The 144,179-nt window shown below is 45.2% G+C and overlaps 2 protein-coding genes across 2 annotated transcripts; both read right to left on the bottom strand.

Moving 5' to 3' along the window:
* Positions 1 to 64,575: 64,575 nt before the first annotated feature.
* On the bottom strand, positions 64,576 to 104,473 carry LOC142082648 (synaptotagmin-16-like). The gene is made up of 6 exons (XM_075150881.1): positions 104,299 to 104,473; positions 103,648 to 103,773; positions 84,962 to 85,218; positions 80,572 to 81,015; positions 79,304 to 79,493; positions 64,576 to 67,367 (listed from the first exon to the last, which is right to left on the bottom strand). The coding sequence occupies exons 3-6, from the start codon at positions 85,091 to 85,093 to the stop codon at positions 67,054 to 67,056; spliced, it is 1,080 nt and encodes a 359-aa protein (XP_075006982.1). The 5' UTR covers positions 85,094 to 85,218; positions 103,648 to 103,773; positions 104,299 to 104,473; the 3' UTR covers positions 64,576 to 67,053.
* LOC142082649 (synaptotagmin-16-like) lies at positions 92,663 to 142,995 on the bottom strand. Its single transcript, XM_075150882.1, has 10 exons — positions 142,784 to 142,995; positions 137,264 to 137,447; positions 134,141 to 134,216; positions 133,433 to 133,684; positions 118,562 to 118,738; positions 111,203 to 111,917; positions 108,604 to 111,013; positions 107,199 to 107,241; positions 106,323 to 106,949; positions 92,663 to 93,136 (listed from the first exon to the last, which is right to left on the bottom strand). The coding sequence occupies exons 9-10, from the start codon at positions 106,876 to 106,878 to the stop codon at positions 92,904 to 92,906; spliced, it is 789 nt and encodes a 262-aa protein (XP_075006983.1). The 5' UTR covers positions 106,879 to 106,949; positions 107,199 to 107,241; positions 108,604 to 111,013; positions 111,203 to 111,917; positions 118,562 to 118,738; positions 133,433 to 133,684; positions 134,141 to 134,216; positions 137,264 to 137,447; positions 142,784 to 142,995; the 3' UTR covers positions 92,663 to 92,903.
* Between the last annotated feature and the right edge of the window lie 1,184 nt (positions 142,996 to 144,179).

Raw genomic sequence — 144,179 nt, 5'->3', positions numbered from 1 at the left:
AATTTTAGGATAGCAATGAAGAGAAAGTGTGTCTCATTTTCCAAGCCTGAAGAACGACTTTCTCCCCTGCAACTACCCCAAGCTTTATAAAGCCCCTCTTTTGCATAAGTGCAGACCTGCTACAGCACAAAAACCCCTGCACTGGTGTTATGTCCCTTTCTGGGGACACCGCTTCCCAAAATGAAGCCCCGCAGCCGCTGATGACTCAAAACCACCGCACTGCAAGACCAGCAGGCTGTACGGTGCGGTACTGAAATGCCTGACAAGGTCTCGGCAGCAAACACCTGCCTTGCAGACACAAAGCCTCGGGCTCACGTGAGCGCGTCCGTCTGCTTTACTTCCAGAATGAGCTCTCTTCTATTTTTTCTGAACTCTTTAAACACATTATTACTGTATTTCATCTAGGAAGTGTTGTCTGGGAGTTTTTTGTATTTGTATGACATCGGTGATCCCAGATCTTGACAAAGGAATATTCCTGCCTATTGCAGCCGCACAAAGGTTTCAAGTGTGACTGTGTCTCTGCGTGTTGGGGGCGGTACAGAGAAGAAGTAGTCCTTGTCACTAAGAAAGTACAATCACACAGGCTCCTTTCTGCCCTTTTCTCTGAAGGATAAAGATTACTGTCCTCACCTTGATGTACTAATGCGTAAAGAGGGTTACCCAAGGTAACACAGGAAACCTGTAGCAGAATCAAGAACAAGATTCAAGTCTCCATCAAATATAAGGTAATTTTTTTCCACTTCTTATAAGGGAAGGTTTAGACACTGGTTTCCAAAATTCAAAGGAAAACTCCCAAATTTACAGTTTCATCCTAAATAAATAAAGCCTTCCCTCCATTGAAGGCTGTCATTTCAGAGCACGACCCCACCTAAATAGAGATGATTTGAGGAAGTACAAGGTAGCAAAGCTGAATCCCACTCTTAAAGAGGAAAGGAAAAACAGATATAAATACCTTGTTGCTCCCCTACCAGCCCCCAGCAAAAAATAGGGCTGGGTGGGGGGAGGGGGGAATAAATCTAACTCTGCCTGAGCCATCCTCGACTGATTTTCTTTGAAGAATTTAAGGACAGGTTGAGTAACAGAGGCTCCACCTCCTATTCCAGTTTTTTGCTATTCTTAGAGCCAAAATTCTTATGTTAATTTAAACCTCCCTTGTTTTAATTTAAATTCATTATTACTGATTCTACCCACCATGTACTTGAACAGATTATTCCCCCGCTCTTTGAAGCCACTTACACACTTAACACAATTGAGGACTGTTTACCTTCTTCTTCGGTTCTCTCCCTTTTCTGCAGACCCCATTCTTTCCGCCTTCCCATGGAACAAGTCCAATTTCTAGGTCCATCATCAGCACCACACTTCACATCTGGACCGTGTCTCACTGATCACATCCCTCTTGAATTGCAAAGCCCCTGGGTTCGGAGGGTTTCCCTGCTTCCTACCTGCTTTCCCTCCCTTGCATTCCTGTAGCTGAAAGGTCCTGATCTGAGCCTTTATCTGGGAGCCTGTCCTTCCCGCTGCGCCTGCTCCGCTGAGGTACCCACAGGGCATCGGCACCGTGTCGGTAACGCCTGCGTTTCCCACCACGCCAACACACCTCGCCCGTCCCGACGGATCTGTGGTGTTCTTTAATGGCCCACACCCCGGCACCTCCAGCGCTGCTGTGACTCCTTCACACGTTAATTGAGAGAGTGACAAGCAAAGTGACATGAACCCTTCGGTTCCAGTGCCAGCTCGGACAGGTGACATCCCCAGAGAAGGAGACGGGAATGTTTCAGACTCTGGATTGCTGCTTTAGGTAAAACTGGTTTTAATTTCAAAACGTTGGCACGCTTGGGTGATGCTGCTAACGCTCTGCAACTGTCAGCGCTTTGGCAGGGGCACCGCTCGGCTTTCGGTGCCAATCTGTCTTTAGACATCACAGCCTGTAAACCTGCAGATGGAGTTTTCCACAAGCAGAAGCTGACATGTCAGAAGCTTGACAGTAGGATCCGCTGGCCACGATCCAGCAGCACAGTCTCTCCCTCTCTGTGCCTGTGGGATGTGGGTTGAGCGAACAGGGAGCTAAAGCTACCTTCTTTGAGGGTTTGGGCACACCCCAACAATCCCTTGTTCCCTCTTCTGCAAGAGAGGAATGTAACAGGCTCTTTGCAGGAAAGCTAAAAGCATAGGGGTGTTTATTGGCGTGCATTTATTGGTACCATAGACAAGCAGCTACCAAGATTACACCCTAGTCTCAAGACTCCTTCAGCCTGTTGCTTCACTACACTAGCTAATAAAACTAAGTTCAGTGGGTTTGTGTTTATTTTGGTGTGGTTTTTTTTTTTTAATTAACCTTATACAAGTTTGGCCTTAGTGCCTTCTATGCCAAGCGCTTCCCTCTGCTCAGGTCAGGAGCAACCACGCCAGGTGCTGCGCACAGCTCGTGCTTTACTGCGGGCAATAGATAATGGTGTAAGGGTCTCTTCAGTGCTAAAACCACGAATGCATGAAAACAACCTGTGTGAAATACGGAATCTGCTCCATAACCCAGACCTGATATCCAGCACTGCACAGGCTAGGCACTAGACCTGGTATAGAAAAGAAGTACATACAAGAGTTTGGAATAAAGGCAGCCTAGAAAAGCCAAGAATTGATACCTATGCTGAAAACTGGTAACGGGACAGTGACAGAGCAGCACATTTACCTCTTCTCTCCCAAACTGCCTAGCCAAGACTGAAGCCAAGCTTAGTACAGACGAAGCTGTAAAAGGGATGGCTGAGGGATATACCAATGTTCTTCCAGTCTGCAAGAAAATTGGTTTAGAAAATGTTTACAAGCATTCCTTTAAGAGTGTCTTATCCATTTGACTTTTGAAAATAATTCAGATACTTTTAAACGACTACATTGCAGCCAACAAATAAAAACACCTAACAAGTATCACTACAATAATAGCATCTTGGAACATTCATTTATATTTGTTCTTTCTAGTTACTAAATATACACTCATTTCTAAATATTCAGCAGATAATTTGATGTTTCTTGATGTGACATTACGAACAATATTCCTCTCAAAGTGGTGGGAATACATTATGACTCACACATGACATCTGCCTTAAGCCTAAGGATTAATTTAAACTGGAGTATTTTATCAGGGGATTATTAATTTTGGAACCTAAATTAATGAGCATTAACCTGAGTGAATATCTAGAAAATATTACGAATGTGTGGGAGGGGAGAAAACCTACTTGATGACTCAGAATGAAGTTTAAAATATCATTTAAGGGGGTATGAGTACAATAATAAAAAAAAAAAAGGCTGTTCATGAAAAATTGAGTCAGATTATGTCTGAGGTAGAAGTCTACTAAGGGTAACAGCAGTGCACCCCATCACCACAACAGTACCAAGTCACCACAAGCGTGAGACAAAAGCACCTGGTTTCCATCAGTCTGAGTTTGTTATGATCCGAATGGGAAATTGCCACGATGCAAAAATTTTAAGGACACATAAGCACTGAGTTTGAGAGCTTGAGTCAATAAAACTGATTTCTTAGGCTAGAAGACTCCACTTTCAACTGTAAAAGAACTTCGACTCAGTTGCCTCTCGCTACAGCAGACACTATACCGGGATGCACAAATAGAACCACCACCTGTAGGATGCAAAATATTCCTTCCACTCCATTCACCAGTGACGAGGTCAAGCTGGGATTTTCCCATGTGCAGCACTACAATACAGTCGAGATGTCAACTAGCTGGAGAGAGGCAGGATGAGACCATGAGATGCAAATATCTAGAAAACGTGATCTCTGAAGAAATACAGAGAAAGTTTAGCCTAGAAAAGAGAAACCTTAGAGGACACAGAGTCATGTTCACGTATATAAAGGCAGCTAAAAAGTCAGTGGAAATAAACTCTTCTCCACATCCAGGGTGGGGAGGGCAAGGAGTAGTAAATTTAAATTATAAGAGATGAAAATTCAGGCTGGCATAGCTTTAACATTTCTAACACTCAGCAAAGCAGCTGATAGGATAGGGAGGAGGTATTGAGATCCCCTTGAAGAAGGAGTTTAAGCATGGTGTCAAGCAATTGGTATGTCAGGAATGGCAAAAGTAGAATTGATTATGTCTTGGGGGAGAAGGATGCCCTAGATAGCTGTTTGCTAATCATGCGAGATAAGGACTTTCAGCAGCCATTTCCTATGATTAGCAAATGGGCAGAATTCCGTTCCTACTTATAGCAAAATGATTTCATTTGGCAGCATGAAGGGACCTAAAAGAGGACCTGGGATTAAAAATCAAACATGCAGCTTGTCAGGTGGTAACAGGTAGAGAGCATTTCAAACAGTCTTTAGAGAATTTATGAAGTACACCCTCAGAGGGTGATTGTCTCTCTCACATATGGGAATACGTCTAATGAGAAACTTTTAACTTTTCCGTCTTGCAGTCGGAATAGCCCATCCAGGGCTCAGAGCACAGGTACCGTCTGACAAGCTTTTAATGGGAACCCAGCAAGCCCTTACTTGTTTGAAAGCGTGATTACTAAACTGAATTTCCAAACTATATTTCTTGTCCTTTATGAAAAAATAATGAAGTTTTTCTCTGTGACTATTTATAGTACTTCATGAATTTGGGATGAGTACTAGCAAATAGTTTAAGAGCCAGTGAAAAAATAGTAAATAAATGCATAAAGACTTGGACTTAAACTTTTGATGCAATGATTTCTCCTCCCTTGACTCTAATTAGCAACTCACATGCCAGGCCTTGAAATGTGTGGTCTTTTACATGATACAAACATTAACTTTTCAAGGACTCAAAGGGAGCTCTTTGCCTGCCTTGATACTCACTGATTTATAAAGCATTAGGGACAAGGTGTCCCATCTGACCTTCTGCTTAATGCATCTGTCACTAGAAACCCCAAAACACGGAGGGGGTGGGGAGCACTAGTGCTCACAGACCACAAGGGCCCTAAGCAAGGGCATGAACTCAAGGGATTTCAGGTTTGTTCAGCCAAGCGAGCACTGTGGTGGGAAGACTCATGAAACCAGTCCGCAGTTCCTGGGTTCCCATTTAAAACAACCCAAACTCCATCAACAATCTCCACACAAACCCACAACATCGATTAGGATCATACTGTCTAAAAAAAGCGTAGGATGAGACTAAGTCCGTGGAAGGATAGCAAGGCAAGTCAGAGGGATGAGCACTTAAATAGGCCGGGTGATTTAAGCCTGGAAAAGAGGTAAATGGAAGAGGAAGGAAAATTTATACTGGATCTACAGAAATTTCAGGACTACCTCATCTGTGCCAACAATTGAGTAATTGTTTCCCATCTTTTCTAACATGATAGCAGGTACCCAATGAAGGAGCTCCGTGCAGCCACTTACACAAATTCACGGATGGAAAGTCCAGTCTCTTGGAGACAGTGTGTTAACCTCCTACCCAGAGTCTTTGGTGGAAACCTGTTGTGCGGTGCATGTGTAGGGTATAGGTTGTGTTTGTCTGCCTGTGGGACAGAGAGAAGGTACCACTCTGTGCTGTATTTATCAGGAACCGCCAAATGCAGTCATACAGAAAGCAAAGTCAGCTCAGGTCTCTGGCAAACAAAACCTTGTTTTAGTTCCTCCAGCACTTACACACTTCTTTCACCCCTGTCGGAAAGGTATGGGGGAAGATGCATCTTCACCTGACCCAAAACCAGCAATCTTAGTTTTTGCTCTCTGCAATCCAAGTCATGGTTTTGGCCCAAATATTCGAGAAGAGAAATTATATCTCTATATAATTCCGGGAGCTTTTCTTTGGGAATAAGATGATGAAGGAAGCAAAATATTTGCTTTGGTTCCCACCTTCCTCCTCCCACACCTCTCCTGGGAAGCAAAATTGCTGTATATTGTGCATAAACCCAACGGCTGGAGAGGAGAAAGCCTCAGCAGAGCTTGCTTTCATTCTTGTGCTGCAGAGCAGTAAACCAGCACAAGCCCATAAGGGACTTGTTTTGTGCTCACTAGTGCTCTCGTGTCACCACCCCGGAGCACAGTTCATCATGAGTCAGCCAGAAGGACAATCCTGGCAGGGAGAAGTGAGGGTCATTGCCATTTTCTCCTATACAGAGTTGCAGTGACAGGGAGATGCCCTTCCTCGATAGCATTGACTTGAATCCCTCCATGGAAGGACAACAGCAGCCCTGAAATAAATAGCATATGAGCCTGATGTGAATGACCCCTGTCCAAACCCTATCCAGGTCTTCACAGTATGAAGAATATCACCTGCAGGACACCTTTGTATCCACACTTTGAGGAACAAAATTCAGAGCTCCAGCCACAGTGTGCAAGACACTGGTTTAGACTCCAAAATAAACCATCTGAGGTAGGAGCAGTCGCAGGTGGTGCTTGCTGTGCACTGTCCTCCTGAGTGCCTCCTTTATTGGCACAGAAATATCAACAGGTTATTTGATTATTATAGACAAGATTTATTTGCAATATGATGATGCCAAGTTTCCACACAGCCTTGTTTCATTTATGAAAAAATACTGGTTTGATTTGGTTTTATGTTTGTTTTTTTTTTTTCTGAGAGTCATCTATTTGGGGCTCTACATGAATGGAGCATGAGCAACAGCAAAGCTTTCTAAAAGCAGGAAGAAGAGAGCAACTGAAGCACAAGGCTGTGGACTGGAGACAATTTTGATATGATGCTTTGTTGAACACAATTATGGAGCATTACCTCTTTTTTTAAGAAAACAAGGCCTAAGGAAATGTATTTTTTAAAAATAATACCCAAGCACTTTCATGACAGAAGCAATAAGTGCAAGAAGAAAGAAGCTGCATAAACATCTCTCACGCACTCGCGAGTATGTCAGAGCTCCCAAGGGGAAAGCGTTACTGATCCAGTGACCTTCCTCCAAAACCACCCAAAGCTATTTGCATTATGACAGTGTGATGATTAAATTGAGATGAGGGCAGGCTCCTCCAAACTCCCTGTTATGCAAGGCTAAACTCAAGCCCTTTCACCAGCTTTGTTGCCTTCCTCTGGACGCATTTATGTACCTTAACATCCTTCTGAAATTGTGGGGCCCAGAACTGCACACAGTACTTGAGGTGAGGCTGCACCAAAGCTGAGTACAGTGGGATAATCACCTCTTTTGACCAGCGGGTTATACCGTGTTTGATGGACCCCAGGATGCGGTTTGCCCTCTTGGCTGCCAGGGCACACTGCTGACCCATATTGAACCTGCTGTCGACCAGCACCCCCAGATCCCTTTCTGCAGGGCTGCTCTCCAGCCGTTCCTCTCCTAATTTATACTCGTGCCTGGCGCTACTCCGTCCTAGGTGCAGGATCTGGTACTTGGACTTGTTAAATTTCATCCCATTAATCATTGCCCATTGCTCCAATCTATCTAGATCCCTCTGCAAGGCATCTTGTCCCTCAGGCAGCCTGAGCAAAAACCCTATGGCCAGGTCAAGTGCCTTTTCATGGCTTACAGATATAAGAAAACTCTTGCCTCTCCATGTCAACCTGAGAGTAATCTGTAATTAGTAGGGCCTGAATTTGGGGACCTAACATACAGTTTCAGGTCCTGAGTCTCGACAGAAAACACACGAAGGCTTGACACAATGGCTCCAGTTTGGGCTCAATATGCAGTATAAGCACACACACCCCCACTAGCTTGTCTAGTCCTGACTCCTGAGAACTGAGTTTAGGTAATAGTGGGGAAAAAATATGATACTGTCATAGAAGAAGAGAGTTTCCTCAAACACTACATGCCACCAGTCTGGTACTTCTGCCACAGCCACGTCCCATTACTTTAAAGGAGCAGTCCAGGCAAAACAAGACAAGCAAAGCCAAGCTAAGCAAAGCAAATGGAGCTGGCAGCTCTGCTGACAGAGGCAGGTGAATCCCAGAACTGTCAGCGCAATACTGTGCTGCAGTCCTTGCTTCGAGAGCAAGTGCTAAGCTTGCGCTAATTTTTACACTCTTTATTTTCCTTCCCCCCTCCTCGCCTGGCATGATTTGTTGAGTAGTGTCCTGCCCAGAAGGAAGGGGAATTAATGAGGTTTCAGCTTTTCAGGAGTCCTTTTTTGAGACGGTCTAAATTGCAAAGCTCAGCCGATCCCCTCCATCCTACCCACCTCTCCCCTTGCCCAGCTGACCCAGCTTGAGAAAGCAGAGATATGTGCCTTCAGCCACTATGCTGTAAGAGCCTGGGACTAACACTATAAATATCCAGTATTCAAACACTATCATTGAGCTCTCAGAGAATAAAGTACCTTGATTGAAGAACGGGCTCATTAAGGTAACAAAGTGACAGCTTTGAGCAAGCTCTCTTTGCAGTTTCTAAATGCATCTTCTCTGATGGGATTAAAGATGCGCTCCCGACTGGGAGGAAAGAATGGCCTTAATGTCAGCTCTGCCTCTGGCTACATCATTAAGCAATAAGACATGACAGGCAGTACACTTCCAGGGGATTTTTTGCATACTTAGGTATGCAGTGAGGTATAATGGTCAGAGCAAAGCAATCTTAGCCCCCAGGAGCTGTGATCATTGCACTGGTACATGTTATACACACCTCTCAGCCCTATATATTTCCAATGCAATAATACAAGGAACCAGTCAGAGGGCAGCATTTTTTACATCCCAAACCATTTTGGGTGAAATTCATCCCTGCTGCCTAAAACCCAAGTAAGCAGGCTTTAGATGAAACACACGCAAGTCTCTGTATCTGTTAAAAAGGATTTGTGAGCAACCATCAGTTTAGAACTGCTAATAACAGGCTGAATCCTGGAGAAGTCCCTGAGCAAGTGCCATGCCAAAATATTCACAGATGGATGTAGAGAGCCAGCACTGATCCCACAGCTCTTAGACATGTCATTGAGGGTAACTGCAGCAAACCAAGCTGTATTCCCTTGCGCATGACTCTTTTAAAGGCCTGGAAGAGTGGTACATATATTGATGAATGACTCTACATCATCTACTGCCACCCTGATGTAGGTTTGCTCTCAACTAACACCTCTTCTGTGTAAGAGCACACCTATCATCACCGAAGCAAATAAAATGGTATTAGAGCAGTTCACCTTCTACTACTGGATACATGGGGAAAAACATTATTTCTGACCATGCAGGAGGTCTAGTCACTCCTAAGGATAGTAAGCAACCCCTACAACCAGGGGAGACCTACAGCTGGCACAGCCATGATTGCCAAATAGAGTAAGACAGATCCTCACGACTAGCTTGAGGGTGATAAACTCATCCTAAAAAGAGTAGGGTGGTCTTGCACCTCTCAGATCCCAAATGATGGTGGAGGCATTAACTTAACAGGATCCACCTATGCCTGCTTCCAACGTGTCAGTCCTTCTGCATACACTGGGTCTTGTAGCTCTCCTTGCCTCTGGCCTCAGAATTGCTGACGTCACTACTGACTGCAGTTGCCGGAATTTACCCATATCCTGTTGCTTACTCAAATTTTTGAGAGCAGAAATTCTTTAAAAAGCTCTCAAGCCAGTCACCTAAAAATGAAGATGCTGAAAATACCTTCAGGTTGTTTCCAAAGCATATACATTTTCTTTCGGACTGCTATGAATGCAAAATACAGGCTACATATTTCGTATCCTCACAAACCAAAAAGCAAGTCTGCTCTATATGCAGTTTGGATGTGTGATTTATACACACTACGCAGGCAATTTAAGGAAAGAAAAACTACACAAAAAAAACAGTCGATGTGGAAATTATTCCTTGGCTTACAAACAGCTAATCGTATGATCAAACACCATACACTGAAAGAGCTCACAACTGCTAACATAAGCTGTCCACTGCAAATGGTCTGCATCAAGCAAGCATCCTTACTGCAAATTGCAAGGGTCTATACCATCCCAGCAAAGCTATGAACTATGTAGGGTTTCTCTTACAAGTCAAGGAATTTGTCTAAGTTGTTTAAATGAATGAATGTGAATGGGCTTAGGGCTGGCCAGCCCAGCACAACTAGCAATTGGCAGCTTTAGACTCATTTAATACAGCTAGAGGCCACCTCCATTATCTGGGAGCTTAGCACTCCATTCCTGAGACAGGCTTAGCCAGAACAAACAAAGGTTATTTCTCTGCTTTGTTGAGATATGTAACCAAAGGGTTCCCTATCAATAAGATATCACATAAAAGTGGAAAGGAGGACAAATATGACCCATTAGCCCTTTTTTTTAGATGGAGCAAGTAAAGGGGCTCATCTGAGCTGGTGAACTCAAATTGCACCCTAGCAAACCACCCCCCCTACCCCTCCTGTGTGTTTTTATCAATTACTGAGATGGGTGTTCAAACTCCCAGCCTGTAATGCAGTCACAGCCTCACATTAAAGCATGAAAATTTAAACTCATCACGTTTTGCAATATTTACAATCAATGAAAGTAATGCAATCAAATGGCAGTTGTCTAGGGCTGAGAAGAGCTGCTGAGCTGGGATGCTTTCCACCAGTAAATCTATTCCCATCTTTTATGTACAGGAATTTAAGAATTCATTAGTCATAGAACAACTCATATTTTGAAACAGGTGAGAGCCACACAGTGTAGGATACTCAGGAAGTCCCCCAAAACAGTACATGCTCACACATTTTTGTGGGAAATGCGGACGCTGGAACATTTCAGGCTAGAGAGCCCCAGAAGAAACCTAACAAGTAACCCTACTGCAGAGGGTCCCACCCAGGCTGTGCTACGCAAACCTCTGCCAAGTGGAAGGTGGCCTGGTGTAGAACCAGGAGCTGGCCCTGCAAAGGAATCTGCCCCTGCACCGTCATCCTCTGAAAACTTTGCCAGTCCCTTCTCGACTACATATTTCTTACTGGCCTATTCCCAGAGAGAGTACAGCCTGGCAAGGGAACCACCTTGCTAAAGCCATATCTGTCCAACTTTTTCAAGCCTACACAATACTGGATTATCTTGCAGCTTTAACTTGAGGTGGATTTTTAAAAAGCTGTTTAAATTCTGTGCCACGCAAACCCTTTTTATACATTTGCCGCAACATTCCTAGAAACAGAAAGGCCACATTGCAAGAATATTCCCATTTCTTTTATTCACAGGTAGCTTTGTGTTACAGGTTCCTTTGGCAAGAAATACCAGTAATACACTTGGATAGATTATCTACCACCAAATGGAAAGGGGATTTCTTTGGTAGCCATCACAACCCATCCCACCATCATCCTTTCTGTAAATATGTACCCTTTAGGAACCAGGCAATGGAGAGAACCTGACTCATCCCATGGGCAAACTACCTTCTGCAAATTGCCTTACTTCTCTGGATGTCAGTTTGCTGTTAGATAGGATGAAGTACTCTTTGGGAAGAGGACACTGATGAAGAGAGCTACATAAGATGCTAGATAAGTGTGTATTTACCAATATGATTATTCTAAGATGACAATCCTCTTGTCTGAGGATCTTCAACAACATGAAGCTGAGAAAAATTCAAAGCTTTCCAATTACAGAAAACAAGGGTATTCATGCCATTTGAAATGGATCATTTTTAACAAGAGCATTTGTAAATGTAGAATATATAGACGAGGCAAACAATGGGAACTCAGGAAACACCCTTAACGTCAACTGACTTTAGATTTCTTTCTAGAGTTACCAAGGCTACCCTTTTTCCTTCTTGTCTCCTACATCCTTTCTTCCCCTGTCTCATGTCACCCCCACCCCGTGTCTCCTACTCTCCATCTCGAGAGCCTAACGTCTATACACCACATGGCACAGCGAGCCCTGTTCTTGATTCACCCATAGATATTACTGGAAGGAAACAAAATATAGCATCCTTGTTAGCATATGAGTTATTCCTGAAAGGCTGAAAGTTTTTCCCATCGAGCTGGGATTATTTTGTTTTTAAAGGCTTCAGAAATGTTCTTTTGCCAGCTTTCCCCCAGCCCAATCGTAACTTCTTAAATGAGACTGCAAATTTACTTTAATCGCTGTTTCTTCTCCTCACCTCCTCCTCCTTACGGGGTTTCAGAAGAATCATAAATTTTCTTTATTCCTGTCTAAAGGCTTAATGCTGTTCTCTCCTTTCCTGACATCAGAAATCCAGGTAAGCACACTTAGCCTTCTGGAAACCACCTGACATAGGCACAACTCTCTTGGGTCATCTTGAGTCTGTGGAGAACAGTGCAGACACACTGCCTGCAGAGGATAAGAAATACCCTTGGTGTACAGCCTATATGTCCTTGGCATGTTAACCTGAACAAATGCCAAATACTGTCCTCTGGCTACAGCTTTACAAAAACATTACCTAGTTTATGAACTAGATGCCTTGAAGGCCCTGTGATATGGAACATAGCTGGCTGAAACCTCCCCCTCCCCTCAAATAAAAATCAGTCCCGCAATATGGTGTACGCAGGCCATAGGTCTGTAGAGAGTCCCATAATAAAGCTAGGAAAACAATACCTTACAAGATGAAATACTTTACTTACTCTAAGAATATCTGGCAGTTGTGAACAAGGCAGCAGTTCTGAAAGTCTGGTAAGGTGGTGTTGTCATTGCCTATCTCAGTGTTCCTAAAGAATTTCTGCCACAATGCAAATCTCGTTGTTGCATTTGATGTGAGTGGACAACCAAGCACACAGCTGCTTGTGACTGTCGCTACCGTTACATCAGGGATGCGTCAGACTCCAAATGAGGCTGGAAATTTCAGAAAATGGGACTATTTTGAGACTTGCAATGTGTCTGGACTGTGCTAGAAGACAGCCTTCTCCCTTCCCTCCTGTGTGTGCTGGGGGACTTCCACGTGAAGGTCTCGTTCCATCTTTGGATTTCCTGTGCTCATGAAAATTCAGGCTTTCTGCAGCTGGAGCTGGGCTGGAGCTCAGCTGGCTCCAGCCAAGCCTGGTAGTCAGAAACCACATAAAGAAGAGTTTTGGCCAGTGCCACTGTGCTTGAATACACACAAAGAGAGAGAAAGCCAAATTCTGGCACTCACACAAGTTTGCAATATAGCAGACTGGCAAATCTGGACTTGAAAACACTCATGGTTAATTAAAAATGGAGACATACTCTTGAGCCAAATACTGAGGCAGGGAGACATTTTTGTTGGGTGTCTTATCTCTTCCTCCACCCAAAATATTTCCACAATATTGTTTGTAAAAGAAAAAACATCCTCCTTTTTCCCTCAGTTTACAATTAATTCTTCAATTTGTTTACAAGACAGCAAGAGAATGACTCTTTCTATGAGGAGTTAAAATGCTTGCAGATCACTGAGTTCAAAGGATGCAGCATGTAAATACATTGGGGAGAATTACTATTCTTCATCAGCAGGATAATAGCAGGCAATCCACCTGAAGGCTAGAACACAGTATTTGGAAGAAATTATTGCTTTTATGTTTCCTTATAGTCTGACATGAAAGATCTGAAACTTCTCCTGCATGTGACTCAAATATGAATAAAGCTCAAAACAAAACATAATAGAAGAAAATGAAAAATTCCTGGCTGATATAGAGGCACCTGTATTGTGGCTAAATTATATTTTGGTTTTCAGCTCATTTGTTCATTCCTCCAGACAGCTACTGACCATGTTCTAGGGGATCTTAAGTTTGTTGAGGACCCCTTGACTTTGCTGACTTTTAATCATGCATCAGGGAGACTTTAAATAAATCAGGCAGTGCTATTGGCTAATAATGAAAAAACCACAAAATACAAGCAGCAGCTACAAATTGCTGTGGATATATACAGAGACCTGGATTCCCTATTCATGGTACAGGTAATTCATCTGCAGACCTCTGGGCTTTGACTCCTGAAACCAAGTTTGCCAGAAACTCTCACAACTCTGTATGGGAGTCCTTGTAGCAATTGAACCAGCAGTAACATGAGCAGATTGTTGTTTTGCCAAACTCTCATAACAGAGGACAACAAACTGAACCTACCTGAGAAGAAGAGTAAGAAAGTATTTCCTTCTCATCTCAAGACCTCATGCCTTATAGTTCAGGTCTAAAAGTCCCTAATCACACACACACATTTGCTGGAATCCATTAAAAACAACTCTGGTGCTCACCTGAGCTTTGCATGTTTCCCACTTCAAGCATGTGTAAGAGGTCTCTTCATCTTAACGATCAGTCTCCGAGCACAGAACTCCTCTTGGAGTTCAATGTGTCAAGGAGTCAAAATGCCAAGCAATAGAGAAGGGCCTAGAAGAGCTCTATTTCACTGCCTGATGTCATGCTAAAGCTGGGGTGGCAAAGGTCAAGCAATCACCTCAGAGATGCTGACCAGGAACCCAGAGGCCTCAAGAAATGTGTGTCCAACAAAATTGTATTGGAATAGATTTAAGCAGTCTGACATCCTCCCCAGTCTTTACTCTTCAGCATGTATTACTTGTAATTGGTGCAGATTCTTCCCATCAGCAATTTCTCAACCAAGCAATGCAACTGAAGATGCCACCTCCCACCATGTTGTGGGAGCACAACACAGCCTTGGACACTAAAAGCTCCTCAAGAACATCCCCTAGCAGATGGCATAAACTTAGAGAAACGTGGATGGGAAAGGGAATCCCCAAGAGATGTAGTGACAGCAAAGACACTGCAAAGCAGATATTACTTCTATGTCCTCACAATCCATTTCCGTACAGATTTTTCTCCCCATAGTATTTGGGACTTGAGCATCTGTAAGTCACACTTCTCCAAAACATGGATGAGGAAGGGAGGAATAAACAGCACTTCGTAATTTTGCAGAGACATCACTGAGACACTAAGGGCCTATCCCTAACATGTGGGATGAGATGAACAGAGCTAGCTCCAGATCAGCATGTAGATGCACCAGCACTATTATATTAGCAGCAGCAAATAAATACCCTAGCAGACTTTTACTGCCTCCCGGCCTCAGTTGTTTCCTTGCCCAGCTCTGAGCTCTGCAACAGAGATTTACCAGCTGTCTCTGAATTCCCCTGGGCTCGGCACACTGTGCTGCAACGAGGGCTGAGACACCTCAAGGAATGGTCATAAAGTACATCTCAAGTACAAGATCATAAAGCAGGATCACAGCCATGGAAGAAAAAAGTTTTCTGCACCCAAGAAACAACAGGTGGACTACACCAAACAACCTAGCTACGTTTAGTACGTGTTTGCTGCCCCTTTTCTCAAAGCCACCTTCTCATACCTCCACGCACATGGGCACAAAAAGCCCCAGGACATGAGATACACAAGTCACCTGCTGGACAGCAGAGTTGGGCTGGCTCCAGTGCCTTCAAGGGCCCCACAGCTCTGCCCATCTTGGCAATCTCCACAGCACAAACATACACCAGGTTATGGCATAACATACCTAGTAAGACATGACAAAGCAGGAGGCAATCTAATAGAAAACAATACAGCTCTCAGGATCAAGAGGAGTCCTTTCTCATGTTAGAAATGTCTGTGGTTTGGTTACCAGACCAGCTTGGTGAGTCATGCCGTTATGGAGACTTTCACTGTAATCAAATGCTTAAGTGTCCCACAGCATCAATAACCGCATCCATAGTGAGACCTGGATAAATGAGCAAAAAAGTGCTGACATTAAAAATGATACACTGCAGTGAGTCACTCAATTAGCAACCTTTGTGCAATGTTTAGTAGACAGAGAAAGGCTGTCCTATCTGGTAAGTGACTCACAACATGAAAGAACATAACACAGTAGCGATCAATCACAAAGGTGAATAAGCAGCAGCAGTTTTGTCCGGAGGCTGAGTAACATACGCAGCTACACATCAATATGATCCATGCTCCTGCTTCTTTCCACTTAGTTAAATGAGTGCTACTGAGCCTGAGCCAATTGTATCATGCGGTGTCTTATCTAAAGGGTGGAGATCAAAGAGCATCAGAGGGAGAGGTTTGCAGACACTCTACATAATTTTAGTATTGCCAAACCCCTATTGCAACAGTTGTCTGACTCCAGACAACTCTTCAGAAGATCACAGGAAAGGAATTGTCCAAATTCTACCTGAACAGAGACTTGGATCTACTGGGAAAGCAAACAAAATTTAACTTTAATCCAAGGTAGTAGTTTCTACCATCTTTTCTAGAGATAAAGCCTGGATGCTCAATCCTATCCCTACCTCAAAGTTTATCATTCCCTCAATTGTGTTGAAATGTGGTTGAAATGTTCACCGTGCAGAGACTTTTTCAATTCAGGGATCCAGTTAGAGCCCAGCTTCCTTCCCTCCCCACCCCAGCTGTGCTAGCAGGGTAACTGCAACCAACACCAAGGCTAAGTGAATTTTGCTACCACACAAAATTTATGTACTCTGCTGGGAAAGGACTCTGCTTTTACCTGTTAAATGCTGTTGGATTTGAAAGATGCAGTCAAAATAGAAATGACAATAAATAAAATCTAGTGGTTGTGGCCATTAGCAAGCACAGTGGGTGAAGCACAGTCAGGAAGTCAACATTGATGGACAACTTGCAAAGGAACCCATTTTTTGGATCCCCACATGCTCCTGGCTGCCCTCGTACCTGCTCTGCGAACAGCCTCCCACCAGCCCTCCCAGTCCCCACAGGTAAACAGCAGCAGGCAGAGGCAGGACACAAGAGCAGAAGGTCTGTTTCATCATGAGTCTCGTGTTCCCCTCCCATGCATGTGTCCTTCAGGAACCAGTCTGCTGTCGCACAGCACCCAGTTGACCTCCCAGCGACAAGTCCTGAAGATGGCAGAAACTTCTTTCACGTAAGGAGCAAGCTCTGCAATTTTTAGCAGTAAAGTTGGTTCTAACATGTAATAGCCTGATGAACTTGCCCTGCAGTAGTGCAAGGGGCGTACACGGACACGACAAGTCAGCCTGCCTCTCCTAATACCTGCTTGCAGAGCCTGAGCGAGGGTCAAGGACCTTTCCCTTGCTTTCACTGCAAATTGCAGACAACAGATTTGCACAGAGGGCAAAGTAAATGGGTTGCTTGGAGCCAATATTGGGAGAGCGTGGGCCAGGAAATCTACTGAGAGGGCAAGCATGAGTGAAATAGGGTGGCTACACATTACAGGGAGGATGTCAAAAGGAGACAAGCTTACAGGGGATGCACAGGAAGGCTTGGGGCTTCTTCTTTCTCCCCCTGGAGCACAGTCCTGAGTCCCCCTGTCTCTCCCATCCCCAGGCATTAGAAAGTAGGAGGGGCAGCTGAGAAGGTATGGCTCATCTCCCTCCAGCCTTTGCCCACAGTGAGTGACAACCTGCCCCTGTTACCACTTACGGTAACTCAAGAGCTGAGCAGCAACATGAACTTCAGAACAGCATAAGGGTGAGCAGGGAAGGTAGTAGAGATTTCTCACTTAAAAAAAGAGAAAGCTGTCACACACCCTCCCACACTGCAGTTCTCTCAGTGGTCCTGAAAGCTGAGGGCAGCTGGTGGCTACTTGGGAAGAGCTGGGTTTGCTCAGCATCAGATAGGAATTCACCAGACAGTCGGAAAGTCCGTGCCACCAAGGCACCCTCCAGCTGGGTTAAGTCATGAAATTATCTCTTTCTCTCTTTGTGAAGAGCAGAAAGACTTTAAAGAACACACAGCATAATTGGAAAGGAGAGAGGTGGCTGGGCAGGTGGGCACTGCCTTGAGTAGATACAAGTTCCTTTCATGGTGCTTATATACTACAACTGTTTGATGACTCCATGCAACATAGGAAGACTCATCCACAGAAGAGATAGGGAGTCAGTGTAACATTACCCCATCTCTTTGCTCTCTTCTTAAAGGAAAACTCAGCATTTCGTACCACAGGCAAGAAACGTCCAAACAAAAAAAAATAAAAGAAAGAAATGTAGAACCCAGAGCCAAGTTCTTTAGCACTGAAAGTTTGACTCTACAACATCAGTAGCTTTTTTCCCTCCTTTTAAGACATGCAAATACAGATAAAAATACTCTAATGATGCTTATAAAACCTTTACAATGCCGTGTCTGGGGTGATCACATTATTCATAGGTTAGCAAGCCTTACATGAATAGTGCAGCTCATTCAGTTGATTTCTTATTCAACTTTTATACAGCAGAACATAATGGCACAGCGTGCCATAAACCCTCTAGAATACTATTTTAATGTCTTCCCCAAATATTTCTAACTTAGCATTACAACAGTTGCTTACAAGTCCAGAGCCAAATTCTTTGGAATGCATGAACGCAAATGGGCAGAACTCAGAAACAGCCTCAAGATAACCTAAGAAGCAAGAAAAAGCCTTTTTCACACTTAAAGACTTTGTATTCACTCAGAATTTCGAAGGATAATGGTGTTTTTTCCTCCTTCAATAGAACACAATGGCCAGATCCAGCTGCAGAGACAGTATAAACCAAAACGGCTGACGTTGCAGTGGGGTGTTCTGAGGGAGACACCTCGAGGTCTCTTTTCCACTCCCCCCTCCCCATCCTGTAAATCCATTCTGGTGTGAAGACACAAGAGAAGGGCTTATTAAGCTTTTTTACCAACACTAGAGGCAAGAGAGTCTGTAAATCCCATCGTTTCATTATTAATATGGAAGTATTTTCACAATCAGCAGTATATTAGCTTGGAAGTTAGCCCAAGCTCTTCCATTCCACATCAGTGCCTTCAATCTGTTAATTAGACAGGAAAAACGCTAACTACTCTCCTTTACCCAGACAAGCTCTCACTTTGATAGATTCCTGAGCTAACTTTAAAGAGTTGCACAAAAGACTGTTCCAAGTGAGGCTTCCTATTTATCTCAAGAGCAGTCCCCAGTACGTGCTCCAGACAACATCTCAGGCAAAGATGCAGGCAAAAGGCTGAATTCCAAAAGAGCTGCCATGATCCACTTTTACTTCAGCCTTCAAGAAACCCCGACGTGCGCATTATTTCTACATTTTGACTTAATTCGGAGAAATCCAACACTTCCTTCCCAACCCAAGCTTAGAAGCCAGGGCAGTTTTGGGTTACAACCTCACCCTAGAGGGTACTACGATATAATCTCTCTAGCAAGTGATGAGCTGAGTTCAAAAGACATTGGCTTTAGGGCAGTCTTTCCTTTGGCTGAGTGCAGAAGGAATCACATCTATAATACTATAAACTCTCCTGGGCTTGTTCTGCTCAAACCCAGATTACATTCAGCCTTTGGAAAAATCAAGTTATCTTCTAAATTTGCTCAACATAATGGAATCAAGCCCCAGAGATTTTCAGCAGACCATGCCTGAAGAACACCTGTGTCAGATTAGGATCTCCAGAGTTAAACTATTCAAATCGTGTTTTGTCAGTTCTTACGTAGTAGCAACATGTCAGCTCTTCTCCACCACAAAACACAAAAGCACCATTCAGTCAATTATTTCAGGATACTAAAGCAGCTTAACAGAAAGTGTATGTAAGCAGATCATCCTTAGACAGGAACAGTTGCACTGTATTCAGTTTTTGTTGGCAAAAGCAACACTGTAGAGTTATGAAGCACCCCCTTCCAATTCTTTCAGTTAGAAACAAGATCATTTGGATTCCGTATGCCATTAGTCTGAGCAGCAACAATCCCAAAAGAAGTCAAAGGGAGTAAAATACTTGTGAAACAGAAGTCAGACCCATAATGTATCAATTAGTCATTCAGCATGGGACTAAAGTATTTGGGTGTTTAATGCTTTGATTATGTTAATCCTGCCTTCAAAAGATCATTAAGCTGCAAGGAAGAACAAAGGATACTCAAACATAGTGTTGTAACTGCAATCTTTTCATCTGTTACTTAACACAGACAACATAATCACCAAAATGCAGTGCCATGTCAAAAAAACAAAAAAAAAACCAAAAAACCCCAACAAAAAAAAAACACAACAGTTTAGAGAAAAACCTTTCCAGAAACTGTAAGTGACCTCAGCACAAACATATAAAATTTATAGGAAAAGCTTTGATTAATGAGTTTTTTGCTTAGCCAGTCCCAAAAGATCCCAATTTTACATCCACATCCACCAGCACTTAAACAACCGCTTAGGTCCTTGTACCTCAGATCTAACAATAAATTTTCATAATTGCCTTTCCTTTTTTAAAGAATTGAATAGAGAAAATAAACATCAGAGTCTGAGGACTAGTCTGAATGTATTTTAGCAGTTAAGCACATGCTAAAGGAGGATCAAGTACAGAGAGGCCCCTGAGTTTGTGCATCTCAAAAATAACCTGCCCATTTACAAGCCATCGTTACCTTGGCCACTGACTTCAAAGGGACTTTTGGGGTTTCCACCATATTTTGAATTGTTGCTTTGCCCATGTTCATTAGTTAGGATGAGATCTCTGAGTCAGCTAAGAAAGAAAGAAAGAAAATGCGAGTTTCAGCTCTCTGCAAATCAGCTTGTTGAACATTTTCACCTGATTGCATTACCCCCTGGCCTAAGCCGACTAATTGCTTTGACTCAACTGAACAGTAATTGGGTTGTTCTCTATAGCTGTGGATCAATGCCACAGCATTGTGCTATTGATAATACAGTAAAAACCTATTAAATCCATGGCCTTGTTGTGGAGAACAGTACCTTTAAAACACATATTTGCTTCGATTATGAATATTAATGCTAGTATTCTTCTCACTTAAATCATTGTAAGGGCATTAAAAATGCCTTTAGCAAGCTGCAGGAGAGTGGAAGAGCAGAACCTGGGCAGTGGTTTCCTCCCAGGGAACAATTTTAGAAGACGCTTTTTCTAAAGTTTATCTACTGAAGAGTTTCAAAGACATATTTTAATCCTTTGCCTGGAAAACTTGTATTTACAGAATTGCATCACCAATTTTTTCCAGTTTCTTAAGACAATAGTCAAAATTACAGAAGACAGAATACATCTCCACAGCTCTAAGTTCAGCTCTCTCTTTGGTTTTTACCAAGAAAACAGGGGCTTCCCTGAGTGCTCTGCAGCATGCAGCCACATCTAGAGGCTAAATTATATGCTAGGTGAACATTGTTACTGGAGAGCTTTCTATAACGAAGGAGGAGAAACTGACTTTCTCAAATGACATTAAGTGTTGGCCTTGCTGTGGCCAGCAGTTGCAGAGCTCAGTTGCGATGCTGAGCATTTTCCTCATCAGGGTGGGATGAACTTCTGCTCACGTGGGTGAGGGAGAGCACCCATTGAGAAGATGAGCTGGAGCTCAAGTCAAAGAGTCACAACTCTAAGTGACACTTCACAGCCCACGTTCACCAGACAACCCAGAGGAGAATCGTAGAATCATAGAATCATTAAGGTTGGAAAAGACCTCTAAGATCATCGAGTCCAACCGTCAAAAATCACTTGTGGCCTTACCACCCTTAACCCACAGACTGCTTCTTCTTAGCAAGACGCAAAATTGCTCAAAAATGGGGCTGAAGCACATGTACAGCTCACAGTTGTACTTGGTCCTGAGAAGGCAACATTAATTCTGACAAAAGAGTTCTCAAATACAGATAATTTGAATCAGAAAGCTTTATAGATACCTGTAAGACCATAGGTGGCCTGCCGTAGCCTTTGTCATAAAATTCTGTGTAAGTTAACCTAGAAAAAGGCTCTAATGTTTTATCATTTTCAAGAATCACCTTAAGGCAAACATTTCTGGGTTCATTTCATGGTTGAGAAGAGTTTGCCTCTGTAATAAATGAGAACTTCAAACCCTCCTGCATCACCTGAGACGAAAATCACCTCCTCTCTGAACTTCTCTTGACTCCTGGTAGCTTCCTGCAGCAGCACTGTGCACAGAGGGCGGGAAAAGAGGATTTATTCCTCCAGGCACTGCCACCCTCCCTACACAGGACAGCAACACAAAGCATGGAGAAAATGCTTTGTTCCTGGCTCGTGGTGAGTGGTTTTGCGTTTCCCAGTGCCAGTAAGACACGGTCTGAGCAGACACATCTGGAGCTGGCAGTGAAATATATAATGAAACTTTGGCATAGCCTGTTTAAACCTTACACCTGTTCCAAGAGCAGGGACTGAAGGACTCTAAAACCCCTGCCTGAGGTGATTAATTAGATGATTATTCACACACAGAGCTTAATCCCAAACCCATGGAGACCTGTGGGAGTTTACTGACTAACAACCTGCAAGCTGCTACCCAGAGACTCCCCAAAGATTCATTATGTGCCAGACCTGCTCAGATTATAGGCCTGATTTACAACACCGTTTGGTGTTAAGCTTGCCCAACTCTTTCTATTATCCAGTTTAACATTAAGTGTTTGTGCTGAAGTGTTCATATAGCTGCTTCAGGGAGCATTTTTGGAGAGCATTTAAAGCCAAACAGGTTAGTGGCTTCCAAGGGAAAAAAAAAAAAAAGAAAAAAAAAGAAAATAACAGGAAGATATGGGCTTGGTCCTTGGTGCCAGATCTGGGAAAAAGGAAGGGATTTTTAAGCTTTTATTTGAAAACCTCTAGCACACCCATGCTGTGGGATGTCAGCAAGTAGAAAGGGGTTAGCATTCACCAGCAGCGTGTTCTTTCCTTCACCACATGAAGATTCACATTTGTCATTTTTGGCATTTCAACATCTAAAATACCCAAGGACCCTGTTCTCAGCTCCCATGGAAGATGAGACTTTCCCTGCCATTTCAACTGGACATCACTGCGGGCAGTTCCATGTCTGGATGGGAGCAATGGACCTCTCATTGGTAACATGTCCTACTGGGCCTGGGCATGCTGGAGGAAGAGGAAGCACCTCGTCCTCTTTCAAATGCAGAAGTGGCAAGAGGTGGGTGGGAAAAAGTGAGGGATTAGCATGTAAAGGGACGAGTTACAGACAGGGACATAAACTTGTTTGGAAATAGGAAGAGTGAAACCAGGAGGCAAAGAAGATGAGGAATGAACTGGAGAGAGACGTGGGAGACCAAGTGGGGGTATGGGGGAACTCATACTAGATATCTTTAAAGCAAGAATCCAGAAATCCAAACATCTCCCACCATTTTTTTGTGCAAAAGAGATAGCTTCAATATTTGCCTTGTAGTCCCTTCTTCTGATCTCTCTATTCAGAAGAAGTCTTATTCAGAAGAAGTCAGCTACTGTCCTCTTCCACCTGCGGAAGAATAGTGAGGATCTTCAACAGAAGACAGACAAGCAGATGGTTCATGCTTGTATCCATGCCCCACAAAAGTATTGTCCTTCTGCCGGCGTGGTGTGACAGGAAAGGAGTCAAAGTTGCCTATGAAGGCCAAGGTAACCCATCAGGTCACCCACCTGGTGTCACACAGATGTGGAAGGAATGAACGTAGGGAGATGATCTGGAGCAGTAAGCCTCCTCTACAGGAGTTAGCCACTGGGTGCATAAACCACTGTAAGAGCCTTCATCAGAGACTCTTTGAGGGAGTTTAACTTCCTGACTAGCCTTAATTGGGTCAATACACCAGGAACAGGATCAAGGTATTTGCTGGTTTGTAACAGATACTTGGGCATGGCAGAATGGGTCCACGCTGCCCAGTGGTTTCTGATTCAGGCTGTGCTTAGCTTAAGTTCACAAGTTGGTGCATAAAATACTTGCAGAGGGAGAACAGTCCAAGCTGTTACAGCCGTCCATTAGGCTGAAACTTGTAAGCAAGTGTTGCCATGAGACTTTTTGGAAAGGTAAGATAGCATCTCCAGAACAGGGCCTCTTTCACTGATAACGTGGATTACAGGCTGTGTTGCAGTCATTTATCACTTAGAAGTTATGAGTCTGCAGTAGGGAGCAGTCTGAAAAGCCAGACATATACGTCAGGGATTTCCCCAATAATAGGGTTACTCATCACACAGCACAAAGGAACCGAGCTGAATATCTTCTTCCAGGCAGGAAAAAAGAAAAAGTGACAGAGGTAGTGATCACACATAGGTGCAAAACTGTGGCTTCATCACAGCTGGTCTTTCCAGTTTCTGGGAGATCTCAATTTCATCAGGCTCTGCTGCACTCTTTAACCACAGCTGCCACCTCTGCAGAGCTAAGGGAGGTGGGGGGAGGACGTTCAGGAGACAGACCAACGTGTTATTCCCAAACAAGCCATCAACCATCTACGGTGCAAGGCAGAGATAAAGGTCTTGCTATAGAAGACCATTTATTCTGTCACAAGGTTCCTTCAGCTGTACGGGGTGGTTGTATTGAGTAAACATCCTGCCACCAGCCCCAAAAGACACAAGCCAAAGGACTGAAATGAATAAATAGAAGATGCTAGAGCTGTGATTATTCCTGCAGTCCACATCAGATACAACAGGCAAATATAAGGACCCTAAATTCCTTTGATCTTCAGCCTAAATGGATCACAAACTCCTTTGGTCAGGAAGGGCTGTTCTCCAGGAACATGCTGCAGCATCGCTCACTCAAGTGTTTTATGTTTTCTGATGTTGGTTTTTGACCTCTGTCAAGGGCAGGTCACAGGACTGGGCAGACTCTCCTTCTCATCCAGTCGCAGAACCCTGCACGGGCAAATTAGAAATTGGATTGGGGAAAAACTGGCTCTACTGGATTGTTTTGCTGATAATCTCCCTGACTTCAAAGCTCACATCTGTCTCGTGAGGTGGGGGACGGTTTCTAACTTTAGTTGACCCAAATTACTTCCAGCCTTCCCCTGCAGCACACAGCAACACTGAGTCTTTGTATCGTGCCTTTGATCACTGCCTCTCTGAAATAAACTGGCCTGCGTGTCTCTGCAAAGAAAGCTTTACAGGCAAAGGAATTTAGATTGAGCCCATTGGTGGGTCAGCTGTCCCTGACATGATTATTGTCTGATTTGGAGTGGCAGCAGAGGGGACCTGAGCACAAAACAGGCTTTAGCTGCAAGATGCCGCATTTTTGTGCTCTCCTATCACATCTAAGAGCAGTTCCTCACCTAAGGGGAAGCGTCATGCTTTGGTTTTCCATAAGGTGGTCCTGTAGGTAGCAGAAACAAGCTTTCCTCAAGTCTTAGTTAAGAACAAAATGATGCAAAAACCTATAGCCTGCTCAGCCCCTGACTAACCTTTAACTTCATCAGGGACAGGAGACCGGGCCATTCTTCCTCTGCATCCTAAAATGTTTCCCATCCCTCCTTGCCTCTTATCCCCTCAACAAACATACACACTCTGTAAATGCCGAATTAACATAAAGTTACATGTGAAAAAGATGCTTAGAATTAGAGAATTTATGTGGGGAGTCAGGATTTTAATGGCTCATATTTTTCTCTCAGATTAATTTCTAGTATACACTGCAGTTGTATTCCTGCTGGGCAGGGTGAATGTAGTTCTTGTCCTTCAGTACTGGGATGATTTTTGGTCATCGTCTGTAGTTACAACCCCACTGACTTAGCTGCAATGGTAGGAAAATAACCGTAAAATTCTCAGGGGGATGTGGGACTTTCACTTCTGTTATTTCAAAGAAAAGTGAAACTCAAGCAAAAAAATACAGCATCCCAGAAAAGGGTAAGGCCATTTTTAAACACCACAAATTAGCAGAATGTAGCAAAACTCAGGCTTTTGCCTATTCATAGATGTGACCCTTCTAAAAAGTGAGAAAAGGGAGAAGAGGTGTTTTTTTGTTTAAAAAAAAATTAAAAAACCTTAAACAGCGGGATATTATGTACCTGCTATTAAACTCCATCTGGCACTAACCCTGCAGGCAAGTAACAAGCCAACTTTTTTGGGGGGTGGGGGGGGAAAAAAGACTGATTTTAGCAGAAGCTGTGGAAGCAAATTTTGTTTGAACTGTTTCTGCACATCTTTTCATCATGCACTTGCAATTTTTAAAACTATTTTAAAACAGGGTGGTAAATGTGTTAAATAGGTCACACTCTGTGTCCAGCACAGAGATAAGAGGCTGTTTATAACTCCAACTACAGAACTTTGGCTCTTGAGCTCAACTGGTAACTGCTTACACGGCAGGTCCCCAGTGCTTGCCCAGAAGGCAAATGTTACAGTCAGAGAAAATAAATAAACCTGACTGCTCTCATGTTTAGCCTTGCTCCAGCGCACCAATACTTCTATATATGGCAGCCCTGGAGCTCTGGTACACAGACACCACAGAGGAACGCATGATGAGTTGGAGAAGCAGTCCAAAAAAGTTAAAACATGAGACGAGGATGGTTTTGCAAGATTAAGCTGGGAGAAAGTAGGTGACACTTCTGCCAAAGAGGACTTGGGTCCTGCAGCTGCTCGCAGAAGTGACACACAGTGACACTGTTTGTTTGACTCAAAAAGGAGAAGCTACAGGAGGGGTCTGCAGGAGAGAGACACCCAAGAGACAGAAGAAACAACCTCAGCATTGATCCAGCGCTGCCTAGGTCAGGATAAAATTGAAGATGAGAGCTACATAACACGTAGCAAAGGTACATATTGGGGTAGGCACAGCCTTGGTATCCACCAAGGAAAATATTCTGGCCTATGCACGTGATGGAGGAGCTGGCAGAGTGTGAGCAAACACCACCTGAGTCTGCCTCTCCTTTTCCTTGGGAAAGAGGGACCTCCACGGCTGGTATCACAGCCTGGGTTGTAGTATGGTGAAGACTTCAGGTGTCCCAAGGTTCCAGGATTTTTTGTTTTCTTTATGGTTTGTTAACATAGAAGAGGGAGAAAGATGAATCAAAATGTGTTCTGACCCTTTCTTGCAGGACAGCTGCACTGTGACTCCTTGGGGAGCCATGGGAGCTCATGACAGGAGCTGCAGGGAGAAAGCTCAAGGAATTGGGTCTCTGCCTGTAGGCGACAAGGGACTGCTCCGGGGTGGATCGGCCTCTCCAGGTGTCAGAGAGCCAGGAGGAAAAACACTGGCCCCTAGACAAGTGGGCAATGTGCCCAGTCTAATCTGTCCAGGCACCTGTACGCCCCTGCCAGTGTCCCTACAAGTGGCAGCGCCACCAGAGCAGAGAAGCGGAGATGGCTAGAGCTTTAGCATCCTGTCGAGATGCCAAAAAGTAATGCTGGAACTTCTCCAGTGCAAGTGGTAATTCAATCCAATTAAAAGTAGGTAAATGCCAGTTAGCCTGCATTTTCCCCAGAGCCAGGACTCTGTATGAACCAGAGAGAGCAAAGGACACCTTTCCAAGAGCCGTGGCCAGCCTGCTGAGAAACAGATTTTTACAGCTGCAGTTTCTGCAGTCTAGAGAGGATAAGACGAGATGGGGAGGAAAGAGGCTGCCAACAGGCAAAAGATAATACACAAACAAAGGTTGTAAAACTCTTCTATCTACCGGGGATGGACCAACAGGTTTAAAATGCAGTAAGATCTAATTCAGATCTCCCTTAGGGACAGCTTTTAAATGCTATGTGGAATGAAACACTGGAATACACCACCTAGAGAAGGCGGTGGAGCCTCCATCTTCTGCAGAACACCATAAGCAAGGAGTCAAATAGAGTCAAACCCAAGATAAGAGATTAAATTAGATCTGTAGAGTCCCACACAGCCCTTTCAAGAGCCATATTTCACAACAGCCCAGAGCCACATTTCAGCAGTCTACTGTCCTGCATAAGTGATTTTACATCCCATTGGGACTGCTCCTATCTTTGAGTTGTACTAAAGCCTCAAGAAGACTTTGACCGAGACCTGTAAAAAGAGGATTATAAAACAAGCTTTGTGCTTTCTCTTCCCTTGTGCCTCCCAGAGGCATTATTTAAAATCAGAACCCTAAGTCCAGGTCTGGCCATGAAGAATCCATGACTCCCAAGGCTTTGCAAACTTCTAAGGCTTTATTGGAGTTGGTACCATTTTATCGTAGACCAGTAGGGCATCAGCCCATCTCTGGACTACACTCCACCTTGTCTGCCATTCAAGAGGTAATTCTCATTAGGGTGTATTGCAGGAGGGGTTTAAGCACCTCTCTGACTGCACAGGAATTACCTAAACTTCTACCTACCTCCTTTGTGTGCCATTTGTACCCAGGGGAATGAAGGAGTCCAGGAAGCTGTGTTGCACCAAAGCTCTGAAAGCAATGAGGTATCTGGTCCAGAAATATCTCTTTTTATGGATAAATGCTGTTAGAGATGTGGGAGTTATCAGGGAGCACAGGCAGAAATACTTCAGACACAGAAACTGAAAAATTCCAGCTGATGGCTGAAATGAGCTTGTGAGACATATTTTGGAGAAGCAGCAGACCAAAGGATACGGTGACCAAGTAGGAACAAGGAATTAGATCAATAAATCCTCTCATCGCATGCAGCCCTACCCAGCATAAAAATATTACCAAAAAAACAAAAGAAAGCCCTGTGGGTGGTGAATGCTGTTCTTGGTCTTCACATTTCTGCTGTTCCTCTGCCCTTTTGTTCCTGCTTTTGGGCACAGCAAGAGAAGTGTGGAAACAAATCAAGAATCAGTCGTACGCAGGAGGAGCAAAATCTCAGACAGCAGCTAACGGCAAGCAGAACATATGTTTACTGTCATCTTCCTCCCCGCATTTGAAAAGCCACCTTGCTTCCAAGGGGGAGAAAAATCCTTTTGCAAGTCTCTTGGAAGAGAGGAGAGCACCTCATCAGCCGGGTGCTGGCTCAGCTCTCAGCGGTGGTTCGGTTTCCTTCATCTGTGCCACCCTCCCCAGCGCACTGATGGAGCCGGTGATTAATTCAGCTCTTTACTCGAGTTTAATGCTGTTCCACAGTCATTTTGCAGAAGTCGTTTCTCTCCCGTGGCAGAAAGCATCCCATTTTGCATGAGCGTCTGTGGGCTGTTGTTTCAGATTGATGGCTCGTACTGCTGCCGCCCGTCCCCCTCGTACAGAAGGGCCAAGAGCCCATCAGAGGGCGGGGACCGACCCCGGCTGGCGCAGGGGTGAGGGGCAGCCCCGCGCCCTGAGCCCAGACCATGCGAACCAAAGCATGGCTTGAAAATACAAACCAACCTGCACATTGCTGCCCGGGGAGAGAGAGGGGAGCGAAAGGAGGAATGAAGAAGAGAGGTAAAGAATTTTGCTTCTGACACCCTCATTTAAGCACAAAGACGGCTATATAATCTCCTTATTCCACAATCAAACTTCCATCAACAACCCTCAATTTAGCCCACAAAGGTGATTTCTCCTACCCACATGCAGTTTGTGCATCTAGTTTGCTTGCGCAACCAGCTTACTGGGAGACCGTAGGGTTGTTCATATCTGGAACTGGACCCAACTGGAATTCATTACAGACTGCAGGACAAGGGGGATTAAAACCGGACTATGCACAAACTATGAGCAAATGACAAATTGCAGTTCTAGGGCTCCTGTGTATAACACAGCACTAGACTCACATCCCAAAGGAAGGAGCACTTTTATGCACTTAATTCCTTCACCAAATATATAATAAACAGACCCTGTAGGTTTCTACCACTTAATTCTCTGTTTTGTTTCATTTTTTCCCAAAAAGTTTACTTGGCCCCGAGCCAAAGTTATCTGTGGAATTTATTACCACAGTGGTTCCTCGGGTCTGACGGCAGCACTGAGAAACAGCAGTGTACAGCCATAAAGGGCTTCAAAAATAGGCAAGTATTAAATCAATTTTAAAAAAAAAAATCGAACCTGTAGTATTGCATATTAAGATGAGGGTCACCGTGTTCCTTGCCACACACCAGTCACCTTGGAGAAGAATTTACTCCCATGAATGACAGGGGCCAATCTTTCCCAAACGTAGTCCATTTATGTTTTCTTCTGCCTTCTCCAAAGAGGATGAAGGTTTCATTTTTCAGAGGAGTAGTTTTTACTTTGTGTCCTGGATGTTGTTGGCTCCTGGACAGTCCCGCTTAGCAGCTCCACAGCACGGGCACTGCCACAGTCACGTCTGTGTGAGATCAGAGCAGAAAGTACCAGGAGCATTCAGCATCATGAGGGTAAAACAAACTTTCACACCTGGAAATTTACTTCCCGTGATGATTTCACCTGGGATATGAGCAACCAGGTCATCCTTTCGCCGTTGCAGGAAGATTTCATGGCACAGCTTGCTGACAAAGCTTTTTTTTCAACAGGCTGAGATTGGACAGGTAGTTAAAAGATTGTCAGAGAAAGCAAGAATATAAAATTAAAAGAAAAAAAAAGCCTTGAGCTGACAAATTAATAAGAATGTATGAGACGGAAAGAAAAAAAACATATTTAATGAGTTGTTAGAGGACATTTTGTTTTGCAAAACATTCATGGCCACATGCTAACCGTGACATGTCACAGCCAACACATTTGCTTGTTATGAATGTTTGACTTCAGTTGCTCACCAGGAAGATGCAAGGTACTCTCATTAGAAGGGCTGTTGCTAGGAAATCAAAGCTTGCTAATTAATATAACTCACCAAAAAATACGATAATTAGTAATGTACAGTGATATTTATATATTTATTTCTGAAGTGCCCTCTTTCATCTCAAAATTTGTATTATTTCTATGGTCTCCAGAAAGAAAACTCTTCATTTCATTGATCCTTTCAGAGGGGTGAAGCATGCCTGACTTTCTACTACTAAATCTGCAACCGTACACGCTCCCTTTCCCCTCAAAAAGCAATCACGGTGGCCAGGCCCACAGCTCTACCCTTGGCTTCATTTGTAGTCTTCACATTTCTGGGTTTTGTTATTCAGTCCTTGACCTCTCCTTAATTTGGACCCTGAAAAATAAGTTTGCAGCTGTAGATTGTTTGATGGTTTTTCTCTCCCACACAAGGAAAGTTTGAGAGTTTATCTTCTTTTTTCAGTGGAAGGCAGGGGAGCTACTAGGAAAAAAGAGGGTTTGCCTGTTGTGTTCTTGATATAGTTATTAAAAATCTTGGAGCTTTATTCTTACTGTGCTTGATAAACGATAAACAGGAATATAAACCAGTAACTAACTGGGATGGAAAAGAAACTACTGGTAATAAGAGGGTACGCGATATGCTTCCTTGCACGCTTAGATACTGTCAAGACCATAACTAGACATACACCATATGTGTATGTATATTATGTACCACCATAATTCTTACTGCACAGGGCAGTATTTTGGTTTTGCTTCCTCCCTGCATTTCTCCTTCATCCCCAGGAATGAGTCAACCAGTAGCAAAGCCGTCTGCACAAACTCACCCCTGTGACAAGTCACCATTAAACCGGTTTCTGGTCTTCACTTGCTCCTGCATTCCCCACCGCCAGTCCCAATCCCCATCCCACCACACGCACTTTAAGTCTGCACTGCATCAGTGGGAGTTTGCTTCAAAAAAAAGGAGCCAACATGCCTCAATGGCCGCTTGAGTTTTACACACAGGAGGTTTACAACGTGGGGATTTTCCAATGCGGGCATGTTCTGGACGGCATTAGTGTAACACAGGGCATCACAGGGGGAGCAGATCCAGCTCCTGCAACAGGGATCAGGATAGATTTTAAGTATCAGTGTGAAGGCAGATTGTCTCCTGATCAGTCATAGCACTATAAATATTAATCTAATGTTGATTTAACAGCCATTTCTCCTGTTCTTGTTCTGCAGTAGCAGCTTCTAACATTGACGACAGAAACACTCAGAGTTTCTGAAGTTCATACTACGGGGACAGCATAAGATTTCCCAAGGTTGGGATTTCCCAATCCCTAACACCTCGGCTCTCTCGGAGAGCCCTGCACGAGCTGCGAGAACCGAGGAATTCGGGACTTGCATGATCTGCTGGGTTCCAGCGCTCTCAAGACGCAGCGGGGTGGATTACAGACGCCAGCTTGAGCAGCACTCGGGGACAACGCGGGCCTGTTCCTGGCCCTTTTCCAGGGACAGTCTCCTGCCTGTTTTCTTTCCTGGATTGTCCACCTTTTTTTCTTTTTTTTTCCTTTTTCTTTTAATACACCCTTGGCGTAGGGGGGAAAAAGAGATATCTTACCTGTGGAGAATTTCCTGTCAGAGTTCCAGATACTGTTTTCCTAGCACAGGTAAAGCAGTGAGAAACTGCAACGGTCCCCAAAAGGGAAGAATATAACCTTCTGTCTAATGCCTTCTGCCCTATAGCTATCACACTGGCATTGCAGCAGAGAGACTGAGCATCAGGCTTTCCCGAGTTCAAAGCTGAACTCGGAGTCCCCCTGGTCCCTGCCAGCAGGCGCGTCTGTCTTCATCTTCTTTCTCCAGTGTGACCTGAAATTAATGAGGACGGTTAATATTCTGGTCTTGACGAAGGGATCTGCACCCCCAGCCAACGCATCTGTCTCCTGGCGTTCTAGGGTGATATATCCAGAATCAATTTTGCATCTTAGTGTCCAAACCACTGAAACAAACATAAAAAGGCAAGAGTCAAGAAACTGGATAAAAAAGACTTCACCCTGTATTGGCCAAAAAATCCTTAATGCTTCATGTCATGCTTTAGAAAATCACTTTAGCCTAAGACTCACTTAGTGATTACAGTCCCATTTCAGACCCAGATACCCAAGTGAAGCTCTGATGGAAGGTTTAGAAAAGGCCTTTTAGCCACAGACAGGGAGATCAATCTGTTTGGTCTCAGAAGGGAGAGAGTGGGAGGCAACTTGATTACACTGTCTTCACATTGGGAAGATAACGGGCACTTAAAAGGGATTCTTATAATCTGGGAGAGAGGCTTAACAAAATGCTCGTGGCTAGAAGCTGAGCCCAGACCAGTTCCAATTAGAAACGAGACACTTTAAAAAAGGAATTTAAAAAAAAAAAGCCACCTATTTAAGTGGTTGTGACCACTGGAACAGTCTACTTGGAAAGGACGGTGTCTCCACACCAAGACTGGATGCTTTCTGGAAGGTGTCCTGCAGTCACCCCTTACGGAGCCTGAGAGGGAAACCCAGCTGGAATTTACCAAAATCTCACCCAGCAGCTCCTTCTGAGCTTAGCTAAGCCCCCAAAATAATTCCATAAAAAAGATGAAACGTCCCTTCCTAGCAATGACAGTGCAGTGCTGTTTTGGTCCAAATCTACCTGGGCTTCAGCAGAGTTTGTGCCTTGAACCACCCTATCAAAACTATCATTGAAATGAAGAGACCACCCAAAACAGCCAGTCCAATTCCTGGTTCACTGCGTTAATACCTTACCCCAGCTGGGTCTTGTCTGCTGTCATTCTTTCACATGTACGTTTGAACTGGAACAGAAGCTGCCTTGCCTAGGAAAACAATACATTTACAGGCATCTATAGTACAGCCTTCCATAATATTCTCCTGCACCCACCATCCCATAGGCAGGAAAAGCAAAAATGGGTTGACTAGAAGCACGCACAAAGGACAGAGCTATATTTCACTCCATTTACACACTTTCATTCCCACTGTGTTAAATAGCGAGCTCTACTGGCCTTCCCCATACCAGCGTCCGTCATTACTCCCTATATAGAGAGACGCTACCACCAGTTACAGGGCTATAAAAGCTCTAGGTGATCCAGAAGGGGTTCAACAGGAACCAACAGGGCTGCATGGCTCTTTCTCCTGGCACATTCCTACCCAGCATACCAAAAAGAAAATAATATCATCAGTTCCCAGAAAAATGAAATGTCTTGCTCCAAAAATATAAATGCCATGAGGACACAAGCTGTATAATACAACTGGTTCCCTTTCTGCAAGGATTTCAGAGGAAACAGTTTGCTTACTGACCAGCATCAGATCCCGTTAGTGATTCTGAAGTCTGATGCTGTTTGATTTATTTATCAAAGCTGATATTTTCAAAGGAGTTTAAAGGAAACATGGTCATCTGGGAGGGGAGGGGGAGAGAAACAGAGAGGTGCAGCACAAAAAGCTCTCATCTAGAATGGCCTTTTCAAAAAGTTCCATGAAAGATTTCTTTAAGAAGTCCCCAAAAGCTTTTATTGAAACAGTTACACACTTCCCTACACAACACCTAGCCAGGAGCACCAAACACACCGGTGCAGAGGGGTTTGTACGCACATGCAACCCCCTGCGAGCAATGCAGAAGGCTTTATCTGTGGAGCACTTGCCTGTGGTTTTAACCTGGCAGCCCTTCCTTGCTTGCTCTTCTGTCCTTTCAGGAGAGAGCACATACCTATGTGGGGAAAAAAAATACTTTAAATATCACACCGTAGCCTGGAAAAGACAAAGAACTCTTTTCCATCCCACGTAGTTTCTAACTGGCACGTGAGCTGGAAAACACATTTCCATAGGAGTTAGTGGAGAAGAGCAACATGCTACACCAGCCACCAGCAGCGAGCAGGGTGGACCTGCCTGCTGTGCCGAGGCTGGCTGGCGCTTGGTCCTTGCACTGGAGCCCCATTCCTCTTCTCAGCTGCAGTGAACTTCTCCAACATAGCTGCAGCTGCTAAAATTAGCATGGGATGAAGTCTACTGTATTCTGAACAATTTGCTGCCCTCTGTAGTCCAAGCAGAGCTTTATTCAATCCATGGCAGGAACATTACTGCTTTTAACTGAATTCCTCCACCGACCCTCAGAAGTGTGGGCCCAAGACGGCACAAGAAAAAGGCAGTGATGACAGGTCCAACCGGGCAAGCAACAAAGTCACCCTGCCAAATGCGTGTCGTCTCTGGGGGAGTCATCCCAAGGGTTTCCCATCGCCAAGGAAGCACTCCCCGAGAGTCAGTCATCAAACTTCACAGGAACCACCCCGCAGTTAAAAAGGGGACAAACACGGCTTGGGGCAATACCCCCAAGCCTGGCTTGCTGCTCATGTTTCTAGCGGCTCTGCTGTGTCTGTAAGCTATAGGAATTCAAAGCTGGAATAGAAATCTGCAAAGTCTGCGTGAAGCTGAAAAAAAAACCTCACAGCAGCCTGAGCAGAGACCCCTGGCGAGGCACAACTCTTTAGCATACTTCAGCATCTGCAGGTAGGACATTTCCTTTGCCAAGCTCGAGCTGCTCACCTGCCGCGTTTCTCTCCGGTGAGTTAACCAGAAAAAGGGAGCTCAGCCCATCGGCCGGGCTCTGCAGAAACCTGCCGAGCCCGCGGGCGCCGAGGAGAGCTGAGGTTTGGAGACCAGAGGGGCTGAGCCACAGGGTCCCACCGGCCAGCGCAGGCACGACATGTAAATAAATGGCTGGCAATATGTTCAGGAGATCAAGGACCTCTTCGCCTCCGATGGCACCTGGCCCCAGTACTTAGATTATTATGAAAGAGGGAACATAGCTCAAAACAAACTAAAGCTCCTATTTTCAAAGCCCCACTATCCTGAAGCAATTTCCCCCCTTCCCTCCCAACCCACTGCCTTTATTAAAACTAATCACAAAGCTGCCGGCAGGGAAAAAAAGCTCCTTCACTGCAAACCAATGAAGTTTACAGCCAGGTTTTTCCCCGAAGAAAACAGTTTCTGCTTTTCAGCCTTCCCCAATTACGCTGGTACAACACATTTCTCAAGGTGACAGGTGCTCTGGGTTTAACGTCACCTAAATAAAGTCTGTAGGTAGATGCAGCCCTCCAGTGGTGAGAGTAAAGACACACATTTTTGTCATTTATACATTTTTTCTATGTGTTCATAAGAGTCAAATTTATCGTAATGGTCAGCGATTGCTTCTTCTTCTCCCTCCTGATGGCATTTGGGGGTGCCAATGCACAGAAGACATTAAATCCAGCTCCGGCTCCAAGTGGGCACATGGGCTCCATCCCACGAGGACCACGGCTCAGGGGCTGAGGACAGACAGGAGTAAGCACAAAGCTGAGCCATGTGAAGCTTTCAGAGGAGCAAGGCTCCTCCGTGCACAACCTCATCTGGCCCAGCAGGGTGTCCTTCTGCCAAGGAGCCCCTCAAACCAGAAGCAGCGTCTGCCATACCTTGGCAATCAGGACACCCTCCCATCCTAATTAAGGCCCAATCCTGCCTGTTCAGTCTCTGGGCATCCAGGTAACACCCAAACCACCAAGCTTGGGTTTGACACTGCCTTTGGGCTACTTCATGCTCAGTCCCGATCCCTAAAAGACATCACTACCACTTCACCATAATTGCAGTCGGTCTCCCATCACCTTTGCATTGAAACAGAGGCAATATTGATGCTCAGACAACAGACCTGGGAGACCTTGGTCATCCAGGGGCATTTCCCCCACTATATGGACTAATTCTTACCTGCACAGCGTAGGGATTATTTGCTGCTACTTCAGGTCCTTCAAGAAGCGAAAGGAGAAGGGGCAGGACATGGGCCCAGGACAGACAGCTTCATTGACTCCTTGTGGCTCTGGTCACCACTGTTTAACTTGATGTGAGCACCTGGGCTGAGCCTGGGTCACATTCCTGTCCACCCTCTTGACACCAGATCATGAGGAGGGTCTCTTGTGAACAGGTCAGAGCAGCTCCTTGCATTTTGTTATGCTCACATCAGACCTCTGCAGCACTCAGCATCTAACACACACTGTACTGCTTCTTAAGAGAGTGGAAGAGAAAGAGTTTATAGCAATCTAGCAAGATTTGGATACAGTCTGGGTCCAATTGCTAAGGAAAAACTCAAAATGATGTTGCAAAACAGGTCTGGAGGGAGTCTTGGCTCGGGGCTGCCTGTCCGTGGGAAACGGGGTCCTTCGAGACCCAACCCAGACAGCACCTATCCCTGCACCCATACCTGAGCTCACATCAACAGCTCTCCCACTCCCACACACAGCTCTATTACAGCCATTTTCCAGCAATCCTTCAATATAGCAGTGCCATCTTCAGGCAAAAAGCCTGCCCTGCGCTCCTCTGCCGGGGTAGGGACCTGCCGGGGGCGAGGGCAAGGCGCGCTGCGGGGCGGGCTCCGGTAAAACAACCCGGTATGAAGAGTAACGACTCGGTAGCACAGTGCAAGGCTCCTGCCAGCTGAGACCTTCCACCTTTTCCAGCCCAAATTTTTCTCCTGATTCAGATACTCCCACAAAAGCCTTTCCATTCCCAGCAGGTTTTATCCTGCAGCCCATGCGTCTGAACGGCAACAGGAGGCGGGCTCTGGCTCTCCTCCGGAGCAGACATGTCTTCACCTCAGCTCTCTGCGTATGGACCTGTGCCCCCACAGGGCCCGAGATGCCCATTGGCCTCAGACACAAAATTTTGCAGAAAAATAGCTATTTACACTAATGCTGTAAGCAAAGGGCCCGTCTCATCAGGATCATCAGTAACGGTGCTCTGAGTCCATGATGCAAAGGCTGCAGATGGCGGGGGGGGGTATCACCTTGCAGGACTTGAATTAATACATGCTACCGCAACGCAGGATGTGTAGGTCCTGATGGCACTGTCATGGTGAGTCACCCTCGGCCCCCGTGGGCTCGGCAGGTTTCTGCAGAGCCCGGCCGATGGGCTGAACTTTTTCTGGTTAACTCACCGGAGAGAAACGCATTCGCACAGTCCCACCCTGTGGCTCCACGCACCTACCAAATCCCAAGGTTTGAGCTGCAAACCCTGCCTGCCCTGCAGAGCTTTGGGAGAGACCCTGTCTGCCTGGGGCACGGTGCAACCAGCCTCTGGGAATGCTCGCTGGGTAAGGTAGTGATGATCCCGGCTGTGCATGCCGACACGCTGTGACACTCCCGCAGCTCCTCCCGGCATCCCAGCGAGGGCAGGGGGCTCACAGACCGTGCTGCAAGCACTGGTCATTTGCTTTGGAGGGCACTGTAGGGGATGGTGTAATGGGATGGTCTCAGCACAGATGAAATGTCTGCGTGGTCCTGAGCCTCAAAGGATAATGTGGGAGAGCAATATCAGCTTCCCACTATGAACAGGCGATTCTGGCACCTTACAGGGAGAAAGACCTTTACTTTCCCAGCCATCCTTCCTCTTCCCTGACAGCAGATGTTACAGACAGCCCTTCTTGCTGCAAAATGACAACAATTGCCACTAAGCGGTTTGTTTCAGGAAAAGCCACCTTCCACCAGTAAGAGCTACCATTTGGCACCATTCAGCCCAGCTGTGGATAATTTACCATCAGTGGCACATCAGCCTGCGGGCAGCGAGGCAGCGTAGACTGTCCCGCTGTGCTAGAAAAGCCAGGAGGTTGCAATGCTCTGCAGCACACTTCAGCCGGGAGCTCAAAGTATCGCCTAGTTTGGCAAACAGTGCTGCTTATCTTAATTAAGCCCTGAAATGCATGGATTGTGGGATGTAATGGTGAATTACAGCTTTCAGCTGGATTCCCTGGGTCCTGCGCCAGCTGCTCCACAAGCCTGGGCTGGCAGTGCCGAGGTAGGGCAGCCCAGCAGCTGCTTTGATTCAAACTGGCTGCAAATGGCCATAAAAAGCAAAAAAGAAAATACAGCTGAGAGCAAAGCAAGCCCACGGTGGTCTGGCCACGATGCTTTCACCACCTCCTTTAGCAGCAGAGGAATTGGCATAGAGGACCCCGCCTTCAGTCTGCAGCAGAATTTGCCTTATGGCAGGATGATTCCCACAGCTTGGAAAATATCCGTGGTGGGAAAGTATTTGCATGGGTTGGAAAACATAGTGTGGCTGCACTGGGAGGTGGGAAGCTGCTACACTGCCTTTTATTTCCACACTAAAGCAGTTTTCTCCAAGATTGGACCAAGCCCAAGGCTCAGCATCTCCTACCAGTGTGGTGTATCCTCAGAGGTAGCAGCTCCCACCCAGGATCTAAGAGGAATTTTGGCCACCTGAATACATCTCTCTGTGCCAGGGATATGCCATCACAGAAGCCCTTGGCCGTTCACACATAATGTGGGGAGCAAACAGGACAAACTTGCAGACACACAGCATACCTTTTTTAAGCAGCCCATTCCTGTAAGTCACGGACATCCCCATGCTAAGGCCTAGGTATTGCTTTTTGGTTAAAAAGAGGAGCGGTTCAGAGATGGGTAAAGGGCTGTGTCTGATGAAGAACATCTCAGGATTTGGGTGGTGGCTGCTTAACCCTGGTAACATCACATTCAAACAAGGTATGTAGGGGACCTGGGATCGGTGGTTTCAGAGCTGTCCTCAGGTTGACCACATGCAGCTGCTCTCTCCTAGTGCAGCACCATCAGAGGAGGTGACTGATTTATTGCTGCGCCTACAGCAGCAGGTTGCAATGCTCAGGTCCTTAAAAAAGCTGGGCCTGCAGCCCCCAGATGGTACCCGAGCCCCGGCTGGAGGTGGGCACTGAAGGACCCAGTTCCCTGTGGCTGCTTTGAGAGGTTCCTGTGCCGTGGGGAAAGTTCATCCTTTTGTGAATAGTTCTCCTTTTCCCAATATCCCTAAAGTGTTTTCAGGGTTTTGTTTCAGTTTCTTCAGGAAAAATAAATCCCAAAGAAAAGCCCCAAGGATGAGGGAGAGGGAGATATTTCCATTATAACCAATATTTTTGTTAAAAATTCCCATTTTCCTGAACCACTCCAGTAACTATCTTATCTTTCACCCTTCTGCAGCATCTGGAAGGTACCCTGCAGAACATCATTAGGAAAATGGTTCCTTGCACATTTTTAAATAAAGTAAATAAACAAAGAAAAGGAGAAGGGTCTTGCAAGCCCATAGGCGAGCTGGGATGCAAATGATGGGATCCAGGCAGGACAAGTGAACGCCAGAGTTTGCACGGCATCCAGAGGAGTTGCCCCAGCTCTGCACATCAGGTATGTCAGATGAATCCAGGTTCATCCTGGGGATCCAGGTCCCTCAAAGAATCTGTGCGTTTAAAATTCTTCAGGGGATTGATGGCGTTAGAAATCTTTCTTTAGTAGCTTTACATGTTAACTTGTTACCCAAACAGCATATACTCAATGAGAGTCCATCTGGTTCAATAGAAATAGATCTTTATTAATAACATGCACATCATATGTATATTTAAAATACATATACATTTTTCTACTATTCACTTTAGAAAACAATTTCATAAAAACCTTTAATCAGGTCCCAAGTAATTTTAAACATTAAAAAGCCATTTTTTTGTTATAGAACCAGTAGGTATTATTCCAATTAAGTGGTGTATAATCACCATGTATTTAACATAATGCAGGCTCATGCATTTCAATAGAAATAGGTGTTCCCTTTTCTGCTTTGTTAATCATGTCAAATATATGATGATATACTTGACAACACCTGCCACAGTTATTATATGCGATTGTGATTCCCTGCTGAGAGTGCGCTGTACAGGTGGCATTTAAAAGCTGGAGACAACTTTTTTACAACTTTCTGAGTTCCCGTGAGGGGCGTCTGGCGTTGTAGGTAACCCAGAACCCAGTTAGGACAGAAACCAGAAAAACAGAATTTCATGACCGGCGAAGAGGAAAGCAATCTAAAAAAGAAGAGAAGAGCGAATTGCCATATCCCCTCTGTTTTCATTGCAAACTGAGGGCAGGGTCGTGTTTCCCAAGGCCCTGCCGAGTACCGAACCGGATCTGTATAGAGTGCACAGAGTTATCAGCTATACACGGTTTGCAGATTTACAGAACATATACAAAGGCTCATATGAGGATGGGACTTTAAGGCACAATAGTGCATATACTCAACATACTCATTGAAAACAAAAGTTCAATTTACAGTGCAATATAAGCGTATTCAAGAACTCAAGCGGCAGCTCGATAATCACTTTCACCGATAATTAGGCAATTGAGGAGTACTTCTGCGGTGCACAGCAGCCCCAGCCCTGCACACACTCATACACATGCTGAGCGTCAAGTACACGAGGAGTCTCCCAGGCTTCGGCGAGAGGATCTGTGCAAAGAAACTTAGATGATAACCGAAGCGTTTACAGGATCAGGGCCCTAATATTTCGGGGTGTCTGCACCAGGTCGTACAGGCAGAGATGCTGCCCTGCTGAGCCAGGCTGCCTCCCGGCACCTGTACCCCTCTTGCCTCCAGCCACGGCTCGTGCAGCTCCAGAAGGTGACCCCACGCACGCACCCACGCCGTGCCGCCCACGGAGCCACCACCGCCCCTTCTGCGTCCAGGATCAGGCCCAGCATTTACAGCCAGTTAGGAAAAAGCGGCACAAAGAAAACTTATTTAAACACTAATTACAGTCAAGTGTGCGGCTATGCCGAGACGAAAATGAATTGTCCTAAGCCAGTCGTTCCCAAAATGATCACCTCTCATTACCAAGTCCGTCCTTGTCCCCCAGCTCGTCTACATTCTCTCTGATGAATATACTGTCTCCAAGGCAACTGAGTCAAAGGGAGGGAAGGACTTTCTTTACATCCACTGCAAACATAGCCCATATGTGGGAGTTCCTACTGCAGTCATAATAGAATATATATATATATCTATCACTGAAAGTTGACCACCTACAGACAGATTCACACATCAGAAGCCAGAAGAGCTGAATTGTAGCTACAAACCCAAAAAAGAAAAATCACTGTATGTAGCTGTATTAAAATGCTGGTACCCGGTAACTTGGTAACTAAACGTTAAAATCAGCACATAATTCTAAAAGTGTCAAATTAAATATTTTGGGAGTAACTTGCAATGTTATTGCACCTTTGTACTTCTTTATCACCCCATAAACTATGGTTTTTAAGCACTAAAGTAGAATGTTTCAGACCCACTTTTCAACAGCACAAATCACTGCGCAAAGCGGAAGGCAGTAAAAACTTGAGCAGACTTAAAATATTTAGAATTGTGGACCTTTGATTCAATTTCTTATCAAAAAGTCAACCATAAAAAACCAATTTGTTTTCTAGAAAGAAATAATCAATTTTAACAGCTCCTAGAGCAAGTAGAAATAAAAAAATCAGGCAATGTTTTTTGTTCAAGAAAACAACACACGAGAAAAACATGAGTAAAATATCATCCTCTTTCACAGGTAGCCCAAGGAGTTTTGTTATCTGATCCAGATTTTTGTCTGTTGTGCCTGTTCAGTTATTATAACACCTTACCAGAGAAGCTTTCAATGAGTAAGAAAGTATCTGTCTCTTCCAGCAGGCAAAAGAGCCTCTCTTCAAAGATGAATCTGACAGGGGCAATGGGTTTTTTCAGGTGAGGTTAAAGGCTTTAATCCCACTGAGCTTTTTCATTCCACTGAAACGTTATTAATTTTACATAAAAAGTTATGTTTATTCAGGCCAGAACCATCCTATGAATATAATAAAGTAGGTCAGTGAGAGACAAAAAAGCATTTTAGCATTTCATGTAGATGCTAGATCATTATGAATTCAGGTGAAAATGGACACAAAGAAAAAAAAATGCATAAATCAGATCACTTCAGAGCGGAAAATTACATAGTTTGAAAAATCAGACGACCGAAGTAATTTTCCTTTACCACCTAGCAGTCTTCCAATGTCCCTACCCCCGCCCCTAAGGCTGCATGAGGCGAGCGAGGTGCCAGCAGAGGCCAGAGAGCTCTTTGGGGGACAATGGCACGACAGCCACCGTATCATCAGCCCACATCCCACGCAGCAGATGGGTTTCGCTGCCAGCTTTTACTGGCGGTATTAGGGCTGTTCCACACACCGGGAATTAGCCTGGCCTTTCCCAGCCAGCCCCTGTCGAGGTGGGCACGGCCACTTTTAGCTGGAGATTTCTCAAGCTATGCCAAATGCGAGCTTCATCGCTCACACGGGTTGGGGCTGTGCAAGCCCAGGGGCAGCAGGAATATAAGCACAGGTAGCCAAGCAGCTCTGACACCGAATTACACTGACTGAGGGTTTAAGGACACCCTTTTGTAAGAAACAAGTAAATATGCCTCGTCTCAAAATAAAAACAAAAACCTGAACATTCATCATGACTAATAGCACCTCCCAAACAGCACTGCCCTGTTTTTCCAGCCTTCCCACAATATCTGTGCTGTTTATGTCCTCCAGTTTGCAGGTTATCCTTGTTTTCAATTAGACTGTTGCCTTTTTTTTCCCATTTAAAAAAGTATCTGGATTTCACTGTTTCCTTCTGTCTCCTAAACCTGTACTGGCTTCTAACTACTGGTATGGGAGTTAACTTTGCTCTTCACACCTCCTGCTTTTGCCTTTCTGTCTTTTCTCTTGCACTAACACATGCCTGAGAGCTGCGATGATATGTGCAACACACACGACTAGGACGCTCTAAGCTGGGGTACAGGAGGAATCCCACACGAAGCACGTCCCTGGCAAGCAATGGTATTTGTTCGTACTGGATAATGCTTCAGAAATAGCATCAGCCACATCTGCATGAGCAAAGCCTTTCAAAATAAAAAATTAGGTTCTTAGATACATATCTGCCTCCAGCTGAGTGTGCACTATTCTTTACTTTGCTTTAAAGCTTTAAAATGGTGATAGCCAGCGAGGCAAAGCCGGTTTCTTCACTGTAAGCCAACAGACCTGCAGGACTTTGACAGGCTTTGGATTATCTCGCGTATTTGTTCAGCAATTCTGGGATGCGAGTCACCCGCAGGTGAACTGCAGGCGTGTCAGTAACGGATCGTTTACAGGCTCGTTAATCACATGTCCCCAGGTTATAGTGCAATCTTTGCTTTTGACCCCATTGCTGGAGCATCATCTTTTCCCTTATATTACTCTTTGGTATTTTCATGACATAGCTTTGGCAGCTATAAAACTTTCCACTTGTAGTCATCAATTTGCTGAACATCTCTCATGTCATAGCTTGTGAAATATATATTTACATATTCTAAGGTTAATTCCCAGACTGAAATTAGACATTTCACTTAACCTGAAACACTATTACTAATGCTGAGTAGTTTCATCAGGAGAATCTCTGAGGTTTTACTAGCATCTGTCAGGTACATTCATTCTCTATCTATGAAAGTTATCATTGTTTTTCTGCCTTTTATATTCCACATAAAAAGAAATTACTGTCTATTCCCTAGCACCAAGGTGAGCCTCTGGCCAAACAGCAAATTAGCATGCAAAAAAGTATCAGGGAAACAGCTAGGGAAAGAATCAAATGAAGTTAAGGAAACACTGATGACGGGCTGAAGAAACAATCTTTCCTGTGAGTCATTCTGGCTTGTATTAAAATAGCAAAGTAGATACCAGCTAAGAGATAATATAAGTAAAAGGTGAATGCAATTATTTAAAAAAAAAAAAACAACTTGCAAATCTCAGTACAGAGTGTCTTGTAAGTAGCAAGCGAGTTAAGTCTCCGAAAACTCTACGCAAAAGGCTGGTTCCTTTGGCACTGACTCCTTCATGGTCAAAGCATTTCTCAAAAAAACTTTCTATCTATACCTTTACAGTAAATAACTTGCATTTTACTCCTCACTGTTAGACTACTCCACTGCTTTGGGGGCTCCCCTTCCACCAGGGATGGCGTAATTTAACTGCAAAGTGATTTTGAACGTCTGTATCTACACACAGATAACTTAAATGCAGCTTTGTTTCTACAAAACACATTGCGCGCAGTCTCTGCGGATAAGGACCTCCGTATTGCACCAGCTCTGTGTGTGTGTCAAGGTACTTCATAACCAGGGGGTTAACAGCGGGGACTGCAGAGCATTATTCAAAGTACCTTCCACTCAGCTCTGAACGCATCCGCCTTTGATCACAAGTATATCTGCAATTAGTGCCTCATCTTAATATCTCAATAAGCAGTTCAAGCATTCAGAAACAAACATCAGTGGGTCTAACAGCTACTTTAATTCATTTTATAAATAAGCAATTGAGAATTTTGCTCCAAGTGGCTGCTCGTGTAGCCCATTCCGTAAACGGCGTTCTCTGCAGAGTAAGGCACGATGCGATACGAATGCAGCTCTTCATAATAGAGCGACTGGGAACAGCACTCCTGTACCATAAACTTCAGCCGTTTTCGTGCGTCAGAGTAAGCAGTCCTATAACACGGAGCCTCCTTAAAGTATTCATAGCTCTCCCTCTCTGTCTCTAGGTGAATCTTCCTCAACAGATTGTTAATTAATACAGACCTACGGAGATAGGCTTCAGGGTCGTCCAGGAATCGGAGTTTCTGGAGAGAAAGTTTTAGAATACAAGTCCGGTCCTCGGGTAGTATCAGGTGCTGGGGAGTAAAGAGCAAGCAAATGGGTCTTTAGCATTGAGGAATGAAACCGGGGGAGGATGGGGTCTGGGATGAGAGAGCTACTCACTTTTGGACAATACTCATGGTAATCTTGATGTAAATGTTCTTCTTCTGCATATTTTCTCTTAAAGTAGGCTACTTTCGACGTCGTTAATGTCTTTGGTAGGCCCCGATCAGATCAGCTCTGCACAAAACAAGAAGAAAAAGAGGCTCGGTAACGCTGCCATGGTGGCTGTAACGTCACGGTCCGGGGTGTGTAGGGGAAGGAGGGGTCCGGAGGTGGGACAACGCTCAGCCTCAACCTGCAGCCCTCAACCCACTGCAAAAATAATTGAGAGGCTGGAAAATGTTTCTGAGCCGCCACCCTGAGGCTTGCCAGCACAGCAAGCCCTGCTCCTGTGCTTCCTTTGGCACTGACTCCTTCATGGTCAAAGCATTTCTCAAAAAAACTTTCTATCTATACCTTTACAGTAAATAACTTGCATTTTACTCCTCACTGTTAGACTACCCAGCACTGGACACAGGCTGCCACTGCCGGGCAGGGTCTCCAGGTCCTACAACCGAGCAGGGTACCCCTGGCCAGCCACAGCCCCGCAGAGGAGGGCGAGAGAGATGCCCAAGCTGGGAAGGTCTCCATGCACTGCAGGAGGGACCAGGATGGGGCCACCCGTCTGCAGGACAGGGGTCCCTGCGCCACGCTGGGGGCGGGTGGGACAAGGGATGGGTTTTAATTTCCACACACCACGCACAGAGCTCTGTGGTTTCCCTGGAAAACCAATACAGAGCGTGTTCACTAGATGGTAGTGTCGCCCCAGAGAAGCAGGAGAGTCCCAGCTCGGTGGGAGGGTGATGGAGCTGGTCTGGTCTTTGGGTTGCTTCAGTTTTTCAGGGCGCAGAGGCTGAAGGCTCAGCTTTTGGGCTAAGAGAAGGGACTACTGGGCTTTTGTCCTGTGACAAGAGCCCGGTGGAGGTCTGCTCCCCCAGAGCAGAGCCTGCAGAGGACCAGGGCTCTCTGCACACCCGCAGCTGGGCCTGGCTGGCTGCTCCGAGATTGTTCATCTCTATGGAAAGGTGACATGGTGCTATTTCAGCATCTTTATGAGATCCGTAACTTTGGCGGTATTCAGTCTGCTGAACACCAGGTCCCTGTGAAAGCCAGGACTGGGTTTTGCTTTTCTATTCACTAGACAAGACGAGGAGGCATGTGCATTTGCGGCTGGCATCATCACCTCCCAAACCCTCTCTTTTGTAAGAAATTTCTGTTGTTTGCTTTTAAATGCGCTATTTTTAAAAAACTTATTATGCTGATGTTTAAAGGCAGTCTGGGGAAAGAAAGTATGCGGAGCCACTTTTTAGAATAACTCAAAGCCAGGTCCTATGGGATATGTTTTCTTCTGCAAATTGAGATCTCCTTTTGGGGGCATTTGAAACTTAGGTTTTCTGAGGAAACAAAGGACTTCGTTCTGGACTGCTTCTCTGCCACAATAGAAAAGCCAAAATGTATTGCACAGCCAAAACACAGACCTCATGTCACTGGGGGGCTCCTTGAGTCTTAGCTGCAGGTGGGAGTGAAGATACCCACACAACTATTTCAGGGACCGGTGGCATCTCTCCTTCACTAGCAGGAAGGAGTAATGTGCTTTCCCTTCCTTCCTCTACACCAAAAACCCTCAAGAAGGGGCTGAAGAAGAAATCCCCTCATAAGAGACTCTTCTTGTGTTTTCTTCCTGAATTTCAAGTCTGTGAGGATGGAGGTTTCCCATAAACGATGTTACAAATCTGGGCAGAAAACTCTTGACTGGTGGGTAAACACCTCATTTGGAGCCAAGATCCCCAGCCCTGCTCTGGGACCCGGCCCGACATGGGTTGCACAAAACAGCAGCATTTCCCCAAGAGAGGGACCGTCGCTCTTGCAGAGGGACAACGCTACGGTTTAGCCAACCTGGACCACCGCACACACCAGAGACGCTCCCTGCACCGACCTCAGCTCTCAAGGGCAAGGGTGCAGCTGCGGTCTTCACAGCTCTGTTAGCATTGAGTAGCTGCAAACGCTGGTTTAAATTCACATGCAGCAACCTTCACCGCCTGCAGGCTTGATTCTAGTATTTGAATTATGCCAGAGCCTGGACATCCTGGACATTTAATTACTCTGATACTAGGTTCTCCTAGGTGAAAACCCCTCTGCTGTGTTATCAGAGCGCAATCACAAATGCATTTATCCTCCCAGCACCGTGGGATGGGAGAACGTTACAGTTTTCCTCACACTACTTTGAGGAAGACAAAGGTACAGAAAGATGAAGTGACATTCCTGTGGCCACCCAGGCTGTCAGGGCTGGGAAAGGAGCCAAACCCAGTGGACAGGTTGATGAGCCAACCATGGGCCCATCCTTCCTCTTCAAACCAAGCCTCTAAATGCTAAAACTTGCTCCCTAGTGGTTTTCAAGTGAAAAGGCTGGAGGCACAGACCTAGCATTGCCTGTGTGCAGCGCAAGCAGAAAATCAGCCCGAGTGCAGGGGCCAGACAGACAACCACAGCGTGCGGAGCGTCACAGCTCAGTCCTTCGGCTCCGCCGGCTCCGTGCAAATCTCTCCTTTGCTGCTCCTGGCCACAGGAATCCCTCTCCCTGCCCCAGAGATGGAGGGTGACAGTGGGACCTTCAGCATCCCCTGAGCACGGGTGGCCCTGGAGGCACCGGCAAACAGCAGGGAGCCAGGAGAAGGCAAGGAGCCACTGGAGCGCTGGCACCCTGGCCCTGCGGGGGAGGGGGGCTGTGTGTGAGCGCACGCACGGGCTGGGGGCTGATGCTGGCTGGCAGAAGCAGACGGAAAGAATTGTATTTTGCAGAGGGACACATACGCCCATCCCGGCAGTGGGTTCATCGAGCATCCAGCTGGCACCCCCTTTCTGGGGTTACGTTCAGCACCAGCCTGGGATATACCCCTTGGGTGCAAAGTGGTCGGCTGTACTTAAATTCCTAAAGACTTTACATCAGACAAAGCAGCAAAATTATAACAACGCCCCATACCTTGGTTTAGTAGCAAGGAAGGAAAACAACCAGCAAATGAACACCAAGAGCACCTCTGGGCTGTAAGGTTGGTTTTAAATGTATGTCTGTGTCCCACTTGTAAGTGAAAGGCTACACTCTAAGAGCAAAGTAGCCACAAGCTGCTCGACACCACGCTAGCTGTTGGCAAATTCCGGCAATTCAAATCTGCAGGGCTTGGGGCACCCACTTCCCCAGCCCAGCAGCTCCCATGGGTTGTCCCGGGTGGATCAGCTTCTACCTCCTCTCTCCGGGAGGGAAGGGGTGCTGCCTGCACGCTTGCAGCAACAGGACGAGAAAGTGAACCGAAGGCAAGCGAGTCCCATCACAGGGCTGCTCCACAGAAGCTCAAGGTCTGCTCTCGTGCTCAGTGTAGCTGCCATCCCACCACCACCCATCTCATTGTCATTGTCATCTTTTGTGGCTGCTGGTGATGTCCACACATCTGTCTGCAGGGGAACAAGAGCATGAACTGTGCTCTCGACACCAGCTCGGATGCTAAAGCCTACGAGGGGCACCTCTCCCTGCAGGAGGCTTGCATGGACCAAGCCTTTCTCTAATATTTAGCTTGAAAGTCAGAGCAAACTGGCTCTGTGCGTGCCTAAGGGCTGCTTGGCCAGGGTTACAGGCGTACAAGGCTGTAGTAATGCCGCAGTGAATCAGACCCTTAGTGTTTTGTTTAAATATAAACATATTGAATCAGTGCTTTTTGTGTAGAAGGCTATTCTCGCGAGCCAAGTGTTTTGACAGTTACAGCAAGGTGGTATGAGTCACTGCCTCTGCCTCAGTCAAGCTCAGAGACAGATACATCTTAATCACATTACATTTTTTTCAGCGCTACACCACAAGTCAAGGCACAGGGCCAAATTTCCCCACGGGGACTAACCAGCGTAGCACTGAGTCCTGAGTGCGAGATTTGTCCTTCCAGCCTGGATGAACCTCAGAAAGGCGCATTCAGCATCCCACCGGCGTTCAGCTGCAAGCCCTCTGCTAGTCACCGAGGACTCGGTAAAATTTGCAACAGCGAGCAACGCCGCCGGGGCTCAAGAGCCACAGGGCAGGGGCTGCCTGCTCACGCTGGCCAGTGTTTACACCCCGCCGGTGCGTGCCTGCTCTGAATGCACGGCACATCGGAGCACGGCGGCTGTAGCTGCCGTTAATGCTAATGGAGGTTTGAAGCATAAATCCCACACACGGCAGTGAGGGAATAGACGCCTCTGTCTCAAGCCTGGATCTCTCAAACGCAGCTTCGTGAGGGCTTTAATTGTACTTTCAAAAGAGCAAAATGTGCCTGTTCCTATTTATTTCTCTGGGAATAATTACAGTGCTCTATGGCGTGGTACCCACAGAGTTATTAGACATGTTTGGACAGAGGGTTATCTTATCTAAATTGGATTGGAAATAGATTTATAACACGGCAACACCACAGTCAAACTGCAAATGGCAAGAAATTCTCTTCATCTGGCCCCTGCGCTCCCGCGTCACCCCAGCGACAGGAGCCCCTCTCCGGCACGAATTAGTGCCAGGTGATTTCCACAGGGCTGCAAGCTAGCCCGGACAGGAGGCAAGACGGAGTTTAACAAATAATTCAACAGCCAGGAAAAAAACCCCAAAGCTTGTGCTTTTCCATCTCAGGCAAGAGAGAGGGATCCGCAAGCCCCGGGTCTGCACAGCAGCTCTGCCCCAGAGCTCATACGTGAGACCTTGGGAGCGTTCCCACACCTGCCTGTGCCTCCACCCCTCCTACCTTTCCTCGGGAAGAAAATTCATCCCTGCCTGCTCGGTGCTGCAGTGAAAGGGGTTGTAGGAGCAGGTACTATTGGCTTGTTGATGCAGACGTCTGCGGGGGGGAAGCACGGAGGCTCGCTGGCCAAGCCAGACCTGCCGACGCTGCGCGCGGAAGGGGGTGAGTCAAATGTGCCGGTGCTCTGCAGGGTTTCCTCTCGCAGTGTAAGGGAGGATAATCAATATGCAAGCTAACGCTGGCTGAGACAGAAACCATTTCTGAGCACCTTTTGCATGCACAAATAGAAAACCCGAGGCTTCTGAGCACACAGAAATTGGCATTTATTATCAGCAGGAGACGTGACTTTGACATGGCAGGAAATATCATCATGTCCTTGCGACTGCTGTCAAACTGCAGTGGTAAATTCCCCCGACTCTAACCTTAGCAGCACTCACGATTAGGGAGTGCTCAGCTGAAACCCTCCTCTGATTTCACAGGCTATGCTGCTGCATTTCCCCTCTTCCAGGGGCAGGAAAAGCAGCTGGTCCCACTGTGGGATTCCCAGTTGATAATGCAAAGCTACCAGACCACAGGCAGATGAACATGTGGATCGAAAACACATGCCAGCCCCAGGATTTCACACGGACTGCCGATCGATTGCAGTCCTTCCAGAGTATCGGGTCTTACTCCTCGCTTAGGCGGAGAGAGCCCCCTTTAATTGACCCGTGGAAAGGTGGGCACCCACAGCCGTGCTGTTGTCTGCTGGCTGGAGCTGCTGGCTTTGCATTTTAAAACTGCCTTTCTTTTCGTTTGCTAATTGCTTTGCAGATCTCCCTAATTGCAGATTCTCCCTGGGCACACGTGTGTGCAAGGCACAAGCATCTGACTAGCTCTCGTGAGTGCATAAAGACACGAGACTTAATGACCGAGAGACTGACTATTCCTGTCTCACTCCTTGTAGTCCCACTGCTTTTATCCATAGAATAAAATCCTATTTCCAGCTTCACCCCCTCTCAACACTAACCCAAGTAATTTCCCTCACTCTGAAGGCAAGCCCGACCAGCTGAAGTCTGCAAACTTGTTAGTTACCTGAGGATGCGGAGTCAATCTGCAAAGGGTCTTTCTGGGGTTATCTCAGCAGTTCTGGTAAGATTTCCTCTTCGCACGGGCTCAGCGAGCATTTCTGGCAGCCCAGCACTGCTGAACGGTTACCTGCCGTGGTGGATCAAGGAGAAACACACATGGTTCAGGTGGCAAAGTCAGGACATACCCGGCAAGTAGCTGGAGGGGAAAGTGCTATTTCAGCAGCCCCACAGGGCTTAATAACAGGAAAAATAAGAGTTCTGATGTCACATCCAATTGTCTAACTTTGACCTTGCTTCCTGGACTCCCTTTTAAACACCAGAAAAGTAAAATAAAACATTAAGAAAAATCATTTCAGACTCTCAGTGGTATAGCTGTAGTCCTCTCGGGGCAAATGCTGCAAAAATACAACTTGCTCCTCTAAATATCCGGAAGTTTCCTGAGCTAGAACATGATTACTGCCCCGAACACCACCTTTTAAAATGGCACATTATTTTCTCCATTAATTCTTGTCAGCCTCAGAGGAAAGCTAAAGGGGTACTATTAAAACCACACCATTATTTTGAGTAGTAGCATTAATTTTCTATCACACACGCAGATAGACACCCACACTGCCTGCAGAGTAATACAGGTCTGGGGAAAGTCAGATTACCATTTTTATTTAACAGAATTATTGCAGCGTGCATGTTTCAGTGTTTGCCTTACATACCGTACAGTTTCTAGGCTGCAAGTAGATGCAGCAGTATCTGGCTGATGCCTTGCCTTCTGCGGGGAGTACTTAGCACGCTGTAGTAAGAATATTTCCCACTCCAGGGGAAAAATGATCACAGATGTGCATGTGCATACCCCAACTCTGTACTTTTACATGTGTGTGCAGGGACACTCACGCTCTTTATGTACATGAATGAAAATAAACAGGTCTAAATCCTGCCAGAGAGAAAGAAACAGAGAGCGAGTATGTGTGCGTATTCACGTCTCGCAGCTATAAGACATCTATATTTAGAGAGTTGTCTCATCCCAGAGGATGATACTTCGCTAACAGGCAATAAAAGAGTAGCTATGGTTACTTTTTAGAGTTCGGCTTTGACCGTAAAAAGATGACTCTGACTAAAATGACCTTTCATAGAGCATGCTAGAGTCCGGCAGAGCAGCAGGCACCTCTGCCCACAGCCCTAGCACTGCAGGACGGGTGGCAAGCCTCCCTCTTAGCTCTTTGCCCTTTTCCACGATGCAGCAAAGCCGAGAGCTCACAAACAAATACAAAACTTACTCCACGCCAACAGCTACCTGCTAAAGCCTGCAGATCCCACCGGCAGAGCCCCACACCGGCTTGCTGCCACGGACAACCCCACGGCTTGCTGTCCCCAACCACCGCCAGCTCAATGGCACTCACCCAGAGAGCCCCGGCTCCGGAGGGAGGGCTGCTCCCCGTCCTTCCCTGGCTGCTCGGAACCGCCTGCTGCTCCTGGAGGAGGTGGTGGCGGTGGAGGTGGTGGCGGTGGAGGTGGTGGTGGCGGTGGTGGTGGCAGCTCCTGCGGGTCCCTGCAGCCACTGAGGAGCGCATCACCTCCCGGCCGCAGCCCGCGGAGGTGGGTGCCCAGATGTTCCCGGCGCGGATTGGTCCAGCGGGAGCAGATGTTGCCCGGTTGCTAGGAGCGTTGCTAGGAGCGTTGCTAGGAGACGGTGACGCTCTCCCCATCACTGGCGCGACTCGAGGCCGCGGGGAGGGAGGGAGGGAGGGAGGGAGGGAGGGGGAGGTCCCGCCACCGGGATGCTCCGCGGCGGGACGGGACGGGACGGAACGGGGCGGGCGGGACGCTGGACTGCGGGGTGAGCCAGGGATGGAGCAGATGCCGCGGCTCAGAGCTGGAAAGGCGGCGAGGAGCTGCCTGGGGCGTCGCGGCAGGGGATGGGGATGTGAACCGCCAGAGCTAGAGGAAGCAGCCCTGCTCCGAGCCTCGGGGCGGAGGGGAGCATGAAACCTCCCGTCAGGGCAGGCTGAAGGATGCACGGGAGGCATCGGCAGCCGCAGGGGTGCCGGCTGCCCGCTGCAGAACGGGGAGAGGGCGAGAGTTTCAGGGCAAGATTGGGAGAAACATAATCTGGTGACTGGAAAGGCAGGAGGGAGCAGCAAGTCCAACTAGGGACTGCTGGCAGTAAGAGCTGAGAGCCGAGCTCTTCTGCTCTCTTTCTCTGGGTCACGCTCCTCTTCCCTCCCGACTTAACGTCGCTTGCTCCTTCCTCCATGCCCACCACCAGATCTTGGCACAGTTTTTCCCCTGAGCTTTTGGGATGCCCCACCACGGTGTCCTGGGTCCCTCCGGCTGTTGCACATACACCCGTGACCCCAAAAAGGCACCACAGCACTTTGAAATTCCATGGGTGGAAATAGGGATTGCTGCAGGAATAGAAACCACACAGGAAAACAACTCAAAACTCCTCTTCTCCCAAACAAAACAGCAGGCCACTGTGGGGTGGGGCAACTCCTGCATCTCAGCTAGACAGGGGGATTTTACTACTGAGCACCCTCCTTATGGCAATAGGTGGGATATCAGACTCAGCCTACCCTCACTACCAAAGGTCCAGCCAGCAAGGCTCAGAAAAATTTTAAAAGGAGTAAGTAAAATCTTACCTGTGTAAGGCAGTGTGCACAAGGAGGGGAAATCCCTTTCCCAAAGATCCTAAGTCTATAGGTAGATACTGGCAGATAGGAGAGTATAAAAAAAAAAAAAAATTGTTTTTAAAAACGAGTTTCTCCAGCCAGCTATATGTAGGGGTCTTCTCTGGAAGAAGTGTGCCACTCCCAGACTTGGGAAAAGTGGCTGTACAAGATGAGCTTTTCTGGAAAGCCAGATCAGTGCCAATGGCTGCACTGAAGTTACTGGCACAACACTGGCTTAGATCAGCCTCAGCGCCCAGCCTGGGCTTTGCTCAGCACCTTTCTCCAAGAGAAAACCTCCTTAGACAATAAATTTTCTTCTCTGTCTCCCAGCTGTGTCTATGTCCACACAACACAACTACCATGGATGCCACCGCTGCTCCTGAGAGCCTCACGCTCATGCCATAGCCATCCCTGTCTGAGCGGTTGTTCACTCCAGCCCATGCCCCACCTTACTACTGGAGGTGACTCAAAGGCTCAGCCAGTGCCAAAAACAAGACGAGGTGCTACGGGAACACATTCATTTTGGCAGCATCTGAAGCTCCTGGGCAATCCTGTCCTCTTGTGATCTGGAAGATGGGTGCCCCACACATGTCATATCTGGGCATGTCACTGCTGGTAGGACACATGGAGCTTCCCCCTCACCGGTTGCTCCAGGGTCTCCATGAAGGTCCTGCAGAGCAGCATGGCCATGCTTAGTCCTCCTCCCTCTTACACGGTGGGTATGGAGGCACTCTTCATTTGGCATTCACCTGATCAATATCCCATCCAATTTTTAACAAACCGAGACTTGGCAGGCCCGAGTCCCAGCTAACATACATCAACACAGCAGCCTCAAACCAGTCACTCCATTGACTTTGAGCATCTGGTTGTATTTGGTACTCAGTATGCACTGACATGCACGTGCACGCACACAGCTCCTCTGGTCCTTGCAGTTTGAGAAAAGATCGGTCACGGCCATATACTTATTTCAAATTATCTCTGAAGCTCTGCTTCTTTTATTGAGAAGTCAAATGAACTCAAACTAATTTCAAATTTGAATTTTCTAGGACAATAGGAAGGCACTGGAATTTAATTGATTTTGATTACCTGCCTTATTATTATGCTGCCAGTAGCGATAGTTCAGGTTGGTGTAATTTTAAATTTACTGTGAGATGAATCTGACATTTCTCTGCTGCTGAATAGAGGACTTGAGCGATTCTTCAGCTCTTCACAAAGATGTCATAATTAATTCAGTAATATCACTTCTGTAAGCGGAGATAGAAAAGGAAGACACAGAAGCACCTACTCTGCGTCTAAGAGCTGAATGAACGACAGGCTTGGTTACTCCAGTCTCCCTGAAATTGATTGTATTTTTTTTTTAACATTCAACACAATTTCTGTTGCAATTTCTGCCTGTCAGCACACAAGCAGGACTTATTAGCTGGCAATAATTTACAGCGAAAAAGGTCAGCTAATCTTTCCCCAGCTGGCTCCAAGAAGCATTTCCATCCCCTGATCAGCCTGGAGTAAATTCTTCTGCAATCCAAGTCTGGCTGCTTTTCTTTGTCCCCTTTCTGAGGGGTAAAGATGCAGGGAATCCGATGCCCTGCCGGTATAAACCATCATTTCTCTGCTGGCTGAATGGGACCTCCATCAAGATGAACAGCAGATGCCCCATCCCACCTCACCCTATCCCACCCCATCCCCTCCCAACCCCTTCCTCTCACCATGGGAGCACGAGAGATCCCCTCCCCTCCCCGTCTGAAGAGGAGTTTTCCCCTCTGCCAGGGATGCCTGGTCGGGAATCGCTGCCCAGCTGAAGTTTTAATGCAATGGAAATTAAACAGAACCGTGAACTGGGACCAAAGTCTCTATTGACAGTGATATTATTTGAAAAGATAAGACTTTAAATGTGTACTGCACAAGATAAAACCTGGACAGGCAGACAATAGAAGAGTAGCTTTTTTTTCTTTTTTTTTTTAGTCTTTTGAAAGCAAGATTGCCTAACATAGTCAGTGCTATAATAAATATATGTTTTTAAATGGTTTAGAGCAATTGGGAATATAAAACCCAGAACATTAGCATTTACTTTACTTTAACTGCCTCACAGAATTAGAAAATATCAGTTCCTTCATTTCAAAGCAGTTACATCTCCTCAAGCCAACTATTAAAGAAAAATGAATTAAATTCATGTGCCCTTTTGAATTTAAGCACCAAACATTCAGAAGGTGTGTGTACAAAAGCACCAGCCCTCCCAGGCAGCATATACACACGTGCTGTATTTCTAAACACAGTATGCAGAAGGTATTTTCAAAAGACAAAACATACCTGAAACGTTGTACCCAAAACGCTGAGCAGTTTCAGATGCGAGGAGTTACATCCTGGACCAATTTTTATCCCTGGCCTGGCCCACTCAGCTGCCTCCAACAGACAAAGACCCTCAAAGGCTTTCCCAGCCGTTGGCTTGTCACTGCAAACGGAGACGAGTAGCTCCAGTTTACGGACCCTGTTCATGCCTCCCAAGGGTTGGCCAACCTCAGAGGGACCGGATGACCTGCGAGGCTCATTCTGCCTGCCTCTAAAATGCAGCCTTTGCCTTTCATCCTAAAAGACCAGCTCTTTCTCTTTCTGTTTTTCCTGTATTGGAACTGTATTTTTCTGCTCTATCTTCCAATTCATTGTACAATACAATTTGTCGGTATTAAAATTTGTTAATTTTTTTTGACCTTTTCACATTTAAAAAAACTTCAAAAAACCTCTGAAACCAGCTGGGGAAGAGCAGGACTCATGAAGCCCGTTTTCCTACACATTTGTGCTCTTTAACCCCTACATCCTCCCCACCACCACCAACCAAATTCCACCACGTCCCTTTGGACACCTCCAGCTCAGAGACAGCACAAGAGGCAGCACACGCTGTAGCTGGTCCAGAGCTGCATGCCATCGTGATGGACCAGCTGACCGACCCTTGGCCATCAAACCTACTTCTTTCTGCTTCTCTGTAAATGATCCTCTGCCAGGTGACAAAATTTGTAGAAGCCTAATTGTCTTTAAGACAGTTACCCTTCTTTCAAATGTGATTGAAATTGGCCAACCTGTTCCAACGATGATGGTGGGGGAGAGACTGGCGAGGAGACAGATGGCAGACAGCTCAGCTTCTTCAGCCTCAGCTGAGCTGATTGAGGAGTGGGAACGCTTTCACCCTCTCATGAAAAATGATATCACTCTTTCGTTGAAATTCAAAACTTAGTTTCCCGACATTAAAAATGTGACTTTTCCAACTGGTCAAAATGAGGATGACATCAGGGATGTCTTGGCAAAACAATACTTGGTGCTTCGCCAAGGAATGAAGCTGCTCTGAGCAAGGAATTAAAATGCAGCTAGAGGAAGAACAGGATAATCAGAACAATAAAACAAAACACAGCCAAGACCCCCTGGGGAACCCGGCAAGACCCACACATGCTCGTGCTGAACAGCGGGCGTCCCAGCAAGAGCAGCAACAAGTGGATTGCTAAGCCCACCGTCGTATTTGCACGGTGGTGTTGGACACCAAGCACATAGAAAGCCCGAATATTTTACTACCGATTTTATGGGTGGCCTCAGACCAGTCCTTTAGGCCAAGCTGCCCAAATCTTGGCACCAATACCTATGGCCCATTCCCCGAGTTCAATGCCAGCAGCTTCACCGAAGCGTGTACCCAGCTTGCACAGGAGACACAGGCAAGTCTGCCTGGAGGAATAAACCAAACCCCACTTCGGGTCGCCCCGTGCTGGTGGTCAGTCTGAGAAAACCCACCCACTGTGACAATACCGCCAGCTCCTCTGTCACCACACGGCAGCTGAGGACATCCCCACAGGGACATCAGGAGGCTGCGGGAACAGCGAAGCAAGCGTGGTGTCCCCAGCGGTGCCCAAGTCCTTTGAGTAATTGCCGGTACCCCTCAGGATTTGATTTACACCGGAGAAATAGCGTGGAGTGGGTGGGGGAATTGAGGCCAGGAGATGGGCAGGGTGAATTTTAAGTGGTTTTCAGAAAAATGCATGGGGTGAAACGGTGTTATGAATAATCAGGCCAGCAAAGCGCTGCCCCGCTACCGACTCGGGCCATGCCACCGCCTCGGCAGCAGCACCCGCCTGAGCTCCCAAGCCCCAGAGCAACTCGCAGACGGCGTCTGGTTCTGCAGATCCCCCTCTGTGCCCAGAGGAGCTGCCGGGGGGGCTGACTGCAACCCAGAGCACACCCCCAGCCCCTCCTCTGCAGCCTTCCCTGCTGCCGAGGGCTCCAAAAATGCAAAACTTCACCAGCACTTTCCCACCCCCTCCCCTCTCAGCCGAGCCTGGTCATCCCACCAACGTCAGTCCTTAGGAAAACACATTTTTCATCACCAATTTGCACCAAGTAGGGTTTTTCTGAACTCCCTCGTGTCCCTCTGAGTCTCCCAGCGTACCCCATTTCCCCGCCATCTTTCAGACGAGAGGCTCTGGACTGGGTTTGCCGTGTACCCTGGGTTTACCCATGTACCCACGGCTCGTACCAGCCACCGTTGCTGAGGCTTCCAGGGAGTGAAGCTACCAACCGTCGCCAGAAAAAGAAACTCTATTTCTGGGCTGGTCCTGGAAAGCCAGCCCTGCGGATGCCAGCAGGGATTCAGGAATCGTGGTTTCTCATGTCTCCCTCAAAGACGGCACTGCTATTCTGAGAGGAACGAACTACCACCAGTTCAAAATCACCCATTTGGACATTTTTTTAGCTTCTGTCTTTCTCTGTTTTAATGTAGGCACGGATTACAACTGCAACCTGGCAGAAGAATACCACATACACAAATGGAATAGGATAGAAGACTATTTCAGTTGGAAAGCACCTACAACGATCATCTGGTCCAACTGCCTGACCAATTCAGGGCTGACCAAGTTAAAGCATGTTGTTAAGGGCATTGTCCACCTGCCTCTGAAACACTGACAGGCATCGACCACCAACAGCGTGTGGAAGCGTTAAGTGGCCACCAGATAAAGACATACTCTTCACCGCTGCAGTGATGTGCCTGGTGCCCTATCAGCCCAATTTCAGCTCTCCAGCCCAACGCTTGAGCTCTTACCTTTGTTTCCAAAGCAAGACACATCTGCCCCAGGGCATCCCTCCGTGTCCCATACATGTGGCCAGGATATCAACAAAGCTGGTATCTACACAGAGGAGATGATACATTGGTGACATTGACTCCCACGTGCCCTGGTGCACGTACCAACATCCATGGGCATATAGGAGAAAAGATGGCTGGAGGACCACCACAGGGTTGGGTGCGAGGGGCTGCTCCCCCAACTGCTGCCAGGGGCTGGATGAGAGATGGGGGAACACCAGACATCAAACGCAGAGCCAGCACTTTTCCTTCCCCACATAGAGCTGGCTGAAAGGTGGTGTAATGAGGGAGGAGGCAGAGACACAGCGGGACATGGGAACCTCTTCAGTCCCCCCAAACCCCCCAGCAGCCTCTGCCTGCTGCCGCAGGGCCCCTCTGTCAGTGCGGACGGACAGGGGTCCAAGGGGGGGATATTTCCCATTCCTCCCAGTTATGCATTATGCACCAGACACCTGCATCCTTGTTCTGAACAAAACACGTCCACCTCTCCTAGATGCATATTCACTCGGTTCTGCCACAATATGAACAAAAAGGAAGATACGCCGGGTTTGCATGTCTACATGAGCCATCTGCTTCTATTTTATTGATAAAAACCTGTAACAACAGCGTTCACCATAACAAAATAAGACTGTTTCTAAGGTGTGGATGGTTGTATGTGTGTGTGGATAATTTCAGCCCCAAATTCTGCAGAAGCTGGGTTTAATGCTTTTTTTCCCAGTCAGATATCATCTAGACATTAGTATTCCTAACGCAGCATATAATTAGCGAGAGGCAATATATTGTATGATCATGCACGTTAGCACTTAAGTAGAATAAAAATGTTTCATTGTCAAGTACATGAAAAGCTAAGAATAAACCCGTACCACTCTTTCTGTTGAATATCCAAACATCTTTTCATCGTATTTTTCATCTTTTTTATCACAGTTTTGCACTTCAGATATCTCTTTCAATCACACAGACTGCAAGTGAAATGATGCTCAAACCATTCCAGTGGCCTCAGCAGTCAATACCAGCCATTATTAAGTAGATTGAAGGTACAATTTTCAGTGCAAATCTTTGAACTTTACAAAAGAGAAAAGGGTACATGAATTTGTTTCTTATAACCTTCATAATATGAACAATTCTCCTTTTATAGATTTATTTATCATAAAAATAATCCAGCAATAAATTCAAGCTCTAGACGACTTGCTTTTGCACTGACAGAAGTTAGGGACCTGGCATTTTTATTAATTTGTCTGTATTGTTATTATTTAAAGTGATCGATTTACGGATAAATTCTGTGCTTGTCCATCTCAGGTTGGGAAAGGAGAGCCAAGATCTCTATTACTCTTGATGCACCCTCAGCCACAGGGCTGAATGACTCCGAATACGAACTGGCTTGCTACCTGCCCACGGTCTGTGCTGAGAATACGGCAGCAGCGATAGAAAAAAAGGTAAAAGCAAATTATTCTACTACACACCAGGAGGGAGATGCAGTAAGTGGGCTTACAATGCTGTCCTGTGGCAATGCACTCCGGCAGCAATGGATGCCCACCTGCAAAGGTGGTGGAGGGGAAGGACTACCACCTCACAGGGCGCGCGGAGGAAAGAGGAGATGCACACACACACCTCAGCTGCTGCATCGCCGGTGTCCAGCTCTGACTGCAGCAGTGAGACAACAAAAACCTATACCTGACAGAAATGGTATATCGTTCCAATATAGAAAGAAGCCAATATGCAATAAAAATAACTTATTATATACAGTATATTTAAATCAACAGTCAAATATACATTGAGATGTGCTTCATGCAAATGCCTGGGGGCACTCTACCACAAAAAACATTTTTATATATACACGTATAAATGCCACGCATTATTTAAATGCTAAGTCTACCAAATGATTACTTCATTTACTCTTCTTGACAAACAAAACTCTCTGCTGGGAAAAAGTCAATGAAGTTACAGCTGAGAATACAGCCCAGCAAGACAAAACCCACAGCAGTGCCAGCAGAGGACTACGGGAGAGATGTGGTACTGGTTTAATTGGAAAACTTGTGCTTGAGGTGCCACGTAGTGACAGCAAGAGATTGGAGGACAGGTTTTACCCTGAGCACCACGGACGTAAAATATTGCTACCAGGCACGGACCTGACTTGGAGTAGATCTCTATAGATATTAATGAGAGGATGGGAGATGCGATGATGGAGACAGCGTGAAAGAAAAGCACCGGAAAGTGTTAACAAGACATAACAGGGATGAGGAAAGCTGGCAAAATTATATGATTTTTCCCAGCTGCTGCTGAGGAGAGAAATGTTCTCCTAAGTCTAAGAAATTAAGGGAGAGGGAAGTATTTGGCACAATAAAATGCCTTCCCTGGAAGTCAAGGCTAATTAATGGCCGTGGGACTCAGGAAAGAATTCAGCTTTTGTCTGAATCCTGAATCCTTGTTCTTCGCCCATGGCCAAGATCAGCTTTTTGTCTCTTATTACTCGATGAGATCAGCCCACACTGGGTATGACGTTACAGGGGACAGACACCTCCAGAGTATTTGGTGTCTGTTTGACGGTCACCCATTACAGCCAGGAGGAAACTCAAGAGCCAGGAGGTGATGTCCTCACTTCCTCGCACCTGCAGCTGCCCCGGGAGCTGCGATTTCTGTTAAACCACTTTTGTTAAGTAAAACCAAACAATCTGCTTTCCAGTTTTCTAAAGAGATGAGCAACTAACAGGTCTGAATGGAGCTTCACAGCTCCCATTTGGCTTTTGCATTTCTTCTTCAACTTTTTCCAGCCTCAGCTGCCTAATGCTCACAGGATGCAACATGGTGCCTGCACAGTTTTTTGTTGCGCAAGATCTTACGGACCACCACAGCCCACCCGCATGGCTGTCAAGCAGCACAGACTTCCTTCATCAGTAGTACCTCATCGGAGTCAGGTTTTATGTCCCTATGACAGGCAATACCGAAATCCCATGCAGGTTCCCAAATTAGGATCGAAAATGCCTCAATACTGGACTTGTATCTGCCTTATACAAGCACTGGGATTTCCCTGCTCTGTGTGTAAAGACCTCTCAAGTGACAGAGCTTTGCTCAGGCTGTACAGCTCTGCAGCCAGATCTCAAAATTTATCCTCCTATGAGAAACTCAGGAGCAGCGGGGGTCGGGGGTGAATCTCACCTTCAGTCTTCTATTTTGGGGGAGCAGCACAGGGAGAGCCCAGCCTGCAGCTCTCCTCTTACACCCTGGTTTGTACAGATGGCTTGTGTGGAGAAGAGAGGGATTGTAACGCTAGAAGAGATGAATGGTATCTACCAAGTTCTTTATCCAGGCTACAGTGTTGACCTATATCTGCTTCATAAAGGTGAAAAAACATGGATAGCTGTGTGGGTTGAGCGGGAACATCTTCCTGCTGCCAGCTGGCAAACAGCTTGGGGATTACAGCATGAGGATTAATAGCCTTTGTCATTTCTAAGTGCAGATGCTAACCTTACTCACATGACAGACTGATCTTCTTTGGATTCTGTGCCTGTTTGCTGTTCCAGAAAGATGACCTTGGGCTGCTGTGAGAGACAAAATATTTACACATTCATTTCTTAAGGCCTAGAGCGTAGGCTGCAGGAAGACACGAGCTCACTCTGCACTAGGGGAAAAAAAAAAAAGAGGAAAAAAAAAAGCTGTATGCCTTCAGCAGATCTGGAGCTAAGGAATTGTGCAGAGAAACTGGGTTTCAGCTCAGGCTTGATGCCACTGCAGCCCGGCTGTGCTGCTTTCGGGAGTACAGACTGAGCAAACTGCCAGCTCTACAGCAGCACAAGCACACCGAGAGCCTTCCCTCCCCACCACCTTCCCGGCCACTGCTTGGGGTTTTCATTTCTTGCACAACAGCAAGATTCCAAATAAACACCCAAACCAGCTATGTTGAATTATCCTGTATGTCTTTCCAAGCTTTAGGATCTGTCAGCTTCTGGCTGCTTTTGTCACAGAAGCAGATCAGCTGGGAGCCAGCATCACCGCCTGGGGTACGGGAATGGATTTGCCGGGGTAGCGCACGCTGAAGGGAAAAACAAAGTGTGAGCTCTTCTACAAACCCTGGCTGCTTTTTTTTTTCCCCCTCAAACCATAGTTACAAACATCACACTTAGTACATTTTAAATGGAAAGCGGATGCTCCTGCATACTAATTCCTTCAGGCTCTGTTGTCCTTTTACAGAACACGATGCTTACGAAAAAGAAGACGAACGCAAATACAGAACAGGTTGTTTCCTCTGTCATTAACTCGGTCCACACTGAGGTGAACGGGTGTCACTACTTTGTCATTATTAAAGTATCACAGCCCAACCAACAAGCTTCAAACTCCACAAGCAGACTAGAGATCAGGGAGGCAAGGTCTTGATAATGAGCATCGTAACTTTAAGACGACCCCTCCAGGAGTCAGCTCCCCTTGAGCCCGGTGGATAATGCGATAGGGAAGGCCATATTCTTTGCTCAGCCTTTCTGTCCACCTTTTGTGCTGAAGGGCAGAAGGCAGCTGAGAGGCAGAGAGATGAAGTGCAGTGATCACACAGATTAAAGATGATGATAAATACGGGAGTGGAAAGAAAGCTCTGCAGGCACACTAGCTCCAAGGTCATCGCCAGCTTCAACTGAAGGAGAAAATGAACTGCCACCAGAGGAAATGCCTGCTCCTCTGCCAAGCTGCCACCTTAGGCTTTATGCTGGAGAAATGATCAATAGCAGCTGGCAGCCTTTGGTTCTGTGCGTCCAAGAATATCTAAAGACATTCATGACTGAAGATCAGTCAACTATGTAAAGCACCAAATAACTTCTCGGGATCTGCAGCTGCTAAAAATATATCCAAGTATTGTCTGTGTGCCCCAGGAGCTACACACCCCACGTTACCCTGCAAGGGAAACGCAGACAAGCCAGAGCGACAGGAGCGAGCAGACCACAGCAGGGTCCAGGTAATCAAAGCCACTGGTAAAAAGGAAACCCAAAAAAATCAAACGATGTAGCAGATCGTCCATATAAAGCCTTTACAAATGGGCACTTCAGCTATAGCTGTAGCTCAGTGGGCTAAAAGAGGTACTCATTTCTGTGGGCATCAGTTGAAAGTCAGCATTATTACAGGGAATATAAACGTGGTGAGATCATTCTGTTCTGTTGTCGATACACATTAAAAACAAAAAATAAAATAACAGCACAGAGCCTAGCAGGACAGGGGCGTGCTGGCTGGAGAGAGACCAAGGAAGGAACAGACTGCAGCTAGCTGAACGAAACTGTTCGAGATACAGAGATGTATCCAGAGCACTTGCCCACAATATTCTGGGCTTATGCCAGTGCAGTTAGTTCCTTCCCACACAATGGTTTTGTGGGTTTTCAGGCTTTCTTTTTTTCCCAAGAGAAGAAAATTCAAATAAGCTACAAGGGGACTCCAGACAGTGGTATCAAAAGGGGATGAATTACCTTAGAAAACTGGGAAACCTCCAAGCATTAGGACTTGCAAGCACCCAAGCATTCCCAGAACCAGGTCAGCTGTTGCTTTCCCACTCGCTGAACGTCCCACGACTCTTCTCCCCTCCTGGAGCCCCACAGAAGCAGAGACTGGGCATCAGCATCAGCATCCATGTGGATGGAGGCTGGCAGAGCACAGGGCCCCAAGTCTATTGTCCACCACCAACTGAGAGCCGAGTGCACGTCAATATTCCCATGGAATGGAAATCTTTCCAGAAATTTAGTCTTGTCAGCCACTTCCAAAGGAAACAAGGGGTTAAAGAAGGTGCTGAAAGGGCAGTGGTATTTACATAAGTAAGACCATGAGCACAAGTCCAGCCTGTATCAATATTAGCAAAGACTAATTCAATCTGTCAATAGGAAGAATTACGGGAGCTCTGGAGTATGGGGGAGCTGCTACAAAGCCTTCATTTCACAGACAGTCGATACTGAAAAGAAAAATAAACCACAAAAGCAACAAAAATCCCAAAGTACAGCTAGCAAGCATGAGCACCCCTAGCACTGTGTTCATCCGAAGATTCCTGAATTCCTCCATTTCTTCAGCAGGAACCTCATAAACCCCACAAACGCATTGCTCAAGGCACAGATGTGCCAACAGGTTTAGCAGCAGGTCCAAAACCCCAATGCTCCCCTTGCCTCATCCCTTTTCCCTTCCCTCCAAATTTTTCTGATAAATCATCAGGCCAAAATGTTGTTGCAAGGATGCAGCAACCTGCTTCCATCTGAGAGCAAAGTTTTAACATGTGCTCAGAGATTAACTTACTCTAAGTAAGCTATTTTCACTCGCTTTCCTCTGACTCCCAATACTCTACACTGAAATTATATATTAAAATTCAATTCCCTTAATGCTGTATCTTCAGAAAAGATCTTGATGTGAAAACAGCATGCAAGTCCAAAACCAGTTTACTTCATTGCTTTTCAAAATGATCTTTTCCAAGAATGTTTTTTTAATCACACTATTATAAATCTGGGTTATGTCCAGTTCACTGCTGAAACATATTATCAACTTATTCTTTTCCCTTAGCTAATCATTAAGCATAAGCAACACTTTGCAGGTTCAAGGAGTTATGAAGAGAATCTCAATAAGTTTATTATACATCCACATCCCAGATAATAAAATTACTTATAAACACTTGTATGTACATTTTACGCAGTTCAGGAAAAAAGATGCAGAGATTGGAAAACAACTGAAATCAGCAAATGCACCTTTTGAATTGGGCTGTTTCCTCTACTTTTTTTGCAGAAGAAAAGTACATGATAAAATAACATTTCTATTCTGCTGGTTACCACTCAAATGCTCATTTTCTCTTGCATCGGTAATACAGCAGCATTAACAGTGCAGTCAAAAATGTATTTGTTTGCTGAGCTGCATTTGGGTTAGACCCTGCTTTGTGATACAAAGCCCTAGTAGTGCAAAGCAGATATTATGCCAGCTTATCTAGGCAGTGGAGGACAACCCTCCTGCATAGGATACCAGTCTCACTGGAAACATGATGCTCAGACAGGTAAGTGATAAGAATATATAAAACCATGGCCTGTAGAATAATTTGTATCACCTATACCAGAAGTCCTTCTACATGCAGATTATTCTGTCTGCCTCGTGAGGACAGACAAAGCCTGTGTGTATCACACCAAGCGATAACCTGTGTCTATCACACCACTGCCCTGCAGGGTCTGGCTAGCCTGGATGTGATGCAAACCAGCACCGAGGCTCAATTTTGGTCAAACAGCCAGTGCCAAAATTTGCACTAGTTAGATTTGCACAGCACCGTTGAAGGGAAGGAGACGACTGTGGTGCAGCAGGAGGGAGAATTTGGTGCCAGGTCTCAGTAAATGACAAAAACAAAACATGAAGTGATTCAGTACAGACAAACCTTTTCAGCAAAATATTTCCTGTGTCTTGTTATCATCAGCAGGAATGGGGAAATGCCAGTCCTCTCTTGGAGAGCGTGGGGAACAGGAGACTGGGCAGCTGATAGTATTTGAAGATCTCAACACGCTACTGCCTACGTACCATCACTACACTAGACGATTAACATCTGCTGTGTCGCACACAGCATCGCAACAGCTAACAACTGCTAAACTTTCAATAGTCAAGTAGCAGACTAAGACATGTCCCCTATCCATCGTCTCCACGACTTCAACTCGCAGAGACAGGAAAAAAGATTAAAATGGAAAATGACAATATAGTCTGAAAAGTAACTACATAAAAGTGTCATCACCTCATCCAGCAAGCCTGCTCCTTGCATTGCGTTCAGTTAGAGGCAGGAAGCGTAATACTTTTCTCTGGTGTTAGTTCAGCAGAGCCAGCAGCCCCTCTAGGGGGGTCCCCTGGATCCTATTCCTTGCCTGCAGAGGAGCTCGCCCCGAAGATGAAGTGACATGGTCTGGCATCCTCTACTGCTCAGCGTGCCAAAAACGGTCCCCTTTCAGATTCCAAGAAGATGTTACAGGATAGCACATTTGAAGAAGAGCCCTCAGAAAACTGAGTTGTGCTTAACTGAATTGCAGAGAAATCATGGATCTAAAGCTTTCCTGTGTAACGCTCACAGAAATGCTTTTCTGAATGAACCTCACTTAAAAAACAAAGTAACAGATGGGCAAAACGATGCAGAAAAGAGTGATTCAGGCACAAAGGTGGATGTGCAGCTTGTCCTGGTCTTTTTTGGTATTCATGATGACAGAAGCCATGAACTTCAAGTAAGCATCTAAACATGCATTGTATAATTGCAATATAAAACGGATGCTAGTTATCTCTTGTGTAAACCTATGGCAATGCAGGCTAACAAGTGCACAGAATGCCTAATTAAAAATACTGGTAGTGTTTAGTCCTAATGTCAATTGTTAGTACAGGAGAAAAGTAGTAATGCCTAGGCACTTGAAAATTGACAGAGAATTCAAGAGTGCTTTCCCACGCTGCCTGAAAAATATATCATCCAGTCTACAGTAGTATCAAATGCTGATTTCTAGGACTTAGAAACACAATAATAAAAGGGAGAGAATGTGATCTGCATGCAGGTTAGCCTTTCTGTGAGCTATCTGCGTGTCAAGAATATTTGCAAACTTCATTAATATAAATAAAGGTTGGGAGGGAAGACAGAGTTTCCCCAGAAGAAAACAACATCAAAGTCAGTCTGTGATGATTAAGCTTATGACAAAATGAGCGAGACAATGACCAAGGAGAGGATTTTGTAGGTTTTCCCAGTGCTTTTCCCTAAGGTTAATTATTTGGATGTAGAAAATGCAGGACAACCTGGAAAGGCAAGAACTAAACTTGCTTCCCAGGCCTTGCCACCTTTAATACCCATGACTGCTGACACTGAAAAGTCAGGTTAAAGTGTACGTGACCTGCCAGAGCATGGTGCTTGCCATGGGATAGCTGTTTTCTGCTGACTGAGAACAAGGGAAGACAGCCCATCGTCCCAGGACCCACAGGCTGCCCTGGTAACCACTAGGACTCCAGTAGTGTGTGCCACCTGCAGACCTGCGTCCCCTTCGATTCCTTCATTTCCTGCCAATGGCTTTGCTCTTCCTCTCCGCTGCTGTTCTGGCCCATAGAAATCCAGCCGATCATCTCTTTGCGCTTCATGCTGCGTCTGTTGTATATGGAGATCATTAGCGTGACATCAGAGAGCTGGAAGAGGGCAACCTGGAAGATGAAAGTTTCCTTGTAGACGGGGTTGGGCTGTCCTCGACGGATGGAAGTCTTGCAGCGAGACATCTCCTGGCCCACAGAATTGAGCAGGCAGAGCTTTCCATAGGTGTCTAGGACAAAGAAGAGGAAATCATGTTTGGCACGGGTGACAGATTAAATGAAAGCCCCAAGCAGTCAAAAAACAGCCAAAAAACTCCAAGTAGAGCAGCTTTGTCTGCAGTGAATAACAGATGAGGTCTGGACTGCTCTCCTTAAGTAAAGTCCATGGAATGAGGAGAAGCAGGTGAAAGCACCTTTTGGATTTCCTCATATTCAGCTGGGGAGAAAAAGGAAGGAAACTGATGCCTGTTTCAGCCCTACTCTCTTGAAAAAGCAGGAAATCTGGTTCCCAAGCCTAGCAAACCTGTCTAAGACTAACCAAAACTATGAGCATCTCTATGGATTCTCCACATCAAATGGTGTGTCTTCACCTCCCCTTCTTCTCCCTCACAATCAAGCTTTGCTGGGGCTGTCTTACCAGGGTTTCCCTTGGCTGCACTTGCCTCTCCACCACGCTCCTTTGGAAGAATGCCTCTATGACCTATTATTTGATAGCAAACAAAAAGGGTCCTGAAAAAGAGGGAAAGAAAACCTGCATACACAGTGAAATTCTTTGATCTCGCATGATCAAGGCCTGTTCCAAATTCTCATCTTACTTTTTTGGTGGATTCAAGGTCAATTTTATTCACTATTTAAGTCAATACAAGGAGTAAAAATGCTTAGTAGATACAGGAAAGGGATGGTCCAAGTCAGTGTTCCCATAAATCCACCCTTAAAACTCTTGTTGCTTCCTGTATTAATTAGTTCACTTCTGTTATGTGGTCGCTAATACTGTGGTCTCAGGCAGAGCTCTGTGTTCCCAATGCTCCACAGACCCAGCTCAGTGTAAGTTTTCACCTCGCCCTGCACATGACAGTAACAGATCGCTTGGCTAGAAAAGTCCCCTCCTAACCCCTTTGTAATCTGTGCCTGGGTTTCTGTAAGTGAGTATTATTTCAGAGTGTGCTGAAGATAGGAAATAAATAACAAGCCTCCATCTCTTGTCTACAGCGTGTCTATCCTCTTCTGTTCCCGTTTGATGTGCTATTTTACGCACTTATCTACTGAGCAACACAAGGTGTGAAATTACACTTCAGGTGTGAAAACACTTCTGTGTCTCCAAAGCAGGGCTCTCCGCTCCTCTCAAACTGTTCCACTGAAAAAGCTGTCAGGAGACTGACAATTGAGGAGCAAATTGTGAGCCTGCACAGCTGTACAGCTATCGAGTTACTGCGGGGAAAGTTCAGCCCAATCATTAGCTGGGGGTGCCAGCTTGGCTCCCAGTGTAACACTGGAGATGAAGTAAATCTTGCCAACAAAGACCTACTCGTTAGACAGAAAAGCAGAGCTCTGACATGAAAAAGTTTCCTGATTGTATCTGGGAAGGAAAGAACTTCTTTATCAAGAGGTGGACTAATTCCCATAGTAATATTCAATGTTGGTAGTGCTGAGGGACTGAAATTTGTAACAACTTCAGACCCATCAGAAACACAAAGACCAAGACAGGACTCTCTCTTCTAGCTCAAGTCAATGTGAAACCATGCAAGAGAACTACCAGACACAATCTCTTGCAGCACTCGTAGAGAAGTCACTTTGCTTTGCACTGACAAACCATAACGTGCACTGAAGCATTCCTCATGTGGAAGTACTGGTTGCTGGTCTGAAGTTGCGGGGAACTCCCTGGAAATAAAAATAAGTGGGGAGTAGGGGTTTTATGGATTTTTTTTAATGTATCCACCCTTTTTTTTGTGAGGAGGGGATTTCAAATTAGTGAAAAATCTCCACCAGCTGATTTTTAAATACAAACAAGCAGCTAATTCCCTGTTCGAATTTTAAAATTTTTCTTTCTTTCAAATTGAAAGCTTACATTTTCTACATAATTTCAGTGCATTTTCCAAACTGATCCCATTTACAGGCAGAAAGCCAAAGGGGCTCATTTCTGCTGACAGGCAAGACAGGTGAGTGCTGAGACCCAGAAATTCATGGAGATGAGACCCCCTCTATTTGCTCCTGGCCCAGTACCTCCATTTTTCTCTAGATGTCCCTGGTGTCATATCGCTTTCCCACTACCCTCTGAGAACTGCTTTGCTGCAGGTGAGGGCATTTGATTGGGATCACAGTAGGGGCTGGGAATGGTCAGCAAGGGCAGAGCTGGGGCATGGAGCAGCACTGGAAAGGTCCTGCCCTTGGACCCCCTGGCAGCTCCTGGGAGGGTTTCCCCGGCTGTGATGGGGCAGGGGATGGGCTGAGCATAGAAGCAGTATGCAGCCAAGGTCTGCTACTAACACTCCCACTGCTATCCCACCTGAGCACGGCAACGTGCAACACAACTAACGGCAAATGAAGTTCTCCTTTAGCTTATCTTCCCATGCTGCTTCAGGGAAAGGTCACCCACACATGCCTATACCGGGTTTTCTGAGAAGCTGGGGAGAGGACCTCGGTAAACCTTGCTACCATCCTTCCTTCTGACCGCTGCCAGTACTGGCAGCTCAGGTGGGATTCATCACACCTAACCACAGGTACATATGTTTAAGCAGTCCCCTACAGAGACAACCAAGTTATAGTCAATACCATCAAAGCAGCATATGATATAATTCAGAAAAGATCTAGTAGACAATGCTACAATTACAGATTATTTAGATTTTAACACTAAAGCAAGTGCCACAGCTAAAACACCTCATAGGATGCTGTTTCAGGGTGTCCCAGTTAATTTTCCAGGCAATGAATGGATGAGTTTCTTGCAGTCATAAACTCTAGGATGTCACATCCCTGACTGAGGCCTCAACTTCTGCAAGTGAGGAGTAATATAGCTGGCTTTAAAGAAAACCGAGCATCGTACGACCAATGACTTAAACCCAACAGAGATCAATGTCAGAAAATTAGACTTTTTCTTTAATACACATCAGATCTGCTACATAATTCTTGCACCAATGCCCTGTCTATACAGAACCAAGGTTGGTGGGGATTCTGCAGGTATCATCTGGATCAGGCAAGAACATGCAGGCTGGAAGGAGACTACACTCAGGGCAGAGCTAATGCCAGGAACCCTATTCATCCCCATGTAAACACAGGCACAAAACCAGTGCAAGTGACAACTAAATCAGGCTTCTAATTCTTCTCAAATTTATTCCACTGGGTGTATTTTACCAGCCAAAAGAATCAAGCTTGCCTGAACAGAAATAAAAGAGTAGGTGTGGATAATATATTTAGCATCTGAAATTTGCTTTGCAGAGCTGGTACGTGTGAGGGTGAGCTGTTATTCTGCTTCACTAGCTACATTTTAAGATTGTGGTTTGCCCTTACTGCATTGTGTTCCTTGCAGCAACTTTTTAGGTGTTCCATCAGGAAACACGTCCTAATTCTCCTTGTGGTCCAGTCTGGTCCTCTGAGATGGAAAGCTCTCCCCTTCGGTTGGCTTTGCCAAAGAAAATCCATCTCCGGATACACAGTGTAATTAGTGGAACTACAGCAAGGATGAACTTGAAAATTTACTGAGGAATGTATGTGTGAGAGCATCTATTCATTACGAAGGCAAACATTTTCCATCTAATTACATGCTCAGATTCAGTAATGGCCTCATTACTGTGGTATCTCAGCACTTTACGCTCTTCAGTGTATTTACTTTCATGCCACCTCTGTCAAGCACAAAAGGAGAAGAGAGATTAAGGCTTGCATTCTTTAAAATGCCTAAGTGCTCACCTTCTATTTAGGCACCTATCTCACCGACAGGAAGAAGAGAGAGACCTCTTAATATCCGGGAGTGTCTGAGACTGCAGCTTGCCCACTGCTACACAAAAGTCTGTGAAGAAGCAAGTCTAATTTTGCCGAGGCCAATTTTAGCACCGCGTTCACCATACAGGCTTTGGAACAGAAGTTCTTGCTACAGATAGCTTCTACTCTAAACTCATCTTTCATCTCTGGTATGAGTGGACTGAACAATGTTCACGTATACATAAAATATCAACACCTCTGCATTTAATACCAGAGTGAAAAGCACTAAATCAAGGAATGCCACAAGAAGCCAGACACATTTTGGGCTGGCGCTGCATAATCTTACTCCAGGGGTTTGGCCAACCTCTCTTCATGCAGACTGCTCTGTCACCATCAACACTGCCCCAACCATAAAACACCTCTTGAGAGCTCATCTGCAAAGGCAATCAGTTTATCTGCGATTCTTGTAATGACCCGTTTCTGTCATCATCCTTCTAAGGGAACTAACTGATAATGACAACTCAGGGGAATAATCAACTATAATTTATATGTTCCCGTTTTTAGAGCAGGGACCATAGCGTGCATTCTGCTTTCATTTACCCTAAGCTCTACCGCTATTAATAAAGCTGACCCATAAACAAAAACACTACAATACAAAAGCGTCCAATCCCCTGCTTGAATTTATATTTAGAAAGGAAATAAACAACCAAAGACTCCTGACCCCTCGGGTCTGTGGGCTGCAGGGTACAACACAGTGCTGTACGGACTTTCCCACCCGTGCTCCAGGCAAGCTAGCTCATTTCCAAAAGCAGTATAACCATGTCAGCATGTTGCAATCCAGACTAATAACACCCGCAGTAAAATAAAGCCTTGGGCCTAGAGCTTAATTTCACCCAGCTGGCATGCCCACGCTCCTAGCCTACATAATAAACGGCAGCACTGCGTGGCAAAGCAGCCCCAGAGCTCAACTCTGTGCTACTCTGTACAGCACAGCTCAACGCGAGGTCTCGGTTTAAGACCCAGAAGCCCATTGCTCCATTAGTGCATGGCTTTACCTCCCCATTAAACCGGCAGTGGGGCAGATACACTGTGACCCCAGCTTACTGCAGCTGGATTGGGAAAAGAGCAGGGAGGGGAATTAGACCCAAGCTTTTGTTCCCAAACCCACATCGTGAAAGTCTGTATTAGGCCAGAGGCAGCTTGTGGTCTACTCTATATAGCATACAAGAGCTGAGAGCTGCCTACTACATGGCTGAGGAGACAACTTTCCTTCCCTTATTCCAGCAAGTCTCTGCTGCTCAGATCCCCTCTCCTTTGGCTGGCAGCTCTCACGCAAGGAAGAGGCTGGGATCTGGCAACCTTCATGATGTGTGAGTCATTGGAGAACAGACCAGCGGCGCTTTTAATTTAAAATGCAGCAGAAAGGAGTGCACTGCTCCCTGGAAGCACTATTTGGTCTGAGGGGAGGGAGCTGCCAGCATCAATGACTTGTGTCGTGCAAGGAGACGGGCTGCAGAGGGGCAGGAGATGAGGGCTCCCTGGAAGCAATGTCCTGGTCTCTTCCAGGAAGAGCTGCTTCCACAGAGCCTCCGAGCTCAGTTCCTTGGTGATCCTCTTCTGCTGCCACAATGGCCCATGTCCACTCCATTTTACAGTGCCAGCCCTCACCTGGGCCATGCGTTGGGCTGTGGAGCCAGCCTACCACCTCCCTGCACTCTCCAGCCCTGAGGAGGTGCAGCTTTAACCCAGGCTTACACAGGAAAGCGTAACACAGACACCTCTCCAGATGCATAAGGTGACTCTCCTCTAATAAGGGCATTTCAACACTTCCCACAACATACAGTGGGCTTTATGCATTGCTGCTGACTTAGAGAGGGGGTGGGAACTTTAACCGAGGGCGTACCAGAAAGCATGAATGCACAGCTTCTCAGCAATGGCAACGGTAGCGGTATGATGTAAGGATGCTTAAGCCGGGCTTTTCTCACCTCCAGCAGCGGTGCCCACAGGTATGGCTTTATTACACAGCCTGTCATCAGATCTCCTGCAAACGCTGCTCTGTAGAGCCACTGCAGATTTGCACTAAACATTCAGCTCCAACTGAAATTTGGAATTAGGAGAGTTCTACCCTGGAAGCAATGGCTTTGTCTTCTGCTTGTTTTGGGGTGGTGGGCAGGGCTGGGGAGTGGGGAACAATGATTTTTTTTTCTTGTTCACAGCTATGGGAGTGGGAGAGGCATCACCATACATCCCACTTCAAATGCACTCAATTGATTCAGAAATATCTTCATTTTATACACAGCAAGTGTGACATGGATTATACTCTTCATAGACCTTTTGGAAATACAAAACTATTGAGAAAATTACTGGATAACTGCACACTGTCACTGGACATCTAATTATCATGGAACATCCCCCACAAAAATCTCACAAGTTCACTCCTTGAAAGTCCCTTATTTTGTGACTCGCTTTTCTGAGCCTCATCAGTCCCAGGTCTCACATGTGGTGGGAAGAGCTGTACCAAGTCAGTCCATCCGCCCCGCAGTACCCAATACCACATGCCTTAGTAAGTCTATAAAAATATGGCAAATATGGCACATGCTGATTGTCTCCCAAATACTCTCCCAGTCTCCAGCAATTTGTGACTCAAGGACTTCCTTAGTCAGAGGCAGTGTCTTCATATTTAATGGTCCTCGGTGGATCTTTCTTTGTGAACTTGCCCTGTGCTGTACCAAACTCAAGTAGACTTCTAGCATCCACAACATTCTGCAGTGAATACTCAATAGCGTAAGTGAAGAGCTGTCTCCTCTTCAGCATCCACTACCTCCTCGCTTCATTTTATGATCTCTTGGTTTTGTATCAGAAGAGACAACGAATAACCGTTGCCAATTCACTTTCTCAACGACACTTATGATTTCATAGACCTCCGTGAAATCTTCCCCTGTCTCCCTTTGTCGTAGCATCGTAGCAGGTGCAGTCTATTCAGCTGCAGCTTGCTGGAAGCTGTTCCCATACCCCTGATTGTCTCTGTCACTCCTCACCGCATCTTTCCAGTTCTGCCATATTCTATTTGAACGGAGCCAGAACCGTACATGGTATTCATTAGACTGCTGACTGTGTATTTTCAGTCAAATACCAATTTTTCATTTTGTCCCCTGTGTATTCCTAACCTTTGATGTGCTTTTTCACTACTGCTGCTGATCCTTGAGTGGACATTTTCCTGGAGCTATTTACTATAAGCCTAATATTTCACTCCCAAGTGGCTCTGAGTCTATCCAGATTAAGTTTGACTTCCAGCCCTGCCCCCATGTGATACCTTACATTCATCCACACTTCATTTTCCACCTCACTGCCCAGCTGCTCATTACAAGACATCCTTCTGGGGCTCCTCACAGCTGGCCTCATCTTTACTACCCTGAAAAAAACTTTCTCAGCTGATCTTACTGTAAGTTTATTCAAGCTATATTCAAGGACGGGCAGTGAAAAGATGCAGGAGAGGTGGTCTTGTACAAGCTTACTGTGATCGACTGACAAGTACTCAGCAGCGAGTAGCTGCCCAGCACTTCTACTGCTCTGTTAACCAAGCTCTCCAGACTGAATCTGCCCCCGCTTGCTCTGGTACAGATCCCCCTTTTATTACTGATAAGATGGGAGCATGAATTACAGAGCTCAAGCAAGCTCTCTGTTCAGTACCAGATATGCAGGTTAAAAGTTAATTTTTTTATTCAGCTACCTGGTCTGAGTGGAAGCAATTAAAGAAATTAACCTGTGCCTTAGTTCTCCAGGAATGAAACAGGGATAATAACTTTCCTTCCCTCACAAACAAGTCGATAAAATAAAATCCACTAATGGCTTTCAAGCACTCTGATACCAGAGCAAGAAATACCGCGTAAGGATCCTAGTTTTTCTATGGGAGCATTTTCCATACTTCTTGGCACTGTTATTTGCGGCTCAGGTAGATGTTTGTTTTCAGACAAATCTTTACTTCAAGAATTTCTCCTGTTCCCAACAGAAATCCTGATAGCTTGTTCTCTCCCTCTTGTCTTTTCCAGCATTAATGCTATTGTATTTGTTTAATGGGGTTAATATGCTGCTGGTATAATAATGATCGTGTACGGATGTAATTATTATGTCTGATTAATTCTGCAGCTGCTGAAAAGCTTGGAGGACTTTTCTTAGGCGAGGGAATATCTTTACAATAGTACTTCTCAAATTGCATTACACACAGACGTAAACCCCAAAAGAAATGCAGAAGGGGAAAGAACGAAGGCTGGATTAGAGGAGAGAGAGCTGCACCCAGCAGAGCAGCTGATGAAGGTTAAACATCATGTGGGCAGAGACCATCTCTCTTGCGTGTTTATGCACTGACTAGCGCAAATGATCCCTGGTCCATCACTACAGTCCCAAGGTACCACTAACCATGCACATAGTATGTAACTGGTTATAAATTTTTAAAGACGTGTCTGCCAGTGGTGTAGGCTCCTCTTGTTACTTTTTTTATAGTAAACATCCTTTAAACGAACACATTGGGTTTTGTTCTAAGAAGATACAATACCACAGACCAAAATATGAACGCCTAGAAAATGCTAGCACAGGTTAATGATTTTTACAAGAACCAAAGAGAATGAGGTGCACAGCACACAAACCATTTGCATTAAAATACCTAGGGTGTCCACATCTGACAAAACCGTAAATGTTTTTCTACGTGAGGCTTTTTGGCACACACTGATAATTTACAGACCGATGTTGCAGCCATACTCTTGAGGGCTCTGAGTGATAATGGATCTATTTGTGTGATCAGGGACTGTAGACTCAGGCCTGTAACTCAGCAGGTTCCCCAGAACAATACCTGGACACAACACCTGGAAACTATCCTTAAATCCCACATGTGACCTGAAGAGAAGACACCGCCTGGAAGATTTAAGTCTCTGTAAGCTGTCCAGCTGTTTCCTAACCCAGTTATTACTCATGTAAGCACCCGTGACTTTGATATTTACCTGACTCAGTTTAACTCTCTGCATCCCGTTTAAAAGTTTAAGTGAAAGAGAAGATGTGCCCAGGAAAAACTGAGACATGCACAATCTTCCTTTCCTTCTCCAGAAAACCATCTGGTTTAGCCTCTGCAGTCTTTAACACCTAAAATCACCAATGCCCCAGTCCAGCTCCTTCTTCTGCACACAGTGCAAGGATGCCAAGGAGGAAGCACGCACGCTGCAGGAGATGCTGAGCTCACCTGTGCAGGACCCCAGCTGGCAGAGAAGAGGGTCAAGGTGGGCAAAAAACACAGCTGGAGAATTTGCTGTCGTGCAAGACTCTCCTGTCATTCCCCATAGCTGCAGCTACCAGCAGCAGCCAATACTAAAGCCACTGGGCTGCGACAGGACTGCATATGGGTACTGTATAGGCTCTGTGCATGCAGGGCTGAAAATGGAGATGGATTCTGCCCATAGACTTCTCTCAGTCTTACCATAAATGGATGCCCTGAATAGCAGTTTGGGCTTGGTATTTAAGCGTCCCAAAGCACTATTATGTCTGAAATCGCCATGATACTTTAAAGAAATAAATCACTCCCTCTGAGCCTCAAACAACAGAACTGCAGGTAGAGAGAAAACACAAGGGCTATTTGCTCACCCTCCAGAAAGGGAGATAGCAGTTTCAGTTTTCACTTAGTGAAGGACTTATCGAGCATCTCATTCAGCCACCAGCATGTTTCAGACAGTAACGATTGGACCTCACAGCACTCCTCTGCAGTGCCTGCAGGAGTTATCAGTGAATTGCTACTCAAGCATCTGAAACAAGTGCTGCTTTTCTTCCTTCGTTTCAACTTCTTTCAATTTCTGCTTCACTGGGTTTTCCTTTTCTCACCACACTACTGGGAACTTTATAGGCGCAGAAGAACAATGCAGAATGTAGAAGAAACAATGCGACTTGGAATAAAAGCAGCAGATCGTGATAGGTTTGGAATTTGCCTGTAATCATTTATGGATTTCTGTCTTTCACCTAATAACTGATCTAACACTGAGAGATACTGGTCTGACAATGCTGAAGTTGATTTGGATGCAGAACAGATGCGAAGAAACAACTCAAGATAGCCTTAACAGCAAAGGTGGAAGAACTGTTGTGAAACAATGTCAGGACTATTAGTTTAGGTGGCTGACAGAAGACTTTGGCCAGCTTATCAAACTGATTTAACTAGGTTTATGTGAAGCCCTACAAACACAGAAATGGAAAATTCAGGCAGAATTTAAAATAAAAAGGCATTCAAGGAATGCCTTTTTTTCTCATATCCTGTTCCTGTTCTCATCTCATCAACAAACACAAAATGCTTCTCAGGTTTAAAGATGCTGCCAACCAAGCTACTGCACTCCTGTGTGCCCACCAGCTAAAAAGCTGAACAGGATGTCTAATCAAGGCAGCTGATCTTTCCCATGCTGAAAGTTAACCTGGGCACACACGGCTAATCTGCCAAACCCCATCTCACCAGAGGCCCAGGACAGACACAACTCCCCAGCACTCACAAACAATGAGTTAAGGGTTGCTCAGCTTACTGCAACACACGGAGCTATAAAATATGCACCCACTGTTTGTTAGAAGAATACAAAAAACGTCAGTAATTTGTTCAAGATATTGCAAGTAGTAAGGTGGAAGGCACTTATTTGAGTTCTCTGCAGTAAAGACATTTCATTTATGGGAAAAGAGTGGGGCATTACAGATGCCCGACTCAGCCAGATACAAGACAACTTGTGCAGGGCCTGATTTAAGAAGAGAAGTGCTGCATAATACTCACCTTTAGGCAGTTAAGAGACAAAACTCCAATACCTCAGGTAGATACATGAAAACATGCCAGAAAAAACTGCAGCAAATTAACTTGGACCTATATTGGGACTACTTTAATTTCATTTTTGAGAATAAAACTTTCAGCTGTATCTACACTGCAGCATATACAAACACAGTCGAGCTTGCTTGCTAGAGCATGTGGTAAGACTCTTGTCTTAGTCTACCTTCGCTTTAAATTACTAAAAAGGTCCCAACTTGAAACCTTTTAATAAAACATGTACATGCAAACAAGAACATGTCTTTAAGTAACTCACGTGGAGACCTACGTTGCCACAGCTAATACAAGACTAGCTAGGGCTACACAGACTGGGGTCATAGACTTGCCCTTAATTCTTGAGGGACTGACTGATGACACAGATTATTTTTGTAATATACTGAAGTGTAGTTTAGTAGAAACTTCAATTTTCACGTCCATATACTGAAATATTACATAAATATTTTGCTAGCTCTGGGCCAAAGAGCACAGCATCTTGCAAAAGCAATCTTAGCATTTTGCAAGCTGGAGATACTTTGTCAAATCCAGTGAATGCAAGGAACTGTCAAAGGTTATTACCTTTGACAGGCAGGCAACAACATCACAAAAAGCAAACACACCGAAAAAAAAATGTTATTTCACATTGCCATTAGCTGCTGGTTTCAGACAGGAGGCAAAAGGACAATACAAGATAAATACAGCACTGCCTTTCAACCCCTGAATGAGGCACACCAGCAGAAAGCAGGTAACACCATGCACTATGGCTGCATGGCCCCATCTATGTTGTGGGCATTAGCACCGTCCATCCACTACCCATCTCAAGGACTAACTACAGCTCAGGGACTAACTAAACCTACATTTTTTCCTTTAGGTATCGGAGGAAGGGAACTCAACTGTTGCTACCCAGAAGAACAACTTTCAAATCTTCTTTCTGCAGAAGATTTTTTTGTGCAGCAGCGGATAATTCACAGCAGCAGGATCCCCAAAGGGCCCAAAGCACCAGGTCACCTAGCGCTTAGCAGCACAGCAAGGGGACTAAACAAAGTATAGCCCTGGGAAACACTTAATGGCACTAGGCAGGGCTTCTGTAGGTCACATGGTAACATATAATCACTTGAAAAGTACTTCTTTCTTCTTACGGATCTGCTGAGAATTACTCTATGCTTTGGGTATAATAGCACTTTTGCCATAATCAGATGTTGCAAAGGTATATGCAACAAGAGAGACATTCAGGTATTACTGTCCCGTCAGCTGTGCCTTCATATGATTGCCTCCAATTACACCGTAAAATTTACCAGCACACGTATTTGAAATAATGCTTTTAATTTTCAATCAGATACTCTGCAAGGAAACTCAGCTCAGAAATTACATAATTTAATATCTTGAGGAAGAAAATAAAAAGCAAATTTTGACTCAATGGTGTTATTTAATAGCAGTGAAAGTACTTACCAGGTGGCCTATTAATTGCAAGGTTTCGGAAATGACTGCCTTTGATCATCTCCACTGACAGCCGCCCCGTAGTGGCATTGTACGACAATCCCACGAGCAGCTCTGGCACCCCTCCATGCGACAGGGACTGTGTTGAAGAAGCGCTATCACTGTGAGAGATTGCTGACAGACTAAGCTGAGAGTCTGCACTCTGCAGGGAAAGAACACCAAAAGTCTCATCAGGACATTCACCATCACCCTCCCTTAATTTATATCTTGTACCTTTGTTTAGTAAGATCTCTCTTAAGAAATGACAACGACTAAGAATGAATTATTATGGGGCACCAAAAGAATCAGAGAATCACTTTTACAAAAACACATCTCTGAACTTTCTCTTTAAAGATGAGGAACTCTGCATAATGTGTTATCGCTAGTGTAAATCAAAGCCTCTGAGATAAGCATACATCCTACTACATCAAACGCACAGTAAATCTCCTTGATAATGACTTTTGGATGGAATGCATTTTGCAGTTTGGGATTTTTTTTTGTCACGTACTGCGTATTTTCTTACTTTCTTTCCTTGCTACCATGATGCTCTCTCTACTCCCTCTTCACCCGGAGTATGATGTTTTATTCATTTCGTGTGCACAACCTCTCACTGAGCTTTTTGTAGACAATGAATCATGACAGAACTCATCTACACAAATTGATTGGCATAGCCAGAGCTGGATACAACTGTGATGTGCATGGAAGACTAAGAAGCAGCACAGCCAGTTCCTCCTCACATGACCCACCTCTACACTTCCATCTGTCATGAAAAGGAACATTACTAAGCATTTCTGGTAACATGGAAACTGCACAACGCAAGAGATCCACAAGCTAGTAGTTAGTGCCAAATGAGGTAGCTCTTGCACTGGCAGTAGTACAGGTCCACCAACATAACGGTGCACAAGAACTACTGTCCTTGTTGAAATTAAGATATAATTAGCCCTGGTGGTTCCGGGACCAACCTACTATTTCTGCGTGGCACAGCATTTGATGACTTGTGTAGATGTAGTACATCTACATGATTTTGTGTAAGCTTGCTAGCTGAGCCATTGTTAATAAGGCACAGCTTTGTGTAGGGAAGACATGCCCTGTGTTGCCCTTACTATAACTTTTCAAGTGACAGTAGGACAGATCCACCAGTTGCCTCCTAACAGCCCCAAATGAAACATATCAGGTACAGCTGGTCCCCATTCACCAGATGAACAATTTTACGGGCTCCGTATTTCTTTCATCAAACTTACGCTCAAATTACTCCTTGGCTCCAAGACCAATGTCACCTTTGCCTCCCCTTCCTGGCTGATGTTGCTCAGGTAGAACAACTGCTCTCCCATCATCTTCTCTCCAATCATCTTGTGCACTGCGTAGAGGCGGAAACGAATGGCGTGGCTGCTTAACTCCTCTGGCTCCAGCTTACTGAAGGTAATTTTGTCCTTGAATATGGGGATGGGTCCTCTCTGAACACTTGTCTTACCCCTCTGTTTCTTGCTAGGCATCAGGACTGTGTGCACTTGCCAGGTGTTCACACCACTGCGGTCTTTGTCTGGGATATCCCTGGCCTCCAAGATTGTAACTACTAGCTTTTGGCTTGAGGCTTTATAGTTGAAGAGGACATCTAGATCACCACATTTACAGATGGGCTCATGAGCACCGTGATGAGCTGGCACACTGTTCACTTCGTCACGTTCCTGCAAAGAGAAGGAAGAAGTAAAACCTCCATTGGAGTTCAACTGCCTGTGTGATCACAACTCTACTTAAAAAAAAAATATTCTCTTCACTTATGCTTGCAAGTGTAGGCAGTTGCTCTGCAAAACAAGGATCCCACTCTTTCTTGAAAAGCCAGTGTCAGCTGATTGCCTGAATTTTGTGTAATATTGCCCGTACAATCTAGTAAGCAACAGCACTTGTTGAAACATTTCCAACAAAAAGTTTCATCAACATCTAAGTGTTTTGCAGGAGACTGTTAATTTGCAAAAATTCTACACAGGGAAAAAAAAATCATTCACGTCAATTTTGAGGCATTAATAAAACTTTTTGGTTTAATTTGATTAAAAAAAACAACTTAACCTATTACTTTGAACATACACTGGAATTTTTTCAAAATGGATTTTTTTACATTACCGAAATCAAACAATTCAGTCAAACATGCTAACTTTTTGGATATTTCACTCTGTTGGAAATTAAAAACATTAAGCACTGTGTTCAACTGGATGGGAAGGGAAATCACCATGTCAGAATTTCTTGCAGAATGGAAATTCCATTTCTAGATGCTACACTATAATTCAATACTTTTCCTACAGCTAAAGCAATGATAATTGAGAAAAACAGTCTGGTTAAATACATATTGATTCTTCATTCCCTTTTTAAATCTCCCAAGAAAAGCATCTGTTCCTTCTGTTCAGTTTGGATACTAATACATTCAGAATAAAAATTCAAAATAAACAATCAAAACATGTGCAGACCAATTCACACACAATTTTTTATCTACTTTTAAAACAAAAATCATCTTGATAAAAAAAGATAAAAAACATGGATGTTCACCTTACCTTTTGATGAGTGGGTGTGTGCGTTTCTGTTCAAAAGTGCTTTTTTATCTTAGAGCTAGAATGTGCTTCATGTGATAAAGGGGTTGCTATAGTGATCAATGATTTGTATTTAAACATGAGTATATACTGTATTAGGGAAAGATTTTCAGTTAATAGCCAGAAAGTGAATTAAGGCCTGTCACTAGCAGTCTGAGTCACCCTCCTCCTCAAACATTTATCTTCTTTCGCATTTCAAGTAACACTTCTTTTCAACACAGGAATCTTATTGTTTAGAGTACAGATGATGGGCCACAGGACTTCTGACGTAATTCCTTTCAGAAGCATCTAGGGTGGTATGTCTCTCAAACAAGACCTCGGACAAACCTCAAAATTTATATCTACTTCCTGTCAATCTACTTTTCAAGTGCTCAGATTCATCTGCCATGACGTGCAAAGCTCTGGCTTCTCATATTTTCATAAGCGTTTAAGGGATTCGTGCACGTGAATACAAAAGTCCATGTGTGCAATTAGTGATCGAGACCTGCTGCCATAGGTCTTACAGAAGTAATGTCAAAGAGAGAAAAATCACGGCTTGGACAGCACAAAATGACTTGGTTGCCCATAAAAATGCCTTTTTGTAGAACAGCAGGCTGCAAAGACAAAAAAGCAAGGCAGGCCAGGTTGCCTGGAAAGAACGTGATATTATGCAAATGATAAGTGCTGCTGTGTAGCTGTCAAGTTACTTCTGTCTGGTTGATGAAATAATATTTAAAAAGGAAACATAACGGGATTGCGCTTGATTCGTGTTTCCCTCCACATGTTCATCCCTCCCCACTTTCATCTGTGTATTTGCTATTGAGGAGATGGAAGCAAGGCACATTTGAGAACTGCTGCTAAAGTGTGGAGACAACTGTGCTTGCGGCATAACGTTGCTTTCATCTACGTGCCTGAGCCGGAGAATGCGAACTCCCGCATGTCATCATATACCCACAGGTTCGAAGATCCAAGAGGCACTTTCCTGACCCAACAGGGCTGAGTATCTCATCTTCTGGCATCGTGTAGGGCAGACTGAAGGTCAGCTATCTGATTTTTGACAGAACAGCTAGAAAGGATCTGGATTTCAGGAAATCTCAAATTGTGCTACTATAGCTGTGGCCACATCCACTGCAGAGAAAACTGCATGAACTGGAGGCAGAGAGGGAAAGAGAAATGCCAAACCCTCTTATAGTGACCTTTCCGTGGGCAACCAAGCTTTAGAGATCTCATGGGCTGGCCCTTTCAGAGGGTATTGTGCTATCAGGACTCACCCCTGAACAGGTTTTCAACACACAAAGCTTACGGACACTCAACCTTCTTTCCATGGAAGTCATTGAACAGAATTCCCCTTGGCTTTTGGAGCTCAGCTGGGACTATGAGCCCTTTGTGAACGTATTGGTTATACAGACACTTAAACCGGAATCCACGGAAAGTGTGGGTTTTAGATACTTCATCTGAATTTCTTTCTTTCCCTCTTCCCAGCACAGTTGTTGAGATGTCAAGTCAAGGATACTGATTGATACTCTATGTCTAACCCGGTCATTCAGGACAGCCAATATCCACTTCACTAGGTAAAATAAGTCCATTTGTGCCAGAGAAACCTGAAAGGGCAGCTAATTATGGACAAGGCTTGAAATGGTACTTGTGGTTCCACTGCAGGGGCATAAAATTATCATTTTTGTCTCTAAAGGGAGGTCCTTTGAGTGGAGCATAATAGCACTTGGACATTTCTGGCATGTCAGAACATTTAGTTCCTGCAATAAAAAGTCTTTCATTAATCCACATAATATCTTTGGATGAGAAGCTGCTTGTAGCAGATAAACTGGGACTTTGGCATATCTGCCCCCTGAAGTTATAACCATTCTTTGCGTTTTTAAAATGTAGATACCAGGAGCAAAACAAGAGATGTATTCCAAAGAAATATAAGAGGACACTGAAGACATTGCGGCACATGTGAACCACGGCAATGTACATCAAATGTGGAAAAGGAGAAACGAGCCTCAGATGGGCAGACAAACAGTGCACGTCAGAGGCACACAGCAAAGAGAGGGCAGGCCTGCTGCTGTGCAGAGTTCGCGTGTGTTGTGTAGTATTTTGTGGGACTGGTTTGTGCAGCAAACCAAAACGCTGTTCAAAACACGCCTTAGGGTTGGAGCATATGCACCGAGGAGCTGCATTCCATCTCTTTAACTGGCTGTAGGCAGCATGCTCTGAGGAAAGGAACCTTTCCGTCAAAGCCTTGTTGCTCAGAGTGTGACGGAGGTATTAATTTCCACAGTTGAAAAACAGTCTCTTTTAACTGAGGCAGAAGATACGACCTTTGAGCTGTTCTTTTTATATGTCTGATGCAGGCTGATATTTTTTCAGAAATTTAATCTTGTGGTAAAATAATAATGAAAACCAACACATCATGCAGAAAGATTATAAGAGAAAAAGGGGATTCTAAGTCATCAGGTGTTTACAACGCTTTAAAATCTGTCATGTTTTCTTGAGGCTTCAAAATAAAGGTACAGAACTAAGCAAAAGCAGAGGAGCTCTCAGGCTCTCTCCTTCTCTGGAAGGATGCCTGGTATGAATGGGGACCAGAGTGATGGTCACTTGGCCAAGTCACGGGCCACCTCCACCAGTTGCCTCCAGCTTTCCATATGCTTCCCATTGTCTAAGCCACAGAAACCACCCAGAAAAAGAGGCACAGATCTGACCCAGTGACCACACACCATGTCCCTAGACACACACCCTGCACAAATAGCCAGTAACAAAGCCCTGGGCCATTGCTAAATGACAGTAAATGCTGTCAGGCCGCTAAGGGCTCCAGCTTCAGTTCAAAGATTGCAGTCAGAAATCAAGCAATAAAACAGCTTCTCTGAATGAGTGTTAGTAGCAAGAGGTAAAATACAAGAAAAAGGGGAAACACATAGAGAGGGGTATACATTTATGCACACATGCACACAGGAGTACCATTATCTTGTGCTGTGCTGATCAATTTTTCACTTCATTTCTCCCCTAACATTTTTTGGCCCCCAATATCCTTCAAAAGCTTACACCGTGTGTAATAAATGACAATTCACCATACCTCAGGGCTCCAAGCTGATGAGCTGTCAGTAGCATCATTTACTTCAAATCCCTGGTTGGTAAATGCTGTCTCCATTTCCAAACGTCCTTCCGTGGCTTGCCGGCTAACGCCATCGGCAATGCTGGACTCCATCCTAGGCCCTTTATGCTGCCCAGCGCCCCTACTCTCAACTGTTGTTCTTGAACCAACAGATACACGGTCATCTTCACGATAGGATAGGTTGTCTTGGTAACTTAGTTGGCTTAGTCCATCCAGATCTAACAATTTTCAGCAAGAAAATAATTTCAGAGGGATTAGAATAAATTCCTCCCCCTCTCCCTCCCAAAATGTGCCTTTCTCTCCTTTCTTTTCTTTTTTTTCCCCCCCTCATCTCCAGTGTATGCAAGAGACAGTTTCTACTTCTGAGTACTGCAGCACTAAACTTATAAAATAACAAATGCTGTATAAATCAGCATTTGATGGAGTGGACATGGCTGTTTCTCACCCCATCCTGAACTGAGAAACCGGTTGCCTTTACTTGAAGAAGTTAACCACCAAATGCAATTATTAATGGAGTGTTTGGGATACTCAAGTGCCTTGGGGCTGCTTTGCGGCCCCAAAGCAATCGCTTCCATGAAAACACAGGTCAGATAAATTACAGAACTGTAATGCTGTGGCATAGGCCTGATGAACAGGTATCAGCAATTTCCTTCTATGCAGGAGGAGAAGGAGGAGGAAAGGACAGGAGTTAGCATTGCCCTCCCCATTGAGGGGATGGTACTGGTGAAGAAACAAGTTTAATGGAGATAACAGAATGCCACCACAAACCTATCTATCACCCATCCCTGAGGGTTTAGATGCACATGACCAGCCCGACACACCAAGTAGGAATCTCCAAATCCCATGTTTGGGCTAAATTGTCCCAAAGGCAACTGAGGGGAGATCTGTTCCCTAATTTCCTGCCTGCTTTTATTAGTTTTAATTCAGCTGATCCTACACACTTACTCCATGGGCTAAAGTAAGGTTAATTAATGAGAGTAAAATAATCTTCTCTGGTTCAGACCACAGATTCCTTCCCTGCACCACTGAAGTCTCCATTTTGAACACAGGGCACTTTTCTCTACCTGAAGGCACCAGCGAGAGCTCTCTGGGTGCAGTGACACAGATAATTACATGTGCAGGGACACAGATGAAAATAACATCATGGTTTGCCCTTGAATGTGTTCTGCAAGCACTTTTAGAAGAAAACCAGGGACCTTCCTCCTCCTAATGCATCTGATGCCAGGCCTTGCTTTAGGAACACAAAGAGCTAGATTCTGCCTCCATCTCTTTCAAATAAGCAAGGAGCAGTTACAGTGAAAGAAAACAAGTTGTGCTTCCAGACAGCCGATGACAGTAATGAAAACAGAATGAAACAGCTATTTAGGGTTTAAAGGTTTCACTGAATGGTTGAGATTGGAAGGGACCTCTGGACATCACCTTGTTCATCCCCCTGCCCAAGCAGGGCCACCTGCTTGTTTGTTCTCAAACCTGCAGGTTTGTTCTCAAGATGGTCATTACTATAGAACAATCATTTTTTTCAAATTTGGTCTCCAACTCCATAATTACTGTGTTCAATAGAAAACAATTAGTTTGCTTTGGTTTAGATGAATCAATGTTTTCATTCCCTGCCCGATAAATGAGACAGGGAACCTGGTGACAACTAGCATGGAGAAGGCTGAGGTACCCAACAACTTTTTTGCCTCAGTTTTCACCGGCAATTGCAATCTCAGGGCAAGGACTGGAGGAATGAAGTCCCACCCTTTGCAGGAGAAGATCAGGTTTGAGACCCGCTGAGGGACCTGATGAGATGCATCCCAGAGTCCTGAGGGAACTGGCTGATGTAGTTGCTAAGCTGCTCTCCATCATACTTGAAAAGCCATGGCAGTCAGGTGAAGGCCCCAGTGACCGGAAAAAGGGGAACTTCACACCCATTCTTTAAAAGGGTAAAAAGGAGGACCCTGGGAACTACTAATCATCTCTGTGCCCAGTAAGATCATGGAACAGATATATCATGGAAGATACGTCAAGGCATATGGATGAAAGGAAGGTGATTAGATACAGTCAATATGGTGTCACAAAGGGCAAACCCTGCCTGACTAATCTGGTGGCTGCCTACGATGGAGTGACTGCATTAGTGGATAAGGGAAGAGCAACAGATGTCATTTAACTTTACTTCTGTAAGGACTTTGACATGGCCCCACACAATATCCTTGTCTCTAAATTAGAGAAATACGGAATTGATGGAGGCACTATCTGATGGACAAGGAGTTGGCTGGAAGACATCATACAAAGAGTTGCAGTCAATGGCTCAATGTCCAAATGGAGATCAGTAACAAGTGGTGTCCCTCAGGGGTCCGTATGGGGACCAGTACTGTCCAATATATTTATTAATGACATAGTGGGTTTGAGTGCACCCTCAGCGAGTTTGCAGATGACATCAAGCTGAGTGGCGCAGTTGATACACTTGAGGGAAGGGATGCTATCCAGAGGGACTTTGACACATTTGAGAAGTGGGCCAATGTGAACCTCATGAAGTTCAACAAGGCTAAGTGCAAAATCCTGCACATGGGTCAGGGCAATCCCTGATATCAGTATAGACTAGGGGATGAATTGTCGGAGAGCAGCCCTGCAGAGAAGGACTTGGGGGTACTGGTGGATGAAAAATTGGATATGAGCCAGCAATGTGTGCTTACAGCCCAGAAAGCCAAACGTATCCTGGGCTGCATCAAAAGAAGTGTGGCCAGCAGCTCGAGGGAGGTGATTCTCCCCCTCTGCTCTGCTCTTGTAAGACCCCACCTGGAGTACTGCATCCAGCTCTGGGGCGCCCAGCACAAGAAAGACACGGACCTGTCAGAGCAGGAAGGAAAATGGTCAGAGGGCTGGAGCACCTTTTCTATGAAGAAAGGCTGAGAGAGTTGGGATTGTTCAGCCTGGAGAAGAAAAGGTGTCAGGAAGACCTTATTGCTGCTTTTCAATACTTAAAGGGGGCTTATAAGAAAGACGGAGAGAGACTTTTTACCAGGGCCTGTAGTGATAGGGCAAGGGGTAATGGTTTTAAACTGAAAGAGGGTAGATTTAGATGAGATATAAGGAAGAAATTCTTTACTATGAGGTGGTGAGACACTGGAACACTGCCCATAGAAGCTGTAGATGCCCCATCCCTGGAAGTGTTCAAAGTCAGGTTGGATGCAGGATTAGGAATAACCTGATCATGGTAGGGGGGTTGGACTAGATGATCTTTAAAGGTCCCTTCCAACCCAAGCCATTCTATGATTCTCTACATATCCCTCTGTCTAGAACAAAAAGCCCAAATCTTTCTGAGTAGAAGAAATTCTATGATTGGCCTTAGCAGCAAATATGCTGTCTCTGAACCATAACTGCTCCACAAAAAAAACCCAACAAAAAAAACCAAACCAAAACAAACAAAAAAAAACAAAACAAAAAAACCCCAAAAAACACAACGCCAAGGGGAATGGGGATTATATTCAGGAAACATTTCCTGGAAGCGTGCAGAAGTCCTTGTCCCTCTCCTTGGCTACTCTTTCAATTTAACAGCTCAGAGATTAGGAGAATAACTTTATCTCCTTTCTTCAACTATGAACGGTCTCACATTCTCTCTCCCAGTAAAATGCTTCAAGCACGGGCACTTCAAGAGAGAAGTCTGAGAGCACCTCACAGCTTTGTAACTATGGTCCTCTTCTGAGATGTGGGAGATGGTCTTTCAGGAGGAAAGAGGGATCCAAATTCAGATCTCTCAAATTTCAGGTGAGTGCTCTTCTCACTCCCTTCTGAAATGCAAAACCCACCTCTTCCTCTCCTCATCCTCCCATCTGGCAGACCTAGTCCTGAAACCAAGAGTCCTCATTGTCTCGCCTCTGCCCTGAGCTGAAACTCTCAAGTGAGGGTAGAAAGTAATTTGATTTTTTGCCATTACTCCCATTCTTCTCTACAAAGTCAGAAAACAGAAAGAAGTAAACAGAAGAACGTAAGCAAGAAATAAAATAACAGAAATTCCACAAATTTACTGAGACTGAATGGGTACAGGCGCTCCTTAAGGCATTTAATTAGCAAGCCAATGTCTAATACACATTTCAAACAGTGGGTCATCCATCAAAGCACACACCACACAGCAGGCTTTCAGAATAAAATGCTACTGTAGTAAGAAATTATCCTCACACAATTGTCTTGTGGTTTTGACTCCTGCTGGGATAATATCTAGATCAATAATAGAGGAATTTTCAAAAACTACATTAAAGCCATAAAAGGCTATTCATAACAGGAGAACTCCAGAAATATATTAATAGAGCAAGCCATCTCTCTAAGACTCAGGCACAAAATGAATGTGTTAGGAAAGCAAATGTAGTATTCGGGGAAACGAAGTGAAGAGGTGATTCACCAAAACCATTTCGTGAAACAGTCTGGCTTTTTCTTTAAATTTAAAGTAGTTTGGTAAGAGATAATCACTTATAAATACCAGTATTAGAGGATCGTTACAGGTAATAGCCCAACTATAGAGACTAGAACAACTACACCTCTCCAATTACATCCGTTCTAACATTATTAACAGTTAGACTTGATGATTTTAAAGGTCTTTTCCAACCTAAACGATTCTATGATTCTATGATTCTATTCACAAAAAAATGGTCAAAACAGAAGTTCTTCATGTAAAGGAAAAGGTCAGAGCCGTAAAATGCCTGTAATTTACCTGAGAGATATTTAAGGAAGAAAATGTCAACTGTCTTATGAATACCTGACATGAATAAACAGCACAGCATCAGGGATATACGTTGAGACAGCATTATCTAACTATCTGAACTTTAATTAGCCAAGAGTCCCTACAGAGCAATAGCAGCCAATTCTAAAATTAAGGGCAGATAACACTGTACACTAAAGGAGTCCTGGTTTTTTCAGTCCTGTCCCCAACCTTTCCCTGTTGTGTCACATGTGCCCACAAGCCAAGAAGGAGGCAAGGGGAATACTGGGAAACAGAAATCACCAACAAATCAGAAAAGTCTGTATTCAAGGCTGAAGAACTGGCTACGAAGACACCGTGACTTTTGTCAGATAAAAGGATAGGCATCACCTCCAAATAGAACTCTAACAAGTACTGGGATATGGAAGCATCTCTCCAAAGACACAGGGAAAGCTCAACACATCAAACACTGGAAATCAGGCTGGAAAATACTGTGAAGTCCCCCCTCACATTGGCAGGTAAATGGCCTGGTTAACCTACAGTCTATTTCTTCTTTTTCAATGATACACAATCTCTCATTTCTATGAAGCATTACAATGTGCTAAAGAAAGCCTCATCAGTTCCTAAAACACGTTCCCAGAATTAAAAGATGGAGCCTAGTAGATCTTGCTAAATTAACACTACAGAGTTCATTAACCAGCAAGAAACTCTGAGATGAAGAGTTGAATGTGTGCCTGTTACCTGTGCTGACCAAGGCGATGTTTGCTCTGTGGACTGCAGTGAATCACTGTGCTTTTACAAGAAAAAGCATGTCTTGTTTTTGTGATTTTCCAAAATGAAAGAAACTTGATCCCTTCTTTTAGACTGTATATAAACACATGCTGAAAGTTAAGAACCTCCAGAGGAGGAAAGGATTTCAGTATGGATCTAGGTACTTCTGGACTTGAAATCCTCCTAGCTGCTAGAAGTGATTTTCAAACCCCTCTTCCTGAAAGACAGTAACAGCAGCAGAGATACGAGTTAGTGGGACTGAGGCATATTTGTCCTCGCACAGCAGTAATCCTCTTGCCTGGCCCTTGCTACAGCCCCAGTTCCAAATCCCTCTGCAGTACCCCAGCACCATGTGCTCCTTCACGCTGAACCAAACCAGATGCAGGGAGACCGAGCAGTGCTTCTGCTCCTGGTTATTTTGAGATTAGCCATCAAAAAGTGCTAAAAAACTTCCTAGAAGAGCCTCAAAGGAGCAGAATCATTATCTAATTACAATAAATCTAAACAAAAATGGCTTGTAAATTTCAGGGGTTAAAGAGAAAAACAATCTTAAATTTCGAGTGACATTATGCAATCAGGCCAAGATTGTTTAATTTACCACATGCTGGGTAATAGCCTGAGAAGACTCCATGTTTCCAGAACTAAAATAGGCTCTTTATTAACAGGGTGATTTGCAGAGAGGCTGTGGGCAGAGCTGGCATTCAAGCCATTCAGCTCCCCAGAGCACCCTCCAAACGCTTCCTTCCTGCAGTGTGCACTCCTCTTTCCAAGCTCTATTCAGGTTACTACAAAGATTTTTAACAGGTGAAAAGTTAAAGCTAGATGAGTCCAAAGTGCAGACTGTCATGATATTGATAACAGAAACAGAGGGTCAAGGAAAATCTCATGTAAGAACATGATGTGAGAAGACTTTGCCATATGTCAAGGCTGAGTGGGAGAGAAGCTATTCAGGGCTCTCTGAGATGCTCAACTTTGCTGTGTGCCTAAGTTTTTTACAGATTTCTGATTCTGTAAGAAAAGAAAACTATCAGCTATACGAGTAAAAGGTCTAGTAAGAGAACACAAGGAGAAGAGAAGTCTCGGGCAGAGTCTAAAGAAGGTATGAAAGTGCCATGATCCCAATCTGGACTCAGCACCTTCGGAAGATCCTTCATCCCTCCCACCCAGAAAGGTCCAGAGGATCTGCTCAGCTGAAGCAGTGTTTGATACACCCTTGGGGCACAATGGTGGCCTTAGGTGCACAAACCTTTCTGTGTTTTGTGATCACAGCACCAGCTAGGGGCCAAAATGGACACTCACACACATGGAGTTCTCGGACCAGCATCTGGGGGGTAGCAGGGTGTGGGGTTATCTAGGATTTACTCCAACCACTCAGCTTTTCTCCCAAATAAACGCCTCATACTGGGAGCCGTAGGTGTGTGTAACTATAACTGTGCACTCAGTAACAGCAGTTCTACATGTCTCAGAAACCTCTCTGGGTTTGAAAGAGACCTGACATACCCAAGGATTAGTTTATAGGCATTTATTTGTAACAAAGGGTCTAATCTTGAGTTTAGTGAGGAATGGGGCAGAGAATCAAATGTCTTCGTGAAAGCAGGCTTTAACATCTGGTTTCACCTAGTTTCTGAACAGTTATTTAAACAAGATTAATATTACCTCTGAAAAGAAAAGTAAGAGCAACTCTGCACCACGTTGCCAGAAGAAGAGTTCGATGGAGAGCCATATCTTGAAATGACTGCTCTAATCAAAGGGTGCATCAAAATCAAGCAATTGTATTTCAAAATTAAAACATTCTACAGAACGAAAAACGAAGGGCACTTTCACAGCTCTTCCCTCTAATGAATTTCTCCAGATTTTAGAATGTGTTCAGGCCAATTTTCTAAGTAGCTATGTTTTTAAATGCATTTCATCTCTGTTTGTATAAAAGAGTCATTACATTAGTCCATAGAAGATCATAAAATTCTTCCCTTCTGTGCCATAAATTTTTAGTTTCTGTCATTGCCTGACATTTGGCATATGCGCTGGCAAATGATACGGCATAATTCATTCACTGTTCACCTTGTGTTTGCAAAGCTGTTACAAAAGCTTCAACTTAGCTTCAACTTCTGCTAAAAGGCTTGCTAAAGAAATTACTTAAGCGGCACAGGCCAAAAATAATTAGAACAAAGTCCTGCAGTCTTTACTCTGGCAAAATTGGCAATAAAATCCATGAAAATCCCTGTGGATTAGGAGCCAGAATTCAAAAGCCTTATACAGTTAATGGAAAGATTTTCATGGACTTCAGCAGGGCTTAGATCCAGACTCTTCCCTCTAAGTATTTTAGAAATGAGCTGCAGGTAACCAATAAAGAAACCAAGTTTAGTAAGAGACAAAGCAAGATTCAGGACTTGTTCTCCACAACAAAAGAATCTCTCCATGTTGAGGCCACAGATCTTGAAGACTCCAACTTCTTTAATCTTATTTCATGCAAACAGTACCTTTGCATTCAGATACCTCTGTACTGTACTCCTCATGGCTGGAGAGCAAACGGCTGAATTTGGGTCTACGCTCCACGCCTGCTGGTGTTGCTTTTTCAGATACTTCTGATCGAAAACTTTGGGAGCATGACACAGAGATCTCAAACTGCTTAATCACCTCATCATTGTTGCCTGAAGATGCTGTCTGTTCTTCATCCTCCCCGTAACTGTTTACTGGGAGAAAAACACAACTCAAGCTTTAGACAGTCTGCTGCCCTCGGCCAAGAAGCCAGATGACATGGCACACTTCTAGCTCTCAGATGGACCTTCTGGGGAGAAAAAGGGGACCAAGGGTTTAGGTCCCTAAACCTGCAGAACGAACTTGAGAATCATCTGCTTCTTCAACCTCCGGAAAGCCTGTGAATGTCATATTGTATCAGCAACATTTACATATATTAGACCTTGACCAACTCTGCAAATTACCCTATTTTTTAAAAGAAATGAAGATAGTTAACAAAGCAGGAGACAAAGTAGGACACAACATACACAGAGAACCACTCATAAAATCATTAGCATGCGCAAAGACAAAGTAGTAAGCAAAGGACTTGAAAACTTCGTGGTGCTTCCATTCCCCTTCAGCTCCTGCTAAGGTGGAGAGGGAACTTCTTTTGTGCAGCAGAAAAAGCAACTCAGACGTAACCTGCTCTGGGTAATACCATGAACACATAAATACAGCACATGGCTAATAGGCATTGCTGATTCCATCTGCCAGCAGCAGAGGAACTCGGGAGACCAATGTAAATTGTAACCTTTAGAAGTGAAGATACGCATTTGATCACGTCCCTGAGAGTGCCTTCCCCTCCTGCTACCAACACGTGCTTTGAATATGAGATGACTGCACCCTCATTAGTGCGTGAATATCCGCCAGATGGGGGAAGGAGGGTTCAATACATGCTATATATACTTGGCCTTGCTTTGTCAGGATGAAAATGTGGAGGCATTTTGCTGATCTCCCTGCCATCAGCATCAAGGAAGCACAACAGCAGGACATTTTGACCCACCGACGTGCACAGAGAAGGCAGCAGTGGGGACAACGGGCACTTGGTGTGTACGTGCGTGTTTGTGTACACGCATGTGAACAAGCCAGCTGTCAAGTGTGGCCGGTCCACTGCTTGCTCTTGAGCATGAAGTATACGATATGGTTGCCAAGACTCACTTTGATAATCGCCATGGCAAACCCGAGCAGTGGAACAAATGGGCATTGCAGACAAACGGGTGGAGGGCAGCTTTCTCAGTGACACTGCCTGGTTTGAGGGGAGAAAGCACCTTTTTTCACCTCAAATCTCACTTACAGTAATCACACGGCTACAGGTGGGGAAACCAGATCCCGCTTTTACACACTGTGTTAGGTCTATTAAAAATTTGCAGTATAAACTTAATGACAACTGCTGTCACTGCTCCATAAATTTACCTGCTGCTGCACAGAAGATGGCACTCAACTCCCCGGGCAGAGAGGACAGAGCAAGGAAGCTGGCAGTACCGCAGCAAACTGCTCCCACCACCAGCCCAGCAGAAGCTGGTTTCTTCCATGCCTCCACGCTGGCAGATTTGACCCTCTGGTCTGATTTGCCACAGTTTGACAATACGCCTGCTGTTCCTTCCAGAAAATTGCTCTCAATCAGAGGAAAAAGCTAAGTGTTCCTATTCTGATAAAAATGAAAAAAGTTTTAGACATTAGTTTGTAAATGGTCAGTGACCAGCTATCATAAAAATTGATTATTTTTATGTAAGCTGTTAAAAATAAGCTTCTTTGATTTTTTTTTAAATAAAAATTATTTCAAGCTGTAACAATCCTATGGCCTAAATGTGCTACAACCTATTAAAATAATCGAAACACATAAAACTAAACATTCCTTTTCAGCCAACTGTGTTGTCAATTCACTACCTGCAGCTCATGCAACCTCTACAAAAATTAATTTAAATGCTTGGCAAATGCTGTTAAGTTCTACTTATCTATGTATATCTTTTGGGTATTTAAGATAAAAATAAAGTTATTCCAGTTTAAACAAAAGTCCACTCTTCACTCAAACAGCTTGCCAAAAATCCTGAGTAAAATATCATCTTCAGCGATTAAGCCACATTTTTCACCATTTTCTAAAACAACTGTAACATCAAAATCCTGGGTCCGTGGGCACGAGGCTGTATACTTAAATAAATGCGCATTAACGCAGTGTACAATTCTGGTTATTACAAGAAATTTAGCAAATGCCACATGGATCCAGCACTCCTGGACCGCTCCTGTAAGGGCACTCCCTGGATGACCTGCACGCAACTCCCTGCAAAACAGAGCAGAGCCCTTTTTCTAGGACAGAAGGGGAAGGGTGAAGGGATGGAGGGGAGGAGTTTGGCCCGCTTTGATATATTATTGGCCGCTTGACTTTGACTTCAACTTTACAAATCCCCAAAGCATGACTGCATCACTTGTTATGACACAGGATGCTATTTCGTACTAGCATTTGGAAGCATACAGGCTAATTAAACGGTGGCACTGGGGAATCTGTAGCAAACGCTTGATACGTCTGTGCTGAATCTCTGCCTGAGCAGCAGACAGCTCCGTGTCAACTTAATATCTCTGTATTAATAAAACTAACTTCACCCAGGGGAGAGAAAAATGTTCACCATTCAAATATACAAGTCTCCTGATTAGGAAAGGACAAGGGGGAAACATTTTCTGTATCACCATGGAAACTTAAATAAAGGACCCATAATTACAATCTAAATTCTGGAAAGATAATGAATACATCTTGAGATCTGCAGATGTTGTGTAGCATATACATATTTCTAGCAACTTCAACTCAATTGCTTCTATGCAGCATCTGTTTTACAAATCAACTTCCCACCACTCATAAGGAGGCATGTGGGATTAGAGGAGACAGTGGGGGAGGAAGGAAGGTGACCTCTTCTTCTGACAAGGTATTTCAAACTACCACTATTTATTCAGAAATTTCAAACACCCAATCAGTTACAAAGTTACCTTACAGGCATCCAAATACACTAAGCTAAAATGCATGAAATAAATAATTCAAGAATTCTCTGCAGTGTTACCAAGTAGAAAGAACAACTTATCATTTGCTCAAAGCTTATCCAAGAAAAAAAAATACCAAATAAAATACATAGTGTAGGTGTAAAATATAGATGTACTGCATGCATCGTGTCTGCCTGCATGTTAAAAAAAAAAACAAACAACAACAAAAAACAGTCATTTTGGCTGAAAAATGAGAAGTTCACAAATGCCAAACTTCTGGTTTCCTATACATCTAATGCTGCCCTTGTGTGTCCACTTTCTTCTTAAAGATTTTGATTCTGCTTTGTGGAAGTCAGTGAGAGTTTCAATGGGAGCATCACCAAGCCTGAAGGAAGCAGAAGTACTAAAAAAAATGTATTTGATCATATAACCATCATATCAGTACATCTATGCATAATGCATACACTCGGAGGATCCCAGGAGCGCTTTTAGCATGTTCTTTGCTATTATAGAAGCAGTCACATAGGCCTGGCCTTAAAATTTTCATGACCAGGATGACATAGAGAAACAGTGGTCTGTAACAGCTCCTAACTCACCAAAACCCAGAACTGCACACAGAAAGAAAAGGCCTTTTCTTTTGGAAGACTGGGAAGGCCTGCTGCAAACAATGGATATGTTAAAGCTTCTCAGAAAAAAGGAGGAACATTTTGTAAAGGGAACATTTAGCAACACATGTGGAGTTGCTACTAGCAATTCCCGTGCAACTACAGCTCTGATTTGCAGTGTCTTCAATCTGGAGTCATCTTCTCCCTTTTGCTGTCAACCATTTGAACTGGGAGTGCAAACAAAAGTACAACTACCTGATTTATGGGTTTGACTAGAGAGGAGAGTACCCACGCCTTCACTTATGCTCAAAACTATATGGAGATACAATCCAATCATCAAAAATCCTTCTTTTTATAAAACAGAAGCAAAATCCAAAACATACACCTAGACCGCAAATGTACTTGAAATTGATGGAGAATGCGCCGTGATACAGTAAACCCATGTTTCCACACATGCCATTATGGACATAGAGACTGTGCACAGTGACCGTGCACCATTGACTAACACCAACTCGTTTACTAACGAACAGAAGGCAGCCTTCATCTGGGCTTTTTCCTTGCACACAGACCCATGTGGCTTCGTCCCTTTCTGGTAAGTATACCAACCAGGGAGCCATTCAGTGCCCAGTGGTAAGCATAAGGTTCACCCCTCTTTGCTGAGTGACAAGTGACAGCGTCCTGCTTTTGCAATACGTCAATCTCTATCTCTTCATCTGTCCTCACCCCATGACCAAACCAACTGGGAGCTCTCTGAGGCGAACACACTTGGGTGTTTGCATGTGATGCAGGCAGAGAGAATCACAACTTGGCAGCTTTCATACTGCAACAAAAAGGAAAAAAAGCAAACAAAAAAGTCAGAGAGTAATCAGAAACAAATCATTATTTGGCTCTGACCATCAAGCACCTCCATAGCCAAACAATACAGCAGTCAGAGCAATAAACTCCAATTCTGCATGCTGCTGTGCAAAAAAATGAGAACTGCCCACAGAAAACAGCATGAAAAATCAACATCTTTTCCTGTTGCTTTTTTCCTACTCCCAAATTTGGATTTTAAAAATAGGAACATGAGATTCAGCTTCAAACTGACTCTCACTTTGCTTCCTAAGGTTCTTCCATAGCTAAAGGAAATGGCAGCCAAGAAGCAGAAGCACAATCATCCCCGATTTTCCCAATCACCTATTTTACCTTTTACATGTGGAGTAAGCATGAGTCAGGCTTCATTTATGCTACTGGGTTTTATTAGCACAGGCCCAGGATTCATGGAGAAGTGGAAGAAAAAAGAGATTACACACTGCAGGAGACACTGTTAAGCCAGGAAAACCCCTGGTGTGGATGCAGTTACATCCATGAGTCAGCCTACACCCCTTTGCCAGCCCAGGTTAGGTTGCTTGAAGAAAACATGCAGCTGCAGAGGCAGAAAAGCACCTTCTGTTGGCAGATGCTGCGTCTATGCTGGGGACACCGCAGGGCACAGGTGTAGCTGTGGATGCTCTGGGGTGCGGGGCTGTAAATGCTCATGGACTCAGAAACTAAACAAACTGCTGGATCCCAATGGCCAACGAGTTAGAAAACACTGTCCTTTCCTTCCAACACAAAATAACTTGCACTTTATAAGCATTATTTTTATGACAGTTTTCCTGGTAGCTTTCATACCACAATGGGTTGAATTTCTTCAGATTCCCCATCAATCACCTCTTCTACTTGTTTGCTTGGTATGGATACGCACTTCTCCTTCTAATGCAAGGGAGTCACTTTGTAAGCTCTCTCCACTGCATTTAAGGACGTTTCTCTGAATTGGCACTAGCTTCTTCCAGAAAATGGCCTTCCACCTAGCAACAAATCAAACTGGCCAAGGAAATGCCCAGGAAACCCAAGACATTGACTCCTGCTCCTCCTTAAAGCGCAGTTTTGCTACACCACGCTCACAACCTGCTAGACCCAGCGTATGCACACTGATTACATACCATGCGTAGCACCCAACACTGTAACCATTAGCTTCACACCCACAAGTCTTTGTTTGCTGATTAACAGGGTGGAAATCAACTCCCTCGCAAAGATATTTGTTTGGGGTTGCTACGGATAACAACTGCATTGCAACAAGGCAGATATTTATTTTCCCACTGATTTTTCTAATTGAAACTTTCTGTTTGCTACCAGAGGGTTGATTCACCACAGCCCCCCTTTACCACTGCTGTAACACCACCGTTTCCATGGCACTCCTGGGAAAATCACAGACTTCAGCAGCAGCAGTGGGTGAGGATGTGGTGCAACAACTCACACGCGTTCAGGACCAAAGCTGTCACTCAAAAAAGGACAATCCTGTCCTCCTTCCCTTCCCCCCTTCCCCTTGTTTCAGTTTCAGCAATCGTGTGGCCAACTCACCTGATTCAAAAGTAATAGGGAAGGGGCTAGTAACTCTCAGCTGAAGCAACAAGCTGGTCCAGTTCACCACACAGCAGCATGCTCATGAGGCCAGACATGGAAAGCAGCACAACTGTGTGATCGGGGAAGGACAATATATCTCAGCTGCAGTTTTACAACAGCTACTGACAACTGCAAAACTGCACCCTCAGGCCCAATGGTTTTATAGCTACATTATTTACGGCAATAAGTCTAGACCCCCAAATTGACCATGCGACACAGAGCTTCAGCAAACCTCAGTGCTCTCATTAATCCAAATTCAGGGCTTTCTCTCCAGCACCACCACTCTCATACTATTTGCTGGAAAATACTCCCACACAGATTATGCTGCTACGTATAGACCGTATGGGCTTGAATCTCTCTCAGCCTGAGGAGAGAAATGCCTCCAAGCGCCCAGCTTGCGTGGGCAAGCACTCACGCCCAGTGCAATGAGTCCCTCCAGGGATGCTTCATCTCACATGGACACTAAGCTCTCTAGACAAGGAAGCACCCACCTGAACATCAGGGTGATGAAGCCATGAGAGCATCAGCTATTTTCATGGTCATTAGAAGGGATTTTCTACAGATTTTGCTATGGACTGGTTTAAGATTCAACCTAAGTCATTCATGTTGGTCTACAAATAGGTACTGATGAAGCCTTCCTTCAGGAGAAGGAGACTGCATGAGAATCATGCCAACATTACCTGCAGAGGTACAGCCCAACCACACCTTCCTCATTACCTGGAAGACCCACACAGCCCAACAATGCCATTCAGTGTCGATAAAACTGCACATTTTTTCCTCTATGACTGTAATCTCCCTCTTTTCTTTCATTGCAGTCTTTCCCCTGGGTTACTACAACTGTTTCAGGAGTCTATGAGGCCACTCAAAATGATGGCTGCTGCCAACAGGTCATTACAACAGCCAAAAATGAACTGGGCACAAGGAAGTCATATCTACACCCCTGTCTGGCAAGAGGTGAGGATCAACACCAGCTCACCTTTTGGCAGAGTGATCCCATCTCATACAAGCTTACATTAGTGTTTTTTGTGCTGTTATGCAATGCAAAGAGGCTAGGAGGAAACAGAGACGGATTAGCCATGTTTCCAAAAGTCCTGATGGTCAGTCCCTTCTGCAAGCATTTGCCTGCCATCATGGGTTTGCGTAAGTAGCCTTCTACAAAGCAGGCCAAGCTAGCAACAACTGAAAAAAGAAAAAAAAAAGAAAAAAAGAAAAAAAAAAAGACAAAAAGTACTACTGTTTGTATCAGCACACAGAAATACTATGTTCCAGCTCTGCACAGAGTGCTGCTAGTATGCCTGCACGTAACCTCCATCACAACGCAATGAATCATTCACACCTGCCTCGCCTGTAGTAGGAGATGGAAGGTGAGGAGGCAGGGTTTCTAGGAGAGAGGCAGCACTTCCCAGATGCTGCCAAGATGCTGTTTATTGGTAAATGAAGCCTCTTGAGTCCTAAACAACCTTCCCAGAGGAAGATAGAGTCACAACTGCCATATGGGGAGTGGGAAGAGGATGCCACTTAGCAAAAGTGGATCAGAAAATACATGCACAAACACACACGCTCACACACACAATTCGTTCTGTAACTGCACTGAATGGCAAAATCCATTTCTTCCTCTCAAATACATCCTTCTCCATACAGCTTATGCAACCTTTTAGATGGCAAGAGCAGATGACAAGTACTCCTGAACAGAGCATCCTTCCTCATGCCCCCTAGGGAGCTAGGCACAAGGAAGCTCTGCCCACCAGAGAAGGAACTTGGTGAAAACCCAAATTACTGATCTACTGTGGGCTTACAAAGATACTGTGTCTAAAATCACCGACTGAGGATGAACAACAATGTTGACAGGCCCAGGACAGAGCCTGCAAGGGTAGCACCTTTGAAAATTTGTGTTTTGAACCACTCTTTGGCTTCGTTGCCCCAGCTGTAAAGCTGACATACCGCAATCCACTCTCCTTTCAGGGCTATTATGTACTCTCATCACCACTTACTTTTGGCATCATGGATTATAAGGGATGAAAATCCCTTATAATTTGAAACTTTGAAAAGACAGAACTGCAAAGGACTACTTTAAATATAAAAAGGAACATGGTACCACCTTCACAAGGACAAAAGTCTGTGCACAAACACTTTCTGAGTGGTTCTGAATTTCCCGGAGAGAAAGCATTCAATGCAAACTCACGTCTGCACTTCATTTCAGAAAGCTGTGGACGCGTACTGCATTCTTCAGAGACCAGATGCATATCCCGTCACGTTAGCGCTTTCTCCCACTCGAGCAGCCAGGAGTATTCTCTGTGAAGTGCTTTCGTCCACTGTCTGTCTTTGCTTTTCTTCACTCAGTCCTAGTGGTGCTATTGATTCAGTGTAGCCTCTTTAAATGTTCTGCTTTGAGTTCAGGCACTGATTTTTATATGGCTACATTCTGGTTAGAGCACTGGCTGGCTCCATAGCCAGACAGGTGATAAAATTCAACACTTAGGATCTTTACATGGAAACTGGCCATCTATCTGTTTTAGTCTCAGGTTCAAGCAGAAGTTTTATTTATCACACAAGCAACAACTTTTTGTTATGGGTATATTTTGCTATATGGGTTTATAGGACCTAATGAAAACTCACTTCTTGGCTAGGAATTCCTGGCCGTATGAAGGGTCATTTACTGAGGTCAGGAGTGCTCATATACAGCAGAAAGAATAATTTCCTCTACTACAGCAATTACTGGCAAAAATCAATGACCTCTGTTAAACCGGAGGCCAAGGTGAGTAAATGCAATAGTGTTTTCTAGTTTTAAAAACTCCCAGAGCCTCAGAGGCATGCCTCCCCTTACACATGTATTGAGGATAACTATCTAGCCATCTAGACAAGACTCCTATTAGGACATCAAACTTTCTAGTATTCCAAGGTCAAAAAACTTATTTTAGTGCAACTGAAATGCAATCTTTAGCGAGCACTGAGATTGTCTAATTGACGGGAAAAAATCTCCAAAGACTTCGTGCAGTTTAAGTGTAGTGCTCACCTATAAATTACACTAGTGTTATGAACACAGTGTCAGACAGCTTGGGAGACTCTTCAATCACAGAACTCGCAGTGCAGAAATAGTTCAGCTCTGATTCAGAAGACTCAGCTCTGCTGGTGTGTCTGTCCCCATGCCTTTTCAGAGCAGTGTCTGCTTGAAACTGCTAACTTAATGGTCACTTTGACTTTTTGTTTGCAAAGAACATGGGCCCTGAGGAAGAAGTGGGCTGAAGCCATTGCATTAAATTATTGCTGCTCTTCACCTTTTTTGTTATTACTTTTTTTTTCTCTGTAGATTCAGGCTGAGAAGCAGAAAGACTGGCCAGCTACACCCCTTTGCTTGCAGTGCACTACTTTTAGAAGTGACTTATTGCTCCACTGCTTTTTTTCAATTCTGAAGCCCAACGTGCAATGATGGATTTGGCAGCCACACTCTTGCCAGCCACCCCCAGTCAGCTGAGCAGCAGTATCTTAGCCACGGGGGGATGCAAAAGCTGCTCTCTCCCTGTTCTGAGACGGGAGACAGTTTCTCTATCAGAAACACTGAGGTTAGACAATGAAAGAGGGTCTGAAGGAAGCTGCAAGAGCAAGTTCATCTGTATTTGCAAAATTTACAACTACATGATTTGCAAATGGTGGCAGGGATCTGCGTGCACAGAAGGGTCCGCCTTCCCATTATTAACCTCTTAAACCAAACACCTGGTATTGCAATATTTCCTGCTGAACTACCTCCTCATTTTTAAACTGTGGATCAAAAGCATCCGAAGTGAAAAACTTTTCCCTGCATTTGTTTAAAACCTTGGCACAACGTTACTAGCATCATTTAAGTACAGACCAGGACTCAGCGGCAGCCAAACCTGCACCCTGCTGATTAGCATGCCTCACAGTGTCTAACAGACGTTTGACTTAAGAACCCAAGAATTTCATTGCTCAAACACTTTATTAGATCCCTAAGCCTAAAAATGGTTTTCAGTAACGTGTGTGCTGCTTTGGGGCCTCAGAAAAACTATTCTGGGAGCTAGGAAACATTTCCTAGGGGGCAAAAATGTGATCAAAAACATATTTGATAAAAAGGAGAAGAGGTAATGATGATTTTTAACTGCAATTTTATTTCATCTCAGAAGCGTGCTCTAAGTTTAAGAGTGGGGAACAACTATTGGATTTTGTTTTGCATCTTTTTTAAAACAAAATGATGCTCATCTAGGGTTGGTGGGTTTCTTCCCCCCTAAACCCAATAAACTATATATTGGAATGACCTTGTTACGGGTTTCTGTGGCTCTTTAATCACCAGTGGCTGCTAAATGAAGCATATCTATTTTCTCTGTTACATTACTATTGGCAACCAGGTCTTCAGTAAGTGCCCAGAAATATTTCCATGGCAACAAAAAGCATTCAGCATTGCTACTGTTTTGTGCCAATTTAGCTTTAAAATATTCTATTGTGGAGAGAAATATGGTACATTAAGTGAAATAAAGTCAAGATGCAATGTTCTGAAAAGAATATAAGGATAAACAGGAAACGTATTTTGCAGAAATGGGGAAAAAATGCCAAATGGAAGGAAAAATATTCAAAGTTAATATTGATGCTACTGAACGCCTTTGCTGAATGTCAGCAAGTCCATATGCTCACTCACATTGTCACTTAGGGTTAGGTAACAAAGCTAACAGAAATAAGGGTACCTCAAACATCTTCTCTTGATCATTTTAATCCATGACTGAAATTTTAAGTTGCCAGGGTATTACAGCCTCTCTGCATGTCTAGGTTACCATCAGAAGAGTTCACACTCTTGATGTTAGAGAATGAATCTAGAGGAAAAAGAGGAAATAAAGAGTTGAAAAAATGAAATACAAAGAGCATGTGTGTGTTTTGGAAGTGAAGGGTCACTTAGAAGAGCAAAACGAGTTCTTCCACATCAAAGATCTTGTGGAAGACATTTTCAAATCACAGTTTAGCAGCTTCTCTGCTATTATACAACTTAGATAGTTCTGAGGAAAAAGGCATCAGTTCCCAGCCCTCCAATTCTCAAACAGCCAACTGCATGACTATAAGGTCTTGAGACCATTGGATGGCCCTCTGTGCAGTGCATTGCAGAGATAAAAAGATAAAAGACTATTTGAGAGCATTTGCAGTGACATTCCCTCTGGTGTAAAAAGCTATGCAATGCCCTCTAAAGTGCTTTGTGTGGAAGTAGAGAGCTCTAGACAGCAGCAATGTAGGTGCTGGGGAGCTCTGTAACGCCAGCCTTCCAGTCCTCAATGGCTCCAGACAGCTTACTGAGAAGGAAAGCCAATAAATATTAAGAAAGAGTCCAAGAGCAACTTGATCAGTACCTGCTCTCAGCTGGGAGAGAGGTTCAGAGTGACCCTCCCCTTTAGCTGCAGTGATGGGTTACTCTGGCATCTGACTGTCACTCCATGTGTCTCTCACCAGGAAAATTCATCTGGTCCATCACACGCTCCTAAGGACCCTCTTTCTCAGATGTCCCTGCAGACAAGACTGCAGCTGAGAAACTGCTCTGACAGTGACAGCAGCCCATTCCTGGCCCCCATTTCCCTGAGAGCTCACCACCTTTTCTCCCATCCACTGTGAGCAAGGATGTAGTCCAGAGTCAAGACAAAGATCTGGAGGCCACCATTGGAATAATACGTTCGGCACGTGGCTGCTCCCCAGCCTGCTCTGAGGAGCCCCAGGATTTGCCATGAATCACTCTAACAGCCCCTCTTGGGGGTACAGGCTCTGCAGGATACAAGGTTGTCCCCTGGATAGCACTTGCCCAGAAGGATCCATGGCCCCAGCACTCCCTGGAAGGACACCACATGCCCTGCTCCATGGGGTGGAGCACACATTGGACACATGATCCAAGCACACACAGTAAATCCAGCCCTGCAGCATTGACTTGGTGCCTATGAACAAACACTGTGGGCAGGATATCGTACAGGCAATGTATAGGAGTACCAGAAGGTACGGGATCTGTACAGGTTAGAGGTTGGGCTCCAAGAGATACAGCTCTGGGGTGCTTAACCTGAGAATTGGCATTTGTTCATTTGGAATATGAAACAAGCAGTCCCAGTTTGGGAGACAGATCAGCTAGACCAAAAGCTCTTTTTTATTTACTCCCTGGCCATAACAGTGTGAGGAATAGTAATAAAGAAAAGAGCTAATTTTAACATTCATTAAAGAACACCGTCAAGGTTTATACCCTCTCAGTCTGATATTCCTATTAAATACGAAAACAAACAGGCTGATCTTCCGCAGTCTGCACAGAAATGGCTAAATATGTAAGACTTTCCTAGAAGCCAAGAGTGATGAAAAGCTCTTGGTCATTATAAAATAAACATTTTCAAGAGCATCTACTGCCTCATTCAAGAAAAAGGAATTTAGATATTTGAAGCCAAATTCTGAAGACCCTCAGTGAGTCTCAAGTTCTTCATCAGCTCCATATTGCAGACCTCCCCCCATCCGCCCTTCCTCCCTTATCCCTCTTCCTAGGATTTTCATAAAGAGCGGCTTTAACCCAGCAAGACCCAAGGATGGTGTCAGCAGGACTGCAGCTTTCCTGCTTGTGGTTAGGACATATGTCTCCATCAGTCCTCTGTGACCCAGGTAACTTCCAGCCACACTTACGGTGATATTTAGTGAGTACAAGTCACATGGCTGAAATTCAGTCCTGAACACAATCGCCTGAAAAGCTGTTCATGTCACTTAATGATCAGAAGTCACAGTTAGGCCTATTTAAAACTGAAAATATCAAATTCAGTTCTCCTTTCCATAATCTCCTGCCTGCTGTCCTCTTCAGTCTTATTTGAAAAGCCTGTGGGGGTGGTGGGAGGAGAGGAAAGCGATTTGGGAGCCTTTCATCCATAAAATCATGAGATATGGCTGGCTTTTTAGCATTTCACAGCACATGGCACAGTAACATCTTGAGATTCCTGGCACAAAGAAACAAGGTTTGAGATTATATATATCTTTAATAGCAATGACGCAAAGGCAGATGGTTCTCAAAGCAAAGGCTTAAGGCTAAACACTCCCTTTGAAGGGTCCTGCTACCAGAAACAAAACACGGGGGGAGTAAAATACTCCTTGCTACAGCAATATGGTCTGATTGCCTTCTAATACACAGCATTTCACCCTGGAGATTTCCACTTATTTCAATAAGATTAGTTTCACAAACGAGAGAAGAATCGGAAACAGAAGAGGAAAGGTTAGATTTTTCTTTGGGATTTGGGGAGTTTTATTTTAGCAGTGGGAAACAAAGACAACACAGAACATAATGAGCAGATTAGCAACTAAATCAAATCAATACCAGAAAAGAGAGGTCTGGATAATACTGTCAGGGTGTGTGCTAGCTGCTTACCTGCAAAACTTGTCTTGCCATTATTACTTTTTAAGGAGCCACTCATGCTGAGGTTGTGCTCATGGCCTCCCATCCTCATAGAGGGCTCACCTTCTTCCTCAGCGATGGTAGGAAGCCGATCAAGTGGCTGGAGATCTTCATTCATCCAGTAGGATCCACTGGCTGTCAAAGACCCAGTGCTTTCAACACACTGCTCTGGTAAGCTGCTGGTATTTTTAACCCATTTTTGCTTCTGCAGACCCATGTCAGAGCCATGAGGAAGGGCTTGTGAAGCAAGATCAAGACCCCCAATGTGACCATCTTCACTAGGATACAAGTATTCCTCATCCCAGAGGTCCAGGTGTCGTTCATCATCTGATTCCTCAGAATAATCCTCATAAACTCCTCCATTATTCTCCAAGTCCTGGTTCCTCTCTTCTTCTGACTTACGACCCACTCCACTCAAATTCAGCAGTGAAGCAGATATAGAGTCTCCGGCTTGTTGGATAGCTTCGTATATTTGAGACATCCAAGATGACAGTGGCTGAAGGAAATTCTGAGCAGCCTCAGAAGCCATGTTTAACACTATGCCAGTATCTGGTGATCAGTTGTTCAGCTTTGCCAGCATGTCACTTATAATTCAGGGAGCTACAGAATAAGCACCATAAGAGATTACTGTAAATTGCTTGTCCATCAACACCTGTCGACACACTATCTACGTAAGATGTCTAGAACTGAGAGGAAAAATGGAAAAAGGACTTCTACTCATTGAGAATACCACTAGAAATCCAGAAATGATGGACAAATTACACATATTCCTGCAGAGTCTGGAAAGCTTTCATTCAATTGCTAAACCTTATATAAAAATAAAACCATAGAACATCGGAGCAGAAGTACCTTTTCTGAAGCGCACACATGCTGGTTACAGCTGTCAACAGACCTGGTAAAAAAAGTACAAAACAACCTGCAGTCAAAAATCTCAAATAACCTCCTGGCCCTGACTTCCACCACACCCTTTTCATTAGCATGTCCAGATGGGGAAATTGAAGGGGGGAGAATTTGGGGAGAATTATGTTTTGATTGATTAAAGTGACAGGCTTAAAGCATGCAGAACCGGCCCACGGCAGACAACTATCTCAAATGCTTTGCTCCAGAAAGGCTTTGAAGAAGCCCTCTCTGACCACAGAGTAACACAACCCAGAGTTGTTTTGCCCTTCACATAAATGAGCAAAACACAGGAGATGGAATATTATAGGTATGAAATTACTGGGAACCGGAGCGAGTTAACAAAAGCGTTGGTATCGTATCAATATGCTCATTATAACCCATGGTGGCTGGAGTGAGCTATTGGCTATACCTGCTTCAGCCACAACTTCACTATGAAAGTAGACACAGTCCAGATCTTTAGAGCACTTCTTCAGTACAGAGCAATCATGATAAAAGAATTATAAAAGTTGGCAGATTTTAGCTGTTATTTAAGTATTGCCACACCTGGAATAACCATGTATTTGTAGAATTGAAAATATTAACCTTTTGGATCAAGACAAACTCAAGAGATGTGACTTTTCTGAAGCTGGGGATGGAGACAGGTTGTTCCTATCTTGTTTTCTCAAAACTCATTTAAACCCTAAATAAAAACATAGGACTTTTTTGCTTTCATAACTTGCAGGAAGTTAAGGTGCCTTTTTGCCCGATATACATTTTCCCACATTATCACAAGACAGATATTCTTTTAGGAACTCTGAGAAGAAGGAAAAACCTACAAATAGGGTGATGGGTTTAGGAAGAAAGAATTAAATAGTTGCAGATTTTAGGCTAAAAGACAGCTAAAAAGAAGCTTCAAAAATTAATACCAGTGTCTTGCTGAATTTAGAGGCCTAGGAGCAATCAAACTGCAAAAGGGTAAATACAGTGTAAGCAGCAAGAAAATAAGCTCAGCAGCAGTGTGTATTACCTTGTGAAATGGCCTCCAGAGAAATGTAGTGGGATACCGATGTTTTGGATTTTTAAATGGAGCATGGACAAGGAGATCCCACCTTGCTTAGGGAGCAGCTTCTTTACATATGAGATCAGCGTCTTAAGAGGTCTTTACCTTTTAAAACACCTGCACTGAACAATTTTGTTCAGTGATGTTGACTTACAGTGCAGACACTTGCAACAAGTTTATTATCACCTTCAGTACGTACTAAGAATTACAGTCCTAACAAGGGCAGTACATGAATGTAGGTTACTAAAGCCATTTTAAAACCTGACGGCTGTTACAAACTCTCCGGGTCGGGGCACACACTGCTCCAGTACCCACCTGTCAACCGCTGGCCTCTGGCTCAGCCGCTGGGACCCAGGTAACGCGCCCTGCCACACGTTAAATCTTTGGCAAAGAACAGACGACGTCATGGTGTAACCTCCCAGGCGAGCCGTTCCCTGCATCGACTCTCCTCTTTCCAACCCTGCCCTTATTGAAGCCTCTGCTTTGTGCAACTTATTTTCTCATAGACCTAAACTGATGACACGCTCCAAACAACACATTTTCAGCATAATGCAGATTTGCTACTGGTAAGTCACAGCACCACAGAAGTCACTGGGAGGAGATGGTACTTCTAACAGTGAGATTCTCCCAGGCGTGGAAGGAGGTAAATTTGGGCGGGTAAGTACTGGATACTGGATACATTTTTAACCTGTCATTTATTTACAGGCAACAGCAAATGAATCTCTGATTTCTGATGAAGGGAGGACTTCATAACGCTCTGCCTCTGTCTCAACAGCAAGATACATGACCGCAGTAGCCCTTGGAGGGCTGCAGGCATCCAGGAGTGATAGCTAACCAATGCAGATAAAACATATGGGTGCTAAAATGAAGCGTCGATCTGTTCTAAAAATCAACAGAACGTAGACTTGTGATATTTGCATGGGGAATAATTAGATCCTCCTGTTGTTAGATTTCAGAGCTAACACTCAGTTGGTCCAAGAGAGCCACCCCACTTCTCCCGGATGCGGTGGCTGACTGCACCACGGCTCGGGCAAACATCGCGGTGCTCCACAAGAGACTCCGCGTTAGGGAGGTTGGTGTGACAGCTAGGAAGACGGAGAGAGTTTTTCAAAGCCAGATTTTACTTTAGTCATGGAATTAAAGCAGTGATCTACAGTCACCTGCAGGGCTTGGATGTGGTCACCCAGTCATCTGAAGAGGCAGATAAGACTTGAACCTGCATCTTTCATATACCAAGTAGTTGCCCAGATCATCTTGCTATAAGTAGGCTGGGGGGAAAGGTGACGCATACACACACGTATATACGCATCCACAGTTCTAACCAAGACCTGGAAATTTGTCTGGATCAAAGCTGGAGAACCCCGACAAACGGTTTGATTTCAGTTTATAGACAATGGATAGACACTGAAGTATATTTCACCCAAAAAATCCGAACCGCTTTAGTAACACCTGCAACACACCTGTACAACTTGCAATCCAGTGCCTACATAATCCCTACAGGCAAAAGCAACGGAATTTCCAGGGTGCCTGACTCTGTTTAGCCTTTGTTTGGCTTCTCCTCCTGTCATCTCCCTCTTACTGAAGACTCCACAGCCAGTGATATGCTGAACAACTGGAGTTCAACTGAATTATAAATCACTTATTTTTGGTCTTGCAGCAGATGGATAAAATGTGTAACAAGCTGCAGACAAGTTTAGGCGGGCAACATTTTTACAAACTCAACAGAGGATCAAAGGGGGCTGAGCTCTGTTATAGGCTTGCTGTTTCCCAGGAGCTCTCTCCCTTAATTAGCAGGCACTGCTCTAACAGGGTGTTCATGACATATTTCACAACATGGCCTTTTCAACATAACGAATTTTTACTTTTGAATTCTTTAGCAATTTTGACTTGTATTAGAAAAAAAAATAAAAGAACTGAGAAGAGCATTTAAAATGTGTGGGAAAGAAAAATCCATTTCTTTTAAAAAGCATTCACCAAAAAAAGAGCGGGGAAAAAAAAAAACAGTTTAGCAAATTCACTTCAAGTTCCATGTTCTAAAACTAACCACAAGAATTTTCACACTGAATCGCCTGCTTAACTCAAAGTTGTTGTTTTTTTTTTTTCCTCTTGGAAAATCAGATAGCTAAAAGGATCAATGTTAAGCCTCTCACAGAAACCATCATAACCTTTACTACAATCTATATTCCCTTGTCTTGATAGGATCATTATTCCTGAGTAGCGCTCCCATTGAGAGGTGCAATTACTGTATAGTTAAAAAAAGACGACTATTAGCAGAATATCAAACACCACCACAATGCAGAGGTTTGTAATATTAGCAAAGTGTCTTTCAATCCTCTTGATATGCAGGCTCCTAAAAAATTGCCATCAGGTGTGCATTTCTTACGATTTTCCTTACTCAAGCTGTTGTAGAGCGTAGGCACAAACTTCCTGTTCTTCACACTTTTTGTGTGGCCCTTGCAAAAGTTTTCTACCAAACTCCTCCCTTGTAGGGAGGCTTATAGACCGCAGGTTGAAAACAGTGTCCCAGTATATAGTAACTGAACAATTTTCAAGTGAGTGTTTATTTCTGAAACACTAGATGAGGGAGAAATCCACAGCCTCACCTCTCTGCCCGGAATGTACTGTCCCGTGTAGAGACACAAGAAGAGGAAATCCGTTCCCAGCTTCCAAAGGTCAGAAGACATCTTTGTCACATCACTTTTAGAAAGATGAACTTCTTTTGCCACTGCCAAGAAAATTGTACCAAAAAGCTTTTTTAGCAGTTTGGGCAAGTTGCTGAATCCATCTGTCCACAACTGAAACTCTGAGCACTGTGCTGGGTGACCCGTTTAGGCAGCCTACATGTACCCAGAGGAACGATTCCTGCCTTCCCCACTTCTTAGAACTTTTAGTCAAGCCATTGATTATGATTTACCTTATTTCCTGATCTCATACAGAAAGCATCAGCCCCTCATGCCCACCTGGCATGCCATGGATCATATCCATAGGCAGGAGCTTTATTTGCGTAGACGCCTAGGAAAAGCAGTATTACAGACCCCCTGTTAAGCCTTGCTCCAAGCTTAGGAGGAAAGACCTAAAACAAGGTGTGAATCTAAGCTGATGCCCAGAACGTCAAGGGTCTGCGCAAAAGGCAAGACCATTTTGCTGTTCATCAAAGAGGAAGTAAGGAAGGCTTGGAGGGGTAAGACGATTATAACGCTTTTTAAGTTACTGAAAACTGTAATGAGCCTTATCCTCCTTTCGGACTGGAGCTGAATTAGCACACATGTAAAATAGCAGACGGGAGATTAGAAATGTACTCTGCTGAAGGCAGGCAGCAGCAGCAGTGGGCCAAGAAATTCTCTATCCTAGTTCTGGGAGCAATCTGGACTCTTCACTGCTCCTGTAGTTGCCAGAATCATGTTTAACAAGATGCTAGCAAAGCCCTTCCATCCTCACAGTGAAGGATAACCAAACATTGCTACGATGAAACTGTATTTCTAGTTAAAATTATCACAGTGCCGAAACCAGCCTGTGCAGTTGAAGCCAATCAGTTGATTGGAGCCTCTTGCAGAAGCGTTATGAGGAAAGTTCCCAGGCAGTGCCCAAGGTTCACATCAACTGTGAGCGTCACTGCTGACCAAGTTTCCCTAAGGTAAAACAAAACAGAAAGACAGAACATCTTGGTACCTTTTTGGCCTATGTGCTATAAAAATGCTATTTATGTAGCTGAATTTAAAGCAAAAAAGATAAGACAGAGGCACTTTCCAAGTGATTATGTGCTTTGTAATAGTACTTTTCAGCTGGTGATTCAGAAACTCCAGGGCATTCAAGGAAGATCTAATGGTTTATGCTAATAAATTACACACAACTCATTGGAAACATTCATGAGTTACAAATAAACAAGCAATAAACCTACTGCTGCAATGCATTGGTCCTACAAGCCCCAAAATGGTGAAGTGAAAACAAAGATGAGATCAGACAGACAGCAATGCACCCTGCTGCACGGGGTTTAGCCTACGCAGAGGAAGCCTGCAGACTTATTCCTCACTCCCAAATCATCTCATGTCTTTGCAGGCAGCTTGCTATTAGTGATGCTGTGCCAAATTAGTTGTAAAAATTGATACCCAAATGATAGAAGTAGTTTTGATCAGGATATTTAGCCCCATGGTGTGTCCTCCTTTCTTCCCATTCCTTTGTTGCATGCTCTCCTTTTGTCAAAAATAATGGCAACAATTACTGATTCTCACAGTTTCAGTGGGATGGGGAGAAGAGGAAAGGGCTAGAACTAAAAAGGAATTATGCAAATGTGACATTAATTGTTCAAAACTGTGGAGCTCTTTTCAAAAAAGCCAGGTCTCTCCAACATATAGAGTATATGGTGATAAATTCAGGCAAAAAAATGCTCCTTGAAGACCAGAATCAAATATTATGCTCAGAAGGCTCTACCAGCAACAGAGCTGAGGAGCTGATGGCGATTTCCCATGCTGACCACTGCACACCTTTGTTTTTGCTTGGACTGTAACATCCTGAACTCAGAAGTGTGTTCGTTTCATGTACGCTCACAAAACAGGGAATCTGTAACTGCACACATACTATTGCCACCAAGATATTAATACAAACCTCAAGGGAATTTTCAGGAGAGAGAAAATGCAAACACCTTCCTTGACCATAATATTTGGCCTGGATATGCCAGAGAGCCAGATCCTGCCTCGGCACTGGTGTTAAGTCCACAGTCACTCCACTGAAGCCAGTCACATCCTCCAAAACAAAATAAGGTCCTTTGCGTTTAAAGAGCCACTTGTCACCATAGGCACAAAAAACTAACAGTTCTGTGCCAAGTGGTAGTACAAAAAGCAACAATGAATAACTTTAATTATTTCTATTTCTCAAACTGAGGGTTACAAAAAGGGCATAAAGAAAGTCACAGATCATTGGAGTATTAGAAAAGTGGTGTAAGTAGTGGCAACTGTCCTCTTTCAAGGTAAAGGAGTGAGAAACATCTGTCATTACTGGATTAGGAATGAAAGAAGAAACCTGCAGTCAGGTTCTGTAATTGAGCTGCTATCATTCGTCAGCTTGCATGAAGACAGAAGAGCCAAAAGGAAATCACAAGTTCAAAAGGCTGGAGAAACACCAATTTACACCACCACTCGAACCCACCCACCTGTGCTGTCAAGCTGCTGTCGTAGAGCAGACCCAGGAGCCCCAGTCCCCAACCCGCCTGCAATCATGCTACTCAGTCTGCAGCAACTGAACAAGCCAGGGTCAATCAGAGCAATTACTTGCATGGAAATTAGCAGTGGGAGAGTGCGTCTAGCTGTTTAACACAATGAAGATATTTTAGAAACATTTTGAGGAGTCACCCAGTTACTGTTACTCCTTCTTCCCCCACACACACTCCATCGTTACAGAGCCTATGGAAATTGCTCTGTATGGACCACCATCAAGCAGTGCAGACAGCACTGTTTGGGAACCACAGCCCTGAGTGGCAAATCAATAGATGATTATCCATTCCTGGTTGACCATCTTTGTGTGCGCACGTGGCTAAGTCCGTAGCTCCCATCTCCTTTCACTGCTGCTAAGTCAACCACCAGTCCAGCCGGACATGCTGGGAGGCTGAGCAACCACTGGGAAAACCAGACCTAGTTTCAAATTATTTAAAGGAATTCAGAGCCATAGATCTGAGCAGGCAGTTGTCCCTATCAACTTAGGAACTGCTCCCTCAGCCACTCTTATCCTTCATTGAATTCACTCTTGTTACAAACCAGGCTCTCCGATGTCTAGGGCAGGCATTGGTGGCAACATTCACGCTGTCCCATGTCCAACCACTCTTCCTATGAGCCTCTATAAAGGCAACTGAGAGAGAAAGCAATTTAGAAGAGCGGCTTCATTTGGGCACAGAGAAACTTCCCTTCCAAGAGCTCCTCTCCCTCCTGCCATCGGCTGGTCAAGGAACCTAACACCCTGGCTGAGCTACATGCCTCAACTAGGTGACATGAGTAACCCTGGACTCATTTTCAATCTGCACCTTGCTGAGGACGACGGAGCCTCAGAGCTACTGGGCACTCAGCATCAGGGTTACAAAGACCAATCATAATTGTTTTGCTTTGCAGAAGGACATTCCCGTGCTTTCCACAACTTACCACGCTGTTGGAGGAAGCCAGTCTGCTGTGCACGCCAGACTGGTGCTGTCATGCTCACCCACGTTACTTGTTTCTAAACATGAAACTAAGCCTCTGCTAGCATATGATGGTCCCACACGCTGCACATGACGGGTCCCCAGTGCCTGACTGGGCCCAGGGCTGCACTGACAAAGCAAGGTCGTCATCCAGGCAGCGCTGCTAACATTCCTGCCTTTGTTGAGTGTTATAGGTGTTGATGCTTTCCTTAAAGCCTCAGCTACAGGAGATGAGTGGTTTATATAAGAACTGCATCTCCGTTTATTTATTTTAAGTGTGCTGCTAGCCCCACTGGCTAGAGCAGTGGCTGTGCAGAACAGCTTAAGAACATGAATTGAAAGCGCCCTCAGGGCTGTTAAGACAGAAGGGAAAAATGGAAAGAATTGTTTCTTCAAACCTCATGACGTTTAAGCTGATTTCACATATCAGGAGTACATGCTTAACTTCACAGCAAGTGTTTAAGGCAAGGCACAACTGGAATATTTTTGTATAAAGCACAGTCAGGAAACTACAATTTCCTTCCAGGTCTCAGGTCACATCATTATAAAAAGATTATGTATAGAACAAAGAGGGTCCTTCTCTTTTTTGAGTCACAGCACTGAAGCACACGGTTAGATACAGCTCTTTACACAAGGTTTGCACAGCACTGTCACATGTTTCTATGAAGTTCATTTCACCCATGAACTTTTGAAGCAAAGGGCTCAGCAACACTATAAACACCACACTTAAGAACACCATCACCACCTCTTGGTCCTGAAATCCACACTACAGGAAGGGACACCGAACCATCACAGCATCAAAAGGTCTCACGCGAGACCCCACTGACATCTGTTGGGCCTCTGTTCGGGGGAAGGTCCTCCCTCCTTGCATGGGGGGATGCTCCAACGGGAAATTTCACCCCACACACACTCCCCCACCACCTGAAAGATCACCAGTGCTGTGAGGAACCACTCCAGCTGACTCCATTAAGGCCAAAGGTGTGGTGTTTAGTCTTTCCCTCACTTTCCCTCCCTTAGGAATTCTGCACAACCTACATCAAGGCTCTACATGGCTCCAGTCAGCTCAGATCTGCTTCATGCCACCACCACTTCCTTCTGCACACGCTTAGGCATAGCCAAGCAGGCTTGACACGCGTCAAGTAACCTCCTATCTGTTACGTGCTTACCAGCTTCTCTGTCAAGCTTTGCAGCCTGCTCTGAGCTCTCCCTTGCAGTGCCAAGTCCATCCTAAATACAGGCTGGCTGCGTCCAGATGAGCTCCAGCCCCCACAGTGAATGGACTCCTGCAGCTGAGTGAGAGGCAATCAGGGCAGCACACCCTTGCTCAAGAGATGGGGTCATCACTAAGGTCAATGAAGCAGTCAAGAACAGGATCCATAAAAGCTTCAAGTATCAAAAAAGTTATCCATTGTGCCCCAGTAATTAAGAGCCTTTGTCCTGGAGTCTCCTGAAAGGTTTTCAATTAATTCTTCATTTTCACAAAGATCTTTCCCTTATCTTGTTCTTTTCATAAGGACACAAACTGTGCAATTAAAATTAAATTAGGAACAAACCAGCCAGATGTATCCTAGAGCCATGACGATGGAAACACCTATTTCATTCTGTCACTTGCCTCGTTCTGAGGTCAGGCTCTATACAGAAAAGCAAAAACAACAACAAAAAAAAAGACTTTGACACTTTACAGTACATTTTCTGAATGTCAGCCTGCACACCTGCAAAGTGCAAAGCAGACAGATTTGCTTATGTTTCTATACCGACTCTCTTTTTTATCAGTAGATAACTCAAAACTCAACTAGATCCAAGGACAAGAGAAACATCTCATGCACTGAACCCATACACACCTTCCCAGGCTACAGCCTTCATTTACCTATGCTGTTGCCAATTGGGGTTTATCCTATTGCAGATGTTGTCATGCCAGAGGGATCAAAATGCAAAATGCCTTCTCTCTTATTTAGACAGTTATAAAGCTGATAGTCATAGCAGACAGGTATGTTCTAACCACTCTTAATTCCAGATGTGGAGAAGCAAAATGATTTCCCCAATTTGAGAACTTAGAACTGGGAAGAATAATCATTAGTGGGTTACCTGTTAAACAACAGCATAGTCTTTATAATCAGGATCTCTTTGTAACAAACACAGCTCACCAGGAAAAGTTGGGAAGAGGAAAAGTGAATGCTAACCAGTAAGTTACACATTACAAACACTCCCATCCTGCTGCTTTCTACCCAGCAAAGTCAGATTCTGAATTTGAAACAAACTCTTGCTTGTCAACACTCCTCTTGGGAGAGCTCCCTCACCAGGCAACTGCCATGCTAGAAACAGCCCTTCCTGGCTTCCCAGCCCAAGCTCAGGCTCCAGGTTTCTACATTCGCCATATGACATGCTGTGTTAGGCCAGGGTTTAATCTATTCTCTCATGCTGCTGTCCTTTAAAAGCATTAGCATTTCCTACACGCATATTCCATATTGGCCTTACAAGTATCAAAACGCTATGGTGAAATTTAAACTAAATATAGAGATGATATTTTTAAATAGCTCTTAGCTCCAACTCGCCAAGCTGATTTTGTTTGAACAGAAAAAGCAGGCTCCAACTTTAAGCTTCCATTGTAATTAATGATTACAACACATTCCTCTGCCGTATCAGATTTAGCACCTCATTAATGTGTGTGGTATTTTGCTTGTACGGCACAGCTGTAGTTAAAGTTGAATTAGTGTTTCCATTATAAACCCATGTTTTCAAAGGTTTATTACTCAGACACATAAGATTTAGTCTGAAATGAAAATTGCCATCGAGTGTGTCAGCTGGGAAGCAATTTTTTGTCCTTCAAAATTTGGAAGGAACAAAACACAAAAAAAGCAAGCCACCCTGTTTATTAATAATTCACATTTTAAAAAGCATTGCAAATACATGTTTACATGATAGCCTGTGACAGCTCCATAGAATGTCAACACCCACACACTCCTGGGAGATGTGTCATCTTAAAAACCGAAATAAAAGCCACACTTTTACACCACTTGATGGGAGGCGAAGAGAAGGGAAGAAAGACTTAAAAATAATATCAGTGAAGGAAACTTATTAAAAAAAAAAATAGTCTTTGTTTAGAAACATTAAAGTTAGGACTTTCAATGGAGAGGGGAGTGGGTGGGAATAATTTCAAGTACCATTTGTACTTTTGGTGCCTGTCCCTGGCTCACTAATGCCTTTAGCAAGAAGCAGTCAGTCCCACTGACTTCCTATCACATGTGGTGACTTCCTATCACATGTGGCATCCAAGCCTTTGACCATAAATCCTGGACTGTTAAGGTATGACCAGATCATGTCCTTTGCAACAGCCATGCTGAACTCGGTGTACAAGGCAAAACGTACAACAAAAAAACCTAAAAAACCTCCAGGGGCTCCACGCTTTGTGATTGTGCCCTTCTACAATTAGCTTTGAGACTGAACCGCTGAGAAGCAGACCTTTTAATTTGGAGGCTTCTGAGGCCTCTTTTTGGCTGATTATTTCAATGATTATACAGTTATGATGTACAAATTTACAAACAAATGTATGATGAAATTACCAATTTCTCAGTTACCACCATTACCAGCATGGATGCATTTTTGATGGCTGAGAAACATTAAAATGTTATTTTTGTAACACAGTAAAATTCCCAGTTATTTTGACTCCAGGACTCATGGGTAACAAGACATAATGTTTCCAGACAAGAACAAACGCATGAAAGAGCGTGTAATAGCTACTACAAGAAAACCAGGACAGGCATATCCTTCATGAGCAGAAAGGCAGTGTCGTTACTCAGAATTGCTCACATTTTGTTTTTCACTGGATTAACAAAACACTCCCACAACAGACAGACAGTGGGGAGTGTGCTTTTCCCCAGGATTGCCCTCCATTTTTCAAAAGATTACTCCAGACAACAAGGATAATGAGAGCACGGTAGCAATTGCATATCCATTTGATCAAGTTTTGGAGGTTACTATAGTCTATCCAAAACCCTGCTGTTTTCCACACAAATAACCCAAGACAGAGCAAATGGGTCTGTCTCTGTCCTCCCAGCAATCAAAGACTCAAGAAGATTCTGTACATCAAAAGCGGTACAATACTGTTATACTTACCAAGGCCCTCATGAACTCCGGACTTTTCTTTGTAGTGTTTTATTTTCCCTTGTTGTTCCAGGCATGGGAGACCACCTCTCTTTTCAAAGCAGAGCTTCTTGATGAAGTGGAAGAGGACTGCAGGGAGGATAATGAAGACTCCAATTGGAGACAAAAACCCAACGGCCTCAGGAGTAACTGAAAATCAGAAAGAAAACATCAGTGCAGAAGTGGGAAAAACTGCCCAGAGAAAGATGTGGTTTAACCACGTCTGTATCCATGGCTCTGCTTCCCCATCCTCTCCCCAGAAAAATAGCAATGAAATTCAGCAGAACTTGGACTTGTGTTAAATGGATACAACACCCGCATTGGGCCAGTCTACTGAGGACATCGACAACACCAAATTTGATTCCGATTAAGGTCTTCATTTCTGTCACATGATGAACTTCAACTCAGAAAAGACTCTGATTTTAATAAACTTTCGTACCGATGCAGAACTCCACCAGCTTCAAGACAGACACTCTCAATCTATACTGCAACAAGGATCCAGCCAAGAAAGGGCAGTTGGTCATAAACCACTTCTGCACAGCTTGCAGTAAATTCTCAGGGGAGGCTGCGGGGAGGACTAGCTCGGGGCGTGAAAGACCCCAACACCTCCTTTGCAGTTTGTGTATTTTCTCTAAAACCATCAGATTACACCATAACAGTACTCACTAACTTCATTACATTTACTAAGAACCAGGTTAATGTATAGCCTATGATCCTCATTCAACTGTTACTTTACCCTTAAGTAAGAAGTATATTATTGTACTACATAATTACCATTCTTTGCTGCAAAAGACCAGCCTCCAGCTCAGGTAATTCAGTTTAGCTCCCTTGGTGTCAGGTTTGGCCATATGTAACGAGCACAGTGGTTTTGCACCAGCTGACGAACTCGTCCTATATGTCAACATCCCTATGTCAAACTGTAGAGAAACAGTCTCATTTCAATTTATCATGTTCTCCCTGTACCATTGGGTCTGCAACAAACCACAGGCGCCAGCAAAAAGCTTTTAAAGCCATTTCACCTCTCTCACACATATCAAAATGCCAAAACAAGGGACAAACACTACATACATCACCCGATGTGGATGGCAAGGGCACACACATCAAAAACTGTAAGTGCTATCTGCAAAAAAAAAAAAAAAAAAAAAATTGGCTTGTTATTCTGGTAATTACTTCACTAGGAAGGGGTGAAGTTCAGTTGTTCAATTCAAGTCAAAGACCCCACAGAAATGAAACAGCAGCAGCATCAGTGGCACACCAGGGATGCCTGTGATTGCAAAGCTGCAGCTCACAGATGAGATGAGCAGGAGGAAAGGATGTAAACAGAGCCAGCCCTGCCTGTGAAACATCCCACCGGGAGTTTACAAGACTTGACTCAGCGAAAGACTTAGGCTAGAAGAGCTACACCGTCTCCAGTTACAGCCTTGATAGTGCACCGCAGGACTACATTAAAAAACCTACATTAATACAAGCCAACGTGCCTTAGTTGGAAACAAAAATCACCAATGCACAGCAGCAGCCCATGTGCAAAACAGACGAGTGTTTGGGACTGAACCCAGAGGAATATGGGTTACACAAACTCCAGAGGCGGCTCTGACCTTGCTCACTGCAGCCTAAGGAAGGAACAGAAATATGCACTGAATTACAGCAGCTTAAATGACAACAAGATCAAGTCTACGTTTCCATTCCTCTCTTCTGCATGGCACAGTCACTTCTCTGGCAATTACTTGTGTCCCCCTTGTGCCACACCAGCACTAAGCAGGGTCCATGAAGACAGTAGATCTCCCTGCCAGCACTGAAATTTGGTGCCACAGCTTCCCTGGATAACTTGGCAGGCACATACCAGCCCTATCTTCCCCTCACACCTCAACCCAGGGAGCAGGGCTGGGGACGTGAGAGTGGCTCAGTGATACATCTACTCTGGCTATTTTCAGCTGCTGAAGTCACCATTAAGTGGCTGCTGGAGCCAAGTATAAATCAAAGGAGCTGAGTATAAATCAAAGTAGCCATAACCCCAGAATATACATGACAGCCTGGCTGGGTCCCATCACTGACTCCTCCTTTTCTTGAGCATAGTATAGGCAGGGAGAAGGATTATGCTCTACCTTACATATAAAACACTTAGGATCACCAAATCTCAGCACACAAGTGTGTGTGTGTGTGTGTGTACGTGCATGCGCGTGTGTGCACAAACTCGCATGCGTGTGTGTGCATGTGTGTGCATGTGCACAAGCTCACATGCATGTGTATGTGTGTAAAGTTGGTGCAGGTATGCAGCAAACTGACAATCATGTTTTGAAGGCTCTATGTGAGTGATTTCACTGCAGAAGGTGTGGTGTAGAAGGGCGGCAAGGACGCTGCTGTTACTATTTATTAAGCCCTTTTATAAAATCTCAGCTTGGAGCCCAAGGAGATGCCAAGGTTTCCCCTTCTCAGACAGGGCACAAGCAAGCCACCAATATTTTTAAACACAAATTGTCCAACACATGCTCAGATATGCTCCACGACCCCGAGCTGCAGAAATCCTCAAAGTGCCCATTTCTCCAACAGACCTGCACGGTACCTTGCAAAATCCCAGAGGAAAAAAGCAGACTCTTGACTACACCAGGCATTCTGAAAGAAAGTTTGGAGACAAATTACCAGCTGCTATCCACTTACTCTAAAGGATCTCAGACTGGCACAACAGAGTTATTGCCCGTCTGTTCTTGTTTCCTGGTCAGCTACAGAGGAACAAGACAGTAGCAGTGCAGTGGCATAGGACTTGCGGCAACCCCTCAGGCTTCCCCTACTCCTTGGGGCAGAGATGTAAAAGGCACCTCCTGTCAGAGCTTACAAAAGGTCCAGCAGCAACTTCTAGGAGGAAGCTTTCAAAGCTGAACACTAACAACTGTGTCCACACAGAGGCAGAGGTTTTGGGAGCACAGGTAAGAAGGGACTGCACAGACCCCTCCCCATACATCCTGAACAGCAAAGACTATCAGACAGCTACCAACAAGGGCTGAGGTCCCTGCACCATCCCTCCCTTCACTGCAGGCACCAAGCAAAGAGGAAAGGTGCCCCAGAAGGACCACTACAGCTCTGGCAGGATCTGACACCCCCTGCACAGATGGCTCCCACAGCAAAGCACAGAGCCCCTCTCCTAAAAAAGGTCTGCCCGACTGCAAGGAGGTGGCTGGGACTGCTGCAGCACAAGGCAAAGGAGCTTGTGCATCCTGTCCCACGGCTTTAAGCAGAAGCTTCCTCTTCTCTCCCCCCAGTTATCCATGCCAGATACTAGAGGTTTGGGCCACAGCATCTCTGAGGGAGGGCTGTGCTTTTGCACCTGAGCACTGTCTTACATAGGTGGGTAGAAATGTTACAGTCTGTGCACCTGGCTCCAGCTGGAAGCTCATACCCCTCTGCGATGGGAGGCATGCTGGCTCTCTGCTCCTCCATCATCAACAGGAAAATGTGCTGCACCTGCATATGGTCCTGACCACGTGGCCTAGTTCTCTCAACCCTCAGCTGAACCCTCAGGCTTGCTCTTCAGACTTGAATCTCTAGGCTAAGACTATGCCTGGGAAATTATTTCAAGACTGATTTGGGGTAGAGCTCTGTTCTGGCTTGCAGTGGGATGTCTGGGCCTGGGAGGGTGCTGAGGAGGAAGAGCAACAGAAATGCACACACATCACTCATGTTACAGCATTGCTGGAGTGTGTCACAGTTTCTTGCACAAGTAAAATGTCCAGCCTTACAGCAGTGGATGACAGGCTGTGCCTGAGGGCAAGAAGAGGAGAAGTGGTGCAGCATTCAGCTTTCAGTTCAAACCCTGGGCACCCAAGACCGGGGAAGGAGCTGGCCACCACGCGCTTTGGGACGTGAACAGTCCATTCAGCCAGGACACTCTCCCACTCACCCATCCATTTTTAAGCTAAGAAATTAATGCCATAGCCACCTTTGTGCAACGCCACAGCGGGTCCACACATTCTGTTGCTCCAGGTAAGAGCGCAAGCCAAGAAACAGCATTTGCGCTCCTGGCAGGTTGAGGGCGTGCATAACTGCATGCACTCCTTTGCGTACACTGCTTAAGAACAAACAAGAGGTGCAATGTGTAGGGCCCTAAGCTAGGAAAGAGGAGATCAGAGATGGAAGGGAAATCAACAGAACATATCTGACAGAGGAAACGGGGAGCACAAGACATTACAATGCTGTTCCTGCTCCAACCTCTCCCTCAAAGCTACCTCCACGCTACAAGATGACTTCAGGGGAGAGTCTGTCTGGAAGAGCAGGAGGGAAGTACTGGCCACACTGACACGTTCATTGAATCTGGCTGGGTATTTGGCTTGTGGCAGGTTTCACCGCAATTCTGCTAGCAGACTTGGCCCCTCCAGACAGACCAGGACCAGGAGAATGAATGGAAGAAGTGCCACAACAGATTCACTTGGAGAGTCTGCAATTAACAAAACCTTAACCCATTCAGTTTTGCAAGGGTTAAATTTTGCATAAAATCCTATTCCAGACAATAGCTCTTTAATTCCATTTGATACCAAGCTTCCTGCAAAAGGAATGTTTACTGGTACTTTTTAATTACGAAAAAAACCATAAATTGTCTGTTTTACTGTCTGTGCTAATTACATTTCATTATATATTTGGAGTAAGCTATGATTTTCCTGCTGGTTCCCATGACATTTTTCATTATCAACCACTGATTGTCTAGCATGCACACTGCATTGTGAACCAAGTAGGCTGATGCGTGGGCAGAAGTTCTAGCAAAAGCTGCAAGGCCGTAGAAGTGCACGTTATTATTACTATTATGATGCACTAGAAAGTTTCCACCTACTTGCATACCTACATATCCGCATCCCTATCAGCAGTGTCACAGCGCAACAAAGCACAGCAGTCCGTCTGTAACAAGCCCCACACTTGGCAATAATCAGTAACTACTGAAGGAAAGTTATGTGGGGTGAAACGATGACAACAGCCCCACTGCAAGGACAAGTTCCCTGCTTGCAATGGAAACACCAAGAAGGTTTCTCAGTCGCTTCCTCTACTCAGTCCCCAAAGCACATGGGTATCAGGATCTTGCCACTTTGCCCACTCACAAGCTGAGGCCAAGATTATAAAGGAAAATAGTGCCATATGTGGATTCCTAAAGGAATAGGATAACTAATGGGATCTTTCTGAGAGAGCAAGACAGAAAAAAGGTAAAGGGTTTTCACGAGCCACAGCTAACGCTGTTTCCACTATAGCAAAACCTCTAACGAATCCGTATGTCTGCAAGCTCAGAAAGCACCACAAAAGGTAAAAGAACTCGTTGCATGCAGCATTTCATAAATTCAGACCAAGGGAAGCTATAGGCGCCGATTCTTCATACAGCAAACTGCTAGAATAAGCAGCGCATGACCACTGCTCCCCAGATCATCGTTATCAGCCTCGGACAGGTGGCAATTCTATTCATGTGCACCACACACAATACACAAACACTTCAGAAATAAATGTGTGTTTTCACAGGATTGCAGCTCTGTCCTGATATCTATTTCAAAGGAGACAAAGCCCGACCCTTCCTAACAGCACTGTGAGGGAACAGTTGTATAACTCCTCCTCTTCTCCTCAAGGTGATCCACAAATACATTATCAGAAACGCAACCAGACCACATTCAGCACTGTAGCAGAAGGGTGAAATTGCCACCCAAGGCAGGAGGACTTGCCCTGCATCGAGGCTCAGTTTCACACGCTTTATTTTTATGTGCTGATTTACAGATAGCAAGAACGTGGAAGCTCTCCAGTCCTTTTATATAAGGAATATGAAGGACTGAAAGACACTTTTGACCTGACTATTAACTTTGACTGCAAAATTTTACTGATCCAAGGGTGGAAGAGTGGGTCCATTCGTAGCTGTTGCTGATGTGCTTACAGGTCACCTTTAAAGATTTAAGATGCCCTTATGGCATATGACATTTCAAAGGTCTCAGAGACACTACAGCAACTTCATCTCCCTTCTTCTATGACTCTCATAACCGCAGTACCCAAACACCGTGCAGGCTTCAATGTGGTTATTCCCCCAGCAACCCTGTAAAGCAGGGAAACATTAACACAACTGCTCCACTGGAGGGGAGCCACAGCACAGACACAACCCAAAACAGTGGAAGTTAGGCCCAAAAGAACAATCAAGAAAAAGCCCATCCATCTAGGCAGGCACTTCAGTGTCTAGAATTACCTCACTTTTCACCCCAAGGATGAGGCTCCCAAATAGAACCTCTACAGCACCTTCCTACAGATGACACCACGGCAACAGCTGCGGACCTCCAGGCATCTCCTCAGTCACCTCGAGTCACCTGAAAGCCACAGGACTGGCATTTCTTCCCCCAAAGCTTGATTCTTCTTAGGTACACAATCCAGTAGAGGTGCCCAATACCTCCTGGCAACACTGAGTTCAGGGGAAGCCACATCAAGCCACATCAAGGGGACACGGAGGCAGTGGCAGTAAGTGAAGGCACTCACCTCAGAAATGGAAGGCCTGAGATAAATTTTCCCGTAAACCCACATTTTCCTTTTCCCAGTACCATGTCCCAGGTGTACAACTAGAGGTGGGCACCCTCTACCCTTTAGGCCGAGCTTGGCTCACTGTGCAGCCCGTTTTGCGGGCAGCAGTAGGGCCAGCACTGGTACACCTGATTTTTTCAACCTGCTCACTGACATTCAAAAAGGGCAGACCCAGACTCAAGTTCTCAGGATGCTGTCTGGACTTCACTGGGTATGTGCTGTAGATAAATGACTGGGAGGGCAAACCTCAGAGCATCCAGCAGCTCACATGTGAGAGCCATAAGCCAGCAACGAGGAGGCCCAAGTTCAAGGCTTTCCCCGAGACTGGATCTTCCACCTTGCAAAGGCTGCTATATATCTTGCTATATACGACCCTGTGGCAGCACTGTTTTCCCAGCAGCAGAAATCCCATTCTGGCCTTGACAATGCTCCTGATGACTTTTGATACGGTTCTGTGAAATATTCTGCCTTCAACAAAAGGCATTTTCCAATTAGAAAAGATGAAGTATTAGTTTTGCTGGATCTGTTTCAAACAACTGTGGAGCACTAGTTCAAGTCAAGAGCAAGCACACAGTGTTTGCAAACGGTGATGCCTGATGTTCTGCATCCAGAAGAGTCCTGGCTCTCACCCCATTCCTCCGCCTGTAAGCACACACACCACAAATACGGATGAAACACGGGAACAGAAGCGTGTCCTAATGGATAGGGGAGCATTCACACTGTCTAAGAGAGGTGACTCAAGTAACAACCTAGGCCTCTAAAGGGTGATTCAGAGACTAATTATCAATCTTGGTAATAATCTTAGAAAAGGCTCCAATTCAGCATGGTATTTAAAATTCATTGAAGTTAACAGGGCCAGGGAGACTGAGAATTTGAGCAGCACAGCACTTGAATTGCCATTCACGAACTGAAAGCTGGTCCCCTCCATGTCAGGGCTGAAAAGGTTTAACAGGGACAGCACGAGGAACTTTGTGGTACCCATCCAAGCCTTGGACCTCCTGTACCACCACCGGTCCCTGCCGGGATTGTTCTCAGAGTTGGGCCAACAGCTGAGATAATCAAAGTGAAAACCGCAGCCTTCACAACTGTTTGTCTCAGTCCTTCTCCAGACCAGTGAAGAAAAATTAGAACTTGGCAGAAAATTACCTTCCTAGTCCACAATCTATGAGAAACCCTTATAAGCAAGTCTTTGCTCTGTCATTTCTTCTCTATCTCAACACTCACCATAATCTCCAAGGTATACTCAAATTCTCAGTTTTTCATGCTGGAACTATTTTCTATTGTAAAAACAGCCATCACACAAAGCAATGAGGGGACTAACTTGGTGGTCAAAGCTTTCACCTACGATGTAGGAGAGCAAGAAGGCGGCTGTAGTGATAACTATCTACACAATCTGGATTAGATCAAAGGAGAGAAAGAAGCTAGTCCCTAAAATCTATCTAGCCCCTCCTGCTATTGAGGGCTCTCATGTTAGAGATGTACTCAAATGCAAGTCTGAATCAAGCAGGACAGACTTGAACTTGCACCTTCCACATGTCCTTTGACTGTCTGACGTCCAGGAAACCTACCGCAGCGGCAAGGGAGAGATGGTTTCTCTCACCATCACCCCGCTCTGCTCAGAGAGGAATTCCATCCTGAATAAGGACACAACTTGGGTCTAGGAAAGCATCTTTTTTCAAGATGCTATACTTCTTAGAAAAAGTTATAATTTAAACAGAATTTAATTGTCCGATAAGAGCACGTTTTCTCAGAAGATTCCCAGCCCGCTCTTACTATAGTAGGTTTGTCTTTGATCATGTCCCAGGCTTGTTTTCAGTCACAGTACAATACAGAGTTCATAATCGGATACATTTTGTCAAAGCTGGTAGAAAGGGAAGACTAGAGCTGTCAGTCTGCCACCTTTCTTGAACGCTGAAGTCACGCTTTCGTTTTTTTTTTTCCTTTTCCTTAAAGACAACTTCTTTGTTGCCATGGTATCACTAATGCAGTATTTTGAGACTGGGAAAGAAGATAACCGTGCATCATCACAGTGACACATCTATCAGCTGCCATCCTCTCAAAAAGGGTAAATAAGTAAGGATGCCAATGTAGACTTTTAAAGCATCCTCCACCCTTTTAAATTTCTTCCTCTCACATACAAATTCCTGTCTACAAAGGCCATGCCTTGGTTTTATGACAGAGAAGGTCAGAATTTGTCTCTCAGCAAGCAGTGTCTAGGTTTATTTTTTAATTCCTTCTCTTCTCCCCATGCTACATGACACCAGCTGAGGTACATGCTCACAAGAGAACAGGAGCACCTGCCTGTTCAGAAAATGCCAGCCTGGCTCCCCATGTTAAACCATGCAGTGACTGCTTTGTAATTCTTGCTTGTGCAATGATTTCTTCCTGAACTAACAAGGTATCTACTGCTGAGCACAACCCACATTTATCTCAGCAGTAAGAGAAACCAAAAAGGGCACTCTGATGGTGTCTCCCATATACCACCTTCAGCACACCAGGTATGGTCTTGCTAGCCTTGTAGCATGTCTTAGTCCTATCACCGCTAAAATTACTTTAGAGAGACCTTTACTAACTTAGCAAATCAAGGCCTTGCACTCAGCACAAATGGCATTTCCCTCCTTGACCGTGCAAATGAGAACATTGCATCAGGTCCCTTCCAAAATCTCAGAGAAATCTCTGCACACCGCGGGCGCAACCCTGTTATCTCAGTAAAACCAGGGAACAGTCACAGTGAGAGATGCCCATGTCCCACCACACTCCCTGACTTTGAGTCCAGATCAATGAACAGGCAACGACAGACACGACGACTTTCAGCACACCACCACTGCCGCAGTGGCGTTCACAGCGGTGACATGATGAGCTTTTCATCTCCCAAGATGCAAAAGGAGGAATAATGTAATGAAATGAAAACTTATATAAGCTGTATTTATCAAGGCTTCTGCAACAGAGGAGGGAGCAGAGAACAACAAGCGAAGCAGGGACAGAAGGTCAAACTGGAAAGATCCTGGTATGGGTCAAGAATTCAACAGTGAGCACAGAGTCCTCTACCAAACAAAAATAAGTACTTTACATTTGGGAGGGAGAGCAAAGGGGAGGAGAAAGGAGGATCTAAGTTGCTGCTTCTCTCTTATCTGGGGGGATAACAAAGAATAAGTTGTCTCCCTCAGAACTGAAGTGCTCTCACCTCTTCAAAGAGGAATCTAATTGGGATCTTTATGCTCTCATGTACTTATTTTTCTCATCCACAAAACCTTGTTCTTAGTTCCACCGATGTGACCCAAGGCAGAATGACTCACCACAGCAAAAGGCCGGACAGTAGCTTTTTTTTCAAAGACCTAAATAAACCCTACTCCATCAATTGACCAAGGACGATGCAGCAGTAAACCTCTCGCTGAAGGCTGTGCGTTGCCTTGGCAACCTGTCTGATCTCCATTGCTCCAGGGACTGGAAATGTGCTGCCAACAGGAGATTTCAGCTAATCAAACCAAATCTCTTAATACTTAGACGATTTCCCATCTGCGGAGAGCAGGCCATGTGCCCGCGGAAAGCAGGGCACCCTCCGAACACAGCCTTGGCTCCTCTTTGACCCGTTATTTGTTGGCTCCTTGTAGGCCACCAACATCTCCTGACAGCTACCAAACAAGACGAGGGAGCTGCAAGAGGCCACAATGTGCTTGCTACGTGCACGGCAGCTCCACGCCTGCACTCAGCACATGCCTGGCAGGCTGAAGAGGACAGGCAGCGAGGAGACCGGCTGCCCACTGAGAGCTGCCTGCGGGCAGCAGGACCCTCACAGCGTCCATGCCTCAACCCCTGACCTTTGAAAGAAAAACAAATTTCCCGATATTGGTAACATACGCTCCCTACAAGCCTGGTGCTACATGTTTTGAGCCTTCTCAATCCACTCTGTCCCTTTTTCAGCTCCCACTAAACACATCCAGGTAACAGCAGTGGCAAACTGCTTACCAAAAAGAAAAAGTGGGACAACCGCGTATTTCTCGACGTTCCTAGATGGGGGACTGCTGTCAAACTGCAGTGCAGAACACCTGCTTTATTCTAAAACTTCTAATTGGCAATGCTAAAAGGGCAGCTTTGGTGCCTAATTTTGCCTTGAAAGCACAACCAGTAATTGATTTTTTTTTTTTTTTAAAAGTAGAAACAAGACCAGCTCCACTAAAGGTTTCCAGCCCCTGCATTTAAGCCCAGCCACAAAGACAGAGATCAGTCTGGCATTCAGCACAACCAAGGGGCCACAAAAAGAGGCGTGAACAGCAGACAGGAGAATTTCCTACAGTCGTGCTGCTGCCGAGACAAGAAATTCTGTTTGGTGGTGATGAGATTCATGTCCGTGAAAAGCCACCAATTACCACCTAACAACGCTCAGCGCTACATCACCTAAGATGGGCCTGACTATGACCTTTCCACGCAATTGCCAAAGGGAACCAGGGCGTTTGAACAGCAGAGTCAACCCTGGCATTCAGGCTCCCCTTCCCTTGCTGGGTCATTCTTTACTGCATCTCAGAGGACACTAACCCACCACACTCTGAATATAAACAGGCCCTACACCGAGTTTCATTCCACACGTTTGCTGCCAGATTAACTCACGGTATTGCCACAATTGGTGCAGGGGACCCTTAGATGTTTTTTGTCCTGGTATGGAAGACATCTGCACAGGAGATGCTGCCCCACCACGTAGCTCCCTGGGACCTGGGCTAGCTACCAAGCTCAGGCTCCAGCTCTTGAGGAACGGGACGTAGGAATTGTTGGTATTTAAAAGGGAGCCCTGAAGCGGAAGAAGGCTGCTCATAAAGCAGGGTGTGGTTTCAAAGAAAGAGTGTATTGTGGAAGATTTCTAGGCCTCTGGTATCGACCAAGTGACCTACGCCCTGGGAAAATATGTTCTAATGATAACAAAAGCCATTAAAACAAATGCTTGGGGAAGAAAATGCCAGTGGTTTCTAGAGTCATGTATTTAATGGAGTGAAGAGCTTAGCAAGTACTGCCACCTTCTACTATGTCACCGTGAACATTTCTCTATCCACGTTAGTATAACAAACCAGTTAACTTGTTACTAGGGCTGCATGGAGAAGGGCGTGAACTGAAGTCATCGCTCAGCTAACCAAGGGCTCTGTGATAAGGGAAAGGCAATGAAGTCCCACAGGCATAAGGAAGAGGGAACCAGAGCTGGTTTTAATGGCCAGAAGAACAGCTGGCTCCCTACGTGTGCTGTCCCACTTTATTCTTTCTTATATCACGCCTTCTTTCTATTCCAGGCACTCCTCAGCCTTGCTTAATCTCAGTTCAGCCAAACTAAATGAAAGATGGACCTTGGGACTTATGCCCAAAATATCTGTCTCTACAGGGCATGGAAAATCAAAAGCATGGAAATCAAAAGCAGAGTTGTCACCGATCTAATGGGGAGCAGGAATGATCTCAGAGAAAACAAATGTTGATGATGCAAGACACCCTCCATAATTCCTTTGAAAAAGCGACGTGCAAGGCAGGATCCCAGCACTACAAAACCTGTGAGAAGGGCCCCCTCCAGATGAAAGCGACCACAACACTGCCTTGGAGGATTAATCTGCGTTAACAAGTTTCAAAGCATCCGCCCGGAGTTTCTTTCAAGCAAAAGCTGTGACGTCAGACTGTTCTCAGGGATAAATGGAGAGCCATGCCACTTCAGAGCCAGAAGAAAAGTGAGAAGGGGGTAGGCAGACAGAGGCAACTGTTAGCCAAAACAGATGCAATGGAGACAGACTAAAATAGATTCCATGTATTTCAAGGGCTTCTGCAGTTCTGATGCTCCAGTCCAGCCCACGTGAGCAAACATCCACACACACATTCTGCAAAACACTTGACATAAAGGACCACAAGAATAAAGTGCAGCATGTCCCTTGTACGTTTTCAGACACACTGAGCAAAGCTATGGAGTCTACTTACTACTTTAATTGGATCTCTTCAGCTGTTTTCTCCCACAGCCATCATGCTACATTTAGGTCCTTTTTTAACCTACCTCAGTCACAAATACCTGCGAGTATCCATGGCTTCCCCTGCACAGTGATCAGATGTGCCCTCTGCTTAACAGGAATGCAAATACTCTGCACTTGTGTTACTCATTATGGATCTAGGATTATGGTCTTACTACTGCTTTACAGTAAAATCTGAAATGACAGCAGGAAACAGCATAATGTCAAAGCAAAAACAGAAGAAAAGGCTACCTCCTATTTCATTACTTGCGATTTCCAGGACCTTTGTATTTCAAGAAAACCAAAGCAGCATGCAAATCCAAAGTAATAAGTGTTGGTAACACAGGATTTGCTTTTCAAACTGTAATTGTCACCAAAGTAACAAACTAGGAAAGCTATCTTCTCACCAAGAAATAGCCACAAATTATTCAAAACATGAGACTTACCTAATCGCACTTACATAAAGCAGCAAAACAAGTCAAACCAGCAATGAAATTTCCCAAGAACACTTTTCTCACAAATAACACATTTCAAAGCTTTCTTCCTGGGAAGAAAGCTAAATCCTTGGGATCTGCGGTGTTTACACAAGCTGGGCAAAGCTGAAGAGAAGCACAGTCCTGAGTTTCAAAAACAGGAGTAGTACTCGTGCTCTTTTCTCTGTATGTGCTTGTTGATTTAATGTCCCAAGGAAGAAGGAAGGCTGCTGGTTGGTAAACATGTGACAGCCACCAAAGGAATGCTAGCCAGAGAAACAAGAGATAAAGCAGCCTATGCCACTTTCAACAGGTTTGCTTAAAAACTATTGCCTCACCTGTAACTTTCCTACTGCTCTCACCTTATGAGTTCTAGGTCTTTATTCAAACAATTATCTTGCTGACAAATTTGCCTAAAAAAAATCTGCCATTCATTTATCATGAAATTGTAAGTGATTTTTCTCTCCTGTACAGAGATATAATTTATTACTCAGCTTAAATTCACACTCTGGTCATAAATATTTTGGATTCACTTTAGAAATGTACCTTTAGAAATGTACCACAGGCTGGATCGATGGGCCGAGGCCAACTGTATGAGGTTCAACAAGGCCAAGGGCCGGGTCCTGCACTTCGGCCACAACAACCCCATGCAACGCTACAGGCTTGGGGAAGAGTGGCTGGAAAGCTGCCCAGAGGAAAAGGACCTGGGGGTGCTGGTTGACAGCCGGATGAACATGAGCCAGCAGTGTGCCCAGGTGGCCAAGAAGGCCAACGGCATCCTGGCCTGTATCAGAAATAGTGTGGCCAGCAGGAGCAGGGAGGTGATCGTGCCCCTGTACTCGGCACTGGTGAGGCCGCACCTCGAATACTGTGTTCAGTTTTGGGCCCCTCACTACAAGAAGGACATGGAGGTGCTGGAGCGTGTCCAGAGAAGGGCAACGAAGCTGGTGAAGGGCCTGGAGCACAAGTCTTGTGAGGAGCGGCTGAGGGAACTGGGGTTGTTTAGCCTGGAGAAGAGGAGGCTGAGGGGAGACCTCATCGCGCTCTACAGCTACCTGAAAGGAGGTTGTAGCGAGGTGGGTGTTGGTCTCTTCTGCCAAGTAACTGGCGACAGGACGAGAGGAAACGGCCTCAAGTTGTGCCAAGGGAGGTTTAGATTGGACATTAGGAAAAATTTCTTTACTGAAAGAGTGGTCAGGCCTTGGAACAGGGTGCCCGGGGAAGTGGTTGAGCCACCATTCTTGTAAGTATTTAAAAGACGTGTAGATGAGGCGCTTAGGGACATGGTGTAGTGGGTATGGTGGTGTTGGGTTGACGGTTGGACTTGATGATCTTAGAGGTCTTTTCCAACCTTTATGATTCTATGATTTTCCATCCTGGATTCCCACAGATTTGCAGTGAAAAAGCAAAGTAAGGATCACAGCGGGCATTCAATCTAAAACAAAATGTTTCCTCTCCAGGGAGCAGCCTACCCCTTGCACTTGCCAGGCCTCAGCCAGTCATTACTTCCCCGAACGGCTCTGCCCACCCTCCGGCCAGGCCCTGCTCCATCGCTGTGGGCTCCCAGGCTGGAAGAGCAAAGCTGCACTAGCGGCTCTGTGCTTGCTGATGGGATTTGTATACACAGAGGTAAAAACTGTTCTTGGAGCAAAAGCACCAATTCTAATGCATACCAGGTCATATACCTACTACACACCCACGGACAGTTGGAGGTTTCATCTTGGAGATCGTCTCTTATAAAGTCACATTTCACTGAAAAAAAAACCCCAACAAAACAAACCAAACAAAAAAACATATAGAATGGACTTCAACTCCTGTTTTGTTTCTTGTTTTTGTTTTTTTTTAAACCTTAGTGTATATTTTAAGGAAGGCTCTGTGATACTTACTGCGAGATCACTGTTTTCACTATCCACACAAATGCTGCTTTGAATGTGCATTTTGGATGTCGATTTGATTCCCAGTAGAAGAAGGGTTACTTTTCCCCAGCATTCAGGGCAAATCCATCCCCACTGTCTCTGCCTGCAAAAGGTCTCTCTGCAGTGAAACTGGAGCTCTTCCCAGCAATTTATTAATTAGTGCAAAATTTTGTTTCCGGCTTCTAGAATATCTGGTGCTCCTTTAAAAACAGCATGGAAAGGCTGTAAAAAAAAAAAAAGTCACACATCTGAACCCAGCTACTCACAATGCTCAAAACATGAGAGAGCATGGGGAAGGGGGACAGAAAATAGGGGGAAGGAGAGGAGTACACTCCCCACTCAGTAGGAGCTTTCAGACCCGGCTGCTCATAACCGAAAGGGCTCTTGGCCCCATTGCTTGCAGCAATTTGTAAGTTGGCTCTAATCAGCTATCAGCAATATCTTGCCTCTCTAAGGTAAACTGCTCCCTGAGGCAATTTTCTGCAGGTGTTCCTAATACAACTCTCTTCCCCCCCCCCCAAAAAAAGGCATTCTGATGATCTTGTTTATAAAAGCTGCTGCCTGGCAGATCCCTGAAGAGTAGTCACGACTGGCATCTTCAAAATAAAAGCTACTTAGAAAGAGGTCAAGAGGGGGAAAAAAGTCCTTATTGAGCAGGCATCAAGCCCCTTGACTTACATGAGTCTTGCTGCACCAGATTCCCCATGGATTGGGCAACTGAAGAGAGTGTCTGGTTCCCTGGGCTGTGTGATGGCTGCAGGCAAAAGGCACAGGATGGGCAGAGCCCTGGTGAAAGGCCGCTGCTGGGAACACGTGCCTTTCAGCAGGGCTCTTTCCAGACTCACAGCATCTCCCCATCTCTGTGATGCCAACATCAGGCATGGCTGAGCGATCATGTTGATCAGCCGCACTAGGTCCCAGAGCAGGCGGTGGCAGCGGTGGCACTGGGCTAAAAATATGCAAGGGCGCAGCAGAGCAACAAGGGAAACACAAAATCTAGTTATGTCAGATTAGTCACTGAAGCCAACTGATTGAGCAAGTTTCATCCATTGGCCAGGAGACTTGCTTCATCTGCTAAGCCAGTGGGAAATTTCCCTGCTAATTTAGAAGCGAGCACTGATCCCTTGAAGATTTGCAGAGACGGGCTACCAGGAAGGGGCCGGGGCAGTTCAGCACACAGGTCAGTGGGTGCCTCCTTCCCTGTACATACACTTAGTCCCAATGCTGCATGATTGAAAATAAATGTCCAAGTAGCAGCTCCAGAAGGGAGGCGGTGAAATGAGTTGCCAAAGAGAGAGGAAAGTCTCAGGTTCAACACAGCTTACCCAGCACCCAGGAAAACCATCCTCCATCTGTGCCACTGAGTCAGCGTTGCACCAGAGAAGTCGCTTACTCCAAACTTCTTCCCTTACTTTTGAACTCTTCTCTTCATAACTTTCACTGTAGCCCCTAACATCTTTTTTGTGGTAATATGATATTTATTCACTTTTACTCACATTTCTCCAGAATTCATCAGGACTGTCATATTTACGAAGGAAAATGGGAGACCATTTAAGTCTTGCACTCTGACTCCTATGCACTCGGCTGCTTTCCTTGCTCTCCCACATTAAGTTCTTACTCTAAACTTTATTCTTGAATTTGTCATTTATAAAGTTGCAATGGAAAAAGTAATCCAGAAGTAATGCCACAATAATGTTAGGAGAATAAACTCTCGTCCTTGTCAACTCAACACTGCCCTTTTTCTGTTTTTTTTTTTTTTTTCCAGAACGGTTGTGCTAAAAGAGCTAGAGCACAATTGGCAGAAATTCAAATACCTTTTCAGATGTAGCCGGTTTTTATTATTATTTGTCAACCACCAGCGAAACTGTAGAAATATTCCCTTTATGTCCCACTAAATGTCAAGTCGATATTTTTAAAACCCAGACAATGTATTTCACATAAACCTTTACACCATTATTTTAAAGATCAAACATCCTTTCACCTGGGAGCCATGGCACGGCCGGTTCCCCCAGCAACGCGACGTGCTTCCAGCTCGGCCGAGCAGCGAGATCCCTTTCAGGCGTCCACTGCCGAACCAGCACCCGGCCAGCCACACTCTCCTTCAAAGCTCCACTGAAAGGCCTTTGCCAAGGCACCTCTGAGAGAACCCCTCATAAATTGATTTCTAATTCTTCTTTTTCAAGGTGCACCAGGCTTACATCTCTCAGAGAGGGGGGGAGAGAGTATTTAATCGGAGCTTTTTCATTGATCTGAATTTGCCTTTTTAACTTAAAGCCACACAAAGTCCTCGCTGCCTTCGCACGCCATGCTCTTCCTCCCCAGACAGGCAGCGGCTGGCCGCGCTGAGCCGAACCGAGACAAGTGTCGTTTAGACCCCCCCCTGCCCTGACGTGGATAATAAGGCACGTCACCCCGTAACGAACCTGGAGTAAAAACTAGGCCAGCCTGTGTCCGGTAGTCACCTCCCAGCCAGGGAATGTCATCTCTCCCTTTAATTAATTAATTTGGCTCACTATGGGCAAAGCCACCCCGCAGGGCAACACCTGCACTGACCCAGACCCGTTATCAAGTGGTGAAGGAAGGGGAGAGAGGAGGCTTTGCAAATCCTGGGAGGAGGCGGGAGCCAGGGCGCCGGAGGGCTCCCGAGAGCCCCGCTCCTGCCGCCGGCTGCCCCTGCTGCCCTCACAGCCCCTCACCCATGCCCAGGCCCCGTGTCCCCGCACGCCTTCCTGGAGAGTAAAGGACCCACGGGGACCCCGACAGCACGAGTGCCCCAGGCCTGGGCGAGAGATCAACCCCGGCACGGCCCAGTTATGCCAAGAAAAAGAGGCTTTACGCTGGCGTGGCTGATTTCATTCCTTCGCAGAGCAGCAGCCGTGGGATACCTGCCATGACACTCCACCAGTATTTAACATGCACCACTGTTATTTTAGTTCCTTTGAAATACACTACAAAAGAGAGAACTGCATACAACAGAGTCAGGCCTCTGAGCAAAGAGCCCCAAAACTGGAAAACCTTATGAAACAGACTTCAGGTCAGCACACTCCTCACTCCTCTTACCACGGTACGAATATACGAGTGAAACGTCTCTGGCACATCTGCTGAACTCGCCCAGTGTCTGCCCGGTACTCCGCTCCTCTGGGCCAACAGAGTCCAGCAGCAGACTGCACTGGAAGGAAGATGCCTGTGCTAGATAAGCGTGAAGTCAGAAATATTTACACAACACGTTTCCGCCTAAGTCATATTCACCTGCTGTTTGCTAACAGGTATAGATGACAAGGTTCCAAACTCAGGAGGAGGAAACTCTCTTAGCAGAAGCAGTGTTTCAATTAAACACGTGTCTTTCCACACATTTCCTCCACAGCATTTCCTCACAAAAATTTCTATGAAGTCACACAGACCAAATGCATGGCCTTGTTTACCTGAAACCACTCTTGAAAACTAACTGAAAGGAGGCTGTAAGCCATGACCTGCAAAAGGGTTAGCTTCACCTATACTCCAAAATCTCCACAAAATCCACGCACTCACTAAGCCTGTAGTAGAGAAATCTGACCTGGTTTGCCAAAGTATGCAAAGAGAGAAATTGTGTCTGTTTAGATTATTAAGTCAGCAGTAATTTGATCAAACAGTTTCCCTATGGCTGTTCCAGCATGTGCTGCTTAATGGCCAGGCTCACTACAATCCTGCGCACCTCCACACTTCACAGATGGGTTTTCAGATCCAATCCTGACTGCTACCCCAAGCTTGGACTCCGGGGCTCACTTATTCCAGTGAAAAAGTTTCCCACTAATTTAATAGTACCTGAAGTGGATCTGAGTGGTCCAGTTCACAGAAATTTGTGGAAGTTTCAGGGGAACCCCAGGGTCTCTGGTCTGTGTTGCAACCCAGATTTCTTCTACTGTGACAGTGAAAATGGGAGGAAGGAAAGCCTGGAACAGCGCTGGTGGAATGCCCAGCAAAGACAAGCTGGCAGGCAAATCAACCCCTAGAAACAAAGCAAGCAGACAGGCCAACTCAAACTCCACGAGAAGTGGATTTCCAAAGAAAAAGTCTATGTACACAAGGGTGGTTCAAGTCTATTTAGAGACCTGAAAAACAATGGCAAGGATTTTCTTTTTCTAGTTAAAGGTGGGTGGGGTTTTTTAAAAATAATATTCCAGTATTGAAAGAGAGTGTTGCCAGAAATACAACCAAAACCATTACAATTGCAGATGAGATGAAGGGAGGCTGGAATTTCCCAGAAAAACGGCAGGTTTTGATCAGAAATCAAGAAACAGATGATCAGTATTCTTCACCTTGCAACTGAATCCACATACGAGTTTGGAAACATCAAACTGAATAGAGAGCTTGTAGGTTACACAAGTCCAGCTTGCAAGCAAGAGTATGGTGAAGAGCAGATCTAAATCTCCAAAAATGCAAGCAGAGAGCCGCAGGCAATGGCTCTGTCCAGGGAAGGAACCAAAACAAGAACGCAAATACCAAGTCAGCACATAGGCTAAAGCAATGTAGCTGGCCAGATGAGACCAACAGACCTGGAATACAGGCAATAGCAACCACTCTACCATGGAAAGTGATATGAGAGGCAGAGAGGAAAATACCCACCCTAACAGCTCGCTTGACAGAGATGAGGGAGACAGAACCAAATACCCCAGGAAGTAAAAAAAAAAAAAAAAAGGCAAACAGCAACACGTGCACTGATTGAGAACACTGCCAAATAAGAAGAAGATGCCACCAGGCAGAAGGAGGAGACCCAGGCGACGGAGGGGAATGGACACAGGTCCCTGCTCGGGGCGCCAGGCGAACCCCCGGCCGGCCTTCCTCGCCTCAACCTTCCCAGCTGCCCCTACACAACAGATACGGGGCTCTGGAACTTGAGGGCCAGACGAACGAGGACGAAGATGAAGGCCCATCCAGGGGGTTGCCCGAGGAGAGGCAGCCAGCCCCACAAATTACGACTGCCTCCGCTAAGAAAAAAAGGAGGGTAATTGTCATTGGTGATTCCCTTCTGAGGGGGACCGAGGGCCCAATTTGTCGGCCGGACCCATCCCACAGGGAAGTCTGCTGCCTCCCTGGGGCCCGGGTGAAGGACATTACTAGGAAACTCCCTAGTCTCGTGCAGGCCTCCGATTACTACCCGCTACTGGTTATACAGGCTGGCAGTGAGGAGGTTGCAGGGAGAAGTCCCGAAGGGATCAAAAGGGACTTCAGGGCGCTGGGGCGACTGGTAGGAGGATCGGGAGCACAGGTAGTTTTTTCCTCGATCCCTTTAGTGGCGGGGCGGAACACCGAAAGGAACAGGAAAACTCATCGGATCAACACGTGGCTCAGGGGCTGGTGCCATCAACAGAATTTTGGCTTCTTTGACCACGGGGAGGTTTACATGGCACCGGGCCTGCTGGCGACGGACGGAGTTCAGCTGTCTCGCAGGGGGAAAAGGATTCTCGCGTGTGAGTTGGCCGGGCTCATCGAGAGGGCTTTAAACTAGATTTGAAGGGGGACGGGGATAAAACCAGGCTCTCTAGAGAAGAGCCTAGGGGCGGCACGCCATTGTCGGGGGAGAAATCGGCAGCCCAGCTCAAGTGCATCTATACCAATGCACGCAGCATGGGCGGCAAACAGGAGGAGCTGGAAGCCATTGTGCAGCGGGGTAGCTATGACTTAGTCGCCATCACGGAAACGTGGTGGGATGAGTCGCACGATTGGAGTGCTGCAATGGACGGCTATAAGCTTTTCAGAAGGAACAGGCGAGGAAGGAGAGGCGGTGGAGTAGCCCTGTATGTTAGGGAATGCTTCGACTGTCTAGAGCTCAATGATAGTGATGACGAGGTCGAGTGCTTGTGGGTAAGGATGAGGGGGAAGGCCAACAAGGCAGATATCCTGCTGGGGGTCTGTTATAGACCACCTGGCCAGGAAGAGGAGGCAGACGAAATATTCTACCAGAGGCTGGCAGAAGTCTCCCAGTCGCTAGCCCTTGTTCTTGTGGGGGACTTCAACTTTCCGGATGTCTGCTGGAAATACCACACGGCAGAGAGGAAACAGTCGAGGAGGTTCCTGGAGTGTGTGGAGGATAACTTCCTGACGCAGCTGGTAAGCGAGCCCACCAGGGGAGGTGCCTCGCTTGACCTGCTGTTCACGAACAGAGAAGGGCTGGTGGGAGATGTGGTGGTCGGAGGTCGGCTTGGGCTTAGCGACCATGAAATGGTAGAATTCTCGATACTTGGTGAAGTAAAGAGGGGGGCCAGCAAAACCGCTACCATGGACTTCCGGCGGGCGGACTTTGGCCTGCTCAGGACACTGGTCGAGAGGATCCCTTGGGAGACGGTCCTGAAGGGCAAAGGGGTCCAGGAAGGCTGGACGTTCTTCAAGAAGGAAGTCTTAAAGGCGCAGGAGCGGGCTGTCCCCATGTGCCGCAAGAAGTACGGGCGGGGAAGGCGACCGGCCTGGCTGAACGGGGAGCTCTGGCTGGGACTCAGGGAAAAAAGGAGAGTTTATCACTTGTGGAGGAAGGGTCAGGCAACTCAGGAAGAGTACAGGGATCGCGTTAGGTCGTGCAGAGAGGAAATTAGAAAGGCAAAAGCCCAGCTAGAACTCAACCTGGCCACTGTCGTGAGAGACAACAAAAAATGCTTTTATAAGTATGTTAATGACAAAAGGAGAGCCAAGGAGAATCTCCATCCTCTATTGGATGCGGGGGGGAACGTTGCCACCAAGGATGAGGAAAAGGCTGAGGTACTCAACGCCTTCTTTGCCTCAGTCTTTAGTAGTCAGAATGGTTATCCTCAGGGTACTCAGCCCCCTGAGCTGGAAGACAGGGACGACGAGCAGGATAAACCCCCCATAATTCAAGAGGATGAAGTTCATGACCTGCTATGCCACCTGGATGTTCACAAGTCTATGGGGCCGGATGGGATCCACCCGAGGGTTCTGAGGGAGCTGGCGGAGGAGCTTGCCGAGCCGCTCTCCATCATTTACCAGCAGTCCTGGTTAACTGGGGAAGTCCCGGACGACTGGAGGCTCGCCAATGTGACTCCCATCTACAAGAAGGGCCGGAAGGAGGATCCGGGGAACTACAGGCCGGTCAGCCTGACCTCGGTGCCGGGGAAGATCATGGAGCGGTTGGTTTTGAGTGTGCTCACGAGCCATGTCCGGGACAACCAGGGGATCAGGCCCAGCCAGCACGGGTTCATGGAAGGCAGGTCCTGCTTGACCAACCTGATCTCCTTCTATGACCAGGTGACCCGCCTAGTGGACGAGGGAAAGGCAGTGGATGTGGTCTACTTGGACTTCAGTAAGGCCTTTGACACTGTCTCCCACAGCATTCTCCTAGAGAAGCTGGCGGCTCACGGCCTAGACAGGTACACTCTTCGCTGGGTAAAAAACTGGCTGGACGGCCGAGCCCAGAGAGTTGTGGTGAACGGAGTTAAATCCAGTTGGCGGCCGGTCACGAGCGGTGTTCCCCAGGGCTCAGTTTTGGGGCCGGTCCTGTTCAATATCTTCATCAATGATCTGGACGAGGGGATCGAGTGCTCCCTCAGTAAGTTTGCAGACGACACCAAGTTGGGTGGGAGTGTTGATCTGCTGGAGGGTAGGAAGGCTCTGCAGAGGGACCTGGACAGGCTGGATCGATGGGCCGAGGCCAACTGTATGAGATTCAACAAGGCCAAGTGCCGGGTCCTGCACTTCGGCCACAACAACCCCAGGCAACGCTACAGGCTTGGGGAAGAGTGGCTGGAAAGCTGCCCAGAGGAAAAGGACCTGGGGGTACTGGTTGACAGCCGGCTGAACATGAGCCGGCAGTGTGCTCAGGTGGCCAAGAAGGCCAACGGCATCCTGGCCTGTATCAGAAATAGTGTGGCCAGCAGGAATAGGGAGGTGATCGTGCCCCTGTACTCGGCACTGGTGAGGCCGCACCTCGAATACTGTGTCCAGTTTTGGGCCCCTCACTACAAGAAGGACATGGAGGTGCTGGAGCGCGTCCAGAGGAGGGCAACGAAGCTGGTGAAGGGCCTGGAGCACAAGTCTTATGAGGAGCGGCTGAGGGAACTGGGGTTGTTTAGCCTGGAGAAGAGGAGGCTGAGGGGAGACCTCATCGCACTCTACAACTACCTGAAAGGAGGGTGTAGCGAGGTGGGTGTTGGTCTCTTCTCCCAAGTAACTAGCGATAGGACAAGAGGAAATGGCCTCAAGTTGTGCCAAGGGAGGTTTAGATTGAACATTAGGAAAAATTTCTTTACTGAAAGAGTGGTCAGGCCTTGGAACAGGCTGCCCAGGGAAGTGGTGGAGTCACCATCCCTGGAGGTATTTAAAAGACGTGTAGATGAGGCCCTTAGGGACATGGTGTAGTGGGCATGGTGTGTTGGGTTGACGGTTGGACTCGATGATCTTAGAGGTCTTTTCCAACCTGTATGATTCTATGATTCTATGATTCTATGCCTCCAGAGCAGCTTTAGCTAATTCAAACATTTGCCACGTACAAACACTGCAATCTAATTCCCAGCCGTGCTCCAAAACAAAGATTTGTCTGAATGTAAATAGGAAGGGGGAAAAACTGAATACTTTAACAACGGATATCAAAACAATGGTCCTCAAAAACTTTCAGTAACTCTGAAGAGAAACTCAGATGCATTGGGGAATGCCCATGCCCCAGAACACACAGGGAATCCACACTTTAAACAGATGAACTATGCTTCCTAAGTCTGTGGAAAGTCACTCCACTTGAATGCAATATAGCTATCTACCAGCAATGAAAAGAAAATCAAACAGTGAAAAGATAGCCACGAGACTAACAGTGCAGGCAAAACGTACAGGAGTGATTTGCCATCAGTAAAGACACGGTTGCAAGGGTAGTCCAGCCCAGGATTTGACTGGAGGGCAAAAAAAGATTGTGCTTTCAGTGACAGCAACATGCTTTAGGTCACAGCAGTGACAAAAAGGACACAAAAGTCATTAAGAGAAAGCCAAGCAAAGGCAGCTTCTACAATACAGGCACGAAGGATCATAAACAACATAGCAGAGATGAGTGTGTCTGGGCTCCACTTGTCAATAAGTTCTGGGAAGCAATGGAAAAAGTCAGTGGAGGACATCCAGGGTTCAGGGTAGTGAGAAGATGAACCAGAAGAAAGTTGTGGTACATTAAGTGTATGTGGTACATAGACTGTGGTACATAATTGCCCATGGCAATTTAGTTGATTTAATTAAGTGTATTAACTCTGGTAAATCAGAGATTTGAACATTTGTCACCAGAAAGAGAAAGATGTGATTTTCTAGAGTGTCGCAGCAAAACTCAGCATCAACAGAACAAGAAAAGTACAGTCTGCTTACCCCCTTACTGCAGAAAAATGAAGTTAGAAGGGGGCTCAGAGGACCACCCGGCAGCTCCTACATAGGCCTGGCTGAAAAAAAGGAAAAAAAAAAAAAGAATAAAAATCACCCCTCATGTCATTCTAGATGAGGATGTCAGCAGTGGCTTGCTCCCCTCAGGACAGTGCCACAGGCTCCAACCGAATCCCTTCGCTGCCCTTTGCTTCAGCCGTGGCATAGACCGCACTAACATAAATGAGTTTGGCTGTGCGGGAAGATTGTGTTTGTATACATTTATTCTGCTTTGTTTAATTTTATCTTATTTCACAGTGCATCTTCAATTTAAAACTCCTAATAGATGGCAGTTAACATCACTGAGTGATTATTAGCTACTGCAGCTTGGTAAATGAGAACCTTAGCTCAAAAGTCAAGTTCTAGATTTCAGCAGTGTCAAACATTAATTTAGGAAGTGATTTAGATGAAAATTAAGACCACTGAATAAAACTACTTTTAAACCATAAAGAATAAGTTTAGACTCTATTGCTCAGCCACCCAGTTCTCAAGGTGTTTAATTTCAGGGAGAGAAGACAAATTTCAGCTACATTTTAATAGCGTGGTAAAACTACTGAGTGTAATTAGTTAAAGCATATACAGAACTTAGTTTTTAAATTCCCACTTAAGGTAGCTAAGTAAAGTAACTTTACATTACATTTCAGAGCTTGTAATAATTAAAGTTTACAGTAAATCCACAGAATTCAATAGAATTAACTGGTTATAAATCTTGGAGCATAAAACTGGTTTGCAGAGGTGGCACGTAAGTGATTCCCAGCCTTTCTGCAAGGTGCCAGCCATTGAGAGAGCCGATTATTCAGTCTTTGATTAATTGCCTGCTGTGTAAGAGCCAGGGTCAATCTACTCAATTAGGTGAAGGTCTGGTGGAGATCAGAGATGTAAATCAAAACCTACGGCAAAAGCTTCAGCACAAGATGAGAACGTACCAGCAGCCTTTCTTCCCTGCCAGGACCCCTCTCCCCCAGGCAGCCTGCTCTCCAACCACAGCCGTAAGTGGATGCCGAGGAAAGAGCAAGAGCGGGATACCCACATGAGCCTTCTCCTGAGTAGCCTTCCCACCTCCAACCCTGTTCATTTCTAAGGATTTTTGAGCCTGACATGGCTTGTTTTCTTCCAGGTACTTAACCAGCCTCGCATTTAACCCAGGTAAACTTTTTATGCCCAACACACCCTTCAGAAGAGATCTCTGCAGATCTACCACCCACTGCAAGAAGGTCTAGCTCCTTCTGTTCCTCCTGAAGCTGGCTCCCTTTGATACCCCTCAGGCTTGTGACGCAGTGAACAAGCACTCCCTGCCCACCTCTCCATTACTACTCACATAAGTCTGTATATCTGATGATCCCCC

This window comes from Calonectris borealis, chromosome 5 (genome assembly GCF_964195595.1).
Source record: "Calonectris borealis chromosome 5, bCalBor7.hap1.2, whole genome shotgun sequence".
In the NCBI taxonomy this organism is placed as follows: domain Eukaryota; kingdom Metazoa; phylum Chordata; class Aves; order Procellariiformes; family Procellariidae; genus Calonectris; species Calonectris borealis.
The sequence above is the reverse complement of the archived record's forward strand: the minus strand, read 5'-3'. Positions and strand labels throughout refer to the sequence as shown.

Coding starts and splice junctions, on each gene's coding strand:
- LOC142082649 (XM_075150882.1), bottom strand. CDS start 106,878: ATGGCTTCTGAGGCTGCTCAGAATTTCCTTCAGCCACTGTCATCTTGG. Junction 93,137..106,322: donor TGGCAAGACAAGTTTTGCAG/GTAAGCAGCTAG, acceptor TTTTTCTCCCAG/TAAACAGTTACGGGGAGGAT.
- LOC142082648 (XM_075150881.1), bottom strand. CDS start 85,093: ATGGAGTCCAGCATTGCCGATGGCGTTAGCCGGCAAGCCACGGAAGGA. Junction 81,016..84,961: donor CATCAGCTTGGAGCCCTGAG/GTATGGTGAATT, acceptor TTCTCTTTGCAG/GAACGTGACGAAGTGAACAG. Junction 67,368..79,303: donor TGCAATTAATAGGCCACCTG/GTAAGTACTTTC, acceptor TCTTTGTCCTAG/ACACCTATGGAAAGCTCTGC.